Source organism: Grus americana, chromosome 5, assembly GCF_028858705.1.
Source record: "Grus americana isolate bGruAme1 chromosome 5, bGruAme1.mat, whole genome shotgun sequence".
Lineage (NCBI taxonomy): Eukaryota > Metazoa > Chordata > Aves > Gruiformes > Gruidae > Grus > Grus americana.
In genome coordinates, this window is record NC_072856.1 from 48,140,625 (window position 1) to 48,257,452 (window position 116,828).

The 116,828-nt window shown below is 39.8% G+C and overlaps 2 protein-coding genes across 3 annotated transcripts; one reads left to right on the forward strand and one right to left on the reverse strand.

Annotated features, from left to right (window-relative positions):
• The first annotated feature begins 581 nt into the window (after positions 1 to 581).
• On the forward strand, positions 582 to 73,162 carry TSHR (thyroid stimulating hormone receptor). 2 transcript variants are annotated; one of them, XM_054826382.1, is made up of 10 exons: positions 582 to 751; positions 29,236 to 29,307; positions 36,748 to 36,822; positions 44,043 to 44,117; positions 45,367 to 45,441; positions 48,084 to 48,161; positions 49,140 to 49,208; positions 58,064 to 58,141; positions 69,971 to 70,159; positions 71,752 to 73,162. In XM_054826382.1, the coding sequence occupies exons 1-10, from the start codon at positions 582 to 584 to the stop codon at positions 73,160 to 73,162; spliced, it is 2,292 nt and encodes a 763-aa protein (XP_054682357.1). The 2 variants fall into 2 exon arrangements, with proteins under 2 accessions (XP_054682357.1, XP_054682358.1); XM_054826383.1 differs by lacking the exons at positions 29,236 to 29,307; positions 36,748 to 36,822.
• A 10,959-nt stretch (positions 73,163 to 84,121) lies between these two features.
• Positions 84,122 to 113,845, reverse strand: GTF2A1 (general transcription factor IIA subunit 1). The gene is made up of 9 exons (XM_054826384.1): positions 113,554 to 113,845; positions 106,111 to 106,212; positions 103,095 to 103,302; positions 100,576 to 100,640; positions 98,351 to 98,426; positions 96,377 to 96,510; positions 95,170 to 95,490; positions 92,918 to 93,007; positions 84,122 to 88,743 (listed from the first exon to the last, which is right to left on the reverse strand). Exons 1-9 carry the CDS (start codon positions 113,581 to 113,583, stop codon positions 88,636 to 88,638), a joined length of 1,134 nt encoding a protein of 377 aa, XP_054682359.1. The 5' UTR covers positions 113,584 to 113,845; the 3' UTR covers positions 84,122 to 88,635.
• Positions 113,846 to 116,828: the final 2,983 nt, after the last annotated feature.

The following is a 116,828-nucleotide window of genomic DNA, read 5'->3' on the forward strand; positions in this document are numbered from 1 at the left end:
GCTTCGTACCTGGCCGCTCTCTCCCGGCTGCCCGCCGCGGCTAGGCCGGGCCGGGCCGGGCCGGGCCGGGCCAGGCCAGGCTGGGCAGGGAGCCTGCTCGCCCCACGCAGTCCCGGCCGCCCTCGGCAGGTGGCCCCGGCGCCCCGCGGCTGAGCTGGGACCCGCCGGCTGCGGACGAGAGCGCGGGGAGCGGCGCTGCCCGGGTGGCGGGCTCCCGGACGGCGCGGCCGGGCTCGGCGCTGCGGCGCTGCCCCGGTGAGCGCCGGGGCACGGGCGCTGCCGGGGGAAAGGCCCGGGGGACCCTGCGGGAGGGTCCGTGCAGGGCGGGGAGCGGCGGGGAGGGATGGCCGGCGGGGTGGGCGCGGGGACCGGGGCGAGGAGACAGAGCCTGCCCGATGGAGAGGGCGCGCAGGGTTTGCTGAGACCTTTCCTGTCCCCGCTTAGGGAGGAGGCGGCGTTGTCCAGCAAAGGTGCCGCCTTTACCGAACAGTTGTCCCGGCGGGGCAACAGTCTGCCCCTGGAGCTCCGGTGTCTCCTCGCTCGCCCTCGGAGAAGCGGCAGAGAGGGAGCGGCGGCGGAAGATGCTGTGCCTCCCGGTAGCCTTCCAGTTGCTGCTGGTGCTGGTGCTGTGCAGCCAGGGCACAGAGAGGTGTCCTTCAGCCTTCTGCGAGTGTTCCGACTGGGATGACTACAAAATCACTTGCAGGGACATCCACTTCATTCCCAGCCTTCCGGAGGACACCCAGACCCTGTGAGTACATTAGGATGATTTAGGGGAGACACTAGCGGGTTGTGAGTATTCGTATTTTGCGAGCAGGACATGCTCAGAGCTAGTGCCTTGTGAGGTGAGGGAGGGAAGCGGTGAGGAGGGGAGTGCTGTAATTCACCTGGGCAGTACACGTAGCGGGAACGGCAGTGTGTGGACTCTGTGTGTGTCAGGGAGACGTAGGAAAAGTGACTCTCAAACCTTATAGAAATGCGAAGAGATGATTGTCCATTGGGCCTTAAAAGTTCTGAGTAGAATATGTAGAATGAGTAGTCAGTCACTGGGCTGTTGTGGGCAAACTGAGCGGAAGGCTGGATTCTGCGTGGTATGTGCCTGGGGAGTCCGGAGAAGGAAGGATAGATCAAACACAGTTTTGTAATTAAAAAAATAATAGGAATTGGATGTACCACCTCACCAACTGTTCCATGAAAGCTTCTCTGCACTTTCAGCTTCTTTGCCAAAGTCCGACAAAAAGAATCCTTGGGAACTGAGAATCCCAATATACCGTCTGGAAGACGAAGTACTTCAGATAAACAAAAGTGTGGAGTATGGGATAGAGCAGCAAATTCGGAGCTTGCTAAAGTGATAGAGCAATTCAAAGACCTAAACCTAAGTGTTTAGTACCATTACAAGCACCGTAGAATATCTCGTCTGGGTTCCTGCTGCCAGTCCAGAAGAGTGTCCTGTGTCGTATCTGTCAGCCCCATAGAGATATGTCAGATAAATACTCCAGGGAAACCGAAGTGGCACCAGTCAGCTATAACTAAGCAGCTGAATCACTCCTGGCTTTTACTTTGTCTCATAGGGCACAAAATGTTTCTAGTGTCCGAGGGAAGGTTTATTTGTAAGTAGATTACTTTCTGACAAAATAAACAAACTCCGTTGATTTCATTGCAAGATAAACCAATAACAGATTGATTGGTTTATGTTTTGATAATGATTCTTGAGACTATATTTGAAAATATGAGCCATGAAATTATTTGAATGTATTTGAATGGACTTCTCAAGATTTTTTTAACACCTGAAAGTAAAGGCTTAGCAAATTGAATAGAGAAAAAAATCATTTATGTTATTATCATTATTTATGCATGCCTTTAATTTTTTAATTATTAGACTGCAGTATTTCATTTAATAAGATTCAAAATTATACAGGTTTTGGGTTGGTTATTATACTTTTGTATATGCAGTTTATTTAGTTTGAAATTGCAGTAATGTTACTGTGTGTAACATGTACTGTGTTCTTTGAAATCTACCACGACAAGCTAGAAGATAAAGCAGTTTCACTTTATAGGAGAAACATGCCTTCCTACAGGCATTTAAAATAGTTAATAGAAACAATGACATCACATAATGGAATTGGATACTTTCCTTGAAAAATGCTGGTATGATGGCTGAGAAGTACCTCTCCACATACAGCTTCACGAATAAAGCACGTTGGCTGCTGGAGTTCTAGTGTTTTGAACACCTGTTGTAATGGGGGCTTTAAGATCACAAGCCACTGTTTTTAAAAGACAAAAACACCCAGTGCAAATCTTATTTCCATAGAAAAAGTAATCAACAAAAACAGTAGAGAAATATTTGTATGTTTATTTTGAGTGTACTTTAATCATTTATACTAATTGGGGTGGCCCTTGCAAACTTTTCAAGAAGTGTACTCCTTATCATAGTCATTATAAGACAAGAAAAAAAATCCAAGTAATGACAATTGTGATTTTATAGTGTAGAGTAGAAAAGGTAGAACATGCACTCTCTAGTCTGTTTGATTTGAAAATAAATGGGAAAATTCTCTAAGGAGATAAGGAAAATAGACCTCTTTTTACCGAAAAAAAAAAAATATAGCATTTTTACTTCGGTTTGCAGTTTTCTCTCTGGATAAGGTGTGTATATTTCCTTCTGTATTATTATTTGAATTGCTGAACTCTGGAGGACCGTATCTAATTCTGTAGTCCCGTGCTCCTGGCAAATGGGTAATCTTTCTTTCCCTCCATATGTTAAATGGGAGTCGTTAACAGTTACTTGTATCTGTTTTTCGTTCAGAGTGCTTTCAGATGCTTCAGGCTGACTGACTTGCATGTGGAGGATAAGATAACACAAACAGTTTTCCTGAGAGATTGTAAGATGTGTGCCCCTGCTTCCGTCACGTTTTGCATCCTTACGCCTGGCAACAGTTCTGAATTAAAGACAAAAGATTCCAAAATAGTTGAAGTTTCTGTTAACTTAAAGAACAAATGAACACTTCTTTTGAAGTACGTTGATGTGCATATCTGCACATTATATCTTGAAACCCTGTACAATTTTCCCCGAATCCAGCAACTTTGTTACTTTAGGTAAAATAACTTTGCTTCTTGGTGGTTATGTATGAACCTCAAGATTTCTGATTTTAAAACTTTCTTATGTGGCTATTCGGTTTTGTAGGGTTTGTAAAGCTAAGAGAGTGGTGACTCTAGGAACACTTTGCCAGCTTTTGGAGATTATGAGCTCTTTTCAAGTGCATAGGATCTTGAAACTCCAATTAAAGTTTCATTCCAATTATTCAGTTGGGACTGTTCTCATTTCTCTGCCCCACTTTAAGAGAGTGGTGTAAGCCTTTTTTTAACAAGCCATGCTTATAAGAAAAAAAAAATTTCCAAACTATTTTAGTGGAAATGTGTTATGAACTTCAGCCAGAAAAGTGTTTGTTTTAAGCCAGTTTTAACATATTTGTCCAAATATAGTTAATGCAGGTGCTTAGCCAGAATAGCTGAGTGCACAGATGTTGTTCTTGCAGATACTTTTTTTCAGTATAAGATTTTTCTTTTTTTTTTTTTTTCCTGTGGAGTAAGCAAAATAAGTAGAAAGAAAAAGGTTTTGTGTATTACAGGCAAAGCTTGTCTTGTTGCCTGAAGTTAAGGATTATATATACTTGTACCATACTATGGTGGGAAAGCAGTCCCAAGTGGTATTGAAATACAGTACTAAAAATATGAAATTAGGTATCAATAATTTTGTCGCATCTATGATATTTTCACGCCTCTCTCTGCACAGCTGACACCTGGCCTGGTGCCGGTTTGCCCCTGCCTGGCCCTCCTTCGCTTCTGCCTCTGCCTGTCCCTGACTCCACTCCTCCTTCACGCTGTGTACCTGCACGGTACTGGGGGGATCCCTGTCCCAGCCCCTCGGCTGGCCGTGCTGGGACAGAGCAACGCTTGGTGCTATAACCTCCTCCCTGTTTGGTGGAATATGCTGGGGGAGATCCTGGCCTTTCGGTGCAAGCAGATCCACTAGGAAGTGGGGGTTCATGACTGTGAAGAATTACTTACACCCATAGATCGCCAAAACCCCACTGAACCTTTGTCCAAAGATATAATTACATCATAATGCTTGAATTACTGCAATACCTTTCTTGGCATCATTATGAAGAAATATTCAGATAGTATCACTATCCTAGCATCAACTCAATGCAGTTCTCAATGCTTTTCATTTTATGAATCTATTATTAGTTGCTTTTATTTATTTTTCCTTTGGCAATAAAACTAATAAAGTTTTGCTTCTTATTTATTTCTTCTCTACATCACCTGCATTCACTTACTAAACTTCAGCTCCCCTTCCCATCCCCAATATCCTCAGTACCCTCTCTTAAGTTTTCCACCATTTAAGAATAGCCCTAGCAAATCAGTCCAATGGCTCTCATCTAATGCAGTATTCTGTTTCCAGGATTTCCCTTCTTTTAATTTTCCTTATGTGTCTGCATATAGAATTCATGTGTGGTACTCTCCATGAATAGTGTCTCAGCTTTCAATTATTTTTACCTGCATGAAGTGTCTAAATTCGGTGTGGTCTTGCCATTGTAGTAACCCTCAAAGGATTTCTCTTCTGCATCTCTTGAGTTTTGTGTCTACGCCTCACCCATTTCAACATCCATAATGTCCGTCAGCAATGAGTTCCAGAAGTTTAACAGAAGTTGCAAGAACTCTTTTGTTGTTGTTATTGTTGAAAATACCACATTGTTCTCCCATCAGCAGCTGCATACGCAATGTTTTCAGGTCCATGTTATGTTCCTTAAGCCTGCTGACAATATTCTCATCTCCTCCCTATACCTTCTGTCACAAGCCAACAGTAGTGACCTGTGTTCCCTCCCATAAATGTTACCCAAAGCAGTCTCATCAGCTGCCTAAAACCCATATATATACATATATATATATATGACTGTACAGAACACAGCATGTCCTGAGTTCAGAGCTGCGTGCATGCTAAATGATTATTCCCCACAGAATGGATAAGGGTTGAGCCCTCCCTGCTTTTTTTCTTTTTCTTTTTTTTTTTCCCCCAGAAGGGATGCTAATAAGGTTCCTGTCCTGTACTCAGGTGTTATTTTCACGTCACCATAATCAAATTTGGTTGAAATTGGACAAGAGGGAGTTAGAGAGGCACAGTGGAACTGGCAGATAAGTGGACACAAAACCAATACAGTCTTTAGGAATATGCTCCTTACATGAGGTATTAAGCTACGATTCTGCATCTGCTCCAAGATATTGGCCGTAGGTAGGATACTTCTTTTTGATAGATGCAAGGTAGCTCACCCTTCAGGGGCAAGGAGCCCTGACATGGATGTTTACTATGTCGGTAAGGGGGAGCACATGGGTACCAGGATAACAAGATGTGGTGAATCAGCTGGTCTCTATAGTTCTCCATGCTGTGGTCAGCTTTTGATAAAAGAGATACGGAAACTGTGTAACATATTTTACACATTTACAATGTGATATTTAGAACTAGTAATGACATGTTGAATATTCATAAATACTTATTGACAAAAATGGCTTTTTTGAACTGGAGAACAAAATACATAGGGACATAACAGTTCTACATCATTGGCATTATTTTTATAAGCTTAATGAGTAGTTTAAAGCATTTTGAGTTCACAGAAGCTACAAGTAAAACTGAAGGAGATGATGTCTCTATATTGAAAACTAAACTGATTTAAAATATTTTCCCCCAAATCTTAGTCTTAGGAACTGTCCAAAATTCAGAGATATTCTGACTTCAGGTAATTCTAGCATGATGTTTTTATCAACTTCCTTATTTCAGAATTAACTGTGGAGCCTCATAAATACATCTTCATAAATAGCCTTGCAACATAAGTACATAATTATTATCCTTATTTTAATGATGAAGTACCAAGGGTCTAAAAGAACAGGAAAAACACTGATGTGGTTAAACAGACAACTCAAGGAAGCTATTAGGGAATCCTTCAGAAAATGGAAGTCATGTCCAAATGAGAAAATCTTTGGAAAATTGTATTGTATTAGCAATACAAAAATATTTTGAAGAGAAACTTGTAACATTATAAAAACTCAGTATAGTCTTTAAAACACAAAAGAGGGTAAGTCTGAAAAACTTCTATCAAACCAAAGTGTCAGTATGAAGCTTTTTTGAAACAAATTGAAAAACTGAATAGAATTAAATTCCCTGAGCCAGATAATACTTGTGTAAGAGTTCCAAAGACATTAAAATATGAAATTGCTGCATTACCTACTGTAGTATGTTACTTACCATTTAAATCAGCCATGGTGACAGAGGAATGGAAGGTCATGCAAGTGTAGCATAATTCTTTAAAAAATGTGCTCTAGGGAATACCTTGGGAACAAAATGCTCATAGGTCTATCTTCTTTGGAAGACTGTGAAAAATAGGAAGGAATCAATCTAGTTTTCATAAAGGGAAGGCTTACCTCACAAATATATATGCTAGTTCTTCGAAGGAATCAGAAACATGTGAATACATTGATTTTTGAACTTGCATTTTCAAAAAAAAAAAAAATCAGCAAGGACCTTAGGAAAGACTTCAGACAAATTAGCTGTTAGACATAGGAAAGAAAGCTGCTTTATGGATTGACAGCAGGTTTAAACAAGGAGAAAAGAAAGGTGGTAACAAACTCTTAATTTTCAGAATACAAGGAATTCATCAGAGGAACTTTACTTGGAACTGTGACATCAAACAGTCTGGGTGTAGGCTGCTCCTTGTTTAGGCTATTCCTAGTTTCTTTTAATCTGGGTGTTGAAGTAAGCTGCACATAGATATGCTGTGATCTTGATGTGTGATCAATATATTCCATTTTTATATCCTGCTATTGCTCCTCAATAGCCTGCCACCAGCTCTTATTGGTAGCTGAAAAGACAAAAATCTTACTGTTCCCTTTGAGTGAGCCCAATTGCCCTTAGAGTGAGCAGAAATTACACAGATCCATTGCAGGGAGACTAAAACCTGTAGTTTACTGTTTTAGCTTCATAAAGGTTGATAACGCAGCTTCTTGCCCGCATCTTTTAGAAACTGGCCTAAGATTGCAGTAAGATGTAATCTTAACTACATTGTAAAAAAATATTTGGGTTGTGAATGATTTACGATCTACTGCCATTCAACTGTAGCAAAAAGAGTGTGTTTGCTTTCACCAACTGTTTAAGTAAAACTCACTGCCTGTGAACAGTCACATGGTAAAATACGTTATGATCATATTATAACATAAGGTTTGAAGGGACCTTAAAGATCATGTAGTTCCAACCCCCCTGCCATGGGCATGGACACCCTCCACTAGACCACGTCCCATCCAACCTGGCCTTGAACACTTCCAGGGAGGGGGCATCCACAGCTTCTCTGGGCAACCTGTTCCAGTGCCTCACCGCCCTCACAGTGAAGAATGTCTTCCTAATATCTACTCCAAATCTACACTCCTTCAGCTTAAAACCATTACCCCTTGTCCTGTCACTCCATGCCCTTGTAAACAGTCCCTCTCCAGCTTTCCTGTAGGCCCCTTTCAGGTACTGGAGGGCCGCTATAAGGTCTCCCTGGAGCCTTCTCTTCTCCAGGCTGCACAATCCCAACTCTCTCAGCCTGTCCTCATAGGAGAGGTGCTCCAGCCCTCTGATCAGCTTCGTGGTCCTCCTCCAGACTCACTCCAACAGCTCCTTGTCCTTCTTATGTTAGGGACCCCAGAGCTGGATGCAGTACTCCAGGTGGGATCTCAGGAGAGCAGAGTAGAGAGGGAGAATCACCTCCCTTGACCTGCTGGTCATGCTTCTTTTGATGCAGCCCAGGTTACAGTTAGCATAATAAAATGCTAGGTGCTCGTTTGTGAACTTTGCTTGTTTTCCCTTCTTAATAAGTTGTAGAGGCATAGATTTGAAAGCTAAGAGGGCTCATGGGAACATCTAGTCTGACATTCTGGGTTATAAAAAGCATAAAACTTCCCAACAGGTACAGTTAATTAAAGCTCCTTCTCCTTTTTATTTTTAGGAGGCTAGAAAAATCACATAATGTTGATTTAAAAATAATATTTAAAAGAATCATATTAAAGAGAGTCCTGTACAACTGTTAACAACTTGTTCAAATGCTCAATCATCCTTGCTTTTTGTCTGCGTTTGTGGCTACTGCTGTGCGGTACAGAGTAGGAAAGTGTATTTCAGCATCGAATTTACGCACTTTGAATTGCCACTCTGGAGTGAATTGCCACTCTCTGCATCGACTCCAAGAGATTCAGGCTTCTAATTTTGATCCTCTGAACTGCACATAAGAAAAGTGCCAGAACTATCCTGGAGTAAATGGTTGGGATAAATCCTTTCTCTCCCAAAATGAAATCTTGTCTTCTTCATTATCTACAATTCTCACTAAATTTGTTCTCTGTTTGAGTTACGTCATACAGGACCTTTATCAATCTCCTCATCAGAGAGTCTGCTTTCCTTTTTTTGATGGATCTGGCAATATTTGCTGTTCATACAGAGATCATAAGCAATTTATTCTTTCTTTCTCAGACTGTTGTAGTGCAAACAACTCTTCAGCTGACAGGTTTCTCTTATGAACTTAATAAAAATAAGATGGTGCTATTATTTAAGAACCATTTCTGGACTTAAACATCAGAGTCTAAATCTGATTATTCCTTTTAAAACAGAACCTTTCACATAAAGATCTAATAATCAATGGAGAGCCAAGTTTGCTGAAACTTTCAAATCTTCCTGTCTTTGGAGTATGTTTTTGATTTTGCAAAGGTAACTATTCCCTTCATTGCAAAAACCAGAAGATCGGTATAATGACATTGTCTCTGAAAGGCATTTTCATGTAAGAGTTGATTGCAGTATAGCATTTTTCCTTTTTCTCGCTCCCCAGATTTTCTCATTTCCTGGTCCACCTTTCTCTTGTAACTGCATTATTTTAGAAGTAGCCTGTGACATCATTAACGCATGGGAAAATATTATCCAAAAGCACCTCAAAATGAAATCCTATTAAGAACAGAGGAATGGTTGTACTTGGTCAGACCACAGGTCTACCTAGTCCGCTGTCCTGTTTCTGATAGAATCCATGAGCCGGTGCTGAGAGGAGAATGTAAGAAAAAGAGAAGCGAATATTATACTTTCCCCAAATGTACTGCTAACCTTTAACAATATGGGGATTCATGAGCTAGATGTTCTTCTTGTCCATATGCAGAATCAACTATTTTCATGTCGTTTCTGAAATATACTTTGTTTTTAAAAGCTTTCAGAGATAGAAGTCTCCACAAGCTCTCCTCAGCAGTCTTTTCCACTGCTTCACACTCTTCCTGATGCTTTTCTTTGGATCCTTTCCAACTAATCCACAACATTCCTGAGATGTGCTGTTCCAAAATGCATCAATACCAGTGCTGACCAGGTACTACAAGTAGAATTGGTGTTCCTAGATGTAAAATGACACATATGGAGAGGTCAGGAAGAGATGTGGGGGTTTTTTTCCTGAAAAAAACATTAAACTGTTTCTAGCTGCTGAAGAATGGAACGTGCAAAAATTCCACCGCTTAATTCAATAGATTTAATTGAGGTATAGAAGTGAAGTGAATTTTCACGTGAATACAAAATAATAATTATTTTAGGCTACAGAAGTAAGAACATTAAGAACATCAGAATAGCTGTGCTGACTGAAATGAAGGCCCGATTTTGCCAAGTACTCTATATCTGAGAGGGACCACAGAGACTGGAAGGGTAAGAACAGGCCAAGCACATGTGACAATCCCTTAACACTTTCCCAGCTTCACCCCTTTTTCAGTTGAAAGAATTTCCTGACCCTGTTCATTAATATGTTTTTTAATTCTCAGTGGATCTCCCTTTGAGTTGCACATCCAATTTTGCCTTGAGCTTATGTCAGCTTCTTGTATCCACAATGTCTTTTGACAAGGAATTTCACAGGTCTGCTTCCTGTTGCATGAAGAAACACTTCCCTTTTAGTTTTGCTGGGTTTGTGTGTTGAGGTTTTTTTAACTTCCTGAACTTGACTCCCTCTATCTTCATATATATGTCATTTTGCTCTTGTTTTTGAAGAAGGAGTAAACAGTCAATCCCATCTTCTCCCTGTCCTTCCTGATGTGTAGAGCTCTATAATGTCTCCGATCAGCCATTCCTCAGCCAGAGGGAAGGGTCCCAGGTTACCCAGCATCTTCTATGGAAACTATTCCGTATCTTTGATCATCCTTCTTGCTTTCTTTGTATTTCTTCAATTTCTAAAAAAATATTCTACTCCATGTGACAATACCAGTACAAATCCTAAATTTCTACAGTGACGAAAGTGTGTTATATATTCCTTTCCCAGTATTTTCTAATAATTTTATTTAGTTTGGGGGTTTTTTGAGTGTTTTTTGGTTTTGGTTTTGTTTTGTTGTTGGTTTTTTTTACTGTTCCTAAGCATTGAATCCACGTTTTCACACATCTAATGCCAAGATCTAACATAATGCCAGGATCTGCTCCTGAGTGAAAATGATGAGCTCAGAACCTGTAATTTTTAATACATGTATCTATGTATGATTTTCCCCCTGTGTATCGTTTACATCTTTTGATGTAAATTTCATTTACCATTTCATTTTTCCAGCCACTCAGTCCTATAAGAGCCTTCTGAGATTCTTCACAGTCAGCTCTTAGCATTGCTACCTTAACCACTTCCTACCATGAGTAAACGTTGTTACCTTACTGTTCAGCCCTCTTTTCCAGGTCATTTATGAATGTATATTAAAAAGCCTAAGTTCTTACCTAGATCCTCATGGAACTTCATTTACTCTTCTCTTTTGTTTCCTATTTTTAACCAATAATTTATTTATCCAAAGTGTCACAATCTTGGAAATGAGCTAGACTTTTTTTTTTTTCTCCTTGGGAAGAACTAATTTTGCTTGTATATTGAAGTGTCTCCCTTGGGAGGACATAATTGCATAAAGATTTTTAATATGTAAAATCCTTACATAAACATTTATACATGCTGGAAAATAACAGTGAAAACTATTTCTTAAAGAAGATCTCATTAAAGATACAGATAAATATATTACCTTAGAAGCTGCTGAATGTACTCTCTTTGATCAGCCTCAAAACTTAGATCTATTTACTTGTATATTGTCAGCCTTGTCACACTATTGCAGTACCATGGTCGCTGTCTTTGGCAGTTTATCTAAGATTCTAAACCTCAAGTGTTGTACAGTCTGAAATACCAGCGGGTACGCCATTGCTTTTGTTACTGTTAATAAAAATGTCGTGGATGCTGACCAGGTTTCCATACCAGCATTTGTTAGTTTCCCTTGTCCTTCACTGAGGATTTTAGACAATCTGACAGGCAGAAAAGAGGTCTTTGAAAAGTTGCCGCTGGGTTTTTAGTACTCGATCCCCTTTTTAAATGAGGCTACAAGTTGAACGTCCATTTGCATACCAGTTGCACTTCTTATACTTGCCTGTGTTTAACTTGCATTGTCATCACCACAAGTCAACTCCAGCTCATTCCTTACATTCCTCAAATAGGAGAAATCAAGCAAATCACATTCATTATTTCACTCATTGTCTATATTACTGTCGTTTGTAGACCGCAACCCTGTAACTGTGGGCATTGTACAAGGACAGGACATAGATGGTTCTTGCCTCCAAAAGTAATGTAGGATTGCAGATAGATATAGACAAACGTGGGCGTCTGTAAGGCAATAGAAAGCTCTATATTTACATATATAATATATGCACATTTCTGGAATAGAGTTGTGGTATTTCCCTAAGGTAGAGCTCTGCCACTGTTGTAATTTATAAATGAAAGACATTTAAGCTAAGTGAATATGAAACCAAAATTACTGTGTGTGTTTTCAGTAGAAATTCAAGCAGTTATGAAACCAAAATTACTGTGTGTGTTTTCAGTAGAAATTCAAGCAGTTTTGAAGTAACTTCCTGTGTAGTTTTATTTCTAAAAGTCCTTTGGTGAATCTTGACAGTTTTATGATGAATGTTTCTTTGCATTTCCCTACATGCTTTTAATGTTTGTTGTATGTACAAAAAAATTAGGTTTCAGAGATCTTTCTGAATGTTAAAGTATCTCTAACTGTTTATAAAGGCCTCCGAGGTTTTTAAAGCCTGTTTCCTTTCTGTCACATATGATATCAGACTTTTGTTGTCTCACTAAACCAGATGTCGCTTTTTTGTTCAAATGGAATAGCAGGAAATTTCTTAATTTACATTTGAAATGTAAAAAAAATTATTAACCAAAGCATGCTGGTCTGTAATCCCTGCTTGGCTAGCCAGATTCTGATCAAATTCCCTCCTTATTCACAAAAGGACATACAAAGATTTCTTTAAAGGGAGGTGGTTCAAGTAGTCTGTACTGCAGTATGACCTGCTGAAACATTTTCACAGTCTGGGAGAATGGCCTCTGGACTGCAACAACTTTTTAATCTGTATGTCTGACTCATATAAAAATCAAGAAAAGGAACCAAAAAAAGTTGGAAAAATGCTGTAATTATATACAAGTGGCAAGAAGGAAAGGCTAGGTAGAAAAAGAAGACAACATTTTGGTGGAAAGAGTGAAGGTTCTCCTCTTGTGCATCTATGGTACCAATTTTTCTTCCTGACCATCACAAAAAAAGGTGATGCTGTTTGCTCAGAGTTTTGATTTTGCAATCAGTATAGATACATGTGTTCAGAATTATATCAGGAGCAAACCTTTTCTTCTGGGCTACACAAATTTCAAAACTGCCATCAGGACTGTCTCAGCACTCATGTTCAGGTATGACAAAACATCGTAATGGAGATAGCTTCTGAAGAAGTTCTTGAATAATTGTTTTTCTTTGTAACTGAATTTACCCACCGAGAAGGAATAGAATTATTTTATAATGGCTATGGTGAGCTCTGGACTTTCATTTTTTTTAACCTTTTTTCACCCTCTTGTTGTGACAGACTTCCCCTTTTCCCGACTTGCATCTGTCCTTGTGGAGGAAGGGAGAGGAAATTCACCACTCAGAGAGGTTCTGCAGGAAAATTGTATTTCATATAGTCCTAGTTTATATTACCATTTGTGGAAACTCCCTAATTAAACGGGTAGGGAGAAAAGTGCATTTTTTAATGTGGAGTCTTTTAATCTATTTTGGTGGGCATTTCCTTTCTGCCTAATGGGTCTGAGTTGAAAGCAGCTTACTTCATTAGTTCCTGGGGGACAAGTGTGTGTACTAACCCTTTGGAGCATCCTGGAGCATAAAACCTTAACAATTATTGTACTGGGTCATAAAGAAAGCTCCCTCTCAGCCCAGATCCTGTCCTGAACATTGACCAAAAGCAGATACCCAGGGCACAGGGTACAAATAGCCTTAAATACAAGGATTAAATCAGGAGAGCTGAAGTTTTACTGGAGCTGAAACTCCAAGGTGTATGAAGGGTAACAAGAGGGACTTCTGTAAGTGCATAGTCAGCAAGAGCAAAACCAAGGAAACTATGGGCTAACTGCTCAGGGGGATAAGGGACCTAGTGACACAGAATATGGAAAAGGCCTCAATGCCTTCTTTGCGCTGGTTTTTTTTTTTTCATCTGCTCCCAGGCCTCCTTGGTCCCTTTGCCTAGTAACGCAGCCTGAGGAAATGGAGCATTACTTGCAGTGGAAGAGAGACTAAAGCAGCACCGAAGTGTACTGGAGGTACAGAAATCTATGGGATCAGATGGGATGCACCTAAGGGTGATGAGGGAGCTGGTCGATGTCATTATGAGGCCACTCTACCACCTTTGAAAGGTCATGGTGATCAAGGAAGGTTGGTGATGTCTGAAAAAGGCAAACTTCACCCACATCTTCCATTAAGGCAAAAAGAAGGATCTGGGGAAACACAGGCTGGTGGCTGCTACGTAGTTATATTTTGTATGGAAGTCGTTCTGTACCTTCGAACATCCTTTTGCAGGTGCTATATACACGACCAGTGGCAAAAGAATTTTCTTTATTTTGTTCTATATTTCTATCTTAATAATTCCTAACATGGAGTTTGCCTTTTTGACCTCTGCTGAGCAGCTGGCAGCAATTATAGGCACTTAGTGGTCCTCTGATTAGAAACAATAGTTGCCAGCAATTACAGCCTGTTCTTGCTCTCTTTCTCTATCGGAAGTGAACCTCTTCTGACTGCCATTTTCTGAAATTTCACGGTTCCATTTGAACTTTCTTTGCAGCCATTTAAAGACTCCTAACTTGATATCTCAGAAATGCAGGTCTTGTCTACCGTATTCGGAGTACGTGCTCCTCTGGTGCAGATGGAGCGAGGCGGTGGGCGGTTTGGAAGGGTGGCCAGCAGAGGGACCGTACTGCTGGGGAGATCTGCCCACAACTGGTTAACCAGAATAAATCATTGTGATCTTTAAAGAACATTTAGGTGTGAGCTGAGACTGGTAAGACCTTTGGAACTGATCATACTGAAATTATACCAGTGTTTTTAGGAAAGTATTATTTTTATTAGTAGCTGTCAGAAAAAAATCTAGGCATGAAATGTTCTTTCACCCATAGGACTCTCTCTTAGATACCAGGGCTAAGAGGCAAAACCAGAAGAGAAATCTGCGCTATTTTTACAGAAAAAGAGAATATTGCACTGCTAAAGACATTAAGCAGACAAATCTAGGGATCCAGTGAAAGGTAGAGAAGAAAGGAAAAATAGGAGTAAGAGGTTAGAGCAGAGCCGATCTCTTTATGGTCTCTCTTACTACTTGTGACTGAAAGGTAGCCTTAAAAGAGTTTTCATATTGTGCCATTGCTGTAGTTTAACTCCTTCCTGAATTATGCATAATTATACAGTTAACATGGTAGGTAATAGTGTTAGGTGTCGTTTCAATTACCTTTAGTGGCTCTTCAATCTCTATATTTCACTGCCTCCTTACCTGTGAGAGAAAATAGCTCAAACTTTCTGTGTTGTGTGATTCAACCTTTCTTCTTAAAGACTACCATTTAAAATGTTGGTTTTCATTAAGTGGGGATATACTAGAGATAATTGCTGTATATTTTGGTACCTTTGTTTTTATTTCAAAACAAGTTGAAAAGATTTCTGTAAAATTACTCTATGATGCTTGCTTTAGATCCGGACAGACCACACTCACTTTCTTGAGATCAAGAGAGACCTAGTCTTATTTTAGCATGTCAGCAGCTCATTTTCTATGTTGAGGTTTAAATTGTAATGAACTTACCGTAGATGCAATCATTGCTTCTACTTGAGTCAGTAGCATTGGATTTTGCAAAATCCTGGATATCATTATTTCCCATTGACTTGGGTAAGGCATTAGGGCTCTGTCTGTATTGCATCATCTTGAGTAGAATAGAAGTTGTTGACATAAAATGGGGTTTTTTTGCAGATGGGACCATTTTTAATTCTTGAGTAAAGCAAGGTACTTTTTCTGTTCTCTAAAATGTTGACTACCATTTAAGAGACACCTAAGTGTGGCTAACAAGCTGCTTTACTATTAGCAGCTTCACAGCTGAATTTCTTATTTTGATGTGTTTCCTCTGAACATGAGGATGTGTAAGGGCTTGTCATGGTTTAACCTGGCAGGCAGCTAAAACAACCACACAGCTGTTTGCTCACTCCCCCCCACAGTGGGATGGCGGAGAGAATCAGAAAAAAAAAAAAGGCAAAACTCAAGGGTTGCGATAAAGACAGTTTAATAGGACAGAAAGGGAAGAGAATAACAATAACAATAACAAAATATACAAACCAAGTGATTCACAGCACAGTTTCTCACCACCCAGAGCCAATGTTCAGCTAGTTCCTGAGCTGCTGTGCCTCCCAGCCCACCCCCCAGTTATATACTGAGCATGAGGTCACATGGTATGGAATATGCCTTTGGCCAGTCTGGGTCAGCTCTCCTGGCTGTGTCCCCTCTCAGCTTCTTGGACGCCCCTCACCTTCTCGTTGGCAGGCCAGCATGAGAAGCTGAAAAGTCCTTGACTGCTTGGCAACAACTAAAACATCAGCGCGTTATCAACATTATTCCCATTCTAAATTCAAACCACAGCACTATGGCAGCTGCTAGGAAGAAAATTAACTCAATCCCAGCTGAAACCAGGACAGGGCTAAGCCCAGAAGAATACAAAAGTACATCTGAAGTTTCTGAGGAACTGAGATTGTACTCTATACTACCCATCCCTGTTCTGGCAGATCAGCATTTGACAGTAGTCTAATCTGTACTACATGTGAAATTATTCCATCACAGTTGGTGATGAAGGCAGATAATTTAGATTTTTTTTACACCACTTCCTGAAATGGTCCAGTTTTCCAAATATAATCCTCTTTTTTAGACTGTTCTGAGATTCTGTAGACCCATGTTATTGATTTTGCAAATATATAAAAAGCCTGTAGAGTCAGATCTGTGAGAAGTTGCCTTCTTAACTGATACCAACAGAAAACATAATATTATTAGCCTTTTGCAAAATACTCTGTAAACAATTGCATTCTAGTTACGGTATTTTGTAATATTTAAGCTTTTTCTTTCCTTTACAGTTATATCAGTAAGCTCCATTTCTCAATTCAGGGGAAGGCTGTTATGTGGTTCTGAAGTGTAATGGGTTGGAAATTTAATGTCAAAAGAAAACAATGTAATGAAAACTGACTGCAGTAGCAATTCAAGATTCAGTGGACTGTAACACTTAGGGAATCAGTCTGTTCAATGACTGTTGAAATCCTCTCCTTAAACAGAGTTTTCAACTCTGGTGTAAAACATTTTTTTGCTATTAAGTTGATCAAAACTAGTAATCTCCACTGACAAGGAAAAGATAAAAATGAGTTTCTACTGCCATATCACCATTGTCTTTTGTAACAATATGTGCAGTATTCTCATCTCTTCTTAGCATCTACAAAAGAACTATTTGCAGTCCCTCTGCTTGTCTGTTGAGCAAGCTCTGTGTGTAGTTAAAGCACACTGAAGTAATGCTTGCTTCTACTGGGAACGGGAACGGCGGTTTGTTTTGTGCTGGCTGGGTTTCTGTGGCATGACACAGGAATTTTAAATGTTACAAACATACAGGAAATGCTACTGATACAATGACTGATAAGCAATGGAAAAAAAAATCGTATTCAATGTTAAAAAATGTTATTTTGATCTTCAGTAGTCTCTCTCGTCCCCTACTGTCAGTCATACCCGTTCTCCATCTGGTCACTTCATTGGATTGGGGGTGTGTGTGTGTACAGTAAAGCGGTACATAGTTTGTAAATAACTTCAAGAATTCCTACAACATTTTTTTCTATGAGTCACCATTGTGGTTATGAACAAATCACTTCACTTTATCATTTCACTTTAACCGAGAGGATAGTACATACTAATTTTTTAGACCTAGTGTGTGTCAACGTGCAGGATTTTTATATGTCAACAGCAGGATTACAGAAGTAATACTGTGCTTTTTTGTAGGTAACTATAATAAAGTGGCAGATTTGAAACAAAACTTTAAAAATACAGATTTTTGTACAATGCAGTATTTTGGAAGCATTTTATTTTGCAGCATGGGCATAAAATTATTTAAATGCTTACCTGAAAGACAATTGATAAGATATTTTAATGGTTTTGGTAAGTATAACGGTGTTTGTTAGAAAAGTAATTAATTATTTTAAGAAAGCTCAAATCTGGTTTTGGCTTCAGAAAGAGTTAAATACTTTTACAAACAAAAACATCTCAGCGTTGTTCAGAAAATGAACTAATTGCAACTAAAACTTTTTTTTTTTTTTAAAAAAAAGCATAGCCCTTTGTTATGATAACCTACAGAATATCCAGATATCGCCAAAGGTCAAGGAAAAATCTTCCAGTTGTGGGAAATGTGGCCAATGAATGGGCTGCATGTCTGTGTTTCATATTTACATGTGAAGTCTCATCATGTGCCTGACTTCTACTTTATTTGATGCAGAAACAGCAGATATACACCGGGTTTACAGGTACCCTGTGTACTGTGAAGTGTATTAGCAATTTTCTTTGAGGAATGTAAGCGATATTTTAAACTGATATGAAATGAAAATTTCAAAGGTAGTTCCCAGTTTTGTTCAGAACTCATTTTCTGAGTACGTTTCTAGGGCTTGGAAACACATTTCCCAGAACAATGCAGTTATTTAACTTATTTTTAGAGGGCTTTTTTTTTTAGTTCAATATTTCACTTAGTAATTTATCATCTTTTCAACTTTATTGTCTATTCAACTTTGCCTTGAATAATGAGAAAATATTTTAAACAGTTGACCAATAGTCTTAGTGTTTATACATCAAGGCAAACATCAATGCAGAAAATAATTTGTTCCCTTCAAATGTTAAACACAAAGTTGTGTATGATTTTTATAAAGAACAGTTTTAATCTGGCGTAAGTTGAAGTGTGACTTGTCACCATTTTAAATCACAATCTTTTCCTTTAGATTCTATAAATTGTATTGGACTTCGCTGCTGTTTTTGAGAGAATATTTTGTATTTGAAAAATGAATTTGGAAAACAGAGAGCAAGTGATTTAATGATATATCCAATTCAGGATTTTACTGAGTCACATATTTAAAGTGCAACTTTAAAATTAGCAGTTACCTCTTGCCACTTCTTAGGATACACAACTGTGTCACGCCAATAGTATTATTTTAATTAAATCTTTCACAGAAATTTACAAATGCGTATTGAAGTGTTATCTTCACCGTCATCATCTCATTATGACACCCTAAAAATACTTTTGTTGTTTGCATTTTGTATGGCCACCTACCTTTAGCACTGAAATGTATACGAAGCAAAACATTAAGCCACTATCTAGTTTCCTGTTTGTTTTTTTCTTCAGATTTTTAGTGGTACCGATTATGTTTTTACCTGCTCAGCCAGCGTCTTTCAGCAATTCTCTGTTAGTGCAGTTCCTCACAGGATTCTTCCTTACCACGTTTGGGTTTTTTTTGCAGTTCTCAATCTCTCAACTGTTTAGGATTAAATACCTCTGCCTTGTAGGTATTTAAATGGCATGCTTTCTTCAGCACTGACAGTTCTGAAATCTATTAAACAACATTGGCAACCTGCTGTTTTGCTGGTAAATGAAAGGTAGCATTCAGTAGAGCCAGTGTCCCCTGCAAAGTCTTCATTTTTTACTCAAATCCAGCGAGAAGCAGCAGGAGATCACAAATTGAACAAGAATAAATTCTGACATGATGGATTGGTGTTTTCTGTTCGCTATATATTAGCAAGTAACCAACCTGAATGCTTGCCTGTCAGTCTGACGGTGTCCATACGCACCTCAGGATGTAGGAAGAAGGCAGGTCAGTGCAAAAACTTACTTTCAACACAGAATTGTCCCAAATGTTGACCTGCACACTTTCCTTTTGAAAGGCTCTAGTATTTCTTTAACGTCTTAGGGCTGGGTCAGTTTTGACCTATACTTTATGTTATTCTTTTGGACTGGTAGTTAATTGTGAGAAAGTAGCTATGTAGTCTTCTAGCAAATTCAGAAGTGATCTCCTACTGTTACAGTTACTTTGCTGTGCGAGTCTTTGCCTCACTCTTACCGCGTTGGTAATACTAGCATGAGACACTAGGTGGTAATCGTCTTCTGGTAAGCTCAGCATGCACTTCACTACGTGAAATGCCTTTTTACATCTATTTTTGCACCACTGAAAGACTACAATGCATTTATTTCATCATCATCATCATCATCATCAAAGATATAATATTTTTTAGTTTGTTTAGTTTGTGTTGGGTTTAGTTGAATATAAAAACCTAGAAGTTAATGTGTTAATAAGCCATTATCTTAGCTGTCACAGTTATTTCTCCTGTATAAAAGTTGGAAAGTCACTGCTTGTTATAATTTTCTCAGAAAGATAAAATTAGTATGTAAAATTCTTACTTTGTTTTTCATATGGTCCTTATTCTTCCTGTCTTTGTGGAGAATAGTTCATTAAAATACTTGTAGCTATTGTTGCCACGATTCAAATTATAAATCATGTCATTTTAATCTGAAATTCTTTGGGTAGTCCCTATTTATTTATTATGTTTTGTAGACAGACATTTAAAAATGTTTTAAAATGAAGAGGCTAAGTATGTAAAATATATATTTACTTCCCTAATATAGCTTACTGAAATAATATCACAGAGACTGCTGAGGATGTTGTTAAAATCATGTATATAGGGTTAGACCTATATTTATATATTAATTAATATAGAAAGTATGAAACAGTTTATATTTGAGGAGAATGTTGGTTGGATTTTTCACTGACTATTTTTCTTCAGCTCCTGCTAAAAGATAATGTCCTCTCAGCGCCAGCATGGCCAACTAGATGCTTTTTGCTTCCTTATTCAGGGCTTTGAAGTAGTTGCAGGGATTGCTGCAGGGAGGCTGCCACTGAGCGAGAAAGATTTCCTTCTCTGCCATTTGCTGGAGCATGAGGTCAGGTCCCTTGTCACAGACCATTTCTGCAAGTCTGGGTGCAGCAGTGGTCCGTGAGAAGGGATGGAGCAACCACTGAGGTCCAGGGAGTAGATTCAATGTCCAAGAGATAGTAAAGGGGAAGAAAGAACCGTCAAGTCTTGAACTCAGCCAAGAGAAGAGATTTGTTTTCCAAATTTGTATGTAAGGTGGAGTTCTTTGGTAGGCTGTTGTGCACCGAAATGATCAGGCGTAAAGAAAAAGTGTGAGTCTCTGGGGTAAAATCTAGCGTATATAATAAATGATACTTTAAACTAAGTGCTACACTGTACAGCTTTCTTCCTAGAGCAGATTTGGAAATATAATGCAGCATGAACGTTGAATTAATCTAATAGACATTAGAATAAACAGTTTCAGTGAACAGTTTAATATTTGTAGTTAGGCAAATGATTCCATTTGCATTACAACATGTATTTTCTCGGGGGTGGTGGGGAGGGGGTGTCATTGCTTGATTAAATGAAGGAGGTTGAAAACCAGGGGTTGCTTTTTGTTTGAGGGATTCAGACATGCCAAGTTTAACAGTATTAAAAAATCATTCTGTATTGTTATGTTATGCAGAGCAATCGAGTTACCTGTAAGGGTATGTGGAAAGAGAGTGTCTGCTCCACTAAGATTATCTGATCAAGGACCTTGTCAAATGGGATGCTAAGGAAAAGGGAGGCAATAAACAAAACATACAGAGACACAGACCTCAGAGAAACAATAATGACAAGAATGACGAAATAGTGACAAGAAACCAGCCTGGTCAGTCACACTAATTGATGGGCTATCAAGAAACTGCAGCCATCACTTCAAAGAGCGGCCATCCTGGACTTCACAAGTGATAAGGATGCAGGACCTGGGGTTCTGGATCTTGGAACAGGGGACTGGTGGCATTACGCAGACTGATGGGGCAATGTGCAGGGGGAGGGAATCACGGGGAACAAAGGAAGAATAACCACAAAGGGGTATAAAAGGCGTCAGTTACACGTGCAATGGGGCTGATCAGTACATTTGACGGAGCCCTGTGCCTGATCACTGCAGTCTCCTATCTGCTTACTAAATCCTCGTAACATTATCTATTATGTGTAGCCACAGTCAAAGTTATATTAGATTTTGCTGAAACACAGCATTTACATATGAACATACAGTATGAAGGTCATATTTATATATGGTATGAACCCTAATGAAAAGAAATTATAGATGAAATCAGAGGAGAGGAAGGAAGACAGCAAATAAAAGGCTCACTTTACTGGAATCGGTGTCAAAACTGCAAAACTGCTGCTGTTAAGATGGTGGAAAGCCAAAAAGGGAAGAAAAGGAAAACTCTCACAAGTAATCGTTACAGTGTGCCTGTTTTGAAATGTTTATCACCTACGCCTAGGTACATTTCATAGGATTATTTAAGAATGTGCGGGGATAAGGGTTCTTTAGCACTGAACCTTGCAAGGCTTCCGGAGCTCCCTGTGCCCAGTTGCTCGTATGTAAGCACAGAGGAGTGACTGGGCGGGATCATGCCGAAGCTCCATCTCTCCCGGTCTCCTGCCTGCAGCTGTGATCAGTAAAGTATGCCCCGTGAAGAGTATATGAATACAAACATGCAGTGACACTGTCCTGGAATACTGTCCCAGTAATAGTCTGCGGTTCATGCACTTTCTGAACCCAAGAATTTGTATTTTATACGCCCAGATGTGTTTTTATTCCATGAGTCTGTCCAATTATTTTAGAATCCAGCATTTTTACCATTTCCTCTGGTACTGTCCCATCTCAGAAAAGGCTGAAAGGAATGTGTTTCCATCACCCAGGTCCCGGCCAGTTCACCAATATAAGTCACTGCCGATTTAATTTCATATTAATATGCTAGGTTGTGCATGAGGTAGTGCTAAGAAGTGAATACCCCAACTGTCCAGCCCCTTCTGCCAACATCTAGCAAATACAAGGTTTGACTATCCCACTTAAATCTACCATCATGCAATTGCTCCCATCTCTTACTCTGCAGCTAAGTGTTTAGCTGCTTCATTTACCACCCTGTTCTGTGGGGGTTTTTCTGCTCTGCGAGCTCAGGCGATAGACATGGCTGTTTAGCTTGATCTGGGCTTGGTACAGGGTACCAGAGAATGAGGGGCAGAAGTAGTCATGGTCAGTGTTCTTCAAAGAAGGAATGCTCCCTCCCACCGATCTCTCACAGGTGACAGGCAGGAAGGAGACCTGTCTGCTGCTGCCCTGTCTTGATGAACAGAGTCTCACGCTTGGGAAACAAGTTAACACACACACACACCCCCAAAACCCGCAACAGACCCCAAACTCTTGAGAGGCTTGTAGCTAAATGCAGTTGTAAAAACATTTTTAAAAGACTAGTGCTTTTTATAAATGTGTTTAGTGTGAGGTATTAGATAATATATTACGTATGCCTTCAAGCTATTGTAAGAACTTCAGCACTGAGTCAGGATTCATCAGCAATGAGAAAAAAAGCTTTCAAGTGATTTACTAAGTAAGTCAGAGAGCAATAGAAATATTTTCTCTTTAGATTTTCATGTATTCTATCACATCTACATCTGTAAGTTCTCACTCTAATAGTATTTTGGCTACACAGTGCACACTGTTAGTCCTAGTTATCAGGTGAATAGGTGTGATTGAAGTGGATGAATACCTCTCCTGTGTTTTCCCTTGTGGGTTTTTTTTTTCTCTAATACAAGACAGTTATATAAATGAAAAAGTCAAACCTAAGTAGGCAAAGGCTGTAGCAGGTACATGTAAACACAGATTGTACCTCTCAAATGGAAAATCCCTTGATGTTTCTCTGGTCCTGGTTGCTAGGTTGTTGGAAAATGGTCACCTGTAAGAAATGCAATACCTATGAAAGTTCTCGGTTTAACCTCCTTATATGCTGAACACTGACTTTTGTAAGTCATAGGCCAGATTCTATTTTTGTGCATATGTGCAGTCGAAACTGGGACTATAGACAGTTTCACTTGAATTTTGCTGTAACTCCTTGGTATTAGTCTTTCTGTAACTGTATTTAGCATTCAACAAAAAAAAATATCTATGCTGCAATTCCGACTTAAATGCACAAGTGGAAGTAAGGAACTCCTGGCTTCTGAGATGTGATTATGTCTTTGCTTAACATTAAAATACAGGGCTGTTAAATGGATAGTCAAGTACTATAATCTGTATGAAGTTAGTAGTGTTTCATATATAAGAGCAAGGCCTTTCTATTTTTCTAATCTTGATTTATTAGTGGAATATTTTTGTGAAATTCTTTTTTATTTCTATTATTATTATTACTTTTAACTTATGTCATGATTTAACCCCAGCTGGCAACTAAGCACCACAAAGCCACTTGCTCACCCCACCCCCCCAGTGGGATGGGGGAGAGAATAAGAAGAGTAAAAGCGAGAAAAATTGTGGGTTGAAATAAAGACAGTTTAACAGGTAAAGCGAAAGCCGCACACGCAAGCAAAGCAAGACAAGGAATTCATTCAGCACTTCCCATGGGCAGGCAGGTGTTCAGCCATCCCCAGGAAAGCAGGGCTCCATCATGCATAACAGTTACTTGGGAAGAAAAATGCCGTCACTCCAAATGTGCCCCCCTTCCTTCTTCTTCCCCCAGCTCTATATGCTGAGCATGATGTCATATGGTATGGAATAGCCCTTTGGTCAGTTGGGGTCAGCTGTCCCAGCTGTGTCCCCTCCCAACTCCTTGTGCACCCCCAGCCTACTCACTGGTGGGGTGAGGAGCAGAAAAGACCTTGGCTCTGTGTAAGCTCTGCTCAGCACTAACATAAACATCCCTGTGTTATCAATGCTGTTTCCAGCACAAATCCAAACCATGGCCCCATACTAGCTACTGTGAAGAAAATTAACTCTATCCCAGCCAAAACCAGCACACCTTGTTTTAAGCCAGCTGTGAATTGCATATTGTAGTGGTTACTATTTGTAGATTTTTTTAAAGTGCAGTCTAAAATGAGAAAAAATGACTGTGATAGAACGGAATATACTGAACGCAATGAATATCACTAATTACATTGTAATTAATGTCACTTACTTAGTTTACAGGGCTGATTCTAGTTTCATTGTGTTATGCCTGGCTTAAGCTGCTTACTCTTACGGCTCTTAAGTGATAAGACTAATTAATACTGAACCCAACGGAATGTTCATTCATAGTTAGGTAGCTCCTAACTGATAGGAGTGTGAGCACAGCCACTCCAAGAACAGAGTTCTTCGGTGCATTATCAAATAGGACACTAGATTGTGATAGAACAGCAAAGCACAAATAATGAATCAGTGCTTAGCAGTACTAGAAATACAGTGCTTAAGGGAGAGACGACATTATTATCTACTAGATGCTTGGGTAATGCTCTGTGCATTGATACTGTGTGGCCATTAAAATGAAGCAAATATATTTAAGTTTGAATACTTCACAATCTCCACTTACATATACCCGTATTTCTAACTTAGTCAATAACAGGGTTGTTTCTATGCATAAAATATTTTGAAGTCTATGTGGACTTACACTTTTTATAAAAAGCTTCTTTTTCTCATTAATGAAAATAACTAGGCTAATTTTGAGAAATAGAGTATTTGCTAAAGATTTTTGGGAAGATCAGAAGGGAGTCAAAGTGGGAGCTTTTTTCAGTTGTTAGCTGAATATCTGTAGTATTTGATTTTTGGCCAAGAAACTCTTTACATTCCAGGTTGGCAGATGTTTGGGGCAGAGGAAAGCACAAATGCAAAGTTCTGCACAAGCAGTTTAATATGTTTCTTATCAGGTTCAGGTTTCATTTTCTTGATATATGCAATGTAGAGTCTTTCAGGAACATACAGGCTAAACTGTTGGTGTAAATATCAAAGCAGAAGAAAAATTTTTAAAAGTTCAAACTGACTTTCTGGCCTATGAAACTAAGAAATGCAAATTAAATGTTATCCTGTAAAACTTAAAATGTTTTTCTGAAACATTTTATTGTAATTTTTAAAACAACTCATTTAGCAAAAATATGATCTGTGTGCTTTTGTATCTTTGCAAATATTGATAACATGTTTGTAATGAAAATGACCTCAGACTTTGGGTTCTTTTTGAAAGATTTTATGTGCTAAGACTGAAGATTTTTTCTGGATTTATTGAGGCTTTTAATCTGAATGAGAAAATAAAGGTAGAAATAAATGGTAGTACTCAGGTTAGCACAGGAGCAATTTTTTTATTAAATGGTATTGAATATTCACATGCGTGTTGTCTTTGCCTTAATATAGAAGGGAAATTAAATGAGCCTATTAAATATGTAAGTGCTTATAGTTACAGTTTTTCTCACTTGGAAAACTAATGTATATTTTCCCAGTAAAGTTTTTTCTTTTGTTCTGAAAAAGCTTACTTTCTTCGTGAACATACTGTGGCTGGCTGGATACTCACTTGCTAAATTTCAAATTGAAACATGCAGGTTTAAAGAAAATTTCTAATGCATGCAAGACAGGAAGAATCACAGTCCATTAATATAATGAATTCTCAATTATTCATCATATGTTAACACTGTTCGTTATGGTTGGCAGGCTGGAAGTCCTGAGTGGTCTTGCCTTTCTTGCTTCTAGCTTTGGGCTTTAAATTCCCAAACTTGCTACTTTCCCAGCCTGAAGAGTGTATTAACTCAGTTGGTAAGTTTGTGATCTTTATATGCAGTTAGACTGGGCTAAACTAAAGCTAATCTATTTAAATTACTCTCATTTTTGTTCCATCATAGCCTGTTCCAGTTGAGAATTTTCTCAGCCTGTTTTCTTCCCTCTCCAAAGAATTGCTGTCCATCCCACAGCCTTCTACACACCACTGGTGCCTGGTGGTCCCCAACCAGTAATTATCCACAGACTCACACTTGGCAAACAGGGACTGAAGCACGGATTTTTGTCCGCAAAGTTTTAAATTGCTTTAGGAGGTGGCTTAAAATTACCAGTAATGTATCAGCCCATAGGTTTTTAAAACTCAGAGAGAACTGGAGCTTTGCAGGTGGTTGTACACAAAGGCTGGCTTACAAGTTTGGCCCTGGCCCCAGGCCTGTTGCATTGACTCCATTTTATGGTCTGCATAATCAGGGATTCTTTGGCCTCGGCCAGCAGTCCATAAAGACAGCAAGTAGTTGAAGAACAGCAGCTAACCAACTCCAATTACTTTGTCAGTATATGCTGCATGTTATTATTTAGCATGTTGTTTGTGTAGTAGGTGTATTACATGAACTCGGAGTCTTTCAGCTTTGCTGACAATCTCTGATACTGTTTCACCTCACAGCCAAGTTTTTTGACATGAAATGGGCTATTTCTTCTCGTCTTCTGTCTAAGATTTCTTTCTGTTTACACTTTACTGCCTCTTTTCTTTATGGGTCCGTTTATAAACACATCCTCTACCCCATAGTTTTTTTTGTCATATTTGCAGAATGTTGGTATATCTTTAAACTCCAGTAGATAAACAGGAAGAGATATGATACTCCCACTTCCAGCCCATATAATAAAATTTCCCAGCCATTCAGTCAAAATATAGCCTTTAAGGCTACATTTCTTCATTGTGTCTATTCTTGAGACATTAGGAGCCTTACCTAGAAATTTATAAATGCAGAGTCATTTCAGAATACAGGAACTTTGCTATAATTGATTCATAAATATTATCCAGAATTTCTGATGGGATGTGTAAATTTCAGGCATGGCAATGAAAGATTAACGTGAGCTCACTTAGCCCATGCTTAGCTCATGAATGATGGGTCTGACTCCATTTATTATCTGACAAAAACAGAGAGGGTTGAATGTCTTACATAAGAACAGGAGGTCAAGAAGAGACTTAGGATGGTGTTTAAATTCTTGCTTTTCTGGAACATGGAATTATGCATAAGTGATAGGTTAAGCACTAGTTTCTCTTATGATTGGCGATGGGAAGTAACTATCATGTGAGTCAGAATTTTGTAGGTGAACAGAGGACCAGAGGGATATAAGAGAGGTTAAAAGTGAGCTTGAATAGGCAGAATGGCTTAAACTATGTTTTTCTTGGCTTCAGATTTCTAACTGACTCAGGGAGAAGCCTTAGGACTGCTTTCCCCTCCTAATGCAGCCCAAGATACCATTAGCCTTCTTTGCAGCAGGGGCACATTGCTGGCTCATGTTCAGCTTGGTGTCCACCAGGACCCCCAGGTCCTTTTCTGCAAAGCTGCTTTCCAGCCAGTTGGCCCCCAGCATGTACTGGTGCCTGGGCTTGCTCCCCGCCAGGTGCAGGACTTTGCACTTTCTCCTTGTTCAACTGTGTAAGGTTCCTGTTGGCCCACTTCTCCAGCCTGTCAAGGACCCTCATCACTCTGTTCTACTTTAAGACTTGTTAAGATCTGTCTGAAACCAGAACTTCCTCGGTCATCACTGTCAGCTTCCTAAAAGGCCTGGAAACACAGACAGATGTTGAAACACAACAGCATGATCAGCAGGCTGTGCTGGACTAAGCAGCTGGTTTTTACAAATATTTTGTGTAGGACTGTGACAATAGTATGAAGTGGAGGAGGGAGAAGGATGGGAGAGCACTGGTAGGGGTGTCAAGGTGCTATGGGTGCTGAGGAACAGGCAAGTATACCTCTGGACCAACTGACATTCCCCTGGTTGGGGGCTCGGTGGGAGCTTGGTGGGTTGAGGTCAAGAGAAATATCAACCCAGTGTTGCAAAAATAAAGTCTTTAGGTTCTCCTTGCTCATTCTTGTAACAAGTATATGGAGTATGGGACGTTTACTTGGGAAGCAGACAGAACCTTCCCCTGGGATGATAGGAATGTAAATTCTCTTAATTTATATTTTTACTCAAGATGGAAGTTTTAAAAATTTCTATAGATACTTTTATTTCTTGTATGCAAGTTCCAGAAACTTGATAAATCTTAAGATGATAATATTTTTGTCTGTGTAAATCAAATACAAGTATTATGATGAGATACCTCACATTATGAACCAGAAAACTGTTCTTAACAGCAGCTATGGGAAAAGTTTATCAATTTTCTTGATTTTTCTTCAGACTATTCATTGACTATAAATTATGTAACTGTATGCCCAGATATACTGGAAAACCAAAGATTACCTCATCCAGCAATGACAGGTTGTAACTGTAAATTTAACAGACATTATATACTAATTTTCCAAAGCATTTCCTCCTTTTTTTTTGAGAAGTCAGTCTGCTAGCGATTTGTTCTGTTAAGAACTTGGCTGTTGATAAGTATCTCCCTTAAATATTGCTTGTTTTCCTGAAACCTCCTGCAGATGGGTAGGATACATAGTTCTATTCTCTCCTGAAGTGCATCTTTAACTGGGCTTAAACTGAAAAATAACAATGTACGTGCCATCCCCACATCAGAGGTTTAGGGAGGAAGAATGTATTTATTACAAAGTATATGGAGAATTCTGTGGAGGTAGTATGCAATTGTTCTATTTCAATTTTGGCTGGTATACCTGAATTTCTTGCTCGGAATGAGGGATGGGGTATCTTTGTAGAGCCTGAAATGATTAAAAAATGCTTATACTCTTAATACTTCATTTACTTCAATGGGCAAATATGTTTGCTGGTCATGATCTGGAGTTTTGGAAGGTCCATCATTACCACTGAACGCTGAATTCCTAGGAGAGATGATGCAGAAGGTTGTAATTTAGATTGAAGGAGCACACCAAGCAAACCAAGCCACATAATGAAACAGGAATAGAAATGAGGCAAAGATGGAAATATTGGGAAAAGGGAAGAGAAGAATAGAAAACATTGGAGCAGAGCTGGAGTTCTGTAGGACTTTTTAATGTTAAATTGTACTTATCAAAGGATATTAACTGCCAAACTTTTATTTCTATAGGAGGTTTATGGAGACCCATCTACGAACAATTCCAAGCGATGCTTTTTCCAATCTCCCCAACATCTCTAGGATGTAAGTTCTGTTTGTGATATTATTCTTTCAGCTCTTTTATTAAAAGTCACTTTCCTTCTCCAAAATTCTGTCTTTGTGTATAAAATCTTCTGAAATGAAAATATTCTCGCACCTCTGCTACCTCACCACTTACATTTTAGAACTGCAGGTAATCATCCCATTGTTCATAACCTGAACCAGCTAAAGGAAGGCATAGTAGGCATTTTTGGATAAAAGCACACCTTTATCGAAGTAGATGTGATAAATAGGGCTATAAAACTTTTTTTTTTTTTTTTTTTTTTAGTTTGCAAAATATGAGAAATGGTTTCATTCATAACAAATGAACATATTCTATTGCTGTATTGCTGGTCCTGGCTAAAAATTTCTTTCCAGCTCCCAACATGATTTGTAACTAATTTCATTGGAGACCCTGTGGCATTTCTAGACTAGAGATGGACATTCACCAAAATATTAGTATTTGTGTGATGTGAGAGGGATTTCCATTGTGTCACTTCCGTTGTATGTAAACACATGCATGGATACGATCTGTAAATGCACAACCAGCAGCCTCTACCTATTTGCCTCATGTCAACATTGGTCCCACTGAAAGTGGCTACCCTTGCACTGCACTGCTCGTTGATGTCAGCAGTCTTGATACAAAGTTGTCCCACCTTTATTTCTTCTTCTTGGTAGCTGGCCCCTAATCTACCATCCTGTGGATGGCTATTCGATGCACGGAACTTCTTTGCCATCTCCCAATTCACTCCGTAGAATGAGAGAGTCATGTAATTTTGAAAGGACCTCAGGAGCCCTCTAGGCCACTACCTGTTCAAAGCTGGGCCAACTATAAGGTCCAACCTCATTGCTTAGGGTTTTATCCAGTCTGGCGCTCAGCTTTATCTGAGTCCACTGTTAACTAAATGAACCAACTCATTCAGCAAGAGGCCCACATTTTTCTTGTTCAGCCTTTTATTATTAACGGAGCTCTTCTTGTTGTTCTTGACATTCCTTGCAAGCCTCAACTCCAGCTGAATTTTGGCTGAATGGCTGAGATGGACTACTGTTTAAGAATTCATGAAACAGGACCTTGGGGGGACATGGAGGTCTGCCTAATTATATTTTATAGTTTCATCCAGGTGTATTGAAGTAATGACTTTCTAAAATCCTTATAAGTAATTGTTCTTGAATATCTGCAGTCTCATTTACCATCTCATTTTAATCAGATCGATAATGTATTGTTATGGGGTCTTTTTTTGGGGGGAATATCGCTCATATGAGGTAAAGTATCATATATAAACCTGATAAACATTGTTCAAAACAGAGTTTTATTAGATGTAGAAGGATATCAACTCTTCTTCGGTTTTCAGCGGCACACAATGCATTGCTTAGACGCTTTTCAGTTTTTAAAATTCTCAAATGGTAATACTTATGAATTTGTAAGAGCACAGGTGTTCATCTGAAGAATTCAGTGAACCCTTCTCTAAAGATGCTTAGCCTCCAAAAACTTCCAGTGGCCAAAAGACTGTTACAGCAAATCTTCCTAATCTTCCTGGCACCGGAGATGTGGAAGGGCTATTCACACTGCCTGTCTGAAGATCACTTGGCGACCTCGTAGGCTGAGGAGACTTAGCCACCTAGTCTCTCTCCATGGACATTATGAGTCAATGTGACGATCTTTTGCCTATACAGTTTGGCAGTAAGGTGGTAACAGATAACCGCTCTGTTGCATGCTTTGATCACATTTCAGTTGAAGAGTAAAGTCAGAATTACAAAGACCTTATGGCCTTGAAAGAGAGGAATAGGTACTTTTTACACATCTTAAGATAATATATTGGTATCCATGTCAGTTTATTTGGTTCGTGATTTCAAGGCTACCTGGGAAAATAAATGTCAATATCTTCCCCAAATTATTCTTTATAGAAAGTATCTGAAGGAGTTTTACCTTCCCCCCCACTCCACATTTATGTGTGGGGAAAACAGCATAGATACTGAGAGAACTGAGTGAATATAGCAGTAACCTACCTAAAATCATGACCTGATGTGGTAGCACTACACTCTCTCTCCAGCTGTGCTATGCCTTCTGGATTACCACATTTCTCTTTCTCTTGTTAATTTTAAAAAGCCTATGAAGAATAGACAGCAGTTTAAATTTGAACAGTGTCAATGCCCTTCTGGATTTTTCTTACAGCATTACTGCTACTACAAATCATGAACTCCCACCTTCTTGATATAAACTTTGGGTTAAGGAACCAGTACCTGTATTTTAACTACAGCTCTTGTGTGTGTGTCTTGGCCTCTAAGGTACCACATGTCTCATTGGCCTCTCCCAGCCCATAATTTCCATCAGCAATGAAAATTACTAGATCATTCCTTGCTTCGTAAACTCATCTAGAAAATGTTCTGAAGTTTCAATAGAGCGATAGAGACTGTGTTTACTGTTCCAATATAGCACTTTCGTTTGCTATATGGTTTTTACTATATAATTTCCACAAATAAACCTTTTTTTCTGCTGTACTGAATACAAAATTTAGTTGTCCTCTTTATGAACCTTGTTTAAACAAAAATTTTAGAGCTACTATTTCTCTTAAATGAATGCATATCTATGTACTCTTCAGCCAGAAGTAGAGATTGTTTCCCTGTGCTGCTTTGCCACAGAAATGAAACAGAAAGCATTTCAATGAAATGCTCAAGTGAAAAGCTAATTCCTGCCAGAAATGCATCAGCGCACTGAATAAAAAAGGTTTTATAAGGTATCCAGATGCAAGAGAAATTTCTGTTTTACATCCTTAAAGCTGCAAACACATTAATACAGGTCGAACTTTCAGTAGTTTAAGGTCAAAGATAAGGAATGTTTTTCTGGGCTCAGGATGATGCTTTGGGGTCACACTCATGGGCACTTGACAGACACCTGACCTGTAGCTCCCTGAGCAGTTTTCTCCACAGCTTCTCCATGCAAAGTAGCATCCCCGCATTGCACCGTGCTCTCTGCCAGCAGCCCCACGCAGAGCACAACATTTCCCCTGTGCACTGTTCTCCTCTGCGCAAACCAGTGCCTTTTCACGCCCCGTGCGCGCTGCTGTCCTGCAGCCAGTGCCACCACACCTAGCATGCATCTGCACCACGGTGCTCCCACACCTCCCCTGCTCCCCAGTGCCAGCCCATACAGTCCAGTCCCAGCTCAGGGCTTCGATTGCCTTAGCTGCTCCTGGTTCTCCTCTCATGAAGTGCCCCACACATCACCAAGCTGCCCTCCATCAGCAGCAGAGGACAACAAGGGCAGCCGGTGGGATGCTGAGGCTGGAAAAGAGGGAAGAAAGGCGGAGAGAGGGAGAAGGAAGAAAATAAGGGCAGGGAGAGGACCTTGAGGCTACTGCCATGTGCCGGTCTGCTTTAAATCCTGTCTTCTCAAGCTCTTTCTGAACGGGCAGTGGTGATTAAAGTGTTATCTGCAAACAGACTTTCTCTGAAGCTGTGCATTTGGGGTTCAAGCTGTGACTGTATTCGCGATGGGTGTTGAAGGCATTTTGAAATCCTGCAAATTAAACACAGCTGGCAGGGAGAGGAGGTGCTGAATTGTAACACGCCTTCAAAATGGGAATCTAAACATGCTTTCCCTCTTCTTCTGATGCAACTCCTTCCAGTTCTGATGCTATGATTTTTATTTCTTACATTTAACGTGTTGTATTATGTGTTCATTAGCCAGAACCCAAAGGTTTTTGGAGGCACTCTGAACACTTGGAAGTAAATGTTTATGCACCATAAACACATGTTTCTGTTTGACATTCCTGTCTCAGAGGAGTTTCTGAATGTGTGTGTGGGGGTTTTGGGTGTTTATCTAGATGATACTAAAGCAAATAAAAGTACTAATTTCCCTGTCCAATGACGATGTGGTTTAATTAACGTACCCAAGTACATCTGCTTATGAAGCAGAAGAGTGGAGGTCAACACGCAAAGAAAATAAGCTGTTTCCTTCCCACTTTTGTCCCACAGCTGAACAATATAAAACTGTAACTCAGTCAGCTCCAAGCCAGGCAGTGTGGTAAAAACGTGGTGGGAAGGGACGTGGTGGCTGTAGAGGTGAGGGAGGGGATGAGGAATCCCCTTTGCTGCTCTTCTGCCTCTTCTCCTATGTGAGAGAAAAGCGCTTGCCTGCGTGATCTAAGGTGGCCCATTTTGATCAGAGAGCACACAAAAAGTACTAATTCCTAGCCCCAGCATGAAGATGCAATGTTTGTCCATTATCCATTTTTAATCTCATTTTCTGTCAAGCTGATTTATACATACAGGTGTTTGCTACATAGAACAATTTTTATTTTTTTTAATGTGTCATTGATATAACCTACCTTTTGGTATGTTAAAATGTAGGCTCTGTTTAGATGGAATAATTAATTTTCTTTTAAGACTGAAACTCCAATTTTCTGGGCAATAGACATTTATTGCTTACAGGAAAACAAAATTAGACCATCTCACATAAATAGCTAACTCTGCAGTACTCAATCACAGAGGGACAGACTAGAAATACTTTCTTTATTGTATCCCTCTTTTACTATCTTCCATCCTTTCAGAAGAAGCAAATAGCTTTGTAAAAGCAATATTACTGTAGAAAGAGAATCTCTTGGTCATACAATCTCTACTAGTTACTTTTCTGGTATCTTTTCAAATGCTGTTGAATACATCTCCAAAGTGAGCAATAAAAAGTAAATCTCATGTTAGAAGAGTTAAAATTAGTTCAGGTAATATGCTTTTAGCTCCAGTCTGGAGATGACACAAATTCCCTTGGAACTGTTAGTGGTATTAGTCATCTGCTGGTTGTTAGAGCATGCACTGGTCACAAAGTATTCTTTCCAATTTTTTAAAACATTTAAAATATTTTTTAATATCCATTAAAAGAAATATTTATCTTTTTTAAAATTTCCACAAAAAATAAAAATCTGATCCATAATTTATTGTATTAAAAAACTCTCCTGGGTTAAATGATGATATTTTAATTTGCTATTTATTATTATTACTCTTAACACTGTCATCGGAAAAAAATGGAAAGAATGTTAAAAATCTTCTCTGTTTTGTTTAAGGAACACAACCCAATTAGAATTGATGTAAAATACCAGTTGGATATTTTTTAAGTTAAGTATGACTCTAGGCCTTTGCAGGTCTATTGATTAAAAAGGAGGAAAGGCATATGATACAGTCTCTTTATTATTACATATTATTTGTTGTTGACATCTAAAATTGATGTCTAGGACTCTTCTAGTCAATTTAATTTTGTGCGTTTAAAATAATGATGAAGTTGCTCAGGGTATGTGTAACCATGCAAAATATTAAAAACTGAGTCAGTAACTTCGATGAGATAGTACTTAAATATTTTAATAATTATAATAAATATAAAGAATACAAAAAGCATTCCAATTATTTTAAAAGATCTATAGATTAGAAATATGATATAAAATTGTGGTGGGTTGAGCCTGGCTGGGGGCCAGGTGCCCACCAGAGCCGCTCTCTCACTCCCCTCATTCACTAGACAGGGGAGAAAAGGCATAACGAAATGCTTGTAGGTTGAGATAAGGACAGGGAGAGATCACTCACTAATTATCGTCACAAGCAAAACAGACTGAACTTAGAGAGGAAATTCATCTAATTTATTACCAAGCAAAACAGAGTAAAGGAATGAGAAATCAAATCAAATCTTAAAACACCTCCCCCCACCCCTCCCATCTTCCCGGGCTCAACCTCACTCCCGGCTTCAACCTTCCCCCCCTCAGCGGCACAGGGGGATGGGGAACGGGGGTTACGGTCAGTTCATCTCACGGTGTTTCTGCCGCTTCTTCATCCTCAGGGGGAGGACTCCTCTCATCGTTCCCCTGCTCCAGCATGGAGTCCCTCTCATGGGAGACAGTCCTTCACAAACTTCTCCAGCGTGGGTCTCTCCCATGGGGTGCAGACCTTCAGGAGCAGACTGCTCCAGCGTGGGTCCCCCATGGGGTCACAAGTCCTGCCAGCAAACCTGCTCTGGCGTGGGCTCCTCTCTTCATGGGTCCACAGGTCCGGCCAGGAGCTTGCTCCAGCGTGGGCTTCCCACGGGCCACAGCCTCCTTCAGGTGCCTCCACCTGCTCCGGCGTGGGGTCCTCCACGGGCTGCAGGTGGAATCTCTACACCCCCTCATCCTTCCTCCATGGGCTGCAGGGGGACAGCCTGCTTCACCATGGCCTTCACCACGGGCTGCAGGGGGATCTCTGCTCCGGCGCCTGGAGCTCCTCCTCCCCCTCCATCTGCACTGACCTTGGTGTCTGCAGAGTTTCTTACATCTTCTCACTCCTCTCTCCGGCTGCAAAAGCTCGCTCTCTCTAAGTGTTTTTCTTCTTCTTAAATATGTTATCACAGAGGCGCTGATTGGCTTGGCCTTGGCCAGCGGCGGGCCCGTCTTAGAGCCGGCTGGCATTGGCTCTATCAGACACAGGGGGAGCTTCTAGCAGCTTCTCACAGAAGCCACCCCTGTAGCCCCCCCGCCACCAAAACCCTGCCACGCAAACCCAACACAAAAATATGATTAGAAAAATAAATAAAATACAGGAATACATCTTTTAAATGCTATTCCAGCATTAATAAATGTATAAAACTGAGAGATATTTTGAAAGACAGAATCAGGTAATTTAACCCAAAGAGTAATAAGTCAGTCAGTTACTCTGAAAATCTGCACTACCTAGTTTTATTGCTACTTTATTCACACTTCAAAGCCTTCAACAGTAGTTGCATCCTCCTAATGATGGTGGAGAAACTCTGCAGAGCTATTTTCTCATCACATTCAGCAGATCACTAGCAGTACAAATGCGACTCAGTCTAAACTGTGTGCAAATAAATATTTCTAACGCTTGCTGTCTGGTTTTGCTTCTGAGCCACATTGCTCTTCACATCCTTTACGACAGCCACTGTATGGCTAGAGTTTCTCTCTGAATTCGTTAGATCACATTTTTTTCCTCAGCAATATCAAAGCATCAGTTGCCCTGATGATCTGTTTCTCTCTAGAGAAATTGTGACAGTTGTTGCAGTGATGGCCCAAGGACCATCTTTATTCCTTTCCTTCCTTTTTAATTCTTTGATATAGAGGAATATGCAAATTTACCTGAGGGCTAGATCCCATTAGAGAACTCCAAGGTGATATGAAGTGGGGAAAAGGGAAGAAATATGATTCTGAAATGTGAAGTATGGATGTTTGCTTTTGCTGCTTAATGCCACTGTTGTGGTTTGTTGGGGGTTTTTAATTATTTAATTGTATTCTGCAGTATAGGAGCATGTAAGGCACCAGTCAAAATCAAAATCCTGTTAAAAGTTCTTCCCTCAGACACTGTTTGTGTGCCTGGCAGTGTCATGGCAGTCGGATGAGAAAAATAAAGTGGCATGATGGGCACTAGCCATGGCTTGTCAAGGTCTGAGACTTGTTTCTTTTTCTGTTTGCTGGTGTTTAGCTACATCTCCATAGATGAAACACTTCAGAGTCTGGAGGCCCATTCCTTCAACAGCTTGAGTAAAGTCACTCATATGTAAGTACTGTAATTAAATAAATGAATACAGTGATAAAATAAATTTGGGGATGTGTGGAAATAACATTGATGTTTGTAATTCTTGTCTCCTTTGTAGCTAAATATTCCTTTTCTCATTTCCTTTCTCTGTAATGTGGAGTCAGTCTCTATTTTGACTTGTGCTTTTTTTCCCTACATCATTTTGGTCCCCTTGCTTTTCTGTATCCTCCCATAGAAGTGTAAGAAAGTGCAATGAAAATTATGTAGGACTACATTATGAACTTGATGGCAAGTTGAAATAAACTGGCAACTAAGAATTACTTCTGTCAAATTACTGAAGGTAAGTGTAAAACAGTAATATAAGCACCAAAAATAAAATCAGAAGGGCCAAAGCACAGAGCAAAATGACACTAGCTGGAGACATGGAGAATAATAAGTAATCATTCTGGAAGTGCACTAGTAAAAGGAAGAGTGTTCATCTGGTTATTAAATGGAATGGGAATGTCATGGACAAAAGCTTCTGGGAAGTGTTTTTATACCTTTCTGTTCTGACCAGTCCTTGCCAAACGATGCACTAGGGCAGTTACAGAAGTGGTAGGATACCTGCATCCAGGGAGTTCCCGTCATTCAGCAGTACCTGAATGTCAAAATGAGAAGGTAATGTATTGACTAAAGCTTCATAGAATCCATCCTGCATCTGGTGCTCTTCCATGTTTCCGTTATTGGTCCAAATGAGGGAAGGAAAATGTGCCAGTGTCATAAAGCCCAGACAAGTTGCAGTCTGGCATATTTCAGAGATTTGTGTTTGCAGAGGTTCCATGGGAGAGCACTGTCAGTCATCATGGATCCAGAAAACATTGACAGAGAGGAAAGACTTTTGTGTCCAGAAAGAAAACATGCTGGAGGCAGATAGATATGTCTTTTAAGGTTGTTGCAAGGGGTGGAAGCTACAACCCACTTTCCACACTGATGTTTGACAAAGCAAAAGTAATAATAACCTTAAATGAGATTAGGCAAGATTCACGTTAGACTCTAGGAAATGTTTTCATATGGCTGGCATAAGTGAGCACTAGAACTGTTTTCCTGGGGAGGTTGTCCAGGATCCTGAGACCTAGTTCAGTCCAAGAACATACTCCTGTAATATTCCTGAAAGAGTTTCACAGGAAGGGTTTCGTGTAATAACAGTACTTATCTTTGGTTACAATGCCATTCCCTCTGCTGTAGATGGTTTTTCCAGGCCTGTCATCTTCATGTTCCATCTTCCTCTTTCACAGTTGTTGTGTCTTTAGGATTTCTTGTTTAACACAAATGAACAATTAATGAAACATTTACTGGCAGCACCTTCTATAAGCAATGAATAAAGCATTTAGCACTATGCATTACAAATTCCTCATGTGGTACTTGTTTTGTGGTTCACTTTATTACAAGTTAAAGATAAAATGCTCTTGGGCCATCGCATTTCATTGCAGGATTTGTTCATGCAATATGCAGTGTAGTATCTTGTCTGGTTTAAATTATATGGATATAAAGTCTTCTTGAGGACAGCTTGAGGGAAAATGGAGCTAGCCGGCTAGATAGCTGTTTTCTATTGTTTCTGTATTATATTCAAAGTGGAGAACGACTAGAAAATTCTCTTTTGGGATCTTAATTCATAACAAAATTGATCTCCTTCAAAGAATAATGTAACATAAGCCTTTGAATACAAAGAACTCTTCCACAAAATGCATACTTTTAAGAATGAGACTAGTTTGAAGGAGTGCTGGATGGAGCTCTGGTGTTGCCGTGCCTCCCAAGGCACTCATTCTTGTGATGTGCTCCGTAGCACTGCCTAATTTGCATTACTTTCTACTATCTAAATGCTTGGTGAGGAATATGAGTAGAAGCCTTTTTTCTTGTCCTCTTCCAGTCCCTACTCACCCTCAGAGCACGTTTATATTCCTGCCTGGAAGGACAGCCAGTGCTTTTTTTTTTGGGGGGGGGGAAGAGCCAAAAGTACTACCCAGGACAAGGCACCCGAACTCTACTCACAAAAGCTGTAGGCAAACCCCAAACCTTTGCAGATAGCTCATGAAGAAGGGCTACCTCTACCACTCAAAAGTGCTTACCAGGTTTTTAAAATCTATTTGGAAGTAAGGCGCATGTATTATTTAATCAGGGAATACCCAGGCATCTGGCAAATTAGATATAAGCTGTAAAAGGAAGCAATTTATAAATTTGACCAGTTTTCTGAATTGCTTCCATAACTCCTCTGATTTGTTAACACTTATCATTGCTGGGTTTGATTTACTTTCCAAAGAACAAGATTATTCAGGGATAAATGTATATGTTGTGCTATGCATTTGTTTAATGTTCTGTATTTTCATAGTATTTTCAAAGTATTATTGCTAAAATAATTCTGGGTAAAGACTATCATAGAGTATTTTAAAGGAGGTTGAAGTTACTGTAATGGTTTTGAAAAGAAGTAATTTCACAGAGTTTCATTTTCACAGGTTGTTTTTCATGGACTTTTCATAAATTACAGTTTTATGTAAATAATCTTTTTGCCCTAATTTAAATTTATACACACAGTTTCATTTTAAAAACATTTGGTTTTAAACATAAGAACTTCTTAGGAGAAAATTTAGTGTTTGTGGAAGGGAGGAACTAATTGCTTTGGTTTGAGTCAAGTGTCATGTGAATAGGCATCCTGCGTTCGTCATCATCCCTGTCTGCCAAGCCTGTTCAGCTTTGATCTTCAGCACTCCATTTTCTTGGTCCATATTCAGTTCATGTGCCTCTGTCCTGACTTTCTGTTCCTTCCAGACCTCAGCTCTTTTTAAGCGTAGGTCGTATTTTTATGAACCTATGCCTGTCAAGTACTGAGCAACTTCTGCAAACTAAGTATACCGACCACCTGCTGTATTTAATGGGCCAGATCTCGTTTTGGTTGCAATTAATGGCAAAATTAGCGTTCTATGAAGATGAAAATCAGGGCCAAGACTTTGTTGTTTGTTTGGGGTTTTTTCTCAATTGTGGTAAATTGGTCTCACAATGTTTTTTTGTTCCTTCTTTTTGTCTTTAGCATTTTTAAGTACATCTGTGAGACAAACTTCACATGTTTACAAATTCAGAACTACGTCTCTGATACAATGGCATAAGTATTTATTTTATCTAGATATAATTGTGAAAGTGTCTGATTAGTAGTCAAGGTCTCTGTGTAGTTGTCTTACTAGTAGAGCTGCAGCTCAGTAGCATTACACTAAATAAAAAGCTTTTGTAATTAGGTTATTGTTTCTCAGGAAAACATTTCTATGGAAGGAACCCCAGAAAAATTCACTCTTTCTTTTCCTCTTCTCTGTGTCTCTGCTCAGTCTCCTCTGATCTCTGCCTAGTCCCTTCTCCTCCTCACTCCAAAAGCTCTCTCCTCTTATACAACCACATGAAAAGCCCTCTCAGCATTTGGGAACAGGGCCAAAGGTTATGGTTCAAGTGGCTTGCCCTCGTATATGCAACGTCATTTGGAGAGCTGGTGGGGGACTGCTCTCCATCTCTGCAGTGAGCTGGAGCCAAGGGCTGGGGCAGCTCCACCAGCCTCCGGGCCAGGGCTGCACTTCTCTTCTTGGACAGCTTGTGGAGCCAGCTCGTGGCATACGGCGCTGCAGAAAGGAGAGGTGATTTGATGGAAATATCTGGAGAGGAACACTGAAAAGATTTCAGGGGACTGCTGCATACCTGCAGTGGATTTCAGGGCACTGGGACAAGTGCTGTGCAGAAAAATCTTGTTAAAAGCTGCAGTCTGGAGGTAGGGAATAGACTATCAGGAGCCCGAGCCAGTGTTCTGGTGCTGACGGTGCAAAGGCTTGACAGGTGCATGCAGATGAAATAACATGGGTAGTTTGGCTGTATGGGGAGAATAAAACATGGAAGTATACATACAAGTGAGAGAAGCCAAGGAAGATACCGAGAAAGTAAGTCTAAGCAGGTAGAGAGGGGTCCCAAGTTATTACAAGAAAAAAAAGGGCTGATTTAAAGCATTTCAGAACTGCTGACCTGGATACCCCTAGTCTTCGCAGGTATCTCAGCATAACGTGATTATATTGAGACTCTATGGCCAGATCTGCAATTTTTGAATTCTGGTCTTGAACAAATTCAAGGATGTGTCAATACTGCAAGGCAGGTACAAAAGACACGTCTGGTAAATGAAATTTAGAAGCCACTTAAATATGTAAATGTTTATGCTTTTTTTTTTTAACATTACTAAATTCATATAGGATGTAAAGTAGCTTATTAACCTTTCCAGACATTATCTGGTGACCTTATATCTCATTAATTAATTCATTAGGCTAATATTTGAATAGTTATTATTATTAGTTTCATTTCTAGATTCATTTGGATTTGGGACTAAATATTTGTATCTTCATAACTGGACATAAGTTCATAATTATTTGTAAGTCTTGACATAGGACTTTATATCATCAACTGCCTGTCTGCACATCTGTTCTTGATGTGTTAAAATTTGTTAAGTATTTTCTTTAAAAAGCAAAACTGAGTTGCTGTACACGGACAGTCAAGTGGTGGATTGTGAACCTAGTACACTTTTAATTACTTGTCTGAGTGCCAGAAATAAAATTTAAAACCTTGATTGTCTTTAAAGCACAAATAAGCCAATTCTTAAGTGTTTTATGTACTTTTAAAAATAAAGCGGAAGCTGAATAGTTTGTAAAGTAACTTTGAATAATTTTGTAAATACTCCACAAATAATTCTGTTATCTTGTGTGTACATAGCAGCATCCTTCTTTCTTATGAGTATCTCTAAGTAATTTTAGTTAGGACTACAAAGTGAAATGTTTGTTCAGGGCACTTTTTGCCTCTCTGCGTCAATGGTCAAAAAAGATGCCTACTAACCGTCTTAGGTTTATTGGGGTTTTTCTATATCTTTAACGAACTTCATTCCCAGAAGGACTTGGAATTGTTATATTGCTGTTGAATGCAGAATTTAAGCATTGTATGCTAAGATTACGTTGTATTTATAGAGCGTGTCAAAGTTCCATTTCAGAAGTCACTTAAAATCAGACACTGAGATACCTGGGAACTAGCCTACTAGACATTTTAAAATATACTCTTTGGTTTTATCTGTATTTTAGGCAGCTAAAACTACCAATAGTTTTCCTAGAGCTGCTTTTCAAAGGAACCTTAACTTTCTAAATCAGTGGGTTTCAATCTTGTGAATTCACCAATTCAGAAAAGCTTACTGATAAACGTGCAAACCCTGTCTCATGAATCTACCGATAATCAACTTGCTTTTCTTAGGTTTTTTGGATCATTTGGAAGTACTCCTTATACCACAGCAGTCTTTTGATTATAATTTGAAAATTACTATCAGATAACATTTAGGCACCTTTGAGTATATTACTCATGACTGACTAATGTAAAAGAAATTGTGAAGTCCAATTTCTGTATCACTATCCTGTTAACTGATGAGATCAGAACTATTCAAATATCTTTTCTCCTTAACTTCACAGGCTCCCATATTGATGGAGCTATAGATATCCTTTAAATCTGTGATTTTAGGGGGAGAATCCTTCCAGTACTCTGAGATTAATGATGTTTGAGTGTGCAAAACAAGGACAGCAGCACAGTTCATGAACGGAACTGAATTTGAAGATCTTTCTCTTTTTCATGCATATGATACGAGAGGCCGTGTATTCAGCCAGTTAAGTGCAAGAGGCATATTTGACTGGACTAGAAATAGGAAAAATTGGATTTTTTCTCCTGATTTTTTTTCTTAAGCATAGTGTTCACTTTCGTCAAATCACCTTTTACCTTTTTATACCTCTCCCATCCTCCTTCTCATTCATACTTTCTAGAGACATCTAAGTAACTGGCTGTCTCCTGTTGATTTCTGTAGTGCTTACCACAATGATCCCTTTTCTTCCTTTTGGGCTTTAAGAAACCCCTGCAATACAGAGTGTTGGATGAAATGCAAATATATATACAGTATATATTAAAGTATACTTCTTTCCTAATCCCAGCATTACCAGTTCAAGGAAATTGAACAGCAGGGACATAAACCTTTCCCCAACATTCAGGTGAATCATATTGATTTCCTCACTCACATTATTTAAGATTTTCTCTGATTACTGTGCCAACTGTCTCATCTGGCAGTTTTAAATCTTTTATTCCCAGATTAATTAGTTTTTCATTTCCCTTTGTTAAACAGCACATGCCCTCTCATGGCCCAATTACTTAATAAATCAAAATCTGATTGAATCTCATCGCATTATCATGCTTCCAATTTTAGTACCATCTGCAGATTTTGAATTGTTACTTTCAGTACCCTCATCCAAGTCGTTTATGCAGAATACTATGAATAGCAACAAGCCAAAACCCGATGACTCTATGGTACTCCAATGCATTAACCATTTCCAGGCTGAAGGCTGATCTGAAGACTCTCTTTCCTGAAATATGTTTGGTCCACAACAAAGGAATATCTGGCCAGAAAGCTCATGAGTCCAGCATTTTAAATGTAGTCAGTGATGGAAAAAACATGTCAGTTTGCTCAACTGGAGCAAATTCCACTGTTGGGAGTGTGATAGTTACATAACTAATAAAATAATATGAGAGAAGCAAGAGACTGACACTGAGAAGATTTCTTGTAAATACAGAAACAGTACTGTTCAAAGTAGCTAACAGACATGAAGAATATATGAATACAGCACTGTAACAGCAGTATAGCTGTATATAGTAGTAGTATAGCTATTAATTACATCAGTTTAACATGCAAGTAAAAGGTAAATCCTTGTCTCCCTGCAATGTTGGAGTAAACAAAGTAAAAACTGAAGACTTGAAAGGTGGAGCAGAACCGTTTTGTCAGTACAACAGTATACAGAGAGGCTGAAGTCTTGGTATCTGTACCTACATACTGATTTATCTACTGTCTTATGTCTCTTTTCCCACTTTTATTTCTCAGACAACTTGGCTGTGTTGATTTTATCCCATAAAAATGATTCCAGTGGCAGAGGTATCCTTAAAACCCAGCTTCCTGATACCTAGCCAGTCTCCAGCACCACATCTGTCCAGATGATAACTCATCGGTGTAAGATTGCTCAGAATACATAGTGGTCTTGAGCTAGTGTTGTCAGTACAAAAGCTCATTGCAGGAATTAAGTCCCTGAAATTTCATTTTAACATGGCTGATTTCTGTTGTTATAAATAATCAAATATTATTAATCAATGTGGCAATGTTCCTCCCTTTTTTACAGTGAAATTCGAAATCTTAGAAACTTGGATTACATAGATCCAGATGCCTTTAAGAACCTCCCACTTTTGAAATACCTGTAAGTATTTAGTACCTGTTAACAAGTTGGCATTTAAGCCTCCCAGATGACTCTCCACACTATAGCAGTTTTGTTTCTTTGCGTTTCATTTTGGAACTGATTGCAATGTTTGTCCCTATTGCTTTATTTTAATAACAGAAAGCCAGTTAGGGAAGGGGTTGGGACTTTAATTACTTTTGCAAGAAAGGAAAACATATTCACAAATTCATCAGTAATTTTGCCATTTTTCTTATCCATTAAATGTCTGGAATACACTTATGTTTCCTTGGTAAAATTCCACAGCTAGCTTTCTTCTTATGATCAGTGCTGTCTTACTATATTTTTTGTAAGGAATAGTGGGAAGAAGGGACACAATAGAAACACATGCATCTTTTGTATTTACTAGGTATTTACACAGGGTTTCAAAGCATACCCATCTGCTAAATGTGACACCCATTTATAGACACCTGATTTCATACGACCTCTATGGCAGAAAGAAATCTTGAAGAATTCTTTGTATTCCCATGAAGTTTCTAAACAGCAGCACAGAGTGAGCAAACCGTGAAATTCTAAAATTATAGCATAGGAAAGAGAGATGAGCAAGACAATAACTTGATTTTGAGTGATGTTTGGAAGACTCTAGAAAGGACTCGCGGGGGCGGGTAGGGAAGGTAGCAGTGAGGAAGAAAGATTTTTCCAGATTTTTCCTGTAGGTCTGAAAGCAATAAAAAGAAAGTAGTCAAAAAAAATTTCATTTGAGGACAATAGTTTTAAAAATTGAGAACTATATTTTCTTAAGTTATTTCCACTCTAGAGGAGTTCAGAAATAAGGAACATTAATTATATTCACATTTGAAGACAGTTTCCCTTTTTAGAGCTGTTTGAACAGCTCTTAGCCTCAGTGAAAGACAGAGGATTTGGGGGTCTAGACCATTGTCTGAAGCAGCCTTAATCTCTCAAGTGAATCCAGAGTTATAATTTTTTTTTCTCCCTATCCACCTCACAGGCTACTTCCCTCTGCAGATCTCCTTAGCTGTCGTCTTATTCTGTGTTCCCATTTTTTAGATTCTATAATTTATCATAAATCTGGTATTTTGATTTTTTTTAATTGTTCTTGCATCCTTATATTTTGGACAGCTGCTTATAAATGAATTGATTGACAATAAAGAGGATGAAATAACCATCCTGCACCTGTTGAATGCTTTAAATACATTGTTTGTTGTTCAGTGATCCAGTACATGTAATTCTTTCTGTTTCTTCTCCCTTTCAGTGGTATTTTTAATACAGGACTCAAAGCATTTCCAGACCTCACCAAAATCTACTCATCTGATGTGAACTTTTTACTGTAAGTATCTGTCCTCACAGCTGGTTAGAATACTGCCATCCTCAGATCTCAAGAAAACCTGTAGTGAAGGTTTCTCTGTTGGAGAAAAATAAAAAATAAGAAGTCTGACAAAGCACTTTTCTTCAAGCTATATTTCAATGTTCATTAGTACCAAATCTGGAAAATGCCAGTCACCTAGCGTTATACATTTGACCTGGATGAGAGACATGGACACACAAGCGCATTTCTCTGGAATTAACCAAAGCACACGACACACAACTTCTACAGGCCTTTTTCTTTTATTTTGTTTTTGTAATGGCTGTGCAATACCTGAGTTAGTCTGAAGTCAGGTTAGTGTGACACACAGGTCCTGATCGGACATATACAGCCTGCTAGCGTGAAGTTATCCTATTATCATTAACAAATTTGTGCTGGCGTGTTGAGCTTATATTACACATTTTCTGATACTACGCTTCATTGAGTTCCTATATTGTTGAATCATAACCTTCATTGGCTATCTATCTGCCTTCTTTCTTCTGACCCCACCCTGAGCACAGAAACCTCAAGAGCATGACAACTAGACAATCTTGAGAGCAACTGTTTATCACTACACCTTTAAAAAGCTCAGTGTTGGCTGAGCTCACATTTTTAAGAAGATTTTGGTGAAGACTTACTTTATCCAAAATATGTTGCTTCATACAATTAATATTTTAATAAAGAAAATAGAAAAGGAACTTAAAAAGCAAATCACTAAAGCTGAGAAGTAAAGTAGAGCTTTTAAGTCTCTAGAGCATCTTGGTCTCATGACAGCCTTAGTAGTGAGGTCAGCTGAGGCTGGTACAGCATGTCTATCATAAAGAGGACTACTCATTCCCTTTTGTCACTTGCTCCTTTTCATAGTAGTTGAATGAGATACTTGTGCTTTTAGATTGACAGCATAAGCTTCTATGAACACACAGTTTGTCTAAATACCCTTGCCCAACATTACTTGTAGAGTCACATTTCAAGTACAAGTCTATAGTCCCACTGAAGGACCAAAACCTCAGGACTGACGGTTGCCTACTTTTAAGCTAGACTTCCTAGGTGGAGCCATCTGTCATTAACTAAAGTCCTCAGCTGGAACGAATTTTCCTACTAGCAAGCTTTGTTAATTTAGTTGGGCATGTTCACATGAGGCACTCCTACGTAACACTAAGACCTTCCTTTCTCATATCTTAAAACCTGTTTACTTTAACTGATTTAGAGACACCACCTCCCCCCCCCCACTTTTTTTTTAATATGGCTTGAAGCAAATTGCAGAACAATTTCTTGGAGAAAGAAAATGGGAACACAAATGGGGGCAGAGGGATCTCCCACTATTATCCTTAAAGGTATTTCAGAAACAAAGATTTCTGCTGTAAAAAAAAAAAAAAGCAGGTGTTTCTTTGTATTCAGAAAGCAAAGATGATATCTATCTTTGTGCCTTAACCCACAGTTTAAATTCAAATTCTGGGTTGTAATCAAGCTAAGGGGGAAGAGCAGCTCAGGTGAAGACTTGCGGGCTGACAGAAGGTGAAAGTATCTTGGTCAGTAAGTCCTAGAGAGGAGTTCACAATCCTGTAGCAGCGTTCAGCTGGAAGAGGTTTGGCTGCTGGATGGGCTAGGTAAAAGGCTACTAAAAATGAGAGGTGTTATGCTAGAAGGTGACTTGCTCAGACATGATTGATGGTCTACCCCAGGCACTGTTTCAGTGCTGCTAAGGGGCATTCTTAGTCAAGAGTGGCCAGTCCCCACGGCATTCACGGCCTGCGATTGGCAAGACAAACCTCAGAGCAATGTAGAAATGCTGGTTATTTTGCTAAAGAGTCTAGACCTGTAGTGAGCAATAAAATCTTCCCTCCCAAGGATCTTCTGAGACTAGAGGTAAGCCTTGTGCTAACTCACACTCCATAACCTGGAGATGCTATGTTTGCTGTAGGCCTCTGACGTTGAAACCCCAATCAGCCCTTTGTTTCTACCAGCTTTTTCCTCTCTCCTTTCTCCATTTTAGAAATAGTAATCTCTCTAGTTTTTCTTCGTCCCTTTTGTCACAACAGAATTTTGGTCTGAAGATACATAGTATTTATTAAGACTGCAGCATGGGAGTAAAAAAGTATTTAAGATAGGACAGACAGTGAAACACTCATTTGGACAAGAGTTAAGAAGAATCATTAGGCTAGATTACATAATAAATTATGTCAGTTGTGCTAGATGCAGTTCTGTAAAGTGAAATGCCTCTGTGCTGAACATTGTATTATCTGATGTCTTATCTGAGCTTAGCTAGAGAGCAGGATCTCATCTCTAAAGTCACTTGGGCTGGCTCAGCTGACACTGCAGCACTATTTACTTTGCTAATTCTCCAGCTTATGAGGTAAGGGAGCTGTGCGTGCTGTTAACCATTATAATCACGCAGGCTGGCACACCTCACCAGGACTATAAACCCCACCTACTTCACAATTTCCTGGATGCTGGAACGTGCTCAATTCTTAATCATCCCACATGTATCTTCTGGACTTAGATATAACTAAACAAGTTATTCTACACTTTTATTTATTATCAAAGCAGAGAACAATTAATAATAAAATTGCTCTGGAGAAGCTCTGTTGTGCAGATATTTGATTATGATGTTTTGTCTTCTTTTACAGTGAAATTGCAGATAATCCTTTCATGACTTCAGTGCCTGCAAATGCTTTCCATGGGCTTTGTAATGAATCTCTAACTCTGTAAGTTCTTCCAGTTTAAGTCACAAGGCAATTACCTCTCTCAAGCATATGGTAAAATGGTTTTTTTTAAAAAAAATCCCTGCCCTACTCTCTAGTAGTTTGTAACAGAGAAATACCATAGAGAGGTAGTATCCCTAATCTAGTTTGCATAAACAGTTTGACAGTGATTTGAAGCAGGCCTGCTGCTTTTCTTTAAACTGGCTTGACCAAAGTGGTTTTGCTTTGGTATCACCCTAATGCAGTGAATGGTTATATTGGCGAAAAACAAAGGGAAAAGTTTGCAGCGTTCTCCTTCTGTAAAGCTACAGCATGGTTAGAACTGTGTCTAACTTTTTTGCATCCTAAGTGGCATAGACTGTAGAAACTAATGGGTGGCAAATGTCAGAAGAGTTATACTTGAAGGAAAATTGTTGAATAAAGTTCAGTTATGCAAGTCATACTCGATGTTGAGGGGATAGAAAATAACCATAACAAGTTATGACCTGAACTAGGGGGAAGAGCACTAGAATGCAAAAGAATAAATTCTAAAGAAATTCTAAATAAAATCCTTTTGCTCTAAGCGAGCAAAAGAATGAACTCTAAAAATTCAGGTAGGCCTTATAGTAAAATCATACCTATTTTGCTAGGTATTCATTTCTTCAGCCTTCCTTAATCATCTGCCTTCCTAGCAGAATTTTGTTTCCTTGGTTTTAGTTTGAGGGTGGGAAAGTTACAGCAAAGTGTTTTAGTCTAATTCTATTTTTGCTGTAAAAAGAAGTAAAAGATGGCACACCTGCCATATGGTAATCTTGATTCAACTACACTCAAGAATGCTGCTGGGCATTTGTTTGACCTTGCACTATAATTGCTGCTGCTTCAAGAGATTAAAATTAATGCATCCATGAATGTGCTGTTGTGAAGAAAAATAATATATAAGATGTTGGGTATTCAGTATTGAAGCAACCCAAAATACACTAATTTATTTTTTTATGCTTGCAGCAAACTCTACAATAATGGTTTTACCAGCATCCAAGGCCATGCTTTTAATGGGACAAATCTGGATGCTATGTAAGTAGCAGATCATTCTCTTCTTTCAGAAAAAATATTATATAATAAATACCCTATGCTTGTTGGAGGCTCTCAAATACATATCCTATTCTAATTATTTTTAAGGAGCAAAGAGAGGATATTAATTTCAGCCAGTAATAAAAGTATGGGAGCTTAATGTCTTTTGCAGTGTGCTTTCATTTGCTATGTATATTTATAGCTCAGAAATAAAATCATGGCAGGTAATTCCAGTGTGAAGTTTGTTCTGGTTTGAAGCTACAATAAAATTTCTTTTGATCAGTAACATTTCTAAGACAATTTGGAAGATAATTATGCTGTTTTACTCTACAAGACAGTTTATTTTAGTAAGTGCAGCACTGATAATGGTAGCAACCTGTTCACAGAAATTTCTTATCTGCAAAAAAGAGAGTGGTGTAAGGTATTGGAAGCAATTCAGAGGAACCAGGCACTTGCACTAGAAATGAGACATGGGCATCTCAAAAGCAAGAAGCAACCATTTAAGCTTCCTCTTCACCTTCTTATTGTAGTTTCTGGAAAACTAATACTTAGCGAGTGAATATCCTTCTTACACCATACCCAAAATCATCTGCCTCTATCATTAACACAGAACAAATCTCAATTCCAGAGGTTCCATTCACTTTGGCAGAGCTTACTCTGGTCCTTCAGAGGCTCAACTGAAGAGTCTGGCTGGCAATCTCATGAGTAAAGAGATTTCTTCATTGTGAGCTCTTAAATTAACCAGAGAGGCATGAAGATAGAAATTGATTATTTTCAGTACCTTATTTTAAATCGTGCTTGAATATCAAAAGAATTCTATAAAAGCATCCTTCACATGGTCTTAATTTTCCAAACTCCCTCTTTTTTTTCTTAACAGCTAGCTAGACTTCTTAAATTTTGAAAAGGTTTGAGTTAAACTAAAGATCTGGGATAGGTCTTATTTTAGTCACATTAGTTCAGTTACTTTCAACTTTCATATGAGAAAGGAAGTTTTTCATGATGACATAGTGTGTGCACTAGGGCCCACAGAAATTGCAAGATGTAAAATATGGCAGAATGAACCCAGTGTCTTGACTGAATCCCTCTAAGCTGTATATGCAATACATCTTAAAAACTTTCTGAGCCTTAGCCAATATATGAACTGTGTTGGCTGTTCCATTTCTTGCTTTTTGATGAAACATAGGTTGCAGATGATTTTGTAGGAATTTGTCTTTCTGCTTCTTTGACAGTGTGCAAGTGGTATTGCTTCTGGTCTCTTTGGAATTTTCCTTATTATTAAAGAATTAAGTGAAAAAGTACTTTAGAAGATCTGGAGTCCTAAACATCTCCTTTATTGGAGTGGGTAGAAGTAGAGAAGCAGAAAACACATACTAGGTTCTGCAGATACTGCTTCCTTACTTTCAGAAAAAGTTTGTGATTAGTACGCTAAGGGTATTTCAGTATTAATTAAGGCCTTGAGGTTAGAGGGCCTTACAGGGAGATCTGGCTAGACACTAGAGGTGGGAAATCACTGAACATATGAAATTTAACAAGATTAAGTGCTGGATTCTGCACCTGGGATGGGGTAATTATGGTTACACATAGAAATTAGGGGATGAGAGGCTGGAGAGCAGCCCCACGGAAAGCGATCTGGGGGTTTGGGTTGATGGCAAGTTGAATATGAGTCAACAGTATGCCCTGGCAGCCAAAAGGGCCAACTGTGTCCTGGGGTGGCATCCAGCACAGCGTAGCTAGCTGGTCAAGGGAGGTGATTGTCCCACCTTGCACTGCACTGGTGCAGCCCCACCTCGAGTACTGTGTGCAGTTTTGGGCACCTCAGTGTAAGAAGGACATCAAACTATTAGAGTGTGTCCGGAGGAGGGCCACCAAGATGCTGAAAGGCTTTGAGGGCAAGACTCATGAGGAGCAGCTGAGGTCACTTGGTTTATTCAGCTTGGAGAATAGAAGGCTGAGGGGTGACCTCATGGCAGTCTACAACTTCCTCAAGGGGGGCAGTGGATGGGGGAGGTGCAGATCTCCTCTCTCTGGTGACCAGTTATAGGACACGAGGAAATAGAGTGAAGCTGCATGAGGGGAAGTTCAGATTGGACATTAGGAGAACGTTCTTTTATGTCACTGGAACAGGCTGCCCAGGGAAGTGGTCACAGCACCAAGCCTGTCAGAGTTCAAGGAACATCTGTGCTATGCTCTTAGTCATATGGTTTAGTTTCAGGTAGTGCTGTGAGGAGCAGGGAGTTGGACTTGATGATCCTTATGGGTCCCTTCCAACCTGAGATATTCTATGATTCTAAGTGACTCTTTCCAGAGACTGGCTATGATGCGCCAGTTAAACAAATTAAAAAAAAAAATCCAAAATAACTAAAACCAGGCTTACTTTCAGATCTTTATTTATCAGCAGTAAAAATTGTTTATTACAACAAACAGTTTTCTCCTAATTAAATCATATGACATTTACTTGGAGCAAAGCACTACTCCAAATTTACAAGGCAAACTAGGGAGCTGAACATCAGTGGTAAAGCCTTTATCTGTTTGATAAACTACATTGATATTTCTCAACTAATTTTCTGAAGTAGTTTGGTTACCATATGCCAAGATAAGGTATAATTTTGCTAAGTGCAAGCTTGGAGATTTGTTGTTTCTAGCAGCAGCATTAAATTAATGCAAAAGGCAAATATTTCATTTTCTGTATTTTTGACATTTCTAATTTGAACTCCTGTTTTTCTACCACTGTACAGTGAAGAAAGTACCCTATTTTCCTCTGGGTCTGATCCAACATTCTTTGGACTTAATGAAACTAGGAGCAAAAAGAAACTAAGAGAAAGAGTGAGGGAAAGAAGTTTTAATGGGTTTTGAATGATGACCTCAAGGAGAAAAACAAGTAAAAAAGGAAAACAATCAAAAACAAGAATTCATTTTTGACAAATCATTCAAAGACTCCATGTTTCATCCATAAATCAGAAGACATTTGGGGAATGTCGAAGACTACCTTCTACCATGCTGCGTGCCTTTCTACCACTCTTGCAGTATTAAAAGACCTGTGTAATTCAAGGAGGTCAAAACAATCATTGCAGATATAGGTGTGGAACAGTGCATAAATGGTTTCTGTTATCATATTGAATAATAGCACTACCTAATAAATCTTCTCATCCAACAAGCATCTGCATTTTATAGCAAACCACAGTATCACTGTATATGTTTTATAACGGCAGGGAAGTAAAGATCCAGGAATGAAGGGCCGAATGATACTTTTACTGAACAGCCTTCATCTGAAACCTGAATGCCTCATTCTAACACATCATTAAGGTCCATGAACTGCATCACTCCTGCAGAATTCTGTAAAGTGGTGCTCCTGCACCGATGTTTATTTCCATAAGGAAATTGGTGAGGAAAGAAGATTTTTTAAAACATATTTCCAGTGAATGGCAAAATATATTTGTGATGAGCTTTTACAGAGCTGTCTAAATTACTGAAATGGAAAGTGTGCAATCTCAAAATCTAATTACAAAAATAAACTCCAAAAGAATATATTTACTTCAGTATACACTCTCATGGATCACTTACAATGCTTGGCTTAGCTGAGAGTCAAGATAAACAATGATGTAGAAAAAACATACGATGAATCCTTAATACTGCTCATTTACCAATGAATCTCTTTTGCCTGTTCTCCCTTTCTTTAACTTTCATTTCATAATCCAACAGGATGCATAGATAGAATAACATTTTGCATGTCCAGAGTCCATTTAATACTACAGTAATGATACTTAAATATGTGGCCAACATGTTATTTTTCTTCTTGTTTGTTAAGCTCTGCTGCCCGATTTTAAAATCAGAAGCCGAAAGGAAGCAAGCAGATACTATCAAATAATACATCATTTCATAAGCCAGTGAAGTATTCCAGCTAGGAACTTTGGTAACTTTACGTGGTTTTTAACGAAGTGATCCTTTGGAAGAAAATTTTGCAAACCTCCCTTTTACCCTAATCTGGCTGTCCATTCTTATTACATCACTCCTTGTGCTGATAAAATCGGTTGTGAGACTGCAGAAAAGCCTTATGAGTGAAATAATCCAACTTAAAAAAACCAGCAAGAAAGGCGTGTCCAGATACAATATGGAGGGTGGCATGAATGACCTTGGACTATGGAAGAAGAGAAATAGAAATATTTTACACTGAAAAAAGAAAGGTATGTGGAACTGTATGGTAGTTAGTTGAAGTAGCTGGTCAGCAATTTTCCTTCATAGCCTTAACCCCCAGAAGAAAATACACTTTTGGTAAAAATAAAATATTTTGTAAAAATATCTTCAGACCTTTCAACATTTTTCAGTTTTTCATCTCAGTTGAAGATTTTGAATATTTTGAATATTGAGGATTTTGGGTTCGTTTTGCCATCTCACACTTTTCATGTTTGCTCTGTAGCTCCCAAATGGTGTGCCTAAAGAGCGCCCAGAATGCCCTCGATAACTGAACTTTCATACTTTTGCTTATTTTTAAGGAAGTTTTCTCATCCATATGTAATACTCCTTTTTGGAGACTATAGCTGTGGTGTAGTCTCTGGCTTTTTTGGTCCTGCAGAGTTGCAGAATATCAGTGCCTGGTGATTGCTCTTATAAAACAGACTTTAGACTGTAACATTTTGAAGCAGAGCACGCGTGCCACTCCAGCTGAAATCAAAAGCTGCTTTTCCTTATGCGGACTCTCTAACCTGTTGCTTTATGAAGCATGCATTTATAATGTCTGAATAAGGAAAAAAGCGCCTTCTTTTACTAGCGCTATGAAACCATCAGCATATCCTACTCCAGATTTCCCGCACACTTTGCACTGTGGTATTCATGTCTGCCTGATTGCCTTCCACCAACTTTCCAAAATGACTGTTATTCTAGTGTCCCCACTGAAGACAGATTTTCCACTTCACCCACGTGATTTCTAAGACTTTCAACATTTGTTTAGACACGTGAGTAGCACTGTTGCGGTTTTCTTTTCTGCAGCGTATTTAAATGACATTCAATACCATTTAGCTATCAGTAACAACAGGATTAAATGCATTCTTGGAAGGAGCTGTACTGGCTATACATAAACTTACTTTATCAAATCAGTATTTACCAAAGTCTTATTCTTTCCATTTAAAAGAGGTACCTATAAAAATAAAAGGGCTTAAACAACTGAAATCAATTAGCATCAGGAAATCGTACATTCTGACGGGCCTGACTCATCAATGTGAAAACTGGCAGCTAACACTGCAGCCCCTCCTTGGTAACACATGGTTATGAACTTCCCAAAAGTCTCTCTCTGGCTGTTTCTATTTGTGAGTTTGAAGATTTTTATCGCATGTGTAAACTATTATATCTCAGGTTTATCACTCACTATGGTGTTCAAATTTCAGGGGAAAATATTTCAAAATCGCACAGCAATTATCTGGTAGTATAATAATGTCTAGTTACTAAAGCAGACAGGTTTTATTAGGTCAGGCAGGTTTTTGTGTCCTTCAAAACTACAACCTAGATGTTGAAATCTTGGATTAATTCTTGGCTCGTGCTCTGGATTTAATTTTTGTATTAGATTTGCAGACAAAATCATGAGGAAATTTGCAAACTGAAGTAAAAGCTCACCTCAAACGTGACTAGGTTGTCAGTTACAGAATATGAAAGTCAGTTCTCAGAAAACACAAATGACAGCTGACACTAGAATGACATATATTTCTAAAGAATGAAAGTTTATTTCAAACAACAATAGCTGAGATGAAACAAGCTACTTTTCTGTAAGAAACAAAGCTTTAGGCATGGGTAATGTCCAATGAATAACATGCCAGAAGTGTTACTCTGGCTCAGCTCCATCAGACCTTGTATTGTGTAACCCAGCCAAAGTGCATTTACTTCTCATTTGTCACTATGGTGATCAATATAAGCTTATATTCAGTGAATGTTATGGAAAATTTGCCAATGACTTCAACCAGGACAGGATTAGAATCTTTACTTGATTTTTTCCACACCAGGAAACAATTGTTCTGATTTTATTATTTTTGCAACTATACCCCATTCCAGCTATCTGAATTTGAAAGACTCTTCCAGCACAAAGATAAAATACTGGTTTTCTGCACTTTTCTGAGTCAATTCAATTATCTCCACAGCCACCATCTCGAATGGTGTTTTTGTTACAGAACTTACAATTAAGAAAGATTTGACCTTTGTATCTTTGCCACTAACTGGCACAATGGGCATGGCTCACAGAAACTTCATGGACACCGTCTGAAATATGTTGTGACAACCTTTCTATTGTATTTTTTTGCCTTCCTATCTACATGACAAACTAGCTTTAAAATATTTATAATATTTATAGTACCAAACATCCTTCTCTGCTTTAGGTATTACTACCTGCATCAGTAGTAGCAAACTCTTTCTCCTTTCATTTCATTTAATTTCTCTAATAAGTGTGGTCTGGGCATTTCTTTAATAGGCGTGGTCTTATCATTTCTGTGCCAACTGCACTCTGAAATTTTATGAAATTTTTCTTTTTAAGACAAATATGTTTAAATTCTAGGCAATGTCACCTGGCTTCACTTGGGCAATATTCTTGGTTTTCTCCTATTTCTCTCTTTTGCTGCTGATCTCATCATTGGGAATTTTCTCTGCTTTTATCTATCCTGTGAAACATGTCCTCCATAAGGCAGCCTGTCTTGCAAAGTTTCTGTCCTTCAGTTGGACTGAGGACTGCATCATCTTCTCTTGAGCAATGCTTTACAGTCTTCATCTGCAGTTGTCTTCTTTTTCTTCATTCTTGCATTACGAGGCCTCCACTAGCCCTTGTTGGTGAAATGTCAAGCAATCCTGACACTTGTAGTTGTTGGGCCTGGGTCACCCACCATTGTCATACTTATGTCACTATGAGTTCCTCTTCCTGCTTCTGCTGGACCTGAGCTACCTATAATATTGCAGTCTGTGGAACCTTTTGTTGCTCCTGGACTGCAGCGTCATGCTTTAATCTGTGGTTTGCTACTGGTGCCATTAGACTTTACCTTTTCCACTATACAGAAAATTGATAAAATTTATAAATGGGACAGCCACAGGTGCTATGAGTTTCTTCTGCCTGTGCACCATGGTCCTTTGGGGCCTTTATAGCATTGGTCATTTTGTCATCATTTCATCAAGGGGAACATACTTTCCCCTTGACAACTCTCCTTGGCAATGATGTTCTGTGTTCTCCTTAGTGGGTTGCATTGCATTTCTGCCCTTAAATGTAGTCCTGCAGCTCTACCATCCCCTTTGCTGCCTTGGTTCAAACTTCTCTCAGTTGTCCTTTCTCATCATAGTACAGAAACAAAATGCTCGGACTGTTTTGTCTCCTTGCTTATGTAGCACCCCACAGCCAAAAGAGCTAGACTCTCCTCCATCCTCCTCCAAGGACTTCTATATTTGGTAAATGATTCTTACTCCCATCACAAGATGTCAATTTCCATCTAAATTAAGTTAAAAAGCATGACTAGGTTTGATGCTTGCAAGCTGTTTCTCTTGTAAACATTGTGACAGAAGTTGATTCAACTAAGTAAAAACATCACCTAGAGTTTAAATTGCTGGCTTAGGGAAAGAATTATCACAGTAGTATCCACATGTACATATATATATACACACATACATATATATGTACGTATGTATATATTGCAACCTAATCTTTGGTTTCTTTTCATTGCTCAGCTAATTCAGCATATTCCTGTCTGTGTGTTTAGGAAATTCAGCCGCTTATAACTGCAGTCCTCCTCCCTCCTGGCTAGCCAGAAGGAACCACCTCGTCAAGGAAATTAACATGCCTGTTGCGTTTTGTGAAGTACTTTTTACCTGGACAATTGTTGCAAAGTCACATTTTTAATCTAATTCTATGTCAAATATACCCAACTAATATACGCAAGCTGGCACCGTATGCATAAAAATAACGCTTATTTTTCCATCTCATCATGTTCTGTGTTTATCTGCTCTTCACAGAATGTCATAAAATGTGCTCAGTGCTGTACGTCCACTGTGACTTCTTCACTATGAGGGTGGTGAGGCACTGGAACAGGTTGCCCAGAGGAGCTGTGGATGCCCCCTCCCTGGAAGTGTTCAAGGCCAGGTTGGATGGGGCTTTGGGCAACCTGGTCTAGTGGACGGTGTCCCTGCCCATGGCAGGGGGGTTGGAACTAGATGATCTTTGAGGTCCCTTCCAACCCAAACCATTCTATGATTCTATGAAATTGTTCATGGTTTTCCCAAGACTTTATAGTTTGGGGGTTTTTTACATGATTTATATTATCTTTTCCTTCAGATTTATCCTCCTTCTCACTCCCTCTCTTGCTCTTATAACAAAACTTCATTCTTAGCTGTTAACCTGTATACGGGAGCCTCCAGCTGGCTATAGAGATTTTAAAGCATTTAAAATATTTATTATGGAACTCAAAATAAGGAAGGAATTATTTTCATGTTTGTTCATGATGTCTTCCTGTAAGTATCATGTAATTCCATATACCGCATTCTGATGAAAGAGTAACAATCGATTTCATCTCATCCTCACACATACTTACCTGAAGATACAGTGTTTATGCATGCATCTTTATGTGTATGACAGAGAAAAAGAATTTGGAGCAAAGATAATTTACTTTATTTATTTATTTATTATTTGTTGAGGAATTTACTTGCCATTTTCAAAAAGGCAAACCTGTATTTTCTTCCTTGGGTACCAGAAAATGAAGTAACTGATTATGCTTCAATATGTCATTGGGATAGGATAGCCCTTATACATACTGCTTTTGTGAATCTATGTAGGCAGGTAAACTGAAGATCTTCTTTAACCTATGGATAACTATTTCCAAATCACTGTGTTTTGTTTGTTTCTGCAGTTATCTGCACAAGAACAAATACCTGGAAGTTATCAATGATGATGCATTTCTGGGAGTGCACAGTGGACCAACTCTACTGTGAGTAGGAGAAAATGAAGTAGAGAAAGCTTTAAAAATAATACTGTTTTAGGGTGCACTTTCTTTCCAAGCATTATTAACAGCAGAGCAGCACGGATGGGAATGGCATGTTTACAAAAAGAATATCAGCAACAAAACCTGTGCTTTAGGGAACTGATTTAAGAAAAGCTTGCATCTTACTTTAGAAGGACTGTTCCTACCAATTTTTCTTCTGAAAGATTCTGTACTACAATGTCTTATGACTGTACAATTGTAGTACAATTGTAATACAAACTGAGGACTCCAGTAGCACACATGTAAAGGTAACTGAAACAGACATGAAAAAACAATTTTGGACAGAATGAAGTTACTTCTGGTGCTGTCTTTTCTTCTTTCTCATGTAATTTAGCTTCCAATCTGATTTTATAGTCCTCCAAAGAACTTTTCACTAAAATTAGGAATTGCAATACAGAATGAAACAAAAAACTTCGAGAAGTTTAAGAGCTTTAAGAAGAATCATATTCCCTGACTCCTATCATCCAGCATGTAACGTAGTGCGTAGGACTGATCACAGGGAGAACTGAAGCGCTGAAAGTGGGAGTCCCTCCTCCGCTGCAAAACCAGATGGCGCTGGCAGCACTCACTCCATGCAGAAATCAGTTTTACTTTCTGCTCTTCAGGAAAACAGCATATTTATATCAGAATAACAGTGTATTGTTCACAGAAGGAATCCTAGTAGCTAGCTATAATAACAAAAAGGTGCAGAAGACATTATTTTTCTCCCAGAAACTTTCCAACTCCAGAAAATCAGGCTGGCTACCAGTGACACAGCAATCTACAGTAGAAGTAGTATTGGTCTTAACTACTTTATGCTAGGAAGAGTTGTGTCCCTGCTGTGCAAAGCTGCAAAATACCTTTGATGGCAAGGTCAGCCTCAAACCTCTGGCCCTCTCTGTCCCTTGCATCTCAAGTCAGATGCATTGCAAGGCCTATGTGTGAATGGTGGCCTGTCTTCTGCTTCAGTTATCTACATTACTTTGTCTTGTGGGGTGAAGAGGAAGATCTGGTTGAGGGCCCACCTTTCAGGGCCACATCATTCCTCCACACCACTCTCTACCACAAGGTCCACTGGAGTTATTAGCAGAGTCCTTGGGAACAGGGTCCATGACCAGTTCTGGGGAGTGTCAGGTTGTCCTTTCACTGGCTTGAGGGGAGAGAGAGGCACAGACCATTCATGGAGTCATACGTCTGAAGCAGATACTTTAAATAATTGGACATTGGAGAGGCGGCCCATAATAATCAGTCATTCCAACAGCAAATCATGCCAAACCACTCCTGTCACACTGGGGTGACATTTTGTCTGTTTTCTAAAGTAATTTCCACTTTCCCAGTGGCACCTGATGCATCAGATTTAGGAGCAGCTCAGAAAGACAGAGGAGGGAAGCACCAGTGCAGCCATCCTCACAAGGACATGCAGGCCAGCTCTTCCTGCCCTTCACTCACTGCTTTCATTCCCCCCTTCCTCTGCAAAAAGCTGCTGCAGGACTACATAGGTCAGTAGAGATAACGTTATGTCACAACCTTCTCACCTCAAGTCTGGCAGCTCTGGCTGCCAGCTGGTGGGCCATCCCACCCAATGCTTCTCTCCAGAGGGTCTGCATAGGGAGGAAATTAGTCCAGGCCTCTTCATTTAAAGTTGTGAAGTCCTTAGGATGCAGGTGTGTATGAGAAGAATAGGCAAAGGCAGTAACACACTGCACTGTGTCTTTCAAGACACTGTCAATGACTAACATGCTTTTTTTTTTTTTTTCTTCTTATCACTGAATCAACCTGAGGGATAAACCTCAGTTGTGTCATGAGTGGTCAGATCTTGAGACAGCAGTGAGAAGGTAGTGTTTTCTAATCATGTCTTAAAAGTTCTATATTCTGGATGAGAAAAGCACAGTCACTGGTCCATCTCCATCAGGAGAAGAACTAGCCATCTAGCAAAAGAGGATACTCTGGAAGCAGAAGGCAACAGATCAGGAGAGAAACCTGAAAACCCTCACAAAGGCACTGTCAAACCTCCTGCTCAGGGAGCTTTTGTGGTGGCTGTTGTTCCTCTTCCTCCCTGCTAGCTGGATTGCTTTCATTTCCACTGCTCCTGCTTTCAGGAGGGCTCATGGCATCCACCCCTGAACAAAGATGGTCATTGTCAGATAACTGTGACAGAGGCTGTGTTGGTGCTGAGTACACCTTTTTTTATTAGTATTTGGCTAGTAAGGCTTTTTTCTTAATATTGTACATGGCACCAGAGAAGCCCTTTCTCATTTTGTTCCTGGCCAGAAAGACATTTTTCAGTTGACATAACTTTGCCTGGACATCACACTTCCATTACGATACTACTTCGTCACAATAAATACACAGTCTCAAAAGCGAGGTGCACTCTCCTGTTATGTTTGGGGTTTCATATGGCTTGCTACACATCTTCCCTCTGAGGCTACAGGGCACAATGGGTTGAAAAGCTCCTTCCTAAGGATGGCAGAAGACAAAACACTTGGGATCTTATGTCTAAGGGAGGTGACAGTTTGCAGCAGCACAGATTTTGACTCTCGGAGTTATCGTGGGTATTTAAAGCACCAGTGTTGTTGTTATGCTAGCCAGGTGAACAAGTAATGACATGCTGCAAAGGGTGGTGGGGTAATCATACACTATAATAACATTGCCAGATAAGCTCACTCTGCAAGAGCTAACTTTGAGGTTTGTGAGCTACATGAACCTCTTGGTTTAGGGGCTAGAGATGACTTCCTAGGCCATGCATATGTAACTGTAAAGAACTTCCTTCTCACTCTGTTTTTAAGTTAGATTTCTCAAATGACTTGAATCTTTTCTAATCTTCTATAATTATTGTGCTAGCCCAGCTGCCGTTGATCCTCAGTCTCAGGACGTGTTTTACGTTTGCAGTCTAAACAGCCAGTTATCCATCTCCCATTAGAACGATGACTGCCATGGCTAACAATAGTCCTAGGAGTATTTATTGAGAGAGATGGGGTACTATAGTGACATTACAGAGAAGGTACAAAAAAAGCATGTAAGCAACAGTAAAGCAACAGTGATTAAAAAAGTTGGAGTATTTCACATCATGATCCTTTGATTTGCTAGTCCTAAGCTAAAGATCTTAGGAAGATGTTGTGGTTTAATCCTGGCCTGCAGCTCAGCTCCACACAGCCATTTGCTCACCCTTGCACCCAGTGGGATGGGGGAGAGAATTGGAAGGTAGAAGTGAGAAAACTCATGGGTTGAGATAAAGATGGTTTAATAATTAAAAAAAAGGATGGGGGAAAAACAAACCGGGGGGGACAGGACCGGACCATACCCAACCCAAGAAAAACAAGTGATGCAACAAAAACAATTACTCACCACCAACCAACCAATGCTCAGCCAGTCCCTGAGAGATGGCAGCCCCAGCAAACTCCCACACAGTTTTTATTGCTGAGCATGACATCATATGATATGGAATATCCCTCTGGTCAGTTGGGGCCAGCTGTCCCACCTATGCCCCCTCCCAACTCCTTGTGCACCCCCAGCCTACTCGCTGGTGGGGTGGTGTGAGAGGCAGAAAAGGCCTTGACTCTGTGTAAGCTCTGCTCAGCACTAACGAAAACATCCCTGTGTTATCAACACTGTTTCCAGCACAAATCCAAAACATAACCCCATACTATGAAGAAAATTAACTCTATCCCAGCCAAAACCAGTACAGAAGGGTGCAATGTATGATTAATTTTAATTTAATTTTAAAGTAATTTTAATAATATCTTTAGGGACTTCTGTTACCCATAGATAACCAGGAATTATGCTGCACATGTGATGTAGGAAAGACTTGTTATAAAGCAACTTAAAGCAGAATCCTTCAACCTGAACAGATCTCTTAGTTGACCTTCAGGAACTAGAACTATTTTAACAGAAACAAAATAGTTTCTGAAACTCCCACACATGCACTGCCTTAAGAAGGCTGAAGTCAAAATGAATGAAAATTGAGTGGAACCCTATTATTTATTGTTGTGTCATATCAATGGCCATTAACATCTCCCACAAGGAGACAGAAATGTACTTGCAGTTAGTGTTTTATTACACACTCCCCACTGTACCACCAAAACTAATATTAATGAGTTAATTATAGAGAAACCAGAGATTTGGTAATTTTCCTGACAAGTCTGACCAATATAGCCTTTCCATATTCCCCTTGGGTAGTGTGAAAAACTTGGCTTATTTTAATAAATAATTTATTAAGTCATTTTTAGTTCTGGTATCTAGCTGTTGTTAGCTGGCATGGGAAATTGTGGACACTGGATCTTCCTCAAAAAGAAAGTTCAACTTACAGTACTGTTTCCTCTTGAAAATTAACTCTATGGAAAACAATTGCCAGAAGATAAATACTCCTTTTTCTGGAGCAATGAATGGCATTGCTTACAGCGGGAGCAGTATGGGGGTGGGGGAGAAAAAAAAGGAACATTTATGGAGCTCAAAAAAGAGACTGTCCTGCCTCCCTACCAAGCTGGCAGAATTCTTAATCTCTGGAGTTCCCTTTATGCACTCTTGAAGTGAGATAAGAATTTACGGTTGATGGAACATCTGCCCCACAGATCTATCTTTTTTTTCCCCGATCAGGATTTCAACAGCAACTTAAAGGCTGAAATACTGACCTTGGATCCACCCTAATGGGGTAATTTTCTTCCATTTTGTCATTAAAGAAAACCAGTGAGAGAGATTTAATTACAAAGAATTGTGCCTGGCTATATATACATTGTGTGAGTTTGGCCATGCTCTCAGACCACCTAGTTAGATAGTATATTTAAGTAGGTGTTAAAAAGATAGGTAATTTTTGTTTTTAAATTTGCAGTTTACAATAGCAGAGGAAGTGAGGAGTGCGATCACTGAACAGAGGAGAACAGATGCCAATAATCCTAATTCCTTTGTCACTGCTGTATATTCAGGTGTATGTAGATGTATACGCAGATTGCTCCCTTTAGAAAACTATTTTAACAATATAACGACAGCACATTGCTCTTCACCTGAAAATGAAATCTTGGCTAGGATTCAGCAACTCAGTGGATCTGATTTACTAAATGCACCAACAAGAGCTGCTGCCTGGAGCCCAAGTTCAACAGAGTACAGCAAAAATACAATCAGGCTCATTATTCAATTAGCTTTTGCAAAACATACAGTCCAAATTAAAAAACTACTAACTGTCGTGCAAGATACATATGAGTAATTAATTACCTTTAGAAAGCAGAAGTGCTCTTTAAAACATCATTTCCTAACCTAGGAATGGGTCCTACCTTAGGAGGTTCTGTTCTGTTCCTGCCACTGGGCACAAGCCAGTCTTCGTGCAACAGGAGCACTCTGCATTCTGCTAATCAAACAATGCAAATTTATAGATTTAAAGACTCTTTCAGTGGGTAGAAATAGTATCTGTAGTCTAAGCCCATCTATTATATGCTTTTTTAACTACTGTAGTATGCAGTACTCAGAAATCTGCATATGATTAAGCAAAAATTCCCAATGGTACTATGATGCATTCAATCTCATTTTCTCTGTCTTTTAAATTCTTATTATTACTTGATTTCATACTACAATTGCATGTTTCCAGCTGTGAAAAAGTTTATTGACAAAAGCTATTATTCCTTCTATCTAGTTCTGAACTTGTGACTTCATAAAAACAGCGAAGAATTAGACCAAAAAATAGTAACCCAGAAAAAATTAAATCTGGGCAGCTAAATATCTGTTTAAAACTTGTATCATATATACAGTTGCTTCAGAAAAAAACATCTCTTAAATCATGTTATGTTTTATTCCCACATTCATCTGAAGGTCTCCAATGTCTCTGCAACATTCAATCTGCATTGGGTTTGCATGGCAAGGTTTTGGGGGGGGTGAGGGCGGGGAGCTACAGGGGTGGCTTCTGTGAGAAGCTGCTAGAAGCTTCCCCTGTGTCTGACAGAGCCAGCCGGCTCCAGGACGGACCCACCACTGGACAAGGCCTAGCCCATCAGCGATGGTGGGATAATGTATTTAAGAAGGGGGAATAAAATACCAAGAGCAATTCCAGCTAGAGAGAGGAGTGAGAAGATGTGAGAGGAACAACTCTGCAGACACCAAGGTCAGTGTAGATGGAGGGGGAGGAGGAGCTCCAGGCGCCGGAGCAGAGATCCCCCTGCAGCCCGTGGTGAAGACCATGGTGAGGCAGGCTGTCCCCCTGCAGCCCATGGAGGTTGATGGTGGAGCAGAGATTCCACCTGTGGCCAGTGGAGGACCCCACACCAGCGCAGGTGGATGCCCAAAGGAGGCTGTGACCCTATGGGAAGCCTGTGCTGAAGCAGGCTCCTGGCAGGACCTGTGGAGAGAGCCCACGCTGGAGCAGGTTTGCTGGCAGGACTTGTGACCCCGTGGAGGACCCACGCTGGAGCAGTCTGCTCCTGAAGGTCTGCACCCCGTGGGAGAGACCCACGCTGGAGCAGTTCATGAAGAGCTGTAGCCCATGGGAAGGACTCACGTTGGAGCAGTTCATGGAGGACTGTCTCCCATGGGAGGAATCCCATGCTGGAGCAGGGGAAGAGTGTGAGGAGTCCTCCCCCCTGAGGAGGAAGGAGTGGCAGAGACAACGTGTGATGAACTGATCACAACCCCCATTCCCCATTCCCCTGTGCCGCTGGCAGGGAAGAGGGAGAGAAATCAGGAGTGACATTAAGACCAAGAAGAAGAGAGGGGTGGGGGGGAAGGTGTTTTTAAGAATTTGTTTTATTCCTTATTATCCTACTCTGATTTGATTGGTAATAAATTAAATTAATTTTCCTGAGTTGAGTCTGTTTTGCCCGTGACAGTAACTGGTGAATGATCTCTCCCTGTCCTTATCTCGACCCAGGAGCCTTTCATTCCATTTCCTCTCCCCTGTCCAGCTGAGGAGGGGAGCAATAGAGCAGCTTAGGGGAGCATCTGGCCTCCAGCCAGGGTCAACCCACCACAACTCTAATGTGTACATTTCATGTAAGGTTAGCAACACCCTAGAAATGTCACATGAGATTTATAAGAAAGCACCTGAGGAAAGAACAATACAGCTAACATGCCACAATGTTAAAATTGGTTGAGTGCACTTGGGTTGCTGTTATCATGTAGAGCTCTACGCTACTGCAGAACAGACCACTTCCAGTACCTGAGCAAACTCTAGACCATGGCTACTTAAATGCTGAAGTCTGGTCTGGAAGTGAATTTTGCTAGCACTTTATCATAAGCCTGAAAATTTGACGTCTCCCACAAGGAGTGTGGCAGCCTGGTTTCCACATCAGCCTTTGTGGGGCTTTGTCAAGGGCCTTGTGGAAGTCCCAGGAGACTGAGCAGATCTTAATCACAACACTAAAAGGCAGGGCTCATTTTTACCAAAGCCCTTGACATGCTGACTTCCCACAGGTATATCAATATTAGTTGGAGGCTCATTTGCTGCCGTCCTGGAGGGGGCTAAGTTGGACGTTACACACCCCTCTTACCAATTCATCTACTTCCTCCTTCAGCTGCTTCAGAACTTTTTGGCAAAAACCATCCAGTCCTTGTGATTTGTTATACATTTTATCAGTGTCCTGCCTAACCCCTCTTATATTCACTTCAATTTGAGACAGATGCTCTTGACAAGTCTGTCAGACCTCTTGCCCGTTCTCTTGTGTTTAAGTGTGCCAGCTATAGCTTAGCAGTAGTATCAAAACACTTTTCTGTGCACTGTAAACAGTGCTGTGTTTAAACAACATCTTATTTATCAATGTTATTAGATATTAACGAGGGTGACAACTGCAGTCAGTTCCCATTTTCCTGAGCAGCCCAAAATCAAGACTGATCGTACAATGACACAGAACAAAGAAACCATTTAGTAAAATGTGTCTTCTGTATGAATGCAGACACAGATACTGTAGTCTGGCAAACTCCAACTACTTGGATTCACATCACTCTGAAGATTAGTAATTATTATTTAAAACCTTTTCAATCCTATGCTTTCTAGTTTGAAGACAGCTGCTATGCTGCTTGAAGTAATTGTGATTCTGAATATATAATTGTCAAGACTCGATTGTAAGGTAAAAAAAAAATCGCTGTCAATCCCACACATTCCTCTGGCCAGATGACAGACACTTTGTCGCTAACAAAGTGTGGGCTTAGGTAGGGTAACTAAGAAGGTATCTTCCATAAGGAGACAAATCACCAGACTCCCAGGAGTCTTTTCCATTTGCAATAGCAGCAGTACAGATTGGTCACAAGACCTCTTGATGGCAGACACCACACCAGCAGTTTAGGGGCTTCCCAAACTGGCAATTTTGGAAACTTCCAAACTTCTGAGCCCTTCTGTTTAATAGGGCCCATGGATAGGACCAACCATGTATTGTTAGCCCTGCATCAGGATTAACCCTAAGGCAACTAGAACTTCAAGGCAGCTGTGCCTGTATCTTCTCCCCAAGCATCCCCCCCCCCAGTTTAGAACAAGCAGAGTTTTTTAAAATAAAGCCAGCAATACCTAACTGCTTACATACACCCATACATGCAGACATAAAAGACTTCAAAGGATTTGGTAAGATAGAACAGAAATTACATAGTCTTGTAACTAATTCTTCCAAGCCCTTTCTTCTCACTGAACACATCTTTCTTTCAGACTTTTTAACATCACTTGGTAACACCCTTTGAGTTGCCAGAGACTTTGCACGTTCACTTCCGCTCCCTGGGAAACTAATTCCGCGCTCCGAGCCCTGGGCTGGCTGCTCGCGGCTCTCCTGGAGCTGCCGCTCCCTCCCCTGTGCACCCAGGAGAGGCTCCTCTCTGCGGCTGCTTCCAAGGCACAAGCCCTTGTCCCCCGGGACGTTCCTCCTGACCCAGCCATTGCCGATGGGAACGTGACACAACTGTGAATAAAACCAAAACAAAAAGGGATATTGCCCTTCTTGTTACCTTGTTACTTGGCCTGCACAATGAACCGTGGCACTGACTTTCACAATTTAATGATGCAATTTTGTGATAAAAAATATACCTTTTCTCATTTTTACGTCTCTTGCCTCACATTTTTAGGTGCCCCAAAACTCGTCTCACAAGAGTGAATGATCATTCCCAATCACCTTCTTTACAGTACGCCTGGCATCTATAATCTCTTACTGCTTCCAGTCCTAGCTTTTCCCAAGAGAAAGGTCCTTATCTACTCCCTATTGCTTCATATATAAACAATTTGATACTTTTAATCATCCTTGCTGTAGTTTTCTGTGCTCTTTTTGTAAACTGCATATAGTATTTAAGATGCAGCCATATTAGATTTACAAAGCAAAGTTTTTCTGTTCTATTTTCTATTTCTTTCCTAAAAACTCTTAGCATTCTATTTCCCTTCAACGTTACTAAATAGCACTGACCTGACATTTGCGGAGAGGACTCCAAGATCTTTCCAGAGTGCTAGGTAAATTAAACTGCATTGTCATCCATGTACAGTTAAGATTGCTTTTTCCTAAATGCACTTTACGTTCATCAATATTGAACCATGTCAATTATTTTACTGCCTAGTCACTTAGTACTGCAGGATCCTTCTGCTTCTTTAGACAATCAGCTTTAGCTTTCACTACTTTTTATTCTTTTGTGTTGGAAACAAGCTTTGTTGCAGCTACTCTCATTCTCTTTCCAGACTGTTTATGAACATTTCAGTAGTACCAGCACTAGCCTAGCCTCTGTGGGCCTCTGCTGCCATGATGTGTATTTTCAGATACCACTTCATTTTCCATTCTTCTTCTAGCATGAAAACTTATCATCTATTGCCAGGCTTTTCCCCTACTCTTTTATTTTTTTAATTAATCTTGGAGAGACATTCCCCTTGTCAAACAACAGATTAGTTACCTCAGCGGCCCTTGATAGCTTATTTTGCGAAGGCTTTTCAGAAATCCCAATTCATTGTAAAACAGGATCATCCTTCTCCATACACTTGTGCCAGAACATCTTCAAAGAACTCCCAAGAGTTTGTGAGGTGTCATTTCCCTTCCACACCTCCCATCGCACAGCATTTAACCGTGTTGCCTTCCTGCAGGTAGCTGCCACCACCATGAGGACTTGATGGAGACCCATGGGGGTTGCTGAAAGGCCAGCCTTGTCTTGGTAAGATCTAGTCCAAGATCTAGTTTACCAAGATGTTTTGTTTCAGAAGGAGAGCTCTATAAAATGAGGAAATTAGTGAAAACCAAAAAGGACCAGGCCACTAAGTTGATTAAGGGACTGGAGCATCTGTCATAGCAGGATAGGCTGAGAGAGTTGGAAATGTTTAGTCTGGAGAAGAGTCAAGGGAATCTTAGAAATATGTATAAATACTTGGGGGGGGGGGGGGGGAGTGGAATTGGGAAGAGGGAGCCAGGGTGTCCCCAGTGGTGTCCCGTGACACAAGAGGCAACCAGCCCATACAGGAAAGTCCGTTTCAACATAAGAAAAAACTACTTTACTGTGAGCATGGTCGAATGCTGGAACGCATTGCCTAGAGAGGCTGTGGAGTCTCCATCCTGGAGATACCGAGAAGTCAACGGGACACAGCTCTGAGCAACCTGATTCAGGTGGCCCTGCTTTGAGCAGGGAGGTCAAACTGGATGATCTGGAAGCTCAACTATTCTGTGATTCTTTAAAAGATAAAATGACAGCAGGCAGTATTCGGACTGTTCTAAGAGCCAATTCAGGGGCTTGGTAGAAACATATCCTATCTATCAAAAAGGACTCCAGAAGAACAAAAAAGAAGTTTATGTGGTTCAAATCAACTTGTTGTGACATATATGTATGACAGCAAAGAACCTACTGGAAGTAAAAAAGTCCTCCTACAAAAAGGGGAAGCAATTTCAATTTAAAAACACATACAAGCAAACCAAAAGAAAAAAAATGTAGAGCAAAACCAAGTGTTTTAGAAGCAATTTGTTTAAAGCATAAAATTAGTAAAAAATTTCTTTTAGGTGCAAGAAACTAGCCAGTGGGTGAGACTTTTAGAGGGATAAGAACAGCTTTCCTGGGAAACAATGCATAGAAAAAAACACTGAATTATTTATTATTTAGGTGTTCATGATGAAAGTCCTCAAACAATGTTCCTATGCTAGAACATTTTTTTACAGGTTTACTTCTTTACAGAGTATAACTCTGAGAAAATATCTTGACTTCAAGTGTCAGTAGAAGAAGCAAAAAATGAGTAGAAAAGACTAGCAGGACCAGATAGATGACAGTCACCTGGCAGTTCTAAAGGAAATCCACCTCCCCCACTAACTGCAACGTATCTGCCGAGGTAGACTCAGCACCAGACAAATAGAAAGCAGCAAACATAATACTAAATTTTCTGAGAGTTTCAGGATGCACTGCGATAGAAGATTTTAATTTCAGTTTCTCAAGAACATTGTTCTAGCAATTACAATGCTTTCTATTGAAGTATCCCAGTAAGTTAAAATGAGTCCAAAGAGGTCTAAAGGAAAATAGCTCTTCCAATGGAAGATGTGATTTATTTAAAGGATTTTTAAAACTTTGTTTTTGCATATGTATTTATATCTGGTTGGCTTTAAAGGTGTAACTTTAAAAGTCCTGGTATTTCTTTATCATCCATATTCTGCATTACAAGACATTAAAGACCAGAGCTTTAAAACAGAGAAAATCACAGGAGGAATTCATATACTGCTTGAATTTGAATGGTATCAGAACCTAGCAAAGTGATATGAAATCCTCACCTCCTCTGGATTTGATTTTTGCTGTAGAATTCTATGAAACTCCTAAATTACTCTGAGAATCTGAAAAAAATTCTGATCCAGTCATTGGATATCCTGACATTTGTCTTTTTCTTTCTTTACCTAGGGATGTCTCCAGAACAGCCGTTGCTCACCTTCCAGCCAAAGGACTGGAAAGCCTTAAAGAACTAATGGCCAAAAACACGTGGACTTTAAAGAAATTACCAGCTGTAAAGATATTCCTTCAGCTAATGCGAGCTGACCTATCATATCCAAGTCACTGCTGTGCTTTCAAGAGCTGGAAAAAAAACAGCGGGTGAGCATTAGTAATTTAAATTCAATTTTAAAGTATGTAAGCAAAGACAATGTATTAGTATTAATATAAAATTACATCTATTGGCACTTTTATGACCATTTTTTGTAGGTATAGACGACATTCTTTAAAACAGAGATTACAATTTCAAACTGACAGAAGAAAGAATTTTTGATAAAACAATTTGCAGGACCTTTTGCAACAGCTCCTCCTTTTGCTGAGCCCAGAATTAAAAGGCACGGGGGGGGAGGGGGGGGAAGGGTAATGTGCTATAACACAGAATGTGCTCTAGCAAGGACTGGAAAAAGAAGTTTTGGAGGGGTTATAGCCTCATGTGTCTCACGTTTTCTAACGTTTTCTAACTGAAAAGCTCAGAATAAATGATTCTGTAATACCCTTGCAGACAGATTATTTCAAATTCCATTTCGGCAAGCTTCCCGGCTGCCAATCGGAACAGGTGCCGATAGCTTTTGGAAAAAAACCCCTACATGTATAGATGTCCTGATGCAACACGGCGACTCATCTGCTAGGGGGAAGGAGGGGAGATGACTTACTCTAATTAGCAGCAGAGTTTTACTGCAGAATGCAAATCCATTGTAAATTTCTCCAAAGTTTAATAAGGTTTAGAGAATTCTCATCCGGGCCAGGCCCTGATTTAGGAAGACAGCCTCAGTCTTCAGTATTTGTGGTTGGAATGCATAGTATATTAAAAATATGCTATGATAAGTTTATGAATTATTTCAATAGTAAACTCATAAAGCAATAACATTCACAATTACAATGGACTGGGAAAGTGAGAACAGAAATAAAACAAAGGAGTGGAGAGATTCAAAACCTGGACAGGAAGAATGTGCAAAAAGAACCCAGCACAATCTCACGACTGAAAGAAACACACATTTGCATGTCTATTAGTAGAGATGAAAATTTCTCAGACTAAATTGTATGCAATTTAAAATTGTAAGCAATCTTGAATTCTATACACTTGGAAATGAGAAATGCTAAAGGTTGTGACAGTGGATCACAGCGATCAAAAAAATTTGATGTCAAATTACAATTTTTTCCCTAGGAAAAATATGAACAATTTTTGACTACAAATACAGGTGCATCACACCATGAGGTACAGGATTCCCACCCACTCCACTGCTGGTTAGCTGTAAAGCACCTACAGGAAATACACAGAATAGAAATTAAAATTATGGAAGTTCTGGAAGAAATTGATTGTGAGCAAAAATGAAAAGGAAGGTAATACTGTGTGTATTATTTAAGAAGTTTTAAACAGCAGATTAAAGTCTTGTTACCTACTAAGAACATAGCTCCCAAGAAGGAAGACGGATTATGGATGCTGAACAAGCCAAATTACTACTGGAGACAGCTGATAGCAACAGAGAAAAGAAAAATATAGTTTAGAAAAAAGCCCAGAAACGCTCAAGCTTGTTGTTCATTATACATTCTGTTAACAAAAATATATCCAATCACATTTTTATAGCTATGTTTTCATTCACAGTGATTTGCTTTTGAAGTGTTCCCTTTGTTTACTCACTGTACTCCAGTCAGACTGTAAATGCCAGCAGTGATTTCACCCTCTACTCTTTCAGAATCCTGGAGTACCTGACATGTAACCAGAGTGGCAGTCACAGCTTTCGTAAGAGAAGATCAGTCAAAGCTCTCAGAGGTCCATTTTACAAAGATTATGTAGAAGAATATACAGACCACACAGATACTGTGTATGACAAAAACACCAAGTTCATGAATTTTCATGAAAATTCCCACTATTACATTTTTTTGGAAGAGCGCGGAGAAGGAAATCTTGGGTTTGGCCAAGAACTCAAGAACCCTCAAATGGAAGACGTCCAGACCTTTGACAGTCATTATGACTATCCTGTCTGCGGAGGCAATGAAGACGTAATATGCACTCCAGAGCCTGACGAGTTTAATCCCTGTGAGGATATAATGGGATATCAATTTCTGAGGATTGTGGTGTGGTTTGTGAACCTGCTGGCCATCCTAGGTAACATTTTTGTCCTTTTCATCCTTCTCACCAGCCATTATAAACTGACTGTACCGCGCTTTCTGATGTGTAACTTGGCCTTCGCTGATTTTTGCATGGGGTTATACCTCCTCCTGATCGCTTCAGTGGATCTCTACACCAGGTCGGAGTACTATAACCACGCTATAGAGTGGCAGACTGGGCCTGGTTGCAACACAGCTGGCTTCTTCACGGTCTTTGCTAGTGAACTTTCTGTGTACACACTGACCGTGATCACCCTGGAGCGCTGGTATGCCATCACTTTTGCCATGCGCCCAGATCGTAAGATTCGCCTCCGGCATGCCTTGGTTATCATGCTGGGAGGGTGGCTCTCGTGTTTTCTTCTTGCCCTTTTGCCACTGGTTGGCGTCAGCAGCTATAGCAAAGTCAGCATCTGTTTGCCTATGGACACTGAAACACCGGTGGCTGAAGCCTACGTTGTCTTCGTTTTAATATGTAACATTATTGCTTTTGTCATCATTTGTGCGTGCTACATAAAAATCTACGTAACTGTGCGAAACCCTCAGTACAAGTCAGGGGACAAAGACACCAAAATTGCCAAGCGGATGGCTGTGTTGATTTTCACTGACTTCCTGTGCATGGCTCCCATCTCTTTCCATGCTTTATCTGCCATTATGAACAAACCATTGATAACTGTCACCAATTCCAAGATTTTGCTGGTACTCTTCTACCCGCTCAATTCTTGTGCCAACCCATTTCTTTACGCTATTTTCACCAAAGCTTTCCGAAGAGATGTGTTTATCCTGCTAAGCAAGTTTGGTATATGTGAGCATCAGGCCCAAGTCTACAGAGGTCAGACAATCTCAGCCAGAAACAACAGCGGCTCTTACGGGCAGAGAATCAGCCGAGGGATCGGTCAGATTCTTACAAGCGTTCAAGACCCAGTCAATGATTACCTTCCTGCCGTGACAATGCAGAACCAAATTCTCATGGAAGAATGCAAGCAAACTGAGCTGTAACATCTCAAGGTATCACAGCCACAATCTGGTCACGAGGTGGCTGTGCATACAGTGAATCGAGCGAGAAGATAACATATTCTCCATATCCTTTTTCCCTAGACTATCCTTTGTGATGTCTGAAAGTACCTTCAGAGTGGTCTTCTTTTAGACAAGTCACTCATTTGAACCTCTTGTCTCACACTTATCGGCGCAGGTCAAAAGAAACTGTTCTGATGATAATGCGGGAAGTAGCTGTGAATGCTCTGTCTAAATAGGAAAATTAATACATATAAACCCAGCAAATATGAAATATACCCTCATCTAAAAAATTTAAGGAAGCAGGAGACCAAGCACAAAACTTGGGGGTACTTGTATGACTAAAAAAAGGACATAAAGTTTTATAATTAAAACGAGATTTAAAAAATATATATTAAAGGTTGAAGTTCTCAAATGCCAACTGCCTATGTGTCAAAAGGTTCGATCTTTTTTCTAATAGCGAATTTCTAAAACTTCCACCAGGGCCTAAAATGGAATAGATTCCTTCTGCTTCTGCCCTCCTGACCTAAAACAAAGCTAGTCTTTTGTTTGCAGTTCTTTGTTTAGTTGAGTGAGGTGGGAAAAGCAGCCTCTTCATATTGCCTTTATAGTGGTAAAAGGCAAATGGCATGATTTTGCAGCTGCTCATAAGGTAACAGGTAAGAAACATTCCGACATTTATCTTTGTGTGCTGCAAAAATTCTCTTACCATCACTCTCTCACTTTTTGATAAACCTGCTTAGGAGATTGTTTAGTTTGTTTTGAAGACCAGTCTACCCAATCAAGTTAATGATGTTTAGTTTGTTTTTTGGGGTTTTTTTGATGGTTCACACTTAAGATTGTACTAAATGTTTTCCCAATTATCCATTCTTTACCTGACTCCAGTACTGTTTAATTTGAGCATGTTTATTTGAACACCCTGTAACTACTGCCTTCTCACCTCACCCCTCTCTTACAGGGCTAGAATGACTTTCCTTTTAATATTTGCTATGTTGAGCTGCCTCAAATCAACACTTAGACAAAGGGAGTGGATTGTGCCTTCAGGTTACTTCATGCCCTTCAGTTACTGAATTGAAGGCTAACCACTAGCTCCTCCGTGTTTTAAGAACACCTCTCCATCTCGTAGTGAGATCTGTTATCTGACTTTTGTAACGTCTGCAGTACAACTACATAAAACACACAGTTAGCTTCTGGTTGGCCATAGCTTGTCTGTACGTTAGACACGTACTCTCCACACTGTGCTTAAGGAAATCCAAGCTCAGACACAAGGAACAACTCAGAGTCTTTTGCTCCAGTGAAGCACTAAAACATTCTTCTGCCGTACCTGCTGCTAGATGAGGCCAGAACAAGATCAAACTTGGCTGTGCTCAGCTCATCCATACACCACAAACAAATGAACTGGGGCCTGGCTCTCTACATCTCCTGCAGACATCAGGACTCGAGGTAGGAGCTGCTCTGCACCAGCTTGCTTGTTAACGCTTGTGTGGCCTGAGTGCCTGGTTTTGACAGCAGGATCAGACCTGTTCTTAGCCAACCATAGCGACTAGCTTTGTAGGACTGCTACCAAGATTGCCCTTGATCATTTCACCCATCTATTTGGAAGGCTTACCATGAGAGCGGAGAATATTGCGTGCATCTTTAGCTTCAGGTAGGTATTTTAAAGTTCATTTTGTAATATCTATACTGTTTTTAATGGAATTATAGTCTTTGAGGAACTGTAATTAAACTGAACAGACAATAGTCAGATCTTTTATAATGTGGGTTAGTAGTGTCCAGAAAAACTTAATGGTAGAGCCCTTCAAACTGCTAGCTAGTACAGCTGGATATCGCATGATTGCAAATGCCACGTACATACTCAAATTCAAACTCAGTTTAATTCCATATTCCTGATTATAAATGCAGGTTGCTTCAGTGAGCAGAATCATGGGCCTACATTCACCAACTCTGTGAGATGGTCTCATAAAAAAATTATTCTGTCATTGTTAATGCCATTAAAAATCAACATTATTGCATTATAATTTAGCTGCCTATTCTGTGGAAGGGGCATGCTTCCATTTTTGGCTGATTCTCAGCGAACTTTGAAACCAAAACTGCTGAAAAACATGCAAATAATAATTTATGACCTTCTCTTCTGTGATCTGAACTCACTCAGTGTTAATCAGAAACATAAAGGGAGCTTCTTAAGCATGTAGATCAGCAAAATTTCCTACTCTTTAAACAGTTGCATTTGGAACGCTCTGGCCGTGTCTGAGTGTCCCACACAAAATGCGTTAAATTGAGATGCAACCCCTGCCCCTCAGTTCTATCACCCTTCTGATACCGGAATAATCACTAAAAGGAGAAAAAGTTTCCTGAGTGCCTTTTTTGAGTATCTTGGCAGCAGCGAAGACAATCAAGTTCTAATGGACAAACTGTACATTTATGCTACAGACTTCATGGATACTAGTGTACCAGTGGAAAAGAAAATCCAAGCTTGAATCATATTCTTTTTCACAAAGAAAGGAAAGACTAAATCAACATTTATTCTAAAAGTGCTTTTAAAGGTAACACGGATCACTCATGTCAAACCTCTTTTTACCTTAAACCAAACCAGAATGTTTGTTCCATGGAAACTAGCAGGACATGGGAAAGATGTGGTATGTTGGACTGATCACAGTATGCTCTTGAATTAATACAGCTGTTTGCTGTTACTAATGGATAATGGATATATTTATATGTTAGTGAACTTTCTTATCTCCCATTGTTGCATATATTTTGGTCTATTGAAAGAAATCTGTGATATTGCCTTTATGAACAAAGTTTGATATTTCTGGTTTATGTCTTGCATATTCTTTCTTGTGCTTAACTTGATAAAAAAATATTTAAAAAGCTATTGGAAAGGTCCAGGCAATAGACTTTAAGTAATTTATTTGCCAGACCTTTTCTTGTAAATGGTTGTATCCTATAGATATTCTCTCGCATTTCTGCTCTGACGAATCCCTTTAGCCATTTTTGGTTTTCTGTATACCCTTACATAATACTTGCTATTTTAAATCTATCTCAGCAAAATGTATTATTTCTGGCATTCATATTTTCACTAGAATACTTTAGAAATAATGCAGAGCATTAGAATAAAACGTTTTGTTTGAAATTGTAAGAGGCTCAGCAAGTTTTTCTGAAGGTTTTAAAATATTTTTACTACAAAGTAAGTTAATACTATTTCTCTTGCACTCAACTTTACTGTTCTCCTTGGCTGGCCTACAGACAGAAAGATTGACCACATGACACACTGACAGAGGTTTGGGGTTTTTTCCCACCCCTAGCTGGGAAAGAGATGTCCTAAATGGCCACCTCAGACAGTGCAGCAGGGATGGAAAGGAACACTAGTAGCACTGCTGAGCTCTGGGGTTCCAAAACCATCACTAATTACATTAAAGATAATCAGAAGAATCACCTAACAGCCATGAAGTCCTCCTTAAAAGACTAAATCTGGAATGTGATCTTTTCCATTCTCCTTTCTAAACATAATGTGTATGTGACAGCCACAGTGACTGAGGATTGGACACTTCATGAAAAAACACTTGCATAGGAAGAAGTTTGTGTGGTGGAGAGACTGCAGGAATTCTCAGAATAACTAAATGTATCTGCCCATAAGTAACCTTACAGAAGATCCTGCCCTCCCACTAGGTCTTCCCTCACAGCAAATGTCCCTTGTCCCGTATTTGCCAAAATTTATGCTGCTAAATTTTATGTTCAGTGATTCTCATCAGTGGGGGGGGAAAAGTGATTATCTTTGCTATATGGATCCTTGTATTACCTGGAAAAAAACCCCGCGAGGGACAACTCCCACTGCTGAAAACTGTCAAAGGGCTCAAATATCAGTTACCTCTTGACATACCCTCCCTGTCCCAAAAAACTCAGCTGACTTCAGTATCCATGCACCTTGCCACTGCCTGTAACTGTGTTCTGTCCTATGTGAAGCTTTAGGGTGCAAGGAAAGCTTTTTCTCAGTTGTAGATGCTAACTGGCATCAGCTAGAACAATTACGCTTATAGGCAAGAAGAAAATCCAACTGGCCAACAAGTGACAAGGAATAAATAGTTCTTTCTAGGAGGCCTATGCTCTTCAGTGTGTGCATAAGGGACCTGGAAAAAGGAGTGAACAGTAAGATGACAAAGTTTGCCATAACATTAAGATATTCATAGCAATAAGATAAACAGATGGCTATGAAGAACTGTACGAAGACTTCTTAAGACTGAATGACTGGCAAGAGGAATTCAGTGTACATAAATATAATACACATGGTAAAAAATGACAAACTCACATCTTAAATGATGTGCTCTGTGCTGATAACCCCAATTCAGGAACAAGATCTTAGGGGTACAGTAGGTAAGTCCATGAAAATACCTGCTTATGCTTCCTGCAGCTCAAAAAAGCAAATCAAATTATATTATTGGGAAAGGACCAGAACATAAAAATAGCAATTATTATATCGCTGTATAAATCTGCACCTTGAATAATGTAGCTCTTACCTCTGCAACAGAAAAATGATACAACAGAACTAGAAAAGTTTCAGAGTAGGGTAGCAAGGAGAATGAAAGGCTTGGAGTTACAGCTAAGGAATCACCAAGCGGGACCCCTCGGACTAGAAGGGAGATGACAAAGCTCGATAAAGTCATCAGCAGGCTGGAGTAGCTGAGTTACTGAACTTCTTGCCAAAGGCTGCTGTAGATAATAAAGGTTGCACGGGTTTATGGAGAGACTGAGAATTCACAGAAGAGAAATCTGCGGAAGGATTCTAAAACCACAAAAACTGTGTCTCAGGATGCTTCTGAACTGTGAATACATGGCAGATGGGAGGGAGTACTTGGGGAGTGCATCATACACACCTGCCTATTCTTTTATGCTTTGCTCGCCACACACTGTCAGCAGCTATCACTGTCAGGATTCTGACATGGATGGACTTCTCGTCTGTTCCACGGCAGCCGCTTTTCTTGTGCTTTCAGAAGCAAAGACAGCTTCAGCTGCACCGTCCTTCAGCAGGCCTGACCACAGAGCCCACGTAGATAAAATATCCAGCTGAGTGAAGAACAGCATATCCCCTGTTTGCAGCACTACCTCCACGGATTTGACCCCATGGCTCAAGGCTAGCTGCCTTCTCTCAAAACCCTGCACAGAAATGGGAAGAGCCAACGTTACCACTCTTCAGGGCTTTGTTCGGCTGTGAGATTTCAGATCGGAGAACAGAAAATCCTGTTTCAGGGTGGCAGAGAATGCCATTTTTCTCTCTACATAAATGTCTGTGGTTCTATTCCCATAATTTTGTGGTAATACATACACTATGAAAGATTTCCTTGCTCAGACACTGTAGGAAAAAGCTGTAAAGTTGAGCTGGAGCCTTAGTTAAGAGGACTTGGAACTTTCTCTGAGCAATTTAATTTAAACTGGCTATAGCTGACCTCTGCTAGTCTCCTCTCTCTCCACCTACAGACAGACGTAGGCATCTGTTCTAGATGATGCCATCTGCAACAGGTCACTACAGTCAAAGTACAGCACACCCTGCTATGGTATCCTGGAATCTGAAAATAGCACAAATAATGAAAAGTAAATTTCAAACCACTACCAAAGCATTTTGGTTAATTAACATAAATGAAATGCACTTTCATTTCCTTTCTTGCTGTATAATTTAAATATTAATGCTCACAGCACAGTCTTTGGAAAATCTGTAGCAAAAAAAATCCTTAAAAACTGAAGTTTGATTTGAGCACACTTCCTATGCTTATGTGTTAAAATGAACCAAACCCTCCCTTCCCGGCGGTTTGGCCAGGCTGATGAGTGATAGCAGCATAATCTGTATTGTTTTTCTCACAGATGCCAGGCATCCTCACTCCAAAACCACCAAGTAATCAAATGGTTTCTGGGTTGCAGCTAAAATTGGACGGGGTGAGGCACAAAATTAGCTGCGTATCACGCCTTTCTGTTACACGCTCCCCTCCTCCTCGGTAAGCATTCTGAAAATGTATGACATTGTACTGCACTTGCATGTAGGCTTTGTGGGCTAAGGCACAAGGTGTTGAAGGGCCATCATCACGCCCTGGAACAGAAGATGGTTAAGAGGTCTTAGTGACGCACACCGAGGGATTCTTACAGCATCGTCAACCTAGAATTCACACTGGTTCAATAATACATCTGCATAAAGCTGAAATACTTGTGATCTGTTTAGTCATCTCCGTCTGACCCGACTTATTTTTCTGCGACTAGAAATAATGATGTGAAAGTGAACAAAGGGAAGTGCTATGAGGTCAATACACAGTATGTTTCAGCAGCAGAACCTGTTAGTTCTAATTCCCTATCCCCATCCCACACCTACCCCCCATGCACACACATTGGTATGAATTGTCACAGTACCTCAAATTATCAGGTTCTCAGATTAGACAGGATACCAATCCTGTGGAAATGTGTATTTTTTGTGACTGCCAGTCCTTATTTTCCACCCTGAAAATATTGAGTAACTATTCCAAAACATGGAAAAGTCTCATCAACCATAGCACAGGACTTGGACCTCATTGGGACCATCCTGAACTTACTGCTTCCAAGAACTTACCTGCTCCAGGATGAATATGAATCAACTTGAATCTCACCCTACTTTTTGGGTAGGAGCTTTCTGTGCTGTCCTGATTATATGCAATGCCAAGCCTTATATGTGTGGTCATCTGAAGTCCTATCCTTACTGTTGCACATCTGTGCAATTCAGTTGAAGCTCGCAGAGCTTTGTTAATTGGTTAGAGGAGGAGGAGCACACCCATTTTGGTTCTCAGCTATTCACTACACAGCTGTGATGAGGACAATCTCCTCCAGGTTCTTTGTTTTTCTTCTCTCTTTTAAGGAATGAAATCTATTGTGAACATCAACTTAATTCACAACACTTATCTAAGAGCTCACTAAACAGTCATTACAAAGTGATTGGAATTGTTGGATTGTTACTTGCACATATACTGTGATACTTTTTATAAGACCTACTTTGCTGCCAAGAAGAGCCTCCCTGTTGCAAACACCGAGACTGGTAACTGGCTAGATTGGCAAACCCATGCTCACTGTCTTACAGCTGAACCATTTCAGCTGAAATGACAGCAGCTTTTCTTTAAAAAGTGAAGAAAAATGACAGCACTCCCTGTCTTTTGTGAAGGCAAAGCTGCAGCAAATCAAATCCAAGCCGTAACATGGGTTTTGACAAAAAAACCCCTTCTCACTGCAAATTCTGAGGCGCTGTCTGAATGTCTGTCTGCTCCACGGCTTGTGGCTGGCTGGCATAGGCACGATAGCACTGAAATACCGAACAGCATGAAGGTTGTATTTGTGCTGCACTTACAACACTGGCGTCAGTTTCACTGTAGTGAAAGAATTCCCTAAATCATATGTGGAATACTGCTGCTGCCTAGAGGGAGCTGTGGAAACAACAGATCATTTCTGTTTTAGCCAGCTACAGATTTCCAGTTAAACCCAGCAATGATATGTCAGCATAAAGCAGCAAGAAGTATTTTTTGATAAAAGGCAATTAGGAAGGGTGGCTGGCACACTGGCAGATGCGCCTTCCACAGAAAAGTCCAGGGGAAAAAAAAGAAGTGTTTTTTTATTCCTTACATACACTTCTCTTTCAACAACTGAGTACATTTGCATTCTATCTTTGATAAGTAGTCTGGCTACCTCCTTTTATCTTTATCCTCTGTGCTCTCTCAGTTTCCTCTTTCCAGATTCTCTTTACGTCTACTTTCTCTACTATGGAAGAAACCCCACGCCCTATTTGATGGAAGTACTTTACATTTTCCACCTATTATCTAAAGTTATTTAAGCTACATGGCAACATAGACACAGCAGCCTCAGGGAGAAATTAGAAACCTGTTTAAGGATATGACAACTATTTAGGACAGAAAATGAAAGCCAAGAGATATTCTGAATAAACATTAACAGCAACTTGATCTGCTAAAATTAAGAACTGTTCCACTTTCGCTCTGCCCCCTCCAAAAACCAGCTGAAGTAATATGTGCAGAAGTGTCTGCAATGTGAATATATTTCTTCTTTAGCCAACCTATTTTTAACATCTGTATCGTTGTCATGCTTATCAAGCCATTTTTCAACTCTCTACACATACATGGAATTTTACTAGATGCTGCTTTAATGTTTTAAGATTAAAATTACTTATTAAAACCAGACAAATTCAGTCCACAAAAAATAGTATGTCAGAAATATTCGCAGCACTAATGCTTTGTCCTTGTTAAAAGCTCGAACAAGGCACGATCAGAAGGAAAGAGCTTCCATCCTGCAAAAATTTGACTTTTCTGAAAAACAGGCAACCCAAGACAGAACAAAACCTACAAGCAGAGTTTCCACAGGGTGAATTCTATGATACATCCTTTTTAGAAATGCAGAACACTGGTTTCCCAGGAGACCGTTACCTGTTGAATCCAGACAGCCCACCTGGAGTCAGCCAGTTGTTCCTCTGAGGGGAAAGGTCTGTACGAAATCCTCGGACATTGGTACAGCAGGACACACGAGGAACCCTATCTGCAGGGACCTTGCAGCAGGATTCCTAGGAGAAATAGGAATAAGCCTTTGGGAAAATCAGGAAGCCAGGTGGTGTGGCAGAAAAGACTGCCTGCCTTATTTTGCTAGTCCAAACTGCTTTTTCCATCACCAGCTAGGAAGGGTTTTTCTTTACCTTGGCATTAAATCCTGAAGAGCTCAGGCATTTGTAAAGCAGCATCCCAACTCTCTTGGGATTCAAACGTATCTTCTGTTCCAGACCTCTAGAGGGCTTGTCTGCAGTGCAGTTTTGCTTCGCTTGGTACCTCTAGCAAAGGGAAGGCATTTCTGCTCGACAGAATCACGCGTCCGCATGCAATGCATCTTTTGTGTGACAAGATTTTTTGATTTTTGTAATTTATTTGTATCTTTGTTTTGCATTTGTTATTGAAATACACTTACCCAAATTGAACACTTGCCGTTTTCAATTTCAGTAACTTTTTGTTTACAAATGGTACTAAAAATGAAAACAAAAACTATGAAGTGTAAACCAAATACACGCAGCTACATGGTTTTTAAAATAGTTATCACTACCAGGCATTTTATAGTACCAGTTCACCAATATCCATTTTCAGAGAGGGGTTTTTGACCTACGGACCCAAATGGGCAACTCGGCATCATTTGTAACACAAAGCGCTATTTTCAGTTATTTATTCTCTCTCCACATTACCTCATTATTTCAGATAACCTCTTTCAGGTCAAGCCAGGACATGCACATCTATACTATGTAAAAAGATGTAATTGCACAGGCATTTCACACAAAAATAATTGGGAAAGTCTTCATTCTAAAGAAAAAAAAATTGTCATAAAAACACTTTTCTGAATGTTATATAGCCACACTGAAGGTCAAAAGTAGTTCAACTGCAGTTCATTTGGCTGTACTATACAGGTCATTACATCTGAAAGGATTCGAGTGTTTTGGCATAATCCCATTAGGGGTAAAAAAATAAGTTTGAAAAGCGAGTGACAGAGTCTGCTTTGAAAATAAGTGGCAAGACCTTCAGTCTTCAACACAGTATTTTACAAACGGATCTCCAGGTTAAAAAACGAAACAAAACACGAAGTCCAAAGCTGATACGGTTTAAGACAAGTTGTAAGGAATGATGAGCAGTTGAAACTAAATGGGCACATACTGAAAGCTATGCTAATAGCACGAGATTCCTATCCTCTCACACCTCTACAATTAAAATAATAAAGCCATAAAGAAATCATACTGATAGGAAAAAATCAGGTATTTTAAAATATACTTGGTTTTACACCAAAAATATCCTTAAAATACTGTGCTCATGCACAGCTGGGAGACCACAATTAACATTCACAATTACAATGTTCTCACCTTTCCTAACAGGGATGAAATCCAGGGCTTTTGTTTTGTGTTTTAACTTGAGTTTGCTACTAATTTGTCACCATGTTGCTTTCCCTCCTCTTTTTAGGGTCCTTTTGAAAATATTTTGGCCAGAACAACAGGCCATTTTTCCAAGTTGTTTTTTTCTTACACAGCATGCAAACTCAGACAGTAATGATCTTTTTTTGGTAAAACATCATAATTTCCGATACTTGTTTATGCAGAATCATCTCCACATCCTTTTCAAGATGACAAGTAAGGCAAATTTTATAGGAAAAGCAGTAGTTTGTTGTTTTTTCTTTAGACTTGGCCAAGTGTTGAGGGCTGGGGGAAAGGAAAATATTAGGGGGAAAAATATCCTTGAGTATTAGAAAAAACCAAACCACCCACTCCTTATGATTCTTGCTTTGCTATACCTTTATACCACTATAGCTAAAAGATTACTTCAAAATCACCGCATTCCACAATACAACCCCCCATACAGGCACTATAGCCTATAGATTACATTCCTTCTAATTACATTCAGAATTTCAAGTTCAAAATTTAGGTTTAAAAATAAAGCACAAGCCATGCCTCAAGATACTGCTTTTAGCCAGGAACTAAGATGTCACCTGCTTACCATGGAATGCAGTTCTGTCAAATCATTTTCACTGGTGAAAGAGAAACCTTTATGATCAGCCAGCTCTCACCCAAGAAGTCTGTATTTTACTTCTCGATATTGTCTTGCATTTCCATTTACAGGACTAACATCCAGATGGCACTCCAAATTATTCAACCAATTTTGTCTCAAGTTACCACAGGGAGAAAATTCTTAAATAAATACGGAAGTCTGGCCTCAAGATTAAAATGTGAATTTTTTTATAACATTGTGATGATGTTAAATGGAAAGTCTACAAGGCAAACTCCACAAGTAGGTGACAGTGAAGTTACCTGTGTGTGATGAAAATAAATTCAGAATCTCCAGCGTTATTACATAATAGTCATTAAGCCTTGTATATTAAACAAATGCACATGCAAAATAGTAAATGAAATGGCAAACATTTTTAAATAACATCTTTAATTAAAGTTTTTGCAAAGGCAAAATATTAAACTTAAAATAGGTCTTAGTACATCAAAATACTAAGTTCTCTAATTGTATTCCAAGCATGGCCTTTGAAACATATTATCCTGTATATCACAGAGGAGCAACCTTGATCTGCAATTGTACAGAATGAATTTTACAAACATAATAAATATATTTACCCCCTTACACATAACAGTATATGTACAACAGCAGTTGACAATAGTAGCTCAGAACAGCAAAAAAGGATATTCCCCCACTCCGTAATCTATTGGTACCCTATGCACTCTGGAACATGTCTCATCGGATGGCTGTACATATAGCTAACCCAAGGTAGTTCTTCCTGTTAAAAAAAGCTCCTTTTGTTCCACAATGTCTAATCCACCAAACAGTAACTAAAAGACACACTGCATGAACTGCCTGAAAAAAGTAGACAACAGGGAACCCAACGGACTGGTTTTTACACATTTCCCAGCCAATCACAGCAATGGGAAAACAAGACTTTAAATGCCAGACACCAACACATAATAATGTGCAAGTTTCTTCTTCTTGTATAGTCACTAATCTCAAGTCTGAAAAGAACTCTAATTTCAGTTGGGGGTGCGTGGGTGGGGTGGCACACAATAAACTCCACGATGCTGTGTAAGGCAGCCCAGTATCAACCCAGTGTGCCTTATCCTAAAACCACTGTTCGCTTCCTGGACATCTTATTGCATTCTACTAGGAAGCTTTTGCTTTGGGGGAAACTTTGGGGGGCTTTATTGTTTTAAAGGAGTTTTCACAAATTGAAGAGACTGAATCAAAATGAACTTTAGTTAACGAGGTCTCTAACTCCTTCATTGGAATTAAGAAATTTTAGTCTGGTAGTGTTATGTGGTGACATAATTACTGTCAAGTGGTGGAATTATTTTCACAGACTCAATGAAGTTTACTTTAACACTCCTAATTGTGCAGCAGAAATAGAAAAAACATTTATTAAAAAAATCTGTTACATGACACAACATGTTCTTGGCTCTTTTCTAGAAACTGTGCTTCAGAATCACTTATCATATTCTTGGAAATAAACTCTGTCCACAATTACCACTTTAAATCATGTTTAGAAAACTGAATGATGTTCAAATGCAACTTGTGAGTACAGTACAGGAACAAGGAGTATGAAGCCTCAAAGAAATCTGGTTGCTAACCAGCAACTGAGGGGGAATAAAAACATATTTTATTTAAATAGTCCAATATAAAGTTCCTTATGTGACTAAATTCTCTATTATCTCCTTAACAGAAAACATATTTCAATTTGTTTTCAACTTAGATGTTTTAAAATGATTGCACACACTTAAAACCCAACAGAATTAGAGCAAAAAAGTTGCTTTTCTGATGGAAGCACTGCAGGAAATTTACTCTCAGGAATCAAAAAGAAGTATTGTCATACTGGCAAAACAGGTACTCTGCAAACTGAAAAGGCACAAGACTCCCAATTTTGCCCAGTTGCTCTACAAGTTTCCATCAGCCATCGTGGTTATAATTATGAAGTTCTCTTTCCCCATTTTTCCATCATAAAAAGGTGCTCCATTATCTGTGCAAATTTTAACATAAGCCCTCTTGAAATCGTTAATTGTTTCCATAATACTGAACTATTTAAATGGGGAAAAAAAACTCCCAACCAAAAAAACTATTTCCAAGGGGAAAAAAAAATAATTTATGAACTATGAACATGGGAATCCCTTGCCCTCTGAAAGGAATGGTTTCTTTGGAACCTAATGAAATGGTCTGTTCAGTTACATTGTTAAAACCATGATTAAAAATTCAAGTACAATAATAAAATTAAGCAAACTACATTCTTACAGCAAGCTGCTACAATAAAATGAAATTAAAACATGCTTTTTGATTTAAAAAAAAGGAACACTTGATGTAGCAATAAGAGCACAGTTTGGTATGTTCATGTTTGACTGGCTTTCCGAAAACTTCACAGGTATTTGTATTTGAAGACAAAACTTCTTATCTGAAAAGCATACCATACAATTAGCTTGCTAGAGACTGTGCAAGTTCAGAAAGCTACTAACATCCTTCAGAACAAGCTAAGCTTAAGTTACCTTTAAAGTTCTGCTATCCCTTAAAAAATAAATAAAAAGGCTATGCAGCTTCTAGTATATGTATGTGGATGAAAAAAAAAAAATCACTAAGATGTATGGAAACAAAGTGTTGTACAAGTAATCTGGGTTCCAGTAGTATAAACAGGAATCTATAGCTAAAGGGATTTTTTTTTTTCCTTTTATTGGTTTGGTTGTGCAGCGTTAAGGGAATTTTGCTGAAGTCCACTACTTAAGACTTACTGGAAACAGATATGGAAAGGTGAGGGAAGGAATTAGTTGGTACGTTATTGATTTCATTGCAGTTGTACACAGAAGTGTCAACAGTGGTAAAAAAATAAAAATATCTGCTTTGTTCAGAAGAAAGCAAACACCGATCAGTTTGAGATACCTTGAAGCCCCAAGCCAAAAAATGTCTAAATTGTCTAAATCACAATTCCATTACTTAAGAATGAATTAGAAGAAACATCAATTAACTTTTCATAAAGCTTATGTATGTAGATGGCTAACAACCACATGGCTCTAGACATAGCCGACAGGCAGTTTTAGTCTGTGTCAGTGAGAGCAAAGGTGTACAAAATCACAGCAAAAAAAATCCTCTTTACAATGTGTTTTGAGTTTTCTATGTATTGAGACTATGAATGCACTTGGAGGCGAGCAAATCAGAGAGAATGAAAATTAGAGCAGTCGTTACACACTGCTGAAATACACTTGTGACTTTGTTAAATGATGTTTAAGAAGTTTCATTCTCAAGCAAAAAAAGGTCAGAAATCATTGTTCAAATGTCTGCTCCTGAAAGTCTTCCCCAATTTAGTTAAAATTATCCTTGCTGTGTCCTTTATTCATCATCTTTCCAAGCACCCAATGAAACATAAAATATTTTTTGAAATGGTGAGCCACACGAACACTCCTTCCTCAACAGTTTCTGAAGTATAATGCCCATTCCCTCTCCTCATTCAAAAGTAACTGCATTTCCAAAAGCAGGGTTTGCAAGAATAACTTATGCACAAAGAAAAGGTGTTCACTTCTCAGGAGAGGAAGGGAAGAAGGGGGGAACAACCTTGTTGCTTTTCATTAGAAAAAACAAAAAAACAAAAAACAAAAAACCCCAACCCAAAACAAAAAAAAACCCACCACAAAACCACACCTCTGGAAAAGGCAAGTGAAAAAGTGACTACACAAGTTTAGTGCATCCGACTGCTTGATCTTCTGTTACCAAGACAGTCTAAAGATACTCTAACAAAATCCATGTTCTCAAAGCTGTGCAGCTCTCTTCATGAAATTACATGCCACCTGGAAACTTTAGAGAGATTAACTGCTGCAGGTAACTTATGGCTATACTTTTTAGTAAAGTGGATCTTTAATTAACAGAGTTGCAGCCAGGATGTTAGAATTTTTATATGATTTCCTATATTAAAAATTTAGTCAGTCTTGTCATCTGTTGAATTATTTCTGGATGTCTGGACTACATATGTAGTAATCAGGTGAAGGAATGCATCTATTATGCCTTTACCTACACATTTGATTCAAAAGGTCTCCAAAGCCTTTTTAAAAAAAAATCAATGGAAACTATTATCCATTTCAGTTCAGTGATGCTGAACCACCACCAAACAGCAAGAATACAATTAACAAGTTAAGCTATCTGACTTTCGTAGGGGGGAGCTACAGTATTTGCTTAGTATTTAAAAAATACAGCCCTAAATAAAAGGTATCACGTACATGAAATTAAAATAATTTCGAAATATAAATGATCATTTTACCATTTTGTAACTGCTAGGAACAACAACCTGCTTATGGGGAACTGAACTGAAAACAACAAACAGATATAATAATTAATGAGCATATCAGAATTAAAAATATTTTCCTTATACAAGTTATTTAAAATTTAACACCTTAATTCTTACCCTTCTGTACAAAGCTTGCACGCAGTTTAAGTAACATTCTGACCATCCTCACTACCAAAAGGAAGTGTTCAAAGCAAAGATTTGTACACACAATAAGCATTTTCAGATTAATAATCTATCAAAGGGAAGAGTTCCTTCAATCAGTGGAAGAAGTATTTTAAAATCTTAAATCAAGGGAAGAAGAGGGAGGGGGAAGGACAAAGCCTTACATGCTAAATACCAGCTGTAGGTACCTGTATGTAGAATTGATAATTAAGGTATTCCTAACACACAAAACCAGCTCCCAGACAATGCTATAGCTGCTACAGTCCATGGCTTGCTCATCTGAAGTAGTGTCTTTGTTGCCACATTTTTACCTTTGTTCCAATACTTTTGTTTATTGTTTATTTCTGATGTGCAGATACACATTTTGATTGGAGTATACGTCCAAGTCTCAGCCTTTCCTGCTTTTGATTTTTTTTTCCTTTTACAGGGAGTTTTATTGTTTTGTTTTGTCTTTTAAAACTTCACCATTCTGCGTCCCCAATGGCTTTGGAAAATACATAATCTCTTCCATTAAGATTCATGATGCCATCTTTGAGATGAAATTTCCATTTGTTTTTACTTCTGTGAATCTAAAAACAGGGAAAAAAGCTTTAACTATTACTTTGCATCAGAAATAGGTAATAATGTGTAAGTAAATTATAAGGGCAAGCAAAAAGAATAACTATTAGACATACATTACTAAATTACTACAAATATCTTGAAAATCAATTCTGCATTTAGCTATGAAAAACAAAAACTAATTAGGCATACAGCAGTATTTTCTGTTTCCATTTTTTAAACCAGGGACAGCAACTGTCATAAAACCATGCAAGCACAGACGCATTCCAAAATCCAAAGCATACAGCATATTTTTAGAGGTGGTTGGAAAGGAAGAAGAGGAGAGATATATCCTATATCCACCTGTGATGCTTTAATTTGATCATCTTTGATTACGACAGCCACAAAACTCCACTTGAAAGCCAGAAATCCCCATTTCAACCACTGTAACAGAAAGACTAACATTTTATACCAGGCCTGAAAGGGTCAAACACTAAGTTTTATTATGTGCACCTCTTGTCTAAACCCCATTCTCACAAAAAATAGTTTATGTTATGTATAGATGGATAGCAGGCCTAGTCAACTTTCTACTTCTAATATTAGACTTTAACTCTGGGTTTCTGAAAGTGAAGTTTTAGTTAAAAGGCAAGTGGATTATTTACAAGGTTTTCAGTCTGAAAATCTCTATGATACAAAATGCACAAGCTGATACAGAATATATGTACTAGTCTTCTATAATTTCTCCACAACAGTGAGTCATTGTATATGATTTACATTCCAATTCTCACCGTAAAGTATCAAGTGAGAAGAGTAACACCTCCAGTACTGGGGATGATGGCACGAAGCTTCAACCTACAGCCTTCCCAGTTAAAACACTGACCCTTTTAATGCTTTCTTTAAAAGGAATTTGTAAGATTAAGCTGAAGAATAAAACAACAGTTTTATTCATACTGTCTTTAAAAAAATATTCCATATAGAAGTAACTCTTCTTTCTTCATGCCCATTCCCAAATACTACCTGACTACAGGAAGCAGGTTGAGCAATAAGGTGAAGATCAGAGAAGGACAAGAAATAGTCGTAGTATCGCAAGTCTTCAATTATCTTATACCTACTGTGTAAACATCAATGTGCAGCACTGAGGCTGTTTCAGATACTATACAGTCAAGTCCTACTTCATGAAGAAGCTAAGTCAGGAACTCACAAAGCACACAATCCTTTTCTTGGTTCCAGACAGCGTGCAGGTCTTGAGTTAGAAAATACCACCACAACTAACAGCAACTATGCAAGATAAACATTTTCCCAGGAGTAATAAGTTGTCAGTAAATCCACTAGAAGAGTGTTTAACTAAATTTATGTTCTTATGTTTAAAACTCAAGGAAACTAAATAAAAGTCAGTCTAAAGGTAGAAGAGTACATTTTGCAAAAAAATAAAAAAACAAAACCAAGTCAAACAAACAACAAAAACCCCCACCACATACTGTAAGTACAGAGCAGATAAATACCTGCCAGCTATCAAAAAGGGCATCAGAAAAAGCAAAAGACCACCAGTACAATTAAGCAGTAGGACAACAAGACATTCAAAGAAAGCAAAGATCTTTCAGAAAGTTGAAATGCTGTCCGAAAGAGAAAAAGATTACGATAAACTTTTGCAGATAAAACATAAAAATTTAATTAAGTGATCTAAAAAAAGTTAAGAAAATTTTACAAAAGGCATAAAACCAAGGAAACCCCATTGCAATTTTTCAATTTCCATCAAGGACAGGAAGTCTCATCACCTACTATTAGTGCTGTAAAAAAAAACAGTACAGGAGCACCAGAACAGATATGACCATAGCACTCAATCAATTATTAGTGCTATTGTTTGGTCTGTGCTCACTTCAAGCTAAGAAGTCAGTGGTAACAGTAAATAAATAAACAAGGAAAGGCCTGTCTTATATACTCTACTTGCCCTTCCAAATGGCATTCAACAAAAATCCCTCATGAGAAGCATTTGAGCTGCCATGAGGTAAGAAGGAAGGTCCTCAGATGAATAACTGAATAAAGATGTGAAAACAAGGGGAAGAACACTGTTTTTACAGTGAAATGAGATCATTCCAGAAGAGATTTGTGCTGGCTGGAGTCTGCATCATTTAAGAATTCACTAATCATCTGGAAACATCACTGATGATACAAACGAACAGTTACTGAAGAGCTGCAGAATGAGGTAACTGCCCTAACTCATTGTGTAATAAAACAATGGTGGCATTCAATGTATGTGAAGGTAATAAGGATGAAAAAACAATTCCAACTCACATGGATAGAAAAAATGATGGGTTTGAGTTGACAATTACAAGTCAGGAATGAGATCTCAGTATTCTAAGACTTTCTCATGAGAACATCAGCTCTGTGTTCAGTGGGGTCAAAAGCATACATGAACTATTGCACGACATTGCTGCATCACTGAATAAATTGAAGGTTCACCTGTGTTATGAATAGCTCTGATCCTCCTTCAACCTTATCTACCTGTATTAAATAAGATACAGAAGAATAAAACAGATCTGGAGAATGAAAGTAAGACTAATCAAATATGTGGACAGCTGTACAAATAATAACCAAGCAAAGTGTAGCTCTGGTTTCAAAGAGATGACTGAGGAAGGTTATGGTGGTCTGCGGTATCATAAAAGGCACCCAGAAAGCAAAAACAAAACACTCTTCCAAATAAAGAACTAGGAGGTATGATATGAAGCTAATGGGTTAAGAACTAGGTAATTTTCCACACGACATAATTCATTGATGAAACTTCTTGTCATAAGACAAAGTTCACAAGGACTCAAAAATTAATCGAATTAATTTCTAACATATGAAGGAAAAAATCCTCTGCTGGCCATTTGATACAAAGCCACTATCCCTCCCTCAAGACAGCTGCAGAAGGATTTTAAAATGCTCTACATGAGCATCACTACCTGTTTGCCCTTGTCTCATTGTTCCAGAGGCACCCATCATCAGCTGATGCAGGACGCTGCACAAGAGTGAACTCTGAGCAAGAGGGAACTCACAACTGAGCTGATGCTGTGTATTTTATAGAGGCAAACTGAACAATGATTGTTTGATAAGTGATGAAGCCCTTTCAGAGCATGAGGCAGTAGAGGTTAACGATGGACACTGCTCCCTACTGAGTTCACATTCTTAACTTTGAAGAGGGTGAGGATTTCAGAGTAGTTCCTGTTGCTCGGCTTTAGCAGCTCCTAACAAGCTTTTCTGACTGCTATTCGGAGGTCCCTCACTATCCTCACAAGCTGTCTTGGAACTAAGTTTTGGATTACAGTCTGGAGGAGACAGATGGCTGGGATGTAGATACCAATACCACTTTCCTCTATCTTAAATTCTCTGTTGAATCTGATGACAAGTTTAAGCAGAGTCTGGGCATAATGGAAGATTTTCTAACCAAGACATTCTTCGCAATGTAGCAGATTTTATGCAACAAGCTTACAAGCTTTCTTCTGCTTTAAAAAGGATTCTTATTCATTGTAGTCCAATTAATATAACATAGGAAAGGAAGAAAATCCACATTGAATAATCTTTCTGCATACTACCCCAGTAAAAAGATGTCTGATATCCTCTAGATACATTTAAAACAATTTCAGACATGGATGAATCCTTGCATATTCCAGTGCAAATATGCAAGAAGAATTTAGTCACTATAGAGGAGGCAAGACAGTTCAGCAGAATTTAAAGCTAAATAAGCAAAAACATTCCACATTGCCATTTCAGTGAAGAATACATAGCACAGAAAGAACCTTCGCCTCTGATAACTATTCTATCATCAAGAAGAAATATTTTTAGCAATCAAGGAACAGTTTTCCACAAGTCTAAATCGTAATGACTGCTTCTTCCATTCATGGCCACAGCAAACGTACAAACTTAGTTACAATAGTTCACTTCTGAGCCCAGAGGACTGACCTTTTGTTAAATGTCACAGAAAGATATGGTAAAGAAACAGAAAATGCAGCCAATTTTTTCTAAGCTTTACTCATTACTAAGTACAAACACGTCACACAAATCTGTTTTTAAAACAAACACTAGCTAATTGTATATTACCATTCACATTATAATCTTTACAGGTCTACCTGTACTTAACAGTCACAAAGATATTACTTAAAAATTACGACTTGATAGGAAGAAGAACAGAGAAAGTACAATTATCAGATTCTGTTCTGTAGAGATTACCTTATCATACTGGCACACAACAACATTTTCCGTATCAAACAGTTCTTGTCCTTCCTCATCACTCACATCATCTTCACTGTTAAGAGGCTCCTGAAACACATGCAAAAAGTCAAGCTGCTAAGATCAGAGCTGTTACTTTGATTATTCACATGAGACTACAGTCTAGTCTATGAACTACAGGACCTAAAATGCATTTGAGGTGGGGAATATTAGGCTTTCCAGCAGAGGGCTGATGTACATACATGCTTCCTTCCTGCCCTCCATCCTGAGGAGATGTCCTTACCAACTTTAGTCTGGAACTTCAGTGTCCAGGCCAGATTCTGGGCACTGCAGCCTTTTGTCACTACAACCATTCTTGCTCCTTTACTGTAAATTTTCTGGTACTTGGATTTGTCTTTACCAAAATTTGTCATTATGCAGATTTGAATTTTTCTAAAGCATCTAAGCAGCGGAAAGGCAGCATTAGTTACATCACTCCCTATGTGCCATTAAAAATAGAAACTCCATGACTTACATTTGATGTACAACAAACAGACCTCAATACATGCAGAAAGTTTTTACAGGAGGGGAAAAAGATGATGATTTACGATGACCTTGCATAGATACATACAAAGTAACTTCTCCAGACCTTCTAGAATGTATTTTCATGTCCCTTAAAAATTACTTTCATTTTTTTCTTCTTTCTGCTAACACTGTTCCAGCATAAATTTAGTGGGTTTTTTTTCATCTCATGTAAATAATAAACATTTCAAAAGCTAAAACAACTTCTAATAAATGCAAAACAACTCTTCTGAAACCTTCTGTATAATCCTCATCTTCCCACCTACTCGCAAATATAAAAGCTAAACGGGGGAGATGCTAGTGAGAGAAGAAAAAGAGGGACTAGAGGTTCTAATTCATTCCAAAGTCATGCTGTACTTAAGTGACTTTAAAAGCTTTAAGGAACTGGTCCACTCATTAAGTAACTGCTTATGAACAAAGGTAGCAAAAATAACAGCAAAAATAACTCTGGCATGCTGACCATAAAGTCCTGGCATATAAAAGAATTTCCACAAGAATGCTAGCATTAACACACTATTAAAGAACTTAATATTTAAGCATGATGACCTATACTTAATAAGGCAACTATTAAAACAAACTGACATCAATGCTGATCAATACAATGGTAAAGTGATGTGAACTCACCCTGTAAGATGTAATAGAAAAATACTGTTAGACACCCCTGTAGATGTACTACAGAAAAACTGATTTAACTCCTTGATAAAAATTAGAAGTTTTACCTGCATATGCTGCATGGAAAATACAGACTGTGAAATGCTACATATGCTCCTCATATTGGCATTTTAAATGGAATCTTAAAATAATTGGAAAGGCTGCAGAGAACTGTGGAAGTGTTCTAACAGTTCAAAATGCATTTTAGGGACAGATTTCAGGAGTACCAACTTTCCTGTCACAGGCTGAAATAACAGTACTGTTAGCTTACTAGTATCCCTCCCTTCCCCTCCCCCCCACTTTTTTTAAAATTTCTTATTCTTGTGGGGCTTGTTGGTGCAACACACCAAAACTTATCAAGAACCGCTGGCTGAAGTCCAAAATCAAGCAAATTCAAATTCTAAATTAAGCACATATTGTTAAGAATACGACAGGTTACGAAAAATATTCATTTCTGCTCCTATCTGCTGATTTCATTAAATCAAGGTCAAATGTGTTTCTAGAAGGTGCTTTATAACCAAATTTGAGTTCTCAGGCTTGTTCTGGTGTAACAGAAAGCAACGGAATACCCAGTGAGATACAGGTCAGACCACATCTATTGGTTCCCTCAGTGAACTAATTATATGCTCTCCTTTTTGTCAATCTTCCTAACACCTTGTTTTTGTACGCACTCAGTCCCAAGTGGAGTTGACTATTTCTGTTTGCTTATGAGGGTTTCATAATTTCATGGCTGACCTCTCCAAAACATCAGAAATATTACTGCTGAAGTTTTTAAAAGGGCATTCATGACAATTAACTGTTTTTGCTGTGTCCCTCTCCTTCTCCAGCTGCATTTCAAGGTGCTTTGCTAATACACACAGTTTCCGCAACTTCAATATGGGAAATAAAGAACTTGAAGAACAAGGATAAAGTATTCTCAAAATTATTGGAATATAGTATATTTGAAGTATACAGTTTTCTTTCAAATATTGCAAAAAAAAAAACCAAACCAACAAAAAACCCCACAAGCATACTCCAGTCTGAAACACTGTTAAGTTTACCTCTTCAACTTGGCCATCTTCACCCCCATCTTTTTCTTTATCTTCCTCTTCATCATCATCATAGTCTTCTTCCTCATCTTCTTCTTCTTCAGATGATGTGTCCCCTGCTCCATCAACTTGAAGAACAAGTGGTGCTTGTGGTTGCGCCTGTTGTTGTTGTGGTTGCTGCTGACCAGCTGCAGGAATCTGTGCTTGAGCTGGTGTAGGGGCAGCCACTGTTGTAGGTATGACTTGTGTTTTATTTCCTGTAAACAGGATCTGCTGAGGCTGAATAATCACTCCTGTCTGCTGGGGAATCCCTCCAGGGATAGGAGCCAAAACCTGATGGAATACCATTGCAAGTACTGTGGCTGCTAACATAACAGACTACCACATCACTTACTTCACAGAAAACAATTAAAGCATATCAATCTGACTTGCACTAATTAGAGAAACAAGAGTTACAAATATTCCACCTATATCAGATACATAATTTAATCTTCAGTAACATACCTTCTTTCCCTACTCAGTGTTCATTTTCTGCATTTCGCATCGTTAAATCTAAGAAAACCTACTGTCTTTCCATTCTAAAATGCTAACTCTACCGCCACGCCTGAGTTCCAAGCACAGCAGAGGAATGTTTAAACTCAAGTAAAAGACTATTTTTAAACTTTCTATATAAAATATTTAACTTTAAACTCTCTACAAATTGTTATTCATACTTAAACTGCAGGACTCTGACACAATGCTCAAGCAATGCTTACAGAGTCTGGACACACAGCTGACCTTGTAGCTGAACAAAAATCCTTGTAAAACATACTGTATTCACTACTAAAATAACTAAGGGGTGTGTGTATGTGTTTGCTTTTAGGTATTTTCTTCGATATGCTATGTAACATAGAAAAATTTTAACTAATAAACACATTTTTAAAAGTATGTAGACTAGGATTATGCACATAACTTAATTGTCTTTGGGGGCGCACAAAAGAAATTTTAAACTGCAGCCAGTCATAATTTGGCAAGAATAAAAGTGACATTGAAAATGACATTTCAAAATTGTTCATTTTTTTAAAAATACATTTCTTAACACAATTATGTCTTCTTTTTTTAAATATACCATTTCTGACTTTGTGTTCTATTTCAATTTGCTCACAAAAATGCAAGCCTCTTTAGTAATTACCATAATGTTTTTTCTTTCAAGTGTACCTATTCAAAAATTTTTCTTTACCTGCTGTATAACAGGTGCTTGTACTCCACCAGGCTGCATTTGCGGTATGACCTGCTGCTGTAGAACAACTTGCTGCTGTGGCTGAATGATATACTGAGCTCCATTTGCAGTTCTAACTACTTGGAGGATCTGGCCTGTTACAAAATAAATATCAAATTAATCAAATGTAGAAATTCACTTCAAAAATTATCTTGGTTTAGAAGCTTGTTTCCTGGAAGAACATCAATGACAATTAACAGAGAGATACTATGCTATAGCAGCTGTGTCAGAAACAAAAAACTAATAGGGTTGTTTACCATCTAAATATGGTCATGACTTATGCAATGCAAAAAGAAAAAAAATTTACATATGCAAGCCAAAATATAATCCTTTAACACAGCACAGTATTTTAAATATTAGCTCCCACTTATGAACGTACCTCATGTTTCAAAAGACAGATTTTACAGAAAGACAAAAGAACACCTACCAAAATAGGAATACAGGTATTCACACCATAAAAATTCTACCCACTGCTAACACTGTGGTATTTCCAGGGTCCTGTCAGATGACAGATGTCCTTTCCTTAGATTCTTTTTCCCTCCATTTACCACATTACAAGAAACACCTCTATGTGTAACTTTATTTTTTTTTATATTAACGTGCAGTTCCCTTTTTGAAAAAATCTATCCTTACAGTTATTATCTGCCTCTCCTTTCTGTTCCCAGAATGCCTGTACTCGATTTTCTTTTATTATCTTACAGCTTTATCATTATGTATCTTTTCTCATTTCACAAAACACATCTAAGACTCACACACCTCTGGAGATGGCCTCCAACTCTGAAAAGCAAGAGCTAAGATATATTCCAACATTAGTTTTTCACATTTCTAATCAGCAAGATGAAGGAGGAGAAGGAATTAAATGAGATAATCCTGAACTTCATACATTTCCCTCAAAGACTGATTTTATTTCCTGTTCTCCCTCCACAGCAAAATGCAAAGCCCTATCTACTGAAATAGCTTTGTACGTCTGAAAGAAGGGACTATCCCAGCCCCTTGCTAAAGAAAACATACTATAAATATTTGTAACTGAAGAAAAAAAATTCTGACCATAACAAAAGTAACAAATGTGAGCTGCAGATTATTCTATGCTATAACAAACATAGATGTGCTTCCTTAAAAATTAGAACTATTTGAATTTCTGGAATAGCTACACATATAAATTTTATTTCAACTGCATATCTGTTAAACATTCAAATGTTTAAAGCAGGGAGGCTAAGTCCCAGGTGATTCTGAGCAGACTAGATGAATTACTCTGTCAAAAGCAGCAACTGATTCTAGAAAATGAGCTTTCTCAGATCTTCCTTTACTCCCCACACAGAGTAGATCTGTAGAATCTATTTGCAATGTATACAGAATCAAGCTTATAAAATAAGCATAATACAAAAGTACATGAAGCATCAGATATGCTGTTCATAAAAGTAACATTTAATTATATTCTAAATGTACAAAATAACAGTATTTAAAAATGATCAATCTAAAATAAAATTAACATTGCCAGCAAAATTAGAAATTCCACTGTGTGTGCTTAGCAAGTATGAGAAACCTTAAGACATTCCTCCTCTGAAGTCACAAATGAAGTGATCCTGCTCTTTTATAACCAGTCCAGCATCTGTGCTCAGATCATGCATCACAAAGCTCAGAAACACGCAAAGCGGAGAGATAGCAACGCCTGCTTTCTTTCTTCATGCACTTCTCTAAAAAGTGGGGAAAATACACAGAATCTAACCCACACCACTGTTAAGTCAGAACTACAAGGTTCATAAGACTAGCAAGTCGGTGAGCAGAAGAGTCCAGGAGTCTAGTGAAGAGATTGCACTACCTTGTAAATTCCCAGGTTCTGCTTTTCAACAATATATAGCAGGCAATAAACCCCAGAATTTCTCCCTCCCAAGCACCCTCAAAACCATTGTTTGATCTCAATGTTAAGACAGTTACCTGAATTTGTAAGGATCTGCTGAACAGGAGTAACGCCAGCAGGGAGAGCCAACGTAGCTGCGGTGGCTGCAGCACTCTGAAATACAAGAAAAGCTTTTCAACCACAGATGTTATTGTCAGTATTTCATCTCACAACATACTGCCTGGAAATATGTAGCTTTTTGTTGCTGTTTACAATGTTTGCACACAAGTTTCTGCAGCTATTGAAATGCAGGCATTAATCAACTGTACATTATACTACATATAAAAATTATTTTCCTTCTTCCTTAAAAGGAGGAAGACTGAAGCAACAATCACTAAGCATCACACCTTAACCCAGCTCCACGTGGTTTCTTGGTTTATCTGCAAGCTCAGCAGATGTTTTTGTCCTCTGCCTTCTCTGCTGATCTACTAATAAGCGTAAAATGCTGCACTGCTCATGTGGCAAGTTTACTTATGCTTTTTGAAAGCAGCTAAAGATACGGGCCTACAAATCTGAAGAAACATAAGGTACTGAAGCAATGATCATGTTCGCCTGTCTTGTTTTCACGAGGAGTTGTAATCAGGTTTGCACTTTTCTTCATTCTGCAAATGATTTGCATTTCAAGTCCTGCATAAAACAGCTCTTTTGAGTGAATATACACACACAGTGTACTGACTGTTCACAGAATGACTGATTTTTTCTCTCAAGACAGCTGGTTAGAAGAGAAAGCCAAAGACTCTCAATGGGTAATGATTTGAACTTACAAGGAAACTGAATTCCAACACAACTATGGGAGCTCCAAACACAAAAATCTGCATTAAGTCCTTAATTCACAGGAGATGGACTTCTCCAGAGGCCTCTCCATTTCAAGGGTCTAACTAACTTCAGCTGCCTGTGGAAAAGCCTTCTTCTCCCCACTATAAAAGAACCACGGCCAATTACTCTTTGCTACTGAAAGGATTCAAACTTTATTCCTGGGTAGAGTGCATACTTTCTGTTTATAAGATGTACGATGTCCCCATATTGGCTGGTCAATGTAATAATTACAACTGCCAGAATTAGAGATCACCAAGCAAAACAGAAAAGTGCTTGCCTGCACCCTCATGTCCCAGACAAAGGCAGATGAATAAATTCTCATTACTCTCTGCCTTCCAAGATATTCAAGGTCCATCAGATCCATTCTTTAATATCAATTTAAGTGTTTATTAGAAACACACACAATAATTCCAAATTGATTCTGTAATTATTTACTGAACATTAGTCTTCTGCAGTATACAATTCATCTTCATTTTGACAGAGTTTTAAAAGCATGGCATGCTCATTTTTGCAATACCCATCAACAAGATCTAACTCAATGAGACAGACAAAAAATGTTTAAGTGTTGGACTTGGGAAGTTACAAATCACATTGAAATGGTTGTAAAACATGGAAGAAAAAGGTAGATGTTAATGTGCTCTTGGCCTCTTGGTAAATCACGCTATTTGAGTAATGAAGTTCAGGTTCTTTTCTAGAATAAGGTCAGCAGGTAATGGAGAAGTGGAGGGTAAGCACACTGCTGCAGCTTTGACTAATCATGAAACTTTGTTTCCCATGCTTTTACTATGAGAATGATAAGAATGTAATGAATTCTGGTCTTAATATACATATTTAACTCATATTAGCTGTTGTTTTCATCACTTTGCAAGCAATTTTTTTTTAATTAAGCCAGGGTGTTTAAAGCAAGGTAAGATAACCAAAATTAACCTCTAGAGATAAAACCTTCAAGAAAAGGGTAAATGACCAGACTCAAGTTTTATATGCTATTACAAAATTAGTGAATCAAAATAATGTGACCAGAAAAGATTGATGTAAATTGATAAATAATCTCTCATTTGATACAAGCCTAAGTTTCAGAGTAGTTCATGTTTTTTCCTGCATCTAGCAAATACAATATGCTTGTATCACATCATTGTGTCGGTGTATGATAACCACATCACCATGCAGATTCATACCAACAGCACTCCAGTTTCTGATTTAAGAAAAGTTTTAGTTAAACACATTTAAAGCAGAGGATCAAGGCAAGTCCTAGATTTGTTATCAAAACTAAAGTCCTGGATTACTGTTCCTAGATTGTCAGTGCAGCAGCAAAACTCAAAAAGATGGTAGATAGCTTTACCAGAGTGTCCTAAATTACTTTTAAGCACCTGATGACTAATACCAGATTTGTGCTTACTATTTTATCGAAACAACTTATGTAATGACAGTGTATGCATGCTTTTCTTACCATGCCCGACGCATTCATGTGTGGTATCAGCTTGGAATCTGGCACAATAACCTGCTGCTGAGGTGCTAGGAAAAAAAAAAAAGCATTTCATGAAAACTATGCAGTCTGCCCAAAATAACATCCAAGCCAGAATAACTTAGAAAGAACATCACCCAAATATCAGCTGAGCTACTGAGTAGCTACAGAAACAACTACTGAGCAGTCTCTGATCTTACTAAGTTTTACTCTCAAGACAATATACAACAACAGCTCTGAGCAGCAATACGGCTATCTTGGCTTTACAGATCTTATTTCAAGGCTTCAGTTACCTATTCTGACCCTACATAAAGCAAGATTTAAAACACATTTCTGAAATTAGTGTTAGTGAAACATTGATAAACTTGCTGATGTCCAGTTATCGGAGTTCTCCAAAAACATCAATTGACTCATAAAACAGACTTAACTCTTTTAACAGACAGTTAACTCTTAAAACAGACTTAAGCAAGGATTGTAGCAAGATGAACGGTACATTAACAGGATGCACCAGTTAGCTTGAGTTAGGTCTAGTTAGCATAGCTGTTAGCATAAGCTCATGATCTTCACAGTCTTTCTAATGTAGCAGAAACAGATGAAATATGATCAACCACCTGCCCCAAACAACAAAATAGTTTTGGTGTGCTAAAGGAAATAGATAGCTAAACTATGCAAACAACCTGTTGATCATCTAGAAGTGAAAAAGTGTCCAAGTCTATGGAACAATCAGGTTGCCAGTGCTAGTATCACTGACAGCACATTGGAAAATGACAGGGTAATTTGAATAAACTAATGACTGACAAGGTATTCTCCATCCAATCCTATAACCAACAACACTTAAGAATACTGGAGATAACTGAGAGTGAAGCCCCACAACCCTGCACCAAGATCTGAGGCCATCTCTCCAACTTTCAGGGAACCCAGGGAGGGCAAAAGAGCCCCAGGAATTCTCATGACCCTGTGCTAGGACCACACACAGAACAGCAAAATCACCATGCTGATCGTCCTGATCTCTCTCTGGGACTGCACCAGGTCATATAAGTAACTATTACACCATCTCCCCCATGGAACAGGGAAGTCAAGTAATTCATAGAAGTGCATGTCTGTGATTAAAGCGCTTTGATATCCTAATTTCATTTAGTCTCCACACTGTCACTTGGTCATAAGCCACAACATTGGGCAACAATAAATCAGTGTAAGTCAATTGCTATAGGCAGGATCTTACTCTACCCTAAGACACAAATGGAAGGACAGCAACCTCCGTATTAGTGGAGGCAAACCTGGTCAGCAGAGCACAGCTATTCAGCTAAGGAGCCACTAGAGGTCTTGGTGAGTAGACTTTCCCGGTTCTGCTGACTGTAACTTAAGCTGAGACACCTGGATCATTTGAAGCCCCTGTGTATTTAGGGGTCTTAATCTCAAAATGAATTTTATCCCAACAGTTGAAACTGATTTATGTCCAGCCAAAATACAAAGTACCGTAAGAAGAAAAAAACCAACCACAAACACCACCAAAAAAACCCCCACCAAGGAAAAAAGGCCCCAACAACAGGTTCTTGTCACACTAGTTCTCTTCTGTTTTGAATACATATGGTAGTTGGCCTTTGAGGTTTTTTGGGGGGGTGGGGGAATCATCTCATAACAATCTTTTGTGCCTATGACAACTTAGGTTCTGATACATGAGATACGATAAAAAGACTCAAGTCTGTGATGACTACTACAGATAAATATTTTATGCCACAATTATATACACACTGAAAACTCAACTCAAGCATTTCACAGGTGGCAGATTTGTTTACACAGCATATCTGCAGTAAAGTCCAGTAGTATTTATCTTGGTTTTCAAATGAAACTGTAATTGGTGAAAATGTTTCCGTTAAATTATTAATGGAGAATACACAAGACAATAATTACAAGAAACAATACTGTTATGATGAGCTAAAATATACCTTGAAAATCCACACCTACACAGTGTGTAATCTTTTAAGACCACAAAAATACCCAGGCATTATGCTTTTCACTTGAAACTTGTTCTAACATGAAAACCATCTCCTACATATACTCAAACTGTTATACAAGTATTTTTCATGTCCTAGCAACCACTTGTACTAAACAATAATGTATTTTTAAATTAATTTGCTCCTAATGACATTACTACCTCATGACTAAATTGTCAACTGCCTATGTATATTGGCTTGAAATTACAAAGCTAATGGATTTTTGACAGAATCTGAAAGTCATGTATTCTGAAAAAGTTACATAGAAGAGCAAGAGAAGAATTCAGCTGTTCCAAAATCTTCTGAAGATTATGACTAGCACAAATACCAGAATATTTTTTGCCAAGACAGCTCTCTTGACCCATTAAATAGAGGCAAGTAGAGACAAAGTTTAACATAAAGACACAAAGTTATCCATCAGATAAACATCCTGCCCTAGATTTAGAATATGCTAAGGAGTTGGTCTAACTTGAGAGTCTTGTGCCAGGGAAATTAGAGAGTAAGTCTGACCTTGCTGAGACGCTGGAATAAGGACCTGTTGTGGCTGAGACTGCTGCTGCACAGTCTGCTGCGGCTGAGGTTGTGTGTGATGGTGGTGGTGATGATGCTGCTGTTGCTGCTGCTGCTGTTGCTGCTGTTGCACCTGCAACAAAAGCTGCTGCTCTTCTGAATGGAAGCCATCTACAGCCTTGGACTGCATCAGCTTGTTCTCCCACAGCTAGTTTCGAAAAGGAAAGAGAAATCTCTGTGAACAATTTTTACTCATCACAATTTGTAACAATATAAAGACAGTACTCCAAAATTGAATTTGTTTTCACTGTTTATCTTGTGCAGTCTACTTAGCCAAAAAGCCCTTAGGCAAATACAGACTTAAGAGATAACTCTACAGAGCTAATGTTTTAAGAATTAAAAGAAGAATTAAGAATTAATTAAGAATTGACAGTGGAAGGTTAAGCTTTAACACTCTTTCTTTCTTCCAAATGTGAAAGATTCATAATGACCCTAAAAGAAGCACAAATAGAGATAAACTGGTAACTTTAAATTAGCCTTCAAGTTTTCACTTCTCTACCTTCTTTCTTTCTTACCTCTTTAATCAGAAAAATAATTCTCTTACAGCTTTCCTCAAGCCATTCCTTCTTGGAACTCCTCAGTAAAAGCTGCTTGAAGACTACTGTCTCATAACACACTCGAACAGAAACTACCAGTGTACCTAAGATAATGCCTCTGTACAAGCATATACACAGTTTCTAACACAGTATCAAATTCAGCTTCTCCAGGCCTTCAGTTCTTGCTGTCAGCTGACATGTCTCCCAAGAAAAGCCACAGATGTAAAAAAAGCAGCTCTTGCAAAAAGACAGCAACGCAAGTAATCCGTAATACATCTGCATCAAAAAGACTACAGGCAACCACAACTCCTGAGTTCAAATCCTGCTAAGGGCTCCCTAAGCCTTCCTCTTCAATACTTCATTTCCCTTATTGTCTCTTTCCTCTTTTCTGACATCATTTGCAGAACATATTTGTGCCACAAACACCAAGGTGCTTTTCTGATAGTGCTCACTCTGTTTCCACCAAGCCAGGTTATGGTTTCATGGAAAAACAAAAAAAAGTCTTCACCTGTTTCTGTCTAGCCAAACTCATAATTCCTTTCCCACTCCATCCATTTTTTAATACTTCAAAAATACTGAGAGTATAGGACATCCCGCTTTCTGAAGAAGTCCTTATTCAACAACTGAGATAAGCAGGCACCTACTTTCCCAGTTTCCTTTTACTTTATTTCTTCCTCTTTTTTTTGTTTTAACCTTTCCCTGCCTTTTCCCTTTTGAAGGGCTTCTTTTACTTGGGAAGAATTCGAAGAAAGCCATAGGAGACCCATTAGAGCTCAGGTCAACATACTGCCTTTCTTTTGGACCCTTGGTAACAGTTCAAACCCACTGTACGTACAACAATTCTGAATCTGAGAGCTTCAGAAAAGTGTGATGCACGCAGTGCAATTTATTATGTACCACCCTGTGGTGGGTTGAGCCTGGCTGGGGGCCAGGTGCCCACCAGAGCCGCTCTCTCACTCCCCTCATTCACTAAACAGGGGAGAAAAGGCATAACAAAAAGCTTATGGGTCGAGATAAGGACAGGGAGAGATCACTCACTAATTATCGTCACGAGCAAAACAGACCCAACTTAGAGAGGGAATTCATCTAATTTATTACTAGGCAAAACAGAGTAAAGGAATGAGAAAATGAAATCAACTCTTAAAACACTTCCCCCCACCCCTCCCATCTTCCTGGGCTCAACTTCACTCCCGGCTTCAACATTCCCCCCCTCAGCGGCACAGGGGGACAGGGAGTGGGGGTTACGGTCAGTTCATCTCACGGTGTTTCTGCCGCTTCTTCATCCTCAGGGGGAGGACTCCTCTCATCATTCCCCTGCTCCAGCATGGAGTCCCTCTCACGGGGTGCAGACCTTCAGGAGCAGACTGCTCCAGCGTGGGGTCCCCCACGGGGTCACAAGTCCTGCCAGCAAACCTGCCCTGGCGTGGGCTCCCCTCTTCACGGGTCCACCGGTCCGGCCAGGAACTTGCTCCAGCGTGGGCTTCCCACGGGCCACAGCCTCCTTCAGGTGCCTCCACCTGCTCCGGCGTGGGGTCCTCCACGGGCTGCAGGTGGAATCTCTACACCCCCTCATCCTTCCTCCATGGGCTGCAGGGGGACAGCCTGCTTCACCATGGCCTTCACCACGGGCTGCAGGGGGATCTCTGCTCCGGCGCCTGGAGCTCCTCCTCCCCCTCCATCTGCACTGACCTTGGTGTCTGCAGAGTTTCTTACATCTTCTCACTCCTCTCTCCGGCTGCAAAAGCTCTCCCCCTCTAAGTGTTTTTCTTCTTCTTAAATATGTTATCACAGAGGCGCTGATTGGCTTGGCCTTGGCCAGCAGTGGGCCCGTCTTAGAGCCGGCTGGCATTGGCTCTATCAGACACAGGGGGAGCTTCTAGCAGCTTCTCACAGAAGCCACCCCTGTAGCCCCCCCGCTACCAAAACCTTGCCACGCAAACCCAACACACCCCCCCAAAACCAATACTTTTGCAAACGACAAACCATACATGCAAAAATCTGACAATGCATCCAACAGTGCAACTCCTCTTCTTCAGAAAGACAAAAACATCAAGCAGAGCAGGCGTTTTATTTTTCCTGCAGAGAAGCCTTAAGAATTGTCTGCCTCTAAAATAAACATATTCTCCCCTTTCTTTTTTAAAGATGTAATGTTTCAGGGACTGAAGTAACACTGTGAATTCAGATGCCTGCTGTTAGTTTATGTCAAGTTTGACATGCCAGATTAGGGAATGTAAACAAGGTGAGCAGATCTCTCTATACAGCAGTGTAATTCAAATGATATGGGGCTGCAGGCATGCAGATTAATACAATGCTTAGCTAACTAAAAATTAGTATTTTTACTGAGTACAACAGCAAGCAGATCTGAAAACCAACTGCTGTATTGGTCTATTAAAAAAAAAAACTTTTAAGTTGTTACTTACTGTTTTGAGTTCCATAAGAACTTGTTCATCCACTCCTTCATCCAGAAAAACTTCTCTGACATCATTGATGACATCTTCTATTACAGATCTGTACAATTTAGGCTTTAAAAAAAAAGTAACTAGTCAGCGTTGTTTTGAAAGATTATCACTTTAATGTCAAAATAAGATTCCCCCCCCAAAAAAAAATCCTCTGCAAACTGCATTACAGAATACACTGCATGTTTCTGAGTGACTAAAATATCCAAGGAGGTATAAATCAGCAAGAACAGTTCAAACAAGGTGAAAAGGGAAGGGACTGTTTGCTATCTTTTGTGACATAACTATGGCACAAGAGTTTTCAAGCCACGAGGAGTGTAATTCAAAACAGAGAAAAGGAGATTGTTTTGCATTCAGTATATTTGTTTCCTGCTTGCATGCATGTAAAATACTCATGTCAAAATATGTTAAAAGTTCAAAAGGAGATTAGATAAATGGAGAGAAAAGAAACTTGTTAGTGCTTGCTAGTTCAACAGGAACCAAATATGGCTCAGAACGATCTCAAGCTGAAAAATGTTGAAGGCTCAGAATACTGGAAGCATTCATGTGAATGTTCTGTTCTTCCTTACACATCTGTTTACAGAAACTATTGAAGACAGGACACTAGGCTAGACAGACTTCTGTTTTCAATCAGTACTTACTTTTTTACATTAGAAATTTCTCAGGGGAAATACTACAAATACATTATTATTCTATTATGCTGATTTCATGCCTAAACTGTCAATGATAAAGTGAATTATCAATTCACTTTAGGTTGCTAAAAGAAGTTCTGGAGTCTCCATCCCTGGAGATACTCAAAAGCTGTCTGGGCATGGTCCTGAGCAACTGGCTCTAGGTGGCCCTGCTTGTAATGACCTCCAGAGGTCCCTTCCAACCTCAACCATTTTGTGAATTTTAAAATAAAGGTACAGTTTTAAAAAGAGAATATAAATACTTAACCTTATTAAAGCGCAAAATTTAACTCATAGGACCATAAGTGTACTATGCATGTGTGCTGTACCTTTTAAACAGTACAGCTTGGACCTCTCTACATATATATGAACCTCAACAGAATTTTGGTTGGCTTTAAATATCTGTGCTATCTAATTGGTAGCACTACGAGCTCTGAATTAGGGTTGATTGATCTGCAGCCTGTGAACCATATATACTCCACTGACTGAGGCTGTTCCTTGGGCTGGGGATAGACCTTTTTTAAACTGATCTGAAAGTAGCTACAACTTTCTGTAAGCTGGCATCTTCCTCTACCTTGTTCCACAACTTCCTTAAGCAAGAAATCCCAAATGATGCCACACGCATCAGATATGTTGTATATATGCAAATCAATCATTCTGTACTCATCCAGTGGGTTGGGCACCCCAGGAGGGCTGTGCCTCCAATACACACACAGAAAACCTGCACCAAGCACATGTAGTTAGTCCAGAAGTGCTGGAACTACACAAATTTACTGCATGCACTTGAAACAAATGTTTCATGCATACGCAGTTGCTTAATGCATCCCAGAAGTGTTGAATCTATTACAGATATGCTAAAGATTATATTGCACACATGTTACGGAATTGTTATGACTATGTTACGGTATCACGGCAGGGGAATAGCAGCGCATGATTTACTAGTCCAGGAAAAAGCTGAGTGGTCAATAAGCACAAAAAGAAGTTTGCTTTTAAATGTAAAAAAAACCCCAAACCAAGCAAAACCAGCCTACCCTCCTCCCCAAAAAACCCCCAACAAAAACAGAGAAATGTATTGATATTACAAGAGGAGAAAAGAACCTATCTGGAAGCCTAGAACTAAGAAATAAACAGTTTCATGGCTGCTTAGTGCATGATGTCCTTAGTGTATAAAACAAACTCCACATTGGGGCATACTCAAGTGATTTTTCTTACCAAAAAAACCCCAACCAACCAACAACAGAAGAACAAGGGAAAAAAAGAAGAAAATAAGAGAAAATTTTAAAAAATCCCACCAACCAAGCAAACACCATAACCAAACCTGGCATACCACTCTGTGTTATTGACCATACATCAGTATTTTGGCAAATGGCATGCTATCAGCACCCTATTTTTTTGTTCATTCTGCATTTCATCAGTTTGCCATTTTTCAGCTTTAAAACATGCTGCTGCAAATCAAGCGAATGATATAGTAGAATTCATCCTTTTGTCATTTGTGTCTCAAAAAAAAATTCTGGCCTCAAGTAACAGGGTAAGTTTGCCATCCTTGAAACGTACATTTACAGCACCTATGTCCAAATCTTAACTGCTCCAACGGAACCAAAACATACCAGACTACTTGCAGGTTTTTCTTCATTCAAAACAATATTGCACGCTTATGCATCCAAACTTCAAGCACAGGATTAGGTGTGCTTACAGAGACATTTGAAACAGACTTTCAAAGCCATGCTACTCTTGGGTGCTAGTATTTTAAATCTGCATAGTGTATAACTCAGAAATACCAAGCATCATTAACAGGATTATTTTTCCACTTAGATTTAATACATAGCAGATGCAAAAAGACATTCTATTTAATAACATTAAGTCCTATTATTTCTATAATTAAACAAATTGCATAAAGCTTACACAATTCAACTAGCACAGAAATGCTACTTAACCTATTCTATATATTGTTCCTTATTGTATTAAAAGCATCTGTTTGTTAATGCCAAAACCACATTCTGCAAATAAACATGCTTAACCTCAGGCATGTGAGTTACTTAAGAGAACTACCTGTATGTCTGAAACTACAATCAAAATTCCTGCAGGATGGGGATTACATTTTATCCTTCAACCATCTATTAGGTCCACTTTTCTAATAAAACAGATTTTACACAAACTGCCCTAGTAATTTCCACCAGCAGTTACTGCTTCCTATCTCCACAGTCAAACATTTTGGTCAGGTTTATTTACAAAGCTTCCCCAGTTTACAAAGCCCTAGGAAAAAATATCAATATTCAGATACAACAAACTAACCCTACAGCCCAACAGTCTGCTTGGGAAAGTTTCCTCTTTTCCCCCTGTGTAGTAAGGGAAAAAACCAAATTCAAACCAGCAGGATACTGGTTTCTAGCATTCAGCATTAGTTTAGCAAGAGAGCAGAAAGGCAGGTTAAGAGCACAAATGTTCACTCTGCCCTCGACACAGCGTCCTTCTGCACAACTTCCAACAGCCCAAGCAGGCATCTAAGCCCCCCAAAAGACAACAGCAGCACAGAGGTGCAGTGAACCGAGTGCAATGCAGGTTAAGGAACCCACCAGCAGTTTGTACGTGCACGTGTCTCTCTGCACGAGCCAGAGCACCGGATCTAAAGTACACTGGATCTAAAGATGGGTCAGAATTTTTGGATGCTGTTGTAATCATGCAGTATCACAATATATGATACACTCATGGCTGTATGATTAGAAGGAACAGAGAAGAAATTATCTGCAGGCTTATAATGAAACAGTGTCTGTCCAACTTTACCTATGAATGTTTACGTAATACTTAGAAAAATCCTGTCCGGTTGAAAACACTCTCCTGTGTACATGCCTACTGAACGTCCAGCCCAGGCGGAGGCAATGCCTTCCACAGCGGGAGCAACAATGCCTTCAAGAGCCATCCACAGTGGAATTTTGAAGAATATCACAGAACGCTCCTTTCCTACCTCAACAGAGGCAAATCCAGCAAGTAAGATTACAAAACAGCCTCAAGCCCTGGCCTCTAAAAGGAAGTACGCTGTATTGTTTTAGATACACACTAAGTGTTGGCTTCAAGCATTATTTACATGATGTTCAAGCTGTTTATACAAACCACCTAAGACTCCGGAGTTGAACGACAAAATTATTTTCATATGCTTCTTACTCAAAAAATAAACATGGGAATACAATTGCCGAACAAGATGGGATAGCAGGTGAGCTAAGCTTTCCAATAAATTTCCACATTCAGTCAGAGAAAGCAATGAGAACATAATGGAAACTTTAAAGATTGCTATTAAAATAATCATGCTTTCATCTGGTTTATATTAAAGTGCCTCCCTCATAAAGAGTACATTGCTGTAAACTTCAAGCTCTTTTAAGAGCAAAATACTCAAATCACTCTTCAATAAACACTATTCCAAACACTTACTATAGATTAAAGACAACAATTAAAATTCCTGATTTATTAGATACAACCACAAACACATAGAAAAGATTTGAAATCTAGTACTTCCCCCTCTGGGAACATAAGGAAACAATTATATTTCACTTTCTTTGTGTATCTTGTAAAGAAAATTCCGAGTATGGTGAGACTGCTACACACGCACATACACTCCAAATCCGAGAAGCAACCAGCAAGCTATTTTAAGAAATGCCACATGCCTTTGGGGGCTTAGACTTCCTACATTCCTCCAGTTTCAAGGGTACAAAACTTGCATCTCATTGTAATTATTATCACAACACGTGGGATTTCAGCAGTTTGGGGTTCCAATAACCAATACATTATGGAGATATATACCGTGGCATACTTTGTGCATTTGACAGCAGTTTATTCCTGGTTGCTTCTGCAGTTATCCCTGAAATGTTGCTAATCTCTCCTGTCTGTGCAGTTACAGCTGGAAGTTAGCTGTATGACAGCTAGAAGAGCATACTGTAGAAGTTAACTAGTTTTGGTCACAATTACACCAAAGATGTGTGTAAAAAGAAGTAACACACATAATCTACATTGTAAGCATTAAAATTTGAGCTTTTTTAACGTTGTCGTGGACTTTTACAAATAAATTACCTTTGCCAGCTACAAAATCTTATACTGCATACAACTGTTAATGTCTTATATTTGTCCTTTATTAGGAAGAACAGATTGCTAGCAATTCAGATTTGATCGGATGCTGATGTGATACAATTGACACATTAGGCTCAAAGTCTAGCTTCCTAAAGTTATCACCTGGTTGCAGTATTTCAAAATGTTTCTATTCATCTTTGCTAACCCTACAGTAAGCATCATGATCCTTGCTATTGAACGAGACCTGAATTTGACAAAGTTGGCCATGCACTATTGCAAGGTTTTACTACTTAATTGAAAATTAGCCTAAAGCATACCTATTTGAAGCAGGCTCATTTTAAGCTTGGCTTTTGCTATTCCAAACACAATGTTCAAACACAGTCACCTTCCAAGAGAACTTTACAGAAGTTATACCAGTACAGAAATACAGCCGAGAAAAAGCAAGTCTTAGTAAATTGTTGAATCAAAGATATTTACAAGTATTCTGGAGATTATTTTTACGTATATGTGTGTATATATAGCTATTCAGTACTATCTCGGCTGAAAAACAGAAGTAAAATCTCTAATTTACTATACAGAGACAGATCATTTTCTTGCAATCAAAAAATAAAGCCAGAAGCTTATAAACTGAAGGACAACTAACAGATTCAGATCACACACATTCGATACACATCCCACCGAGTAACTGCCCTGCACATAATGGCGGACTACTTTGCTAAAATTTTCTGATACAAACCCTAACAAAATATCAAAGCAACGATGCTACTTTGCAATTGCAGGCAGGTCTGTAAAATTTCAGATTTGGGAAGGAAAACTAGGATGCTTTGCATTTGCTTTTGTATACTGTTTTGCAGTATAACAAATACTGTATTTAAACCCGATATTACTGAAAATTCTAAAATCTTTGCTCAGCCTGGACTGTAATAAAATATTTGTACACTTCAGTGACCAGAAACGCATGGAAATCATTGAGTAGTATCTGCAGCCCATGACCCACAGACAAAACTTTAACATTAGCATTATTTTTAGGGTGACAGCTGTAGCCAGACCTTGGCAAAGTGCCATGAAGTAAGTACCACATCTCTTCTTGATGTAATGGGTAAAAACTGTTTAAACTCTGCTTTCCCCACCCATCAGAAAAACTACTTCGAAGAGCTTATGGGAACACAGGAACATGCACTAGCTGTATACTAGGGACAAAAAAGAAAAAGAAAAAAAAAAGGAAGAAAAAGGTAAACAGTTTCAAAGGCAGGAGAGGATGAATGAAAACTGGTTTTGTGCAATGCGTAAAGTCCGTTTACACCGGCTCGGAGCCACCCCCCCCGCCCCCGCCGGCAGAAAGCACCACCGCTCCGCAGGCCGGTGGCGACGGGGACGGGCAGCGCGGAGGGAAGGGAAACCCGGCGAAAGCCCGGTCAGGATCCGAGGGACAAGCCGCCCGTCTCCCAGCCTCCGCCGCGGACGCATGCACCTCCCAGCCCGCGCTCCGCGGCTCGCTCCCTATTTAAAGGCTGATGTGGTGTTTAAATGGAGAGGCGGTGACGTGGGGCTGGAAAGCACCTTCCCATCCTAGCAGAGTCTATATTAGAGAGCGGCAATAGCTCTATATAAACAGGGCAGCCACAGGGAGGAGGAACACAAGGAGCAGGGAGGCAGAAAGGCAGGGGGAAGCCATGATGGATCTGAGAGCCACAAACAAGGGGGCCGAGCCCGCCGCCGGGACGCCGGGTTTGTCTCCTCCAGCGCTTCGGGGCGGGGGTCGCGGCCGGGGGGCGCGCAAGGGGGAGAGGAGCGGAGAGGAGAGCGGCGGCCGGGGGGGGGCTCGGTGGCTGCGCAGGTTTGTGTGACTGCTTGTTGCAAACCTCTGTGAGTACAAGTGCAGCAGCGAGCCACCCGCCAAGGTGCAGAAAGCACGAGAAGGGAACAGGGGGGAAAGGACTGGGGTTTTTTTTTTTTCTTTCTCTCTTTTTAAAATAAATACTGCCTCGCTCGCCGGAGAGAAGTTGAGGGCTCTCGCCCGGCTTAGCCGAACCGGCCGGGCTGGGATAAGTGCTTTTCAACCATCGTCTCCTTCTTATAAAGCAACATAAAATGGCTCCAGCGGAGCCCCGGCGGGCTTCACCGACACCACAAAACCGAAACTGGCTCGGGCGCCGCTTCCCCTCGCCCCGGGACGGCGGGGCGGGCGGCAGCGCCCGCGCTCCCCCGCCGCTCGCTCCGGCTCTCGCCCCTTCCCCGGGCGGCTCCCTCCGGCGGCGGCGCCCCCCGCCCGCCAGCCCTCCCCGCCCCGCCGGACCCCCAGACCGCGGGCGGCGGCGCGGGCCCGGCCTTTCCCGCGGGGCTCCGCCGCCCGCCGGGCCGCCCGCCGGGCCGCCCCGCCGCCCCCGGGCCGCCGCCCCGCGCCCCCGCTCCCGCCGCCCCTCTCCCGCCGCCCCCGGCTCCGCTCTCTCCCCGCCGCCGAGGCGGCCGGCGCCGGGCGCCACAAGTTGGCTCCCCGCCGCGGGGGTGAGGCTGCCCCGCGCCCCCCCGCCGCCCCTTCCCGCCGCGGGGAGGGGGCCGGGACCGCTCGAGGCGGGCGGCGGGAGGGAAGGGAGTGCGGGGGAGGGGGCGGCGGGCCCCGCCGGCCCCCTCCGCCCGCGCTGCCCCCGGGGCCCCCCTCGCCCCCCGACCCGGTCCTTACCACGGGGTTTGTGTTAGTCGAGCTCGCCATGTCCCGAGCCCCCCGGGACGCCCCCAACCGCGGGGGGGGGAGTCGCCCCTAAAACAATAAACCTGCCCGGCTGCGTCCCCCCTGAGCCCGCGCGTCCCGCCCCGGCTCACGGGCAGCCCCGCGGCCTGGCCCGGCCTCGTTCGCCGGCCCTGGGGCTGCAGCCGCCGCCGCCAGCCGCCCGCTCTGCCCGCTTCGCCCCTTTATATAGCGAGAGCCGAGCAGCTGCGCGAGCGGCCAGGGCGAGCGGGGGACGCGGGCGGGGGGGGCGGCGAGGCACCGCGAGAATGTGCGCGAGATCGCGCCGGGCCGGGCGCCGTTACGTGAGGCGCCCGCCCCGCCGCCATGACACCTACCGAGGCGGAAGTAGCCGCGTAAGGCCGGGCACCCGGCTCTCGCGCAGCCGGGCTTACCGAGGCGGAAGTCGCCGCGTATCCTCCGCCGGCGGCGTCGGAGCCTCGCCCCTCCCCGCGCGTGACGTCGAGGTGCCCGCGAGGCGGGCAGCGGCGAGGCGGTGCAGCGGATGGAGCCGGCCGGCGCCAGGCTGTCCCCGGGCCCGGGCGGGACGGGCCCCGGCGGCCGCGCTAGGGCAGAACGCGGGCTCCCGCGGGCCGGCAGCTTTCACGGCCGGGCCCGAGACGGCCGGTACCGTCGGTCACAGCTGATGTCAGGCTGGGGAGACGTTAACTCACCTCGGCTCGGTCCTGGGAGCTGCTTCCCCCTTGGCAATCGAAAACCGCGCCCACAGCTGCCTGTTCAGGGCAGAAACGGCCCTTCCTGGCCCAGGAGAAGGGGGTCTTCAGCCCTGGCTGGCCCCCTGAGCGCTGGTGCCGTCCCTCCCAGCAGTTAAACAGGCGCCGAGGGGCCACTGCTGTAGGCCCCAGAGTGCTGCTGGGCCCTGTGCCACCACCTATGCTGGTAACTGAGACCGGAGCAAAATCTAAGAAATTACAGATACCCTCTGTCAGGGACTCACTGTGGCCCACAGGCACTTGCAAATTTGCAAAATTGCTGCTGCTACCAGTTCCTCACAGAATTGGTGGCAATAGGATTTCCCAGCTGTGCAAGGAGTTGTCAGAGCCTTGCCAGCTGCCTTAACTTCCATTTTCCCCTCTTTATTGCCTTCTCTTCCTTCTCCATTCTCTCTATTCCCTTTATCTATGGCAACCTGTGAGATGCACGTAATACAGGAAAATCTCAACCGTGAGTACTGGTCCATCAAAGTTATCTTCACCACTGCCACCTTCGCACAACTTCTGAACCCCGCTCACCCCTTAGGTCTTCACCACTGTCACCTGTGTAAGTCCTGCTCAAGCACAAGTGAAAAATAACACTGAATTCTGACTCTGCATGCACGAGGCATAGCAGGTTACATCTCTTCAACTAATACTGCAGTACTGCACTACAGACTACATTTGTTGTGTTACCTTCAGCCCCAAGTCCCACCTGTTAAGTAGTGTGAGCAACCAGGGAACACCTGTCTGGTGTCTTTTGATGGGAAGGACCTAGTGAGTACAGGAGACCTTCCCATCCCATTCCTCTAAATCCTTCATTCCTACAGTAATGAACACCTCCTTCCCTTCCAGAAAGTTTGTACGCGGACATGACTGGTTTACAGGGGGCCAGCTGATGAAGCCACTGTTGACTGTGCACACTGCTGGAGCCCTGGCAGAAAAAACAGCATAGTTTATGAAGTTTTACCATTCTCAGCTGACAAACTCCACCTTTTTGCTTGAGTTTTCCACCTGCGTAACACAGCCAACAGGATTGAAGAGGGTCTGCCCCCTCAGAAGCTGTAATTCATGGTCTGGTGAATGAACTACGGGGTTTGATTGAGGTGCTAGTGTTGCTTCACTTCCAATGCCTCTGACAGGAAGGCAGTAATCTCTCACAGAGTGTACTTCGCCGTGAAGCAAAACTGCTGAAGTGACGGGCATGCCACCAGGAAGGAATCAGATTGCCATTCATACCCTTCCTCTTTTCAACACGAGGCACTGGATAGCTACAGTTTCTTTCCCTGGAACCCGCTCCCTGTTTTTCAGAGTGAACAAAATCAAGCCCTCATGAGAAATACCCCATTGAGTCAGACTAATGGTCCATCTAATTCATGGCAATTCAGCTGCTGCTTGGGGAGAGCAAGAGAGTTAGCCGCTTGCTGAAGGCTGTTCACCTTGGTTTTCCCCAGCATCACAGCTGCCTGCTGTATCCATGTTAGGGGATTCTACTTCATTTAGCGTTTTGTTAGACTGGAATAATGTACATGTAGGTGTATAGTGCAGTAGTAACACTGATAATCTGGATAGCATCAGTAGGCATAAGCTACATAACAGCATTACTTTTATAGTTAATGGTATTTATCTGCCAGCATTCTCTCTTGTTTGCCAGTCAGGCATGAATTATATTAAGTTTGTGTGTTATCCTGTCTGTCTTCTTTCTCCCTAAGGTTTCTACCACTGACAACTGAGGGTGGTTTCACCAGGCTTAGCAGTAATGTCGGCTTTACTGTTGGCTGGACACTTCTATTTTAGCCATTGTACTGTCTAGACTTGAACTCCACAGTGATGATGGACATTATACCCAGGGCAAAGATGATGACGTTTGGGTAAACTTTCTCCTTCACTGCAAAAATCGTGCCAAACATGGGACAGTGTAGGGAAAAGCACATTTGCGCACAAGGTCAAAAGCTGGTCCTTAGTGTGCTAGAGGAGGAAATAAAATTAAAAAGTTCCCACTCAATTCTAGGCACAATCATCTTTTTCTACCAAATGTTTGAGACAAACAAATTGTCTTTTATAGCCAACTCTGCACTCAGAGGCACAGAGTCTACATTGAGTGCCCTGGAAGATTCTGTCCTGTTAGTACCACAAGCATCCCTTGCTTCTCCTCTGCAGAGCAAGTGACCTACTACTGCAACAGTAGCTTGATAAGTTAATATAAAGGGTCTAAGATACAGGGATATTTTTAGTTCATCTCCTTTGTGGTCCATCAGAGAACTACATCTTTTAGACAAGAGATTTTTGAACTTGGGGGGGGGGGGAATGGGGGGGCGGGGAATAAATTTTCTTCAGTATGTTTTTTGGTTTGATTGCACTTCCATTCTTAAGTTCTTAGCAAGTACTAATGCATTGTTCTTCACAGCATCTCTTTCAAGACGATATCTTGCAAAAGGATAGCTGATATATAAGTATTTGCTAATGGGGGAAGGGATGGGGCACACTTGAATCCAGAAACTCAAAGGTGCTAAGTAC

Coding starts and splice junctions, on each gene's coding strand:
- TSHR (XM_054826382.1), top strand. CDS start 582: ATGCTGTGCCTCCCGGTAGCCTTCCAGTTGCTGCTGGTGCTGGTGCTG. Junction 49,209..58,063: donor GGGACAAATCTGGATGCTAT/GTAAGTAGCAGA, acceptor TTGTTTCTGCAG/TTATCTGCACAAGAACAAAT. Junction 70,160..71,751: donor AGCTGGAAAAAAAACAGCGG/GTGAGCATTAGT, acceptor CTACTCTTTCAG/AATCCTGGAGTACCTGACAT.
- GTF2A1 (XM_054826384.1), bottom strand. CDS start 113,583: ATGGCGAGCTCGACTAACACAAACCCCGTG. Junction 106,213..113,553: donor CGACTAACACAAACCCCGTG/GTAAGGACCGGG, acceptor TTTTTTTTAAAG/CCTAAATTGTACAGATCTGT. Junction 98,427..100,575: donor ACATGAATGCGTCGGGCATG/GTAAGAAAAGCA, acceptor CTTGTATTTCAG/AGTGCTGCAGCCACCGCAGC.